Source organism: Mytilus californianus, unplaced genomic scaffold (assembly GCF_021869535.1).
Source record: "Mytilus californianus isolate M0D057914Y unplaced genomic scaffold, xbMytCali1.0.p SCAF_4, whole genome shotgun sequence".
In the NCBI taxonomy this organism is placed as follows: domain Eukaryota; kingdom Metazoa; phylum Mollusca; class Bivalvia; order Mytilida; family Mytilidae; genus Mytilus; species Mytilus californianus.
In genome coordinates, this window is record NW_026262690.1 from 95,788,834 (window position 1) to 95,892,272 (window position 103,439).

Here is a 103,439-nt window from a genome sequence, read left to right on the forward strand (position 1 = left end):
AGTGACATTCAGAAACTAGTTTCAATATCAAAAATCCTTTTATTGGTAATCAAAATTAAACAAAATCATTTTCTTAATATCTATTTATAGTCATTCCAGCCAGACTGATAGGAAAGTATGGTTATCTGGCACATTTACGAAGGTGATCATCAAAAAGACTTATTTTACTCAAGTTTGGGTGCTCATTGATAAAAATAGTCAAGCCAGCATCATGACCATCTGATCTACAATATTGTAACTAGATGTTTCTGATTTTTTTTCTGTAAATCATTTTTATTTCCAGTTGAGGGTTTTTGATAACTTGATGTACATCCACAAAATCTTTCAAAAATAATAATTAACAGACTATGGGTCATAAAACATATATTAGGTCCAGTTTTGGGAATGTTTTCTTTTGTCATTCATGCATAATGCCACTTAAAAGCAAATAAACATCTAGCATGCTTGCTGAGAAAAATACAATTAAAGCGAGTGGGTTGAGACATCTATATCCTTATTACACATCTTTTTTTCCACTTTATTTTGACTTACAAACAACTTCAATGGTTACAAAATTTATTGTTACAAAATTAACAAAAGAAAACTTTCATAACACAATAAATGTAAATATATAAATTATATAAAATAAATGCTGTATAAATAGTACAAAATAACAAAATCATACCACAGACACACACAAATCAGATCAGGTGGTTTGGTTTCTATTGCCTTCATAACACATTGCACAATCACCAAACAGAAACAAATCGAAAAATCCTGCAACTTTAACTACTGAGCACGATTTAAAAAAAAAGTAAGAATGCCAAATTTTTTAAACACTTCTTGTCATAATTTTAATTACTTTCTTTGTGGTATCTGTTACAATATAATATCCCATTAAATTACAAGTTTAAAACGTTACATTTTTTTTATAATGTGGTTATATTCAAGCTGAATTGGAACTGATCCAATGACGCTGTTGCTGGATTTTCCAAATTGCTTCTATTTATTCCTAAAAATAATATATACAGATATCCATGTAAAACATGGAAAGACATCTAAGAGTGACTCACAGCATTTGAAAAATGTCCAGACACATCAGTAAATGACTAAAATGAGTGTTTCTTAAATATATCAAAACAAAACCAATCAGAAAGAAAGCTGTTCCATTCAATAATTGTATTTTGACTTTAAAGTGCACACAGTACATACAGTGTTTCTTCTTTACATCTAAAGATTAGCTGAAAATACCAATATTAGTGCAAAACATTGACAGTGAAACTGTTTAATTATGCAATAAACTGAATGTTCACTACAGTTCATATTTACACACGGTAAATTGTAATCAGAAAAGTGGGAAAATATTTTTTATAATATAAAATAAATAAATTGTGATTCATTATCATAAAAGAAAGATACAGCAGTTTCATTTCACAAAGAACACTTCCAATTCTATAGTACTAGTAAACTATTGTTATCCTATAATATGCATACACATTTTTAACAGATTCTTACAATAAATCAAATCATGTGACTGGCAGTTAGACAGTATTATGTAAATAGAAAAAGTTTTGTATTGTGTAAATGATGTTATTACTGTATAGTATTATCTGTAAATGGGAATATGCCAGGAAAAATCCTGTTAAGACTAAATAATATTATAGGGTACAAATCAAAATTGTTTTGTGCTGTTAGTTCTGTAAAGATACAGATGCAGCTGTTTTAAGATAGGGTATTGAGTAAAGCAAATTTGGCAGTATTTGGCATTCTTAATAGAAAGACATTGCAGGATTTTTTTTAAGTGAAACATTAGATGATATTGCTGGATCTTAAAAAAAAATACTGGCTAAAAATTAAGTATAGAAATTGCAAATATTTTTTTATAATATTGAAACATCACTGTATGTAATGATATCATCTTAAATTAAACTGATTCCAAATTTCAGGGCTTCCAAAAAATATTTGAGCCATCCAGACTTTTTTTGTCTTATCCCAATTTCAATCCCTTAAGACTTAGTAACATGAGGCAAGCATTTTAATCCTTTGGGCATCATATAAACAATGATTGACACAAAAACACTTTTAAACTTGACTTTTGATATAAACTTGATGTTCTGGCGTAAACTGTTCAATTGACTGTGCATCATTCGAAGTGTGCAACATCAGCGTACTAATATTTCCAATCAAAAAACAAAACATATATAAGGGAAGAAAAATTGTGTTTTAAATAGCAAAATGTTTTTTGCTATCAAAGTGAATGAACTTTTATGACCTGATAAAAATCAAAGGTACAGAACAATTTTTTACTCTAGTTGGTTTTGAGAAAAACAGGAATTTTCATCCCAAAAAATATTCAGAGATCTTGGATCATACATTTTTTCGTACATATTGCTAAAACTTATATCTACACTATAAATGAAAATATTCACTGGTCTTCAAGTTATGGCAAGATATAATATGAACACATTGACAAAATTTGAAAAAAATGTTAATTTAAAGCTGAAAATTTTGAACAAACAGGGAAATTTTTTTACACCTAAATTCAGATGTCGGATGTAAATTATATATATTGCACCTTTACAGAGAACAAGCTATTGCATCAAATGAATAAGCTGAACATCTGAATTTGATATATCTACTCATCTTTTGATCTGAAACTTGTGACTTATGAATATCGGATTTCAATGTTTTGAAATTGAGGTAATTTTACTGGAATACAATCTAATTTTTTAAATATGTAAAATGTTATATATGAAGCAGTATTTGAAATGACATTGATAAGTTATAATTGGCACATGATTTATGAATATAATATCAGCAGTTAAAAATTGCTATATTGTGTAATTCTCAGATAAGTATATTACTGAAATAAGGTACAGCCTTGTTTGACCTATAAAGTATATAATATTGAAATTATAATAAAATATCCATCTTTAAATAGCAGCAGCACCATACAACAAAATATGTCAAAACATTTCTACAGCTTTTTCTTTTCTTTCAATGTTTTCTCTTTTTACTGTTTCAAAAGATTACATTAAAAAAATTATCTTTATATAAGATATGACATCATTTTTGTGCAAGCAAACCTCTGGTGTATTATGGTATTGATATCTAAAGTCAAGTCAACACAGTTGTTATTTCAAGCAAGATGTTAAAATTTTCTTACACATCAAAAACTTTTGGTCAACAAAATCATATTACTATGCTGACAAAAGGTATTCTAGTTATCAATAAAAATTTTTTTTTTAAATACTTCAAGGTCTACATACTGTAGTCATCATGTAGTCAAATATTCATAGTTTTTGTACTACTAACTCAAATTAAAGTTACTAAATTTAATTTGGACAAATACTATGTTCCAGAGCAAGAAAAAATATAAATTTACAACCGTTCACCTAGCTTTAGAGCCATAACTCTTTAAAATCACTGGTACGTTTGTGTAAAGCATTTTCACAAATACATATTAAGCTTCTAAGTAACACAAATTACTAATTCTGTTTCATATGAATGCTTTAAAAAGCATCTATGAAACAACATGAAACTAATAATTACAAACATATTAATGATTTAAAGAGTTATCTCCAATAACATTCTACCACCTTCAGTCCTAAAAAAACTTTACTAGATGAATAGCATAACAAAAGTTTATTTTTAATTTTTGTTGAAATCCTAACATCAGCTTTGCACAGCACATCCAAAGCGTTTTAAATAATCACATGTACAATTATGGTAGGGATATACACATATCACTGTTCTGACCTAGCTCAAAGCAAGTCCATAAGTATATTTAGATAAAAGTTCTGAAAATTCATCAATACATTTAAAATGATGACAGACTAAAACCACAATATAACCTCTATATTTGTATCCCCCCTGAATAAAATAAACATAAATTTGTATTTACATTGTATGCATAATACAACCTATACTGATACAAACTAATTGTAAATTATAGTAAATAAAGTATGTATAATACTGATTACAAGTACAGTCATGGTTTAGGTATAAGAGAATACAGAAGTACTTAATAAATAAATCTATGAATTTCAGGTACAAGAAAATACAAAAGTACTTAATAGAATTTCTGATAAATAATTCTATGAATATGTATATTGATTACAAGACAAATTGATGGTGTATATGAAATAAACAATACATTGAGTAATCTGTAGAATAAATCTTTTTATTAATCTTAAGTAGTTGATATATAATGCATTACCTTCAATTTTGTACTTAAACATTTAAAATTATTCTCTGGAATTTTAGTTTGGTCCTTACTGAGGTAATTACTTAACAAGGTTAAACCTTGAGTAAAATAAAAATCTTACAGAGGTAGCATATCTTGGAAATTTGCAAATACCTGAAAACCAAACCAATTCTTAGAAATAAAAATGAAATATATATGAACAGGTATTGAAACTGTTGATTATATGGAAACTTAGGGGACCCTTACCTATTTTGAAGAAATGTTTTCTTGATTCACTATATAACTGGCCATCTCACTAAGTGTGACAGCTGTTAGACTGAAACAGCATTTGAATCAAGCAAAGTAAGTTTACTCTCAATTTACAATGGTTGATGTCTAGGTGGTGTATCATAAAATATTATCCAATAAATGTATAAATATCCCTCTCTAGCATAGCATTACACCAAAACTCATACAAATGTCAACAAAGTTTCTTACAACTGGTCAGTTTAATTCAAATTTTACCTTCAGTTATGCCAACATTTGCTAGGTATTGAAATCAATATTGTTCAGGTGACTTTCAACTTTAATCAACGGGATTTCCAACTGATCCATTTTGGTTTAAACATCTCTCAATAAAATTAAGATATAAATGAGAAAAAGAGTTAATGCTTGTATGATTTTGGTTGTAACCGCAAAGACTGCTCTACTTTTTCTTGCATCTGGTCATTTATAGTGTTACATATTTCTAGTTTAGAAAATTCTGGACTGAAGAAATTGAAACTGACATTACGAATTCATCAGCTAAAAGCTTCTTACAAACTTCCTGCAAATATTAAAATAGAATAGACCACTTGCAAGAAAATATGTATCATTTTGAAATGGTTTTCAATGTAAACACTGAATTTGAAAAGGTAGAAAGGTCTTCTTTATTAATACAAAGTTTATCAAGTAAGTAGATGAAATTTTAGTGGACTAATTTATGAAATTCTACATGATCCCACCCACTTTGAGGAAAAAGTCTAATATCAACCTTTTTACACCTGTGAATAAATGAGCAATTAAATAAACCAGATGAAAAAACTAAATATAAATATAAAACTAATAACACAGTCATTACTAGAACAACATATCAGGAACAACAACTATAATAATACATTAAGTGAACTGTGTAAAATAAATTATTAAGTAATTCTGCCTTTCATTCCACTTGTTGCACATTTGTATACTTATTTCTTCATGCTTGCTTTCATATTTCATTATAAAAACTTGTGTACAGTTTGAATGCCATTGTGTTGTTATCATTATTATGATTCTGTTTTGCCTCAAAAAGGTATTGCTCAATGGCCAGATACCCTTTCATTTTATTGATCGAAATATTTAAGTTCAAACTGTTTCATGAGATTTTAAAAGTATTCTAAATTCTAAAAGAAGTTAATATTCTCTATCAAAATGTGTCAATGCCATGTAAAAGAACCTCTTACAAAATTCTCTAAATATCAGTAACTGAGATTCTTATAAGGGAATGACATTCAATATTTATTTAGGACTTATATGCATATTTTATTAAGCTGTTTTCCAATAATGACCATAGCATAAATACCATGTAATAGACAATGGCAAAATACATTTTTAAATTCAAAACAAGGAAAAAACTCTAATGTATAATCAAGATTTACAGTAACAGTAAAAGTAATTTAGTGGTATTCTAAAGTATATCAGGTTTATAAATTTGTATTAATTGATTAAAGAAATTAATATACATTATATGTCCATAAAGAATTAAGTATTTGAAAAAAAATATCAGCATATTTTCAAAATTTCTTTTAATCTAAAATTAAATACTTCTACTCTTCAAAATTAATTAATATCATCTTGTAATTATATCTGCAAGCAGAACATAATTCTCAGATCGTTCTCTTCAATAAATTTCTATTTTCTTTCAATAAATGCCATTTCAAAGTCTAGATAATTTTGATTTGAAGCAAGAATATCCAAGCCTGAGCTTGCATTTTCCAACAACTGAACATATGAGATTCCATTTCATTCATTCCACTCATCAGAAAGGACTATAACTTGAATTTAGTATGTTATTTCGAATAGAAATTAAAGAAATTTTACAGTTCTTCTACATGAATATTAATAAACACTAGTTTGTCATGAAAAAAACTGCAATTCTTCTGTTGTATTCCACATATTGCATGTGCATAATTTAAGAAGTCATTTTGTTTCAATAACTAACGAGAGCACTAAGTACACAACCAATACAAGTTACGACCATATGACATACATTGCCACATTGCTTGTAAAGTGACATTTACTGTTCAGTAAGTATGGCCCTGGCAGTTTTCATTGCACCAGCTCTTTCTCTTGAGTCTTCCCTTTGTGGAGTAACAGCTCTTTTTCTGTTTCTTCTCATCTTTGACAAATCTTCTCCAAATACATCTCCTGTCCTTAATGCTGATATAAGCTCGTCAAATTCTCCTGAAGTAAAATAAACAATGTGTAAAATATGCATGGTCTAACCACTATGCAAGGTTACAATTCAATATAACAGACAACTTTTATTCATCAATGAATTTTAATAAATTTGCTAGTAAAAACAAATAATTAGTCTAAGATTAAAAGGTAACAAATTTAATAAAGAGTAAAAGAGCAATAAATAAATGTGGGTGGGTTTAAAAGTTTATGATGTTATGTTCAGAAAAATAATGCTTGAAAACAGTCTTATTAAACTGTCTCACAAAAATAAAAGTCCTATGAAATAAGTTGATATAAATGTATACCTTTTCACATATAACATTTCTTGAAAAAGATTTTAATTGCTGTAAAGATTAACTAAATTTGATTTTCTATTGTTTTTTCTGACAATTTAGATCAAAATTAACCATTACGAAGCTGAATCCATATCAACAAAATTTCTACCTGGAACTCTTATCAGCTTATTGCCAACAAAAAATGTGCAATATAAACTTTTAGTAATTATTTTCTTGCAAGATTACCTTTGGCAGACCCAGCTTTGCCATTTGCATTCTCGCCTTTTTTCAATCTTAATTTTTCTCTTTCTCTTTTCATCTAAAACAAAAATGATATTTTTACATTGTATTCATGATAATAAAAAACCCAAAAACAAACTGCATATATCAGGGTTCCCATTTTTCTACAAAAACAAAATTCTACATTTTTTCCATGACTTCTCCAAGACATTCATCTGTTTTAAAGAATGGTATCAGAAGACATAGATGAAGAAACCATTAGTTACTCTTGACTGTACGACACTAAAGTTGTGAACTATTAAATATAAATAGATCGCCATTCCTACAAGCACTCCCAAGCAGTAACTAAGTGCCCTAATCAGAGGCAAAATATCATGCCTCTAACAAACTACATACAGACATTCAATTTGTTGTACACCAGCATATAATCATGATAGTAGTTTATTAGAAAATTTTATGAAACCAAGCAAATTGTATATGAATATCAATAGTATTATCTTATCTTATTCTCAAAACCACAATTCTGTTAAAATAGAAATCTTCAAATGAACATCAAATCTACATTTTTAACTTGTGTAGTTTGTTCCAATTATGCAATATCTATACACAAAGATTGTTCTTACTTTTATTGTATATTTTTCAAAAAGCTGAAAAACCTTGTCTTTTAGTGAATTTTACCTGTTCTTCTAACTTTGCCCGTCTTTCTTCTTCTTCTTTCAACTGTCTTATTCTCTCATTTTCTTGTTTTGCATCATTTATTGAATTAATGAAAGTATCCATGATTCCAAAAAAATCATCAGGCTTAGAATCATCTGAGTTATCTCCAAATGTTTTTACTGCTTCTTTAAACTGTAATAAAACAACTCATACGTTTATCTTCGCTTTCGTTCAGATTATTTTACGAAATCTCTTTACATTTTATACCTTTTAAAACATTTCAATTGGATTTTTTCTTTTTAAATTCATATTTAACAAGAATGTGTCCACAGTACACGGATGCCCCACTCACACTATCATTTTCTATGTTCAGTGGACCGTGAAATTGGGGTCAAAACTCTAATTTGGCATTAAAATAAGAAAGATCATTTCACAGGGAACATGTGTACTAAGTTTCAAGTTGATTGGACTTTAACTTCATCAAAAACTACCTTGACCAAAAACTTTAACCGACAAACGGACGGACGGACGGACAGACGGACGAACCAACTGAAGCATAGACCAAAAAACATAATGCCCCTAAGTGGGGCATAAAAATTAATGTTAATATTAAATCTGCAAAAAACTTAGAAGATGATCTACATAAGAACATCAAACACACATTTTCACACAGAAATAAAATGGACTGTGATATAATAAACAAGATGTATTGTGAGCTATTTCTCACAGTAAACAGGAAGTAGATATGCAATGGCTGTCAAAATGCATTATCCCGTGAAGATTGATACTAAATAACAGAAAGCTTTGATTTGTACTTCCCAAGAAAAATGCAACAAAAAATGGGACAGACAGACAGAAATAGGTAAACCAGTACTCGCCTCCTTCGGAACGGTGTATAAATAATTAGATATATCCATAATTTTGTAATATTACCTTATTTGTCATTTCTGTATAAGCTTCCTCTATTTCTGAGAAATTATAAGATGCCACAGCTACAAAATCAGTCATCACACTGACAAATCTCACTTTACCATGCATGGACTGTTTCTCAAACAACACTATTTCCTAAAAAGATAAATATATTTTTTTCTTATATGCACATACATATATATGTGGCTTAAAGAACTATTGACAATAAGCTGCATGTATCATAGCTAAGAATGCCTGGCTTGTAATTCAAAACATCAATAAACAGAAAGAAGGTGTTTGACATATCTGAAATGCCCTTACAAAGTACAAGCCATCACTGTCTAGCTGCAGACCAGAGAGGAAGTCATTCTGTTAAGTAGTACAGGAAAATATGTGAAAATAATGGTAAGTTCATTCAAAATATCGAAAAATCCAAAGTAGTCAAACAGAAAGCAGGTGTCTGACAGTTTTGAAAAGTGCTCACATGTTACAACTCATTGCTGTTATGCAGCTAACAGTAATATGCAGTCATTCCGTTATGTAGTACCTGAGAAAAGTGAGACGAAGATATTTTTTAGACAAATGGACAGATGGACAAGGTGGTTGCTTGAGTGGGGGTATAATTCTAATATTTTTATGTTCATCAAAAGTGCAATTAATTTTTTTTTCTGCACCGATTCCACCCTTCCAACCTGCATACTGGTTGGGTAATTAAGTATCAGTCCATGTAACAATCATTCTATTTTAAGGTGGAGTGGTGCTTAACTAAATGATGATTGTACCTTTCAGGATAACATTACATCTTTTGTGGTTTAATTTATGTTTCATACCATCTTTCCTCATGTGTGTACATTCTACATTAATTTTCCAACAATTCATTTTCTTTCTTGCAAATGTTATGCAATAGCATAATCCTAAATATACGAAAAAACTCATTGCTTGACATTTTGATATCTGATTTATTCACTACTGCCACAGATGAAGTATTCTGTCTTGGCATTAGCTAATATATATATATATATCACCACATTTATTTTGCTAGCTTGTATTTTTGCTATAAAGCATTCAAGTTAATCATTGTTTACCGAAATTAATGAATACCTTTTCTATCTCTGAAAGACCTGACCTCAAAACAACTATTTCTTTGTCTAGCTCTCCCATGCTGCAAAAATAAGATGTTAAATACAAAACAAACATTCATGGTCCCTTTGTCTAATGTTGATGTTTTTTCTTTTCCTTTTTAACTATGTTGGTTTGCTGTCTCATTGACATACACCCCACTTCATCTTATATTCATGTTCTGTTTTTCAGTAGTACTTTTTGAAGATTAGCAACATATATCTGTGTCTGGTCTAAATTCTGAAGATTTTTTATCAATCAAACATGTTTAAGTTGGGAAACCATAGTCTTTTCATTATTTGAATATTGGACTAGCCTTCATTGACTGCAAGTACTGTTTGATAAGTCTTTGTGACTTTTTTCATTTCATTAGTTGTTTTTGTGATTAGTACCAATCTGACGTTTCAAGACCATAACAACTGATTTTTACTGTTTGTTCTAATGTTGTGCTGTTACACCACTGTCCAAGGTTAATGAGAGATCTGAGCTCTTTTTGACCTAGACCCTAACATTATCACAAGCTTAGTTTAACATAGCAGAACTTTATATATAGTCAGACTTACTTGACTTTTGAAGCCAACTTTACATCTGGCAACTCACTTTCTAGTGGCATGATCTTTGGAAACTGAAAACAAAACACATTAAAAACATTACTGCTGAAAATAATATTCAAAGAAGAAGAAATTTGCTTTATATGTGGAAATGCACCGCGACAGTTTGATTTCTACTTGATTTCATGTTGAAAATGGACAACCGCCTCCGTCCACTGTATGAATGAATAAATTATAAAGAAAATTGATGAATAAGTTATAGAAGTCCTTGGCTTATTGGAATTTTCCTATATTGAGGCTTTATTAACACAAAATATTTTAATAACTCATAGCTTGAGCTCACATTTTTTTAGCTAGTAATATGTATTTTTTGCTTTGTTTACAGGCAAAATAAAAAAAAAAATTCCAACAAATAAATATGTTTTAATTATGCCTTAACATTGATCAATAATTTCTCACCCTTTTCTCTAGTATATCCACAAGATAATGGAGCAGTGTAACATTTCTATCCATACTCGATTTAGTGTCTAACATGTTGTTTAGACTGTTTAGTTTAAAACCTTTGGCATTCCCTCTCTGTCCTCTGTTCATAAAGTTACCTAAGGCTAAGATTATCTCTAGAAGTTGTCGTAACTTTGTACTTTTCATCATTGTGGTTGATGAATCTATCACAGCTGAAAATGAAGTTTATTGTAAAAGATGAAAAAGCATAACATACATTGTCTAGATTTATTGCTATATTTTTTAAAAATTTTGCTTTGATCTTTTTTGTGATTATTTTTACATCACTGTACTCGAGGGATATGGGTTTTCTCAGTCCAGGAGAAAGAGGTGTTTGACGTCATGAGCCTACATCATTGAGGTTCCATAGGAAAACAGCAATAAACAGATTATCAATGGCCTTTCTAACTCAAAGATGATTCTCAGCTACATTTCATCTCAGTGCTGTTGCCCTTCAAAGAGATGGTAGTTCAAATCCATCCTCTTGTTTGAAAAACCATCAATAATATATAAATATCAAGATTCATGTACAATGAATAAAAACATTTGGTCTGAAAGAATAAAAGTTTTTCTAGTCTGTAAGACAATCTGCCTTATCAATAGATATTTAGAAGAAGCTTTGTGTTAATTTTAATCATAAATTGAGTGAAATATCAGACAATCAGAAATTTGAGATCTCTCTAATGTTCATTGTGTTCTAGATATTGTTAATACTAACTCATTATTGCAACAAATAAACTTCCATATTTCCCTCTGAAGCAAAAAGTAGGGAATCCCATTAATCAAATTAACAAATTTGTTCAGGTATACAATTTATAAATGTTTTTCCATCAGTTCTAACTAAATATGATAGAAAATATTAGTTATCTTAACTTACATTCCATCAGGCATTCCTACCCTCATGAAGAAAATTTCTCTTTCCCTATTATGAACTATGGAAACTTACCATTTATTTTTGGTCTAATATCACCTAATCGTTCTGGAAACTTTTTCTTGAAATAAAGTGCTTTTAAAATGGCTTCATAATGGAAAACTCTGGAAAAATAAATGTGTGACTTCATATATTAAAGATTACAAGAAAACCGAAAAACTTTAAAAATTCAACTCTAGTTGAAATATAGGAAATGAATAAGATAGTATCAGATCAAAATGATAAACATTTCACCAGATCAATTTTAGTTCAAGCTTTTCAAGAAAACTGTAAAAAGAAACGCAGCAATGGATAGGATACATAAACTCACCATATATACCAGGGTTAAAATTTTGTACGCCAGACATGTGTTTTGTCTACAAAAGACCTATCAGTGACACTCATATAAAAAAAATGGGCAATGTGTCCATGCATGGACACAGATGATGCCCCCGCTTGCATATAATATAAAGTTATAAAGAGACATAACTGAAGAAGGGTAAAAGTGACACTACCCAAATTTGTACTTGGTCTGAGTTTTGTGGTAATAAGCATTGTGACACAATAACTTTCATAACATTTGGTAGAGGCAAACTAAAGTGAGAGAACGGAAACGAAAAATTATGCAATTTTTATGTTTATAAAGGGCATAACTCAAGAACGGTAAAAGTGACGACACCCAATTTCAAACTTGATCTGTATTATGTGGTAATAAGCATTGTGTATAAGTTTCATAACATTTGTTTGAGGCAAACTAAAGTTAGAGAACGGAAACGAAAAATTATGCAATTTTTATGTTTATAAAGGAGCATAACTCAAGAACGGTAAAAGTGACGCCACTTAATTGCAAACTAGATCTGTATTATGTGGTAATAAGCATTGTATATAAGTTTCATAACATTTGGTTGAGGCAAACTAAAAGTTAGAGAATGGAAACGAAAAATTCAGCAATTATTCCATTTGTAAAGGGGCATAACTCTAGAACGGTTATATTGATGCCACCAAAATTCAAACTTGATCTGTGTTTTGTGATAATAAGCATTGTGTATAAGTTTCATAACATTTGGTTGAGGCAAACTAAAGTTAAAGAACAGAAACCAACTTTGGGACGGACGGACGGATGTACAGACGGACAAGGGTAAAACTTAATGCCCCCTCCCCTACGGCGAGGGCATAAAAAGTTAAAAAGGCCAAATAAAGTACGAAGTTGAAGAGCATCCAGGACCAAAATTTCCAAAACGTTTCACCAAAAACAGCTAAGATAATCTATTCCTGTATTCTAGACCTATATACATACAACATCTTCTTGTTTTACTCAGATTAACTTGCCCAACAATATGCATTTGGATGATGATTTGTCATTTTAGTAAGTACCTTTAACAGAAAGTCAATGAAAAAGTTGACAGGTGAATGAAGAGGCTTGATTGTATAAAACAAAATGTTAAAACATGTCAGTCACAAATTGGTAATCAATGGCACACTTACTGGCTGGCTTCAAACAAGAATCTGTCTGCCCTTGCCATATTATCTACTTCCTGTGAATGCTCATTTAATGTTTGGATTTCTTCTGTAGTTGGCACAAATTTTAACAGCTGTAAAAGAAAACAATTTAAAGTGTGTGAAGAAGAAACTAGAGGCTCTAAAGAGCCTGTGTCGCTCACCTTGGTCTATGTGCATATTAAACAAAGGACACAGATGGATTCATGACAAAATTGTGTTTTGGTGATGGTGATGTGTTTGTAGATCTTACTTTACTGAACATTCTTGCTGCTTACAATTATCTCTATCTATAATGATCTTGGCCCAGTAGTTACAGTGGAAAATATTTTGTAAAAATTTACAAAAATTTATGAAAATTATAAAAAATTGACTATAAAGGGCAATAACTCCTTAAGGGGTCAATTGACAATTTTGGTCATGTTGACTTATTTGTAGATCTTACTTTGCTGTACATTATTGCTGTTTACAGTTTATCTCTATCTATAATAATATTCAAGATAATAACCAAAAGCTGCAAAATTTTCCTAAAATTACCAATTCAGGGGCATCAACCCAACAACGTGTTGCCTGATTGGTCTGAACATTTCAGGGCAGATAGATCTTGACCTAATGAACAATTTTATTCTTGTCAGATTTGCTCTAAATGCTTTGGTTTCAGAGATATGAGCCAAAAACTGCATTTTACCCTATGAACTATTTTTTAGCCATGGCGGCCATCTTGGTTCGCGGGCGGGTCATCGGACACATTTTTTAAACTAGATACCCTAATGATGATTGTGGACAAGTTTGGTTAAATTTGTCTTAGTAGTTTCAGAGGAGAAGATTTTTGTAAAAGATTACAAAAATTTACGAAAAATGGTTAAAAATTGACTATAAAGGGCAATAACTCCTTAAGGGGTCAACTGACCATTTTGGTCATGTTGACTTATTTGTAGATCTTACTTTGCTGAACATTATTGCTGTTTACAGTTTATCTCTTTCTATAATAATATTCAAGACAATAACCAAAACCGGCAAAATTTCCTTAAAATTACCAATTCAGGGGGAGCAACCCAACAACGGGTTTTCAGATTCATCTGAAAATTTCAGGGCAGATAGATCTTGACCTGATAAACAATTTTACCCCATGTCAGATTTGCTCTAAATGCTTTGGTTTCAGAGATATAAGCCAAAATCTACATTTTACCCCTATGTTCTATTTTTAGCCATGGCGGCCATCTTGGTTAGTTGGCCGGGTCACCGGACATATTTTTTAAACTAGATACCCTATTGATGATTGTGGACAAGTTTGGTCAAATTTGGCCCAGTAGTTTCAGAGGAGAAGATTTTTGTAAAAGTTTACGGACGACGGATGCAGGACGACGGACCACGGACGCCAAGTGATGAGAAAAGCTCACTTGGCCCTTTGGGCCAGGTGAGCTAAAAATGTCAACAAATGCATGCATCTTTTTGATAAATGTGTTGTTGGATTGCTGTCTCATTGATGTATTGCTCCTATTCATATACAATAGGGAAATCATTTTTACAATACAGACGTTGAATTTGGCAGTTTTTGTATTACAATGGTTCAGGATTTTCCAAGTGAAATTTTGGATGGTTACAAGAGTAATTCTGTCAGGTCAGGTTGTAAATGCTTTGTTATGAAATAAAAATATATTTTACATGGAATTAACAGTTCTTTGTGCATTAAAAATAAAATAAAGTTGTCAGTTAACAATTTGATGGATACATGGAAATAAAAGTAAAACATTCATACATTTCCCAATGAAAATTTATACTTTTTCAATAAGTCCATTAAAAAATCAATGAGGTCAGGTGCTATTTTCATCTCATACTTCAAACTTACCTTCAAGTTTTTTTCATATTTTTCAATCATTCATTTGAAAACTGATAATCTTAGTTGACAATATTTTATGCCAATATAACAATTGTGATGAGAAAAAACTTTTCATAAATGACAAGGAAGTAGAGCTAGAACTTGCCAAGAAATCAGAGTTATGCATGAAGCAGATAAAAAAGCAATATTTCTTATTGTTATTATTGCTTTGTGTTTTCTGTATGGATTGTTGATATCTCATATGACTTGCATACCTGTTCTAACATGTCCTTAGGTAAATCCTCTCTACTGTCCATATCCGTCACAGCCTTTATCACTTCCTCATTGGTAAGTTTCAGTTTAGATAACAATATTGTACAGTTTTGAGCACGACGTCCATCAATCAAAGCTAATTCTTTGTGTTTACTAGTCTTACTAGATTGTTCTTCGCCTTCTATTTTTTTTTGATAAGCAGAAAATGTCTTTTCAAAATCATTTAAATCTAATTTTGAATACACCTGAAAAAACAAAGACAAATCGTAACATCAAATATCAGCAGAATATAGTTAAATATTTTTTAATACTTTTTAATCTACAGCTTAAATATTAGGCCAAGATATAAAAAAGTTTTCAGGATTTCAATTTTAGAATAAATGACCCAAATAAAGTACAAATAAGGTACCTAAAACCTTTAAACATGCACTAATAATAATCTACATTTCAACTGTGATGCCTGATATCCTTATCAAAGCTATTCAACAATATTTTCTTTAATATTTGAACTATGTCCTTAAAACATATTATTTTTAATTTTCACATTAAAACATGACACACATTTGTCCCAGTTACAAAATTTATCTGTGTATAATGGAGTGTAAATTATACAAAAAGAATTCTTAACTGTTAGATTGAATTCTCACCTTTTCATGTTGCAAACTTTTCCAAACAGTCCCAGAAACAGCCATCTGAAATAAAGAATCATTTCATAACAGGAAAATAGATTGCTAGATGAACTTTATTCCAAATAAAACAAAGATATCACTGTAAATACTTACAGATAAGAAAAACATAAATATGATATTGACAACATATTTTTCCTTTTCAAAACGTTTCATTGATAGTTTCTTTAGAAGTTTTGTGTATGGCAAAGCCTTTCATGTTTAAAAACTTTTTTAGTATGGGATATCAAATGTTTGAGTGTAAAAAATCAAAGTCTAGTTCAACAACAAAATATGGAAATATTGAAAAAATCTATGCAATATTTTACACTTGAAATAACAAGAGTGCACACGCTGAAATGTCTCGCCTTCTTTACTAATCATTGATATTATGTTGATAGTCCTCAATATAAAGCTTTATTACAACTGTCACATAAACTTAACATTAACCAAGTAAACTAAACATTGACCAATGAACCATGAAAATGAGGTCAAGGTCAGATGAACCATGCTAGGCAGGCATGTACAGCTAACAATTCTTCCATACAACAAATATAGTTGACCTATTGTTTATAGTTTAAGAAAAACAGACCAAAACACAAAAACTTAACACTGAGCAATGAACCTTGAAAATGAGGTCAAGGTCAAATAAAACCTGCGTGACTGACATATAGATCATAAAATATTTCCATACACCAAATATAGTTGAACTATTGCATATAGTATTAGAAAAAAAGACCAGAACTCAAAAACTTAACTTTGACCACTGAACCATGAAAATGAGGTCAAGGTCAGATGACACCTGCCAGCTAGACATGTACACCTTACAATCATTCCATACACCAAATATAGTAGACCTATTGCATACAGTATTAGAAAAACAGACCAAAACACAAAAACTTAACTATAACCACTGAACCATGAAAATGAGGTCAAGGTCAGATGACACCTGCCAGTTGGACATGTACACCTTACAGTCCTTCCATACACCGAATATACTAGACCTATTGCTTATAGTATCTGAGATATGGACTTGACCACCAAAACTTAACCTTGTTCACTGATCCATGAAATGAGGTTGAGGTCAAGTGATAACTGTCTGACGGGCATGAGGACCTTGCAAGGTACGCACATACCAAATATAGTTATCCTATTACTTATAATAAGAGAGAATTTAACATTACAAAAAATCTTAACTTTTTTTTCAAGTAGTCACTGAACCATGAAAATGAGGTCAAGGACGTTGGACAGGTGACTGATGGAAACTTCGTAACATGAGGCATCCATATACAAAGTATGAAGCATCCAGATCTTCCACCTTCTAAAATATAAAGCTTTTAAGAAGTTAGCTAACGCCGCTGCCGCTGCTGGATCACTATCCCTATGTCGAGCTTTCTGTGACAAAAGTCGCAGGCTCGACAAAAATTACACAACCTTTCCTCATTTCATGAAACAGGTCAGTACAATTTTATCAAGAACTATAAAAATAAAATGGTTCATTTTGTACCAGCTTATATCAAACTAACTCAGAATAGATCAGTCGATTCATGTGAAGAGATCTTCAATTGCCTACATTCTTGTTTAAGAATTGAATGCTTCTTTTTGTAATTTTATTGAGGTATAAAAGTGTTGAACAAAGCATATTTTTTTTATGAAGGACTTCATACTTAGAATGTGTGCATGTTCAATGGTTTTACAACCCTATTAAAGTACTAACAGAAACATTCATTTCTTATAATTACATTTTTTGCAACCATGAAATAATGTGCTAAATCAACCTTTCTTTTACTTTTTAATGCATTTTTTAAAAAGTTTGCAAGGAGAGCATATGCAGTCATAGATGTTGCATTTTATATATATACATCTATATAATGTTATTACAATTTAAATTAAACTGATCAGCTGCAAGAAATTAATGATTATGCACAGGCACCATTGCAATCAATAACTTATCAAAGTATATAATGTTTATCTATTATCTATCTTACATCTGGAATTTTATCCCAGTTTAATGACTTCATTGGTTTCTTAGGTTTAGGATGATTACTTGATTGACCCATTCCTGACATCATTCCTGGAGCTGGTGGTGGAGGAGGAGCACCTGTAAACATCAAATTAAATATTTTAATTGTTATTATAATACTTCATTTACTTAGTTTTGTTGATATAGATAAAATTGCAGAGTAGAACACAGTTTTTTGAATTTCAATATTTCTGTAGAACTTTTAGAAGCACGAAAAAAACTTTGTTCCAATGCTTAAGAAAAAACTGCATATAACAAAAGTTATCATGATATATGTTTCTGTAGAATTCATTTGCAACTTGTTAAAATCAAGAGCATACAGATAATATGAGTGCTTTGTACATAATAAAAGACTGAATAGGAATAATTGAATGCTTATTTTTTGTATAATTACATGTTATATAGGAATCTTGGATTTTGATTGGATGATACCAGTGAGTTTTTCAGATATTTTCTTTCATCTGATAAATTTGGTCAGGATATATGCAGTAAGGATATGACTTTTTCACCCTCTCTGTAGTAGTATTTGTCAACACCTAGATGCCCTTTTTACCCTTCACAGTGATGCTTGATCATTTGAGTGCTTCATAGCAGTTTTTGCTAATGTCTTGACAGAAATAGAAAGATGGAATCAAATGTTTAACTTAATCCCCCATTGATATTTGGTGTATCTAAACAGATGTATCATGTTAAGCTTGGGTACTTTAGAAAAAAATACCAGACTCTTTGGAAGAAATTTTCTTTGCCTAGCAGCCAAGGAAATTTTACCTTCTCTTAACTGGTATTTTTCACAAATAATCCTTCTGAACATCATATACACTGAAATGCAGTCAAGTTTAGCGATTGATAATTCATTGATAACATTCTGGCGTATCACAAACAAACAACTTGTAACGTCTCACTTCATTGGCCGAAAGATTTAAATACAACAACAATTGTTGTGTGCACGTGAATTGACACAGGTGACCGACAATGGAATGTACTACGTTACTACGAACGTAAAAAACAATGATTTTTGGTCGAAATAATTAAATAAGTATTTTGTGAATTTCAAATAGTGGGGTCGAAATATTATACTAATAATTTGTGTTAAGTAATATTCTTTATGCATGCAGCACTTGTACCGCACTATGAAAAATATAAGGATAAAATAAAATACATGTGCCGCTTTTATACGGATGAATGTATGAACCACTTTAATTTTTTTCATATTGACGCTAGGTTATTATCCAGACAATGTCGTAGTTACTTATAATAAGGATCTCATAATACTGATCCATTTCAAATTTATGATGGGTTGCACATTCCTCTTTTATTGTTTTCATGCTATAAAACGAAAATAAAGAAGCTAAGCGTTTGTTCTTCAGAAATGACGTGTCATAAACGAGCAAATTGTCCCCGAAAGATCGTACCATGTGTGCACGTGAATATAGATGTACTATGCAATGTACTATCATGGTCACCACGAAATTCAAATGAATTCAGTGAAGGCATGTTGGTGTAAAAAGGTTTGAAATGTTTCATCGGCGAAGATTTTATTTTTGCATGTGTGGAACTAAAAAATAAATAAATACTTGTGAGAAATGTCGTAGTTTATAAGGAACTATATAAATGTACTGTTTTCGATTTTGATTGGTTGAAAATTTATCCTTTAATTTCATACCGTAAGAATAGAGCTTTGCATAACATTGTTGAACAATCCGCCAAAGTAACGTGTGGCATGCGTGCGTATTAAAATGAAATACAAAATCATACATGTATGATAAACTTATAAACGAAATATTAAGAAATTAAGGATGACTACTGTAAAAGTATGTACAAAAATGGAGTCACCTTTTATCAATACATTTAGTGAATAACCACACTGTTTAAAACTGATTGTTTTCTATGCAACTATTTAAATATTTACAATATATAATTTTCAACCGAGGATAGCAAAACAGTTAATTATAAATTAAGAAAGTATATCGCTGGAGTTTATAAAGTACATTTCCTTCCACTGTGCCATGGTTTGCCATCTCCATTTTTTCTCTAAACAAAGCATGGCTGGTTACATGTTCTGAATTTACTTAGAATTTCGGGATTTTTTTTTTCAAAAATCAAGTAAACTAAATCAGAAAAAAAATCACACTATCCTAAAACTTATGAAAGAATATGAATAATGAACATGACAGTTTATAACACAAACCCATTTACTATAAAAATCGAGCAATATCTTTAGTATGTAATTTGGTTATTTTTGTAGTTAAGTACGGTTTCATTTCAAGTACAACGTTAATTCATCAAGTCCATTGAATAAAAGATAAGGCAGGGTGAGCAACTTGACAAAAAAAAGGCAGGATGACGATTTATGTAAAAAATCAGGATAAACGAATAAATATAGTCAGGACCTAACAGACTGAAAAATAGAAAGACAGGACAGAGATAACAACTAAAAAAAATGAAGGACAAAATGTTTCATCCAAGTCCTTCACCCCCAATCAAAATAAAATGGTAGCTCCCTTAATCCAGGACCAATTGAGAGGAGACTGTTGAATTAAATATTTCGACGGGACTGTTAAGATTAAAGTTTAAAATTTTACATGCACATGTATAAAAGCTAGAATTGCCATGCGATAATCAAGAACACAATCATGTTCGGGAATACGACGATGGAAGTTTTTAACGACCTTGACCGGCTACGTGAATACTGATCAGTCCATTCAGCTTTATAGTACGCGTGTTCTATTTTCGCAGGTGTGAGGTCGAAGGTTTGAATTGACCAATGAAAACGATCGTTCCTTAACGAGTTAATCTAATAAAGTTTGTTTGACTGATTATGTTGCACGACCTTTCGCTAAGCTTGACCGCAGTTCAGTGTATCTGTTAAAAATTTTGTTGTTGGGTTGCTTTCACTGATGTCTATCCTGAACATTTTTCAATCATATCAATTGCACAATAAATAATTATCAAATCATTTTCACTAGCTGAAATCATTAAAATCATGAATTGATGGAAAACAATGCGATATCACACCACTAAAGCAACTTTAATGATTGAATAAAGCAATACAAGCTCTTTTCTTCATATCTAATAAATTCTAAATAACCCAAATGTACATTTTTAAAACCATTACCCTTCTTGGGTTAATAGTAACAGCTACTGGTTGAGATTTTGCTTAGCATACCCAATTTGGTATGATCTTTACCTGGTGCTGGGGGTGGTGGTGGAGCCATAGGGGGTGGGGGTGCTGGAGCTAATGATTTGTAGTATGCGTCAGCAGATGAGGTTGAGATTCCTACTTTTGCATCATCAGGTATACTACAAGAGTTGATGACCATGTCTGATATTCTACTGTCTTGTGGTTTGGCTGATAACTACAAAATACAAAATACAAATAAAATGTCACAATAGATATGTTGCTGAATTGTTGCAAAAGGATTAATATAGTTATGTAGCAATTGGAATACTGCAGTAATGTCACAATAGGAATACTATACTGATGACACATTATGATACTGCTATAATTTCATAATAGAAATACTACAGTGATTTTACAAGTTACAAGAGGAATTCTGTAGTCATGTTACAATTCAAATGGTGCACTAATATCACAACAGGACTGAGGAATAATGTAAAATTATATGATTTGATACGATTCTGCTAGAAATGAAAAAAGGCAAATTTTCAATCCCACTTTGGAGATCAGTGGTTTATAATATGCACTCAAGTTACCTCTTCCAAGAAAACTGACCAAAAGGAAATTGTACAAATGTAAACTTAACGGTATATAAATAGATTAAATAAAAACACAAAATTTTGACAGACATGAGGGTAGATCAGGGTTGTTGTGTTTTTATATGTAATTTATGAATGTGAATTCAATAACTGTAGTCTGTTGAGCCAATATTTCATACCTGTGCTTTCAGCATTTCAATCTCCATATTCAGTTTATCTATAACTTGCTTTAAATCTGTTTGACTATCAAGTTTTGCCACCATTCTGGTTACTGTAGCTGCTAACTCAGCCTAATCAATAGAAATAAATATATTAAACTGTGATATGCATTGCCATTCTTATTCATAAAAAAAAAACCCAATTTATATTATAGGAGGAATCTAACTAGATACAATACATCATATAAAAAGCCTTGTATTTTCATGAAAGATATCTTAGGTTTTGATGGACTCTTTAGATAAATCTTGTATACATAGGTACAAATAGATTATATCTTAACAAAACTTCCAACCTTATAAATCTTAACAAAAGGATGGCACAATGTAAAACATTAGGGAAAGTTCAGACAACCAATAAAATTATTTGACCCAAGGTATTTATAATCACTTAACAGTGTCATGGAAAAAAAGCAGTTTAAAATAGATAACCAGACTAAGTGATGCATAAAAAACAAAAGAAAAGCACATAAATATCACTTTTATGTGTATATGGCTTTGTTGAATTTGCTTCCAAAGAACAGTATAAATTTTCAAGGATTTATAAATGTTTATGCAGTTGTGTATTTCATGGTTGTGGGTTTTAATTTTGGTGAATATTCTTTCTGACCAATAAACTTTATAATATTTTCTTTATGTTTATGTTATCTTACCTTTTCTTCATTTTTGATTTCACATTCATGGTCTTTCTTTGCCAGTTTACTTTCCATTTCTTCATTCTGTTTAGACAGATCTTTTAATTTCTGTTGTAAACTCTGTAGGTCTGTCTCACTGGTCATTCTACAAAGTCAGCAGTTAAAATATTAGAAGCAAAAGAGAATTTCCTAACATTACAACTGTCTGGTTTAAAATATTTTGTATAATCATTAACAAAATGCAATTGTTGCCAAATTATTTATTATTTTTACAACTATTGACAAAATGCATTTAATGAGGTCAACTAATATTATTTATCAATGAAAGTAGCTGGTCTTTACCAATCTGTTCATAAAGTATCCAGAACCCTTACTGGTACAAGTATAAAATTTCCAAGAATTTTTGTCATCTTTAAGAAGCTGTATAAAATCAAAATATCTCACTGTCTAACAATATTTTTGACATTCATTTCTACTGTTCCCACATCTGGATCCTTGCCATTCTTCTGTTGTAGCACTACTTGCTGCACAATCTGGTCAATAACTTTCCATAATCCAACTATGTTCATATCATTGCCAACTACAAAAGATAAATATTTGATTTGTTTTCTCCTCCTTGTAAAAAGATAAAATGAAATTAGTCAAACTATATATAACCCTGATTTCCTCACATGGTTAGTAGAATATACCTCATGTGATTTTGAATTAAGTGCACCTAACCCATGCATGCTCTTTTTTAAATGAATGTATCAACTAACCATTAGGGACTTTAATAAATGAAAAATACATTAAATCATACATATAATTCAAGTGCCAAAAAATACCTTGAACTATTGTTTTTTTTTTTAATGCCTAATAGTCCTCAACTTTTCCTGGTAAATGACCCAACATACATCTGATCTCTGGTTTCCTTTCCATAAATATAACATTTAAAGGACATTTCCTTGGTGAAAAGACATCCAATGTTCAAGTTGTATTCACACCAAAATCCAAATCATTGATTAGTCTATTTTCCTTTTTTTAACCCTCTATAATTTGTTTGTTTTTGACTTATGAAGCAGAAACTACAGAGACATACAAGCTAGCTTTGAACTTCTGTTCTGTTAAAACTCTTTCATTCAAACATCATATTTCATAAGATATGAGAATTTCAGATTTGTGAACTACCTTTTTTTTTCTCATAATGCACAATTAAAATCTATAATAATCAACTATAACATACATGGAAGTAGAATTAGATGCTGCATTATAGACATAAAGTTTTGGTAAGCACTACTCATGGTTAACTTCTTTCTCAGTACATCAAACATACTGTAAGCACTCTTTGTATCTACATGTACCTGAAATAAGAAAACTTTATTTTAAGGTAATGTCTTTTATATATCAAACAAGTTTTAGAATTGTCAATCTTTTTGGTTCTATAGTAATACCCGTTAAATCATTCCATCTGGTAATTTTCCCTTTTATTTTTTCTAACAGGATCAAAATGTTTCTTATGGTTTTTTTTCTGTATTGAAATTCTGTACAAATATACTTTGGACCATGCACAGTTTCTTCTTGTACTGTTCACAAAGTTGCTATCTGTAATCTACTCTGTAGTACAGTCACTGATATAAGAATGTAAGACAGCATGACATGGTTATAATTAAATGAAGTACTGTCTTGTTGAATGATGTAAATGGCAAAATTCTAGAATAAAGTAGTCAGCCAAAAAAATATACACTGGTTTCCTGCCTCCTAGTAGAAAAAAATACAGTAGAAAGGTAGGTTAAATAGACTACAAATGAAAAAGTTCTGAATTTAAAGGTACTTGACTAAAAATTTCAAACTTTAACATTGCTTTACAAAGAAATGTCCATACAATGAGTTAGAGTAGACAAGCAAATTTAAGATAGGTATGAGGCAGGAAACAGAACTAATTTTTTTGCCTTACTTAGTTTTGTTGTACTGATTTAAAATTACAAATAGGTGCAAAACCAAACTAAACTGTCAATTTAAAAAAAAAATTTGATGTTCAGTCAATCACTTAAATTAAGTTTATGCTAACCTCTAGATTTCTTTTTTGTTTTACTATGTTGTTGGGTCTCATTGATATAAGACCTAAATCCCCCTTGTTTTAATTTGTAAAACAAAATATGGTATAAATTCAAAACGATATATTATATTCTCTTTTGTAACAAAATTTAGAAAACTACCTAGTGAACAGTCACAGTCTAATTGAAAAGCAAGTGAACTTCTAGTCCAAAATCCTACATTCTATTCTGGTATGTTTTTACTAATTTTTAAAATATTGCTAAGTAGTCCTTAATCTGATTACAATACAGATCCTATGTCCACACTTCGCTTACAAGGATCTGACAATGCCCTGTTCTACTTTCTTTTTAAAGACCTTTGGGAATTCGATGGTTTTGTTGTAATAAAGCACAATTCAATAATTTGAAGGCTGAAAGTTCACTGGCTAATGTAATAATTAACAGAACAGAAAGTATAATGGAGTGCTGTCAGATTCTGTGCCCATTCTTTGCTTACAATGATCTGACAACTATTTTGATCAGATTGAGTAGATCTCAGTTTGTAGCTGTAAGATATTGATATATATCCTTGCTTAAACTACTTACATTTTCAAACCTTGAGCATAACAGCTTTTCATCAGCATTTCTCATCATTTCAAAATAGTCTAAATGTCTGAAAAAATATTAAAAAAAAAACTCATATGTAAATATTTTCATAATCATTTTATTAAATATAACGTCTATATAAAAACACATTGTTTTCTAGGAAAATAAATTGATGCAAGCACAAAATTAAGGTTTCAAGTTTACTAATCTTATTTGAAATTCTGTTTGATGAAGATTTTTTTACTTTATCTGCTTTATATGAATATCTTCACCTATGTTATTTAAGATTATGAGTAGCATTCAAAATCGTTAGCTGATTAAAAGGAATTGTACTTTTTTATTCAATATAATATTTGTTGATAAATGATTTAGGAATACATTTGTTTTCTCTTTTTAAGAATCTAGTCATGCTTGAAAGATCTTTGATAGTCTTTGTTCAATTCAATAAAAACTCTTCCTTCACTCAAAGCTATATAGATTATACACTTAGTCTATTGTTGAAAACTATAAGTAAACCTCTAGATGTCTTTTCTGTCTTTTCTGTCTTGCATTTTTTTGCTTTTTTGTTTTACTGCCTCATTGACATACAATATGCATCACATTTCTTTTAATTCATACATTGAAGGAAGACAGATGGAAAACACTTCTAAGAATCGCTTCCTTCAAAATTGTGTATTGTAACAGATATCTCTAGACAAAAGAATATCACTTTTATTGTTATATCACTTGCCTATCTTATGTACCAGTACAAACTTTAAACAGAACTGCTCAATTCAATTTCTGCAATCATAAGGGTGTATTTCAAGTTTTTTAGAACAATCTCAACCCTGAATTGGTATTTAGAAATGATCAAACCTACCTATCTAAAGTAGCATTTCCATGGTTTCTTAGTTTATCTATAACAGGCTGTATACCAAGCATAAGAAACTCATATCGAAGATGAAGACGAAATTCTAAACTTTCCTATAAAATAGATTAAACATTACAGTTTGTTAATTTCAATAAGAAATAAACGTTCATCTAAAAAAGTCATTCAATCATTATTGATCCTTATTCCTGTTTTTTGATAAAGTAAAATGTATATTACCCATTGTTGCTTTTTGATAAAGTAAAATGTATATTACCCATTGTTGCTTTTTGATAAAGTAAAATGTATATTACCCATTGTTGCTTTTTGATAAAGTAAAATGTATATTACCCATTGTTGCTTTTTGTTAATTGCAGCATGGAACAAGATTTATTCATCTCTTTGGTATATTTGCATTTATAGACAAAAACAAAATATGTATAAAAAAATATCTAGTTTATATTGTTAATGAATCAACATGGAAACAAATTATCATGAGAAAAGCATTACAAGTTCTACCCTTTTTCCTATACTATTTACTATAGTACTCAAATAGGAATTAAGAAAAATGCAACGTCTTAAATGTCTGTGTAATGCAATGATGAATACACTGTATTCTATAAGGTAATATATACTTTACTGTAAACAGGTGCACCCTAAATGATCAAAATATAGTTGTCATCATTCAGATCTATTTCCTACATGCATATTATATTTATTTGACAAGAAAAAAAGTATACATGATTGATTGAAAATATGTATGAGAATATCCTGGTTAAAGTCACATCTGAAAACAGCTGTTAGCTTTTAACAAGATCTAGTGAAATGTTTACCTGCCCTGGACCACATCTGAGAGCAGCATTGATGAAAGACATTATAGCTGTCTTCAGATTCACTTCCTCTCTGTACCTTCCTGTACTTCTTTCAAGGTCAAATATCAAACTCTGTTCAAAGAAAACAACATTTTTCATGAGGGGAAAGACAAATTATCATCTTTCAAATTTTCGGTAACTAAATATTGAAACTGTAATTTCTATCAACACACTTTTTTATGTTATATACCCAAAAACAGATGAATCACTTCATGATACTTCAAGATAGTGGATTCTGAAATACTGTAAAATGCTGCTGTAACATATACACCAATATTATATAATTTCCATAATTTGTAAAATAATTCCATTTCTTTTCTTTTTAACACTGTCACCTTCCCTGAACTGTTTTACTATTACCTAGTCTGTCATATATGTTTTTTCTTTTTTTAAATCGGAGGTCTATTTTAGTTTTTATAATAGACAATTGTACAAAATAAAATTTTGAAGTTCAAAGGATGAATTCTTACAGGAAAATGGCAAACATTTACTTGATTTCAAACCCCTTAACTTTACTTAATTTTGTAGTCCTATCATATTTTTTCAAATCTTGTTCTTTAAAATAAACTTAACTATCAAATATCTACTTTCTGTAATATAGCTATAAGAATGTAACTTAACTCTAAATTTTAAGACTATTTATTACCTGAAATCTGGTTCTTTCTGCAGCATATTTCTGGTAATGTAACATTGCCTCTAGAACCTTTTTATGACCACCAGGAACCAGACACATTGCACCAAGTATTTCATACAATGCAGTCTTTGTTTTAATATTTTCTGTTGATAAACTTTGAGCAATGATGTTTACACTATCAGGGAAAGCAAATACATGAGCTCTTCCTTGCTACAATACAATAATATTAATAAACAATAGTTTTATATCATTATATATACAGATGGTTCAGCAGAATTTTGGCATGCCAGAAAACCTGTAACTCATTTAAAAAGTACCTGTCTGTCAGATGTATAGAAGTGAATATACCTACTGGTTGTTTGAACAATGATCAGTATTTTAATGAATAAAACTGTTTATATAAACGTAGAGTTTTGAAAAATATCCTCAGCAGTTTTATTTTGTTTGTTATATCTTATTTTACTATTAATTTATTTTTAAGTATATAATTGCAATAAAAAGACTTTTCTGTACATTATCATACTGGAAATGAAATGTAGATGAGGTTGCAAATCTTCCTGCTATCATAAGAGCTAGCAAGGTAAAAATACAGCTCAAGCTCTGCTATCCAAGAGCTAGCGAGGTAAAAATACAGCTCAAGCTCTGCTATCCTAAGAGCTATAAAGGTAATAATACAGCTCGAGCTCTGCTATCCTCAAGTGCAGCCTGTCATTCCACTTTTAATTGAGGTTTATATTCTAATTTCATTAATATGTTCTTGTTTTAATACAGCACAACGATTCTTCACAATACTCCAATCAACCATCATGCACTCCCATGTGTTTCCTTTTTTCGCTATATATGCATCATCCCTAACATTTGCCCTTTGTTTTTTATCCCTGTCTTTCATCCTAGCTCCCGTTAATTTTACTTACAGAATTATTCATAAGAGCCTTTATACATCCTATAATAGATGTGTGTATACTGCTCTCCATAGTGGTAAAGTCCATTCTTTTAAGAAAATTCAGTAAACATTCTAAACCTTCCTTGTCCAGAAATCTTGTCACAAAACTGAAAAATTTATAAAAAAAAGTTTATACATCTATCTATCTTGCTAAATATTTGTAAATTCACAGCTCTTTGTCAAATTTTGTGTTCTGAATCAATTTTATGTAATTATATATTTGTACATGGATTAACAAACACATATATAAATGAAGCTAAAACATGCATTTCACAAAAAATCTTATCACTTAAACTGATTGTTACTGACATTGAATTGTACATTTGTTATCATTGATTTTTCTTACAAGATATTTCTATGGTGAATTACAGGTCTCCTTGAAATAAAATCATTACTAACATGATAAGTTATCTATTATTTTATTTTAAAGCTAATTTCCTAATGCTTGCAGGAGTGAGACTTTGGTTTGCTTGCTTGCTTTGTTTGTATAAACGTTAGCTAAAGCATTGTAATTAAGATTGACATCTGCAAACAATATAAATAGGCAGAGTTAAACCTTTATACATTATATTTAAATTTGATTGGATGCTATCCTGGAGGTTAGGAATCGAAAGCAAGCAAGCAAGCCAACCAAAGTCTTACTCTACAAGCATTAGGAAATTAGCTCTAAATTACCTCATAGGTTGTGTCCTGAGTGCTGTTTTCAGACCATCCACAATTTCCAATCCCTGATCTTCTTTGAAGTCATCAAAACTTACTCTAGTCTGTATCAATTAAAAAGAAAAGTTTATTTTAAGTAACAACATGAAGCTATGGACAATTTTTGCAATATGTTCATATCTTTCTTAATTTTACTTTTCATTGGCTGCTGATAGCCAGCACAGGGACCAACACTGAACATTATGGAGTAGAGCTTCTATTCTATGTATCATTTTTGGGAAATATTTACTGAGTAAATCAAAGCATCCAGCATCTTTGTCAGCTCTGACTCTGAACCTTTCTGATGAAGATTGAAGTGGAAAACTATAAAAACTAAGCAAAAATTTTATTTTACTTTGATCATATGAACATCAGATACAAATTCTAATAAAGTCACATATTACATTTTCCAATACCTTTTGATAGAACTATAAAGAGATATCCATTTCCTGTTGATTAAAATGTATTTGTTTTTTATGCTTTTTCTGCACTAACAAGATGAATGATATGTAACAAAGGGGACAACTATGTATAATGAAATATATGTTTTTACTATAATACATACATCAGATAAACTGTTGATGTTATCTATATAGGTGTCTGGCAGTTCTCTGTCCTGTAATACATATAATAAATCATTGTAAAATTAAAAAAATATGCATGTACTTAAAAATACTGTCAATCAGCTGCCAAATTAATTCACTAATTTTTGTGTCTATTATAACCACACAGGAAGTTGATTTTATTTTGATGTAGCAGAAGCAATGAAATCTAAATCTTGATTACATGTCTTTAAGATACAGATAGATGCAGATGCCTAATCCACTATCTGAAAAGTGTTGGCTTATTGGACCAAAATCTTGCTTAACTGAAGATTCTGCAATGAAAGATCATTGATCAATTACCATAGGTCTCAGGGATATAACTAAATGCAAAACTTAACCAAAGTCATTCAAGTGTGAAAAATAGGGCAAAATGACCAAATTATAATGATTGATTGAACGATAGTGTACCTAACTGTTGTTCATCTTAGTGTTTTTGTATTTTGGCTGTGCATCTTTCTTAGTGTTTTTGTCTTTTGGGTGTGCATCTTAGTGTTTTTGTCTTTTTTGGTGTGCATCTTAAGTGTTTTTGTCTTTAAGGTGTGCATCTTAGTGTTTTTGTATTTGGCTGTACATCTTACTGTTTTTGTCTTTTAGGTGTGCATCGTAGTGTTTTTGTATTTGGCTGTACATCTTAGTGTTTTTGTCTTTTAGGTGTGCATCTTAGCGTTTTTGTCTTTACGTGTGCATCTAAGTGTTTTTAACTTTTGCTAGTGCATTGTAGTGTTTTTGTATTTTAGCTATGCATCTTATAGTTTACTTCACAACTTATCTAGATTTCGAGCTTGACATGTAGTATTGATATGAAGAAATATTGTCTTTTGGCTGTGCAACTAAAGTGTTTTTGTCTTTTGGCTGTGCACCTTGTAGTGTTTTTGTCGTTTAAAGTATTTATTCAATGAACTGATGGCATATCTTTGGCAGTCGCTGTTTCTTCACAACTTTTGTTTTTTAGCTGTGCATCTTAGTGTTTACTTCACAACTTATCTAGATTTCGAGCTTGACATGTAGGATTGATATTTGTCCATTTTTGAGGACAAATTGACCTCTAACTTTTTCATCTGGTTTTACTATGTTGCTGTCTCGTAGACATATAACCCACATATTTTAAATATTTAGATATTTATCATAAATGAAATACTTATATTGCAAATGCAAATTTTAAGAAAAGTCAAATTGACATAAAACTTCCAAAACTTAAGCCAAGTCAAATCTGGCATAAAACTACTTTGCTGCAAAAGCTCTCTGTTCATCACAGTTGTAAAATATTATATAGTCTAAATAAATGACCCTACAAACATAATTAATCCACTCACTCATGCATACCAATTATTTAAAATTGAGACAAATCTACTCTTTCTTGTACATTACAAATGATAAAATGCAAAAAATATCTCTAGTCTTCTAGATAGTTTAAAAGGAAAATTATGTATATCATCATACCTGAATTTTACTGCAATATAGTTGCCATTTCTTGTCTGGTGGCAAATTAAATAAAGCATCTCTGTGGGCTTGATCAACATCTAGTTCAGCCTGAAATGATAATATTAAACAATCTCAGAAACACTAAGTGTTAAAATGAAATTTGTTCTAACTTCTACCGGAAAATCTTAATGAACAGAAATAGCATACCAAAATACATGACCCAACAATAAATATACTAAGTTTCATGTACAAAATGTTAAAAAAAATCTTGATTTTGTGTTTGTATTCCAATTGCATCTTAAATTTAAGAAGCAATTATAATTTTTTTTTATTATTATAACACAGCATATTTGTGAAGCTTTTATTTCAAAAAGCTTATTACTTTCAATCTGGAATCTCAATTTTCTTTTAAAAAGTTGCCACCTTCCAGACTGGATACATCAAATACTAATAATGTGAAGTCATTACTCCTAAATCAATCCAGCTTGAAACAAATTACTGAAACTGGTCTGGATACACACAGTCACATGGGTTGTTTCTTACATATTCTCTCACCCTCCTCATGTCCCCCCCCCAAAAAATGTTTGCTGTAAAATAATCTTTGGCAAAAGATTAAGAGCTGAAGTTAAATCATAGTGACATTGAGTAGCTATTTCAAACATTCAAAATAAGAGTTTTTAACATTACTTTTAAATTAAACAGCAGAGTTCATCTCATAAATCAAGAATGAGAGAGAGTGTCAATTTATTATTCATCAAAATGTCTTTGACCTTAAACTTTTAAATCACATAAATGTTAAATTATCAGGTGAACTTCACAAAAACTATTAAATTTATGAAAGATTTAAATTATTGCCTACATAAATACACCATATTTATTTGGAAACCCTGTCGCTGGTTAAAGTACCAACAGATTGATGTGTTCGTAGTACAAACCTTTGATACTATGATATATTTATAGTAATACATCTATGATAATTTGATTTATTCAAATTACTTTATTCTCATATATATCATAATTAAATCAAATATATATGGAGTCAAAACTAAATTATAGCATAAAAGAAAACATAAAATGTAATGGGTATCTTCTTCAGTAGTACATTATATGTAGTTACTTTTGGTATGATCTGATGCCTTCTACATTTTTGTTGTTGCAGCACATTGTTTATTTTTCTCAATGTCGTGTAAGGTGTTATACAAACTAAGGGAAAAATAATTGATTGACAGATTGTTAGTTTTTTAAAGCCACTTCCAGCAAGCACCCTTAGCTATTTAATGACGGCCAGTTTTTAGGTAAACGGACAGAAAGTCACAGGACAAAAAGTCACAGGGCAGAAAGTCACAGGACAAAAAGTCACAAATAATGTGTTGGCAATTGTTTGAATATATAAGAGAAAGATCTTGAAATATATTTTTTTTATTTCATATATTCATTTTACAGTGTAGGAAAAAGTTCATTAGCCTTGATAAATGAAAAATTATTAAATTTTAACAATCTTTAATCATGCAAAGGATATATTTCTTGGCACAATAAAGCCATTTAAGTACCAAGCCACTTTGACATTTTGATTTCTTAACAATTCTTTGATCAATATTGAAATTTTAATTAAAAAGTTGCTTCATATATAATAGTTCAAGAAAAAGTACAAACATTTTTTTTTTTTAAATAAGTGTTTTCTTATTCAAAGAAAAATAATCTCAAAACTGAATATTGTCCTGTGACTTTTTGTCCATGACTTTTTGTCTGTGACTTTTTGTCCTGTGACTTTCTGTCCTACAATCAGTTTTATAAGATAGATAAATTTATATTGGTAGAGGAAGCTGGAGTCCCCAAAGAGAACCACAGGTTTTCAATAGGAAACTGGCAATCCGCAAAAATTATAGTATCTATATTCAGTTCAAATAGTTATTGATGAATGCATAAAAATAACACAATATCATAGCTATAGGTTGAGAATCATAAAATAATGAACTTGCTTATTATTCTTTTGATTTTGCATTTATAATGTATAAATTAAGAAATTAAAATAATATTTCAATTCACAAAGAAAACCTGTGATATCACTGGTTAGCATCTGTACTAATTAAATATAAATAAAATTTACAAATTAGCATGATTCATTTGTTTAAATAAAATCATATTGGAAAATTTGAACTTGTAGTAACCTTTATCTGAATTAAACAAAAGATATTTAAAAGTAATTGTTTGATGAGATCTGGAGTTGACAGCCTCTGGTCATACATGGATTATTACACAGATTAGCCTAGATAACATTTATGTCATCATGAATTGTAACCAGTCACTGTGTCAAATACATTAATTATACCCTATGAAAACATATGTCATAAGGTCATAAAGGTAGTCCACTTCTTACATTTATCATAACTATTCTATATTCTAACTCGTCAATAGCATGTTTATATCAGAATGACATCAGTATTTCTTTTTAATCTAAAATGTTATTATAAGGTGGCAAAGGGTGGTCCCTCATCCTAAATTCATCAACTTGTGAATGGAAATGAGAAACAACACCTGAATTTAATCATTCTTTTAGCATAGAAAACTCATTAAACTGATAATAACAAATATTTAAGTGTTTTTAAAATATTTACAGAATACAGTGGTATGTTCAAAATATTGTATGTGGATTATCTGTAAAGAATCATATTTTTACCTATGTCCAACTAATTTATGAATGAAATTTCTTTAATTTGATACAAGCAGTAACTTGAGATGTGTGCTATCTTGTTTCCTCTGCCACTTCACCCTAAGTAGAATAACTTCACAATTAATCCTATTAAGGAAGAATATCTTGTACAGTTTTGATCAGAGAGGAAGATAATTGAGTTTGGTTGAAACTCCGTCTTTTTCCTATCTTAATACATTTTTACCATGCATTTGACAAACTTTTCAGGACTGTAAACATGAGAAATTTTCACACAGGGGTTATTTTCGCTTCATGATAGCCTTAATTACTCTAAATATAATTATCTTCCCCCTACAAACAGTTTGTACAAGTCAACACTTATATTGATGTGAAGGTGCACTATCCATTCAATGCTTGAAGTTAATCCTTTGTGTGAAAAATTATTCATTGTAATCGCACAAATTTGCATTTTGACATTTTAATAAAAAATTTTCATATCATATTTAAGAAATTGTGGAAAATTCTTTGAATCACAACTACTACTGTACCAGTTTTTAAACATACTGAGAAAGTTTTCTATCGGTGATTCTTTTTAATGTTGGTTATGGGTAATGAAATTGTACTTTCAACATTGCATGTAAAAAAAAAACACAGGAAAATCTGCTTTCCTGTGGTAGCAAATCTTGAAACTAATAATGACCCATGAAATCCACAAACTGCATGGTTTCCAATTTACAAAAAAAAAATTTGCAAAGTTTACAATAATTTTCATAATCTAATTTCATAAACAGTTGTTTCCTGCTCTGGCAGCATGTGTAATGTAAAGAATTTATTTTTCTTAATATTTAAATATTTATATAAATCATTTTCCTTATGGTAGTTTGTTTGTTTTCGTTGAAAATTATTATAGAGTTCAAAATTTACTTGTGTAATCAAATTTCAGATTACATAATACAAAACTCATCCCTTGGAGAAATCAACCATACTGGTCAGATGGGATCCATTAGTAGTTTTCATGTGGGAAACTATCAGACCAATCTATTTCTTTCCGAGATCCTTTATCGTAGGATTTTCGGCTTTCCTCTACCAGGAAAACAGCTGGGCATTTAGCTGTATCTGTTTGGAATCCAAGTATGTCCTTACCGGTTTCCCATTTGTTGCTTTGGCATTTGTGCGGCATCCGGGTACGACCTTATCCTTTTTTGTATATAACTGTTTTTATATTTTGCATTTTTTATATTTTTGAGGATGAGCGAATCAGGTGAGTGGGTGCGTTCGTATGTTTATGCATTGTATTTATTGTTTTTGGTGAAGGTTAACTTTCTGGTAGTAAGACCCGTCACGGCCAGGCTGGGAAACTGGGTAGGCAAATGCTCACATTAAATCTGTACCGATACAGTGTGTTAAATGTCCTCCTTTACACCATAACCCATGGTGGTGCTCCTACTAAAGGAGGAAGATACAGAACATACATACATACTGGTTAAGTGGAAGTGGTACTGCCTCAAGTGTGGAAGGTAATAAGTTTGATCACCAGCCTGGTCAAACGATTGACTTCAAATTTGGTATTTGTTGCTTTTCTGCGATGCATGGAGCATGTACAAGTTAGACTTGTAATCTTGAAATCAGAATATTGGATCACATTTGAATGACAGGTATTCTGTTAAGAATCTTTTAAGTGTAAAGTACAGAGCATAAACATGTCATCATCATGAATATGCATTCAATATTGGTCGCTGGACATTCAACAGCATAAATCAATCAATCTTGAAATTTAAAAAAATGGGACAAAAATTTTAGAATTATGGAGACAGGGGCGTTTTTTTTTTTATATAAATGATTTTCTACTCCATTGGCACTGTTTCCTGTGGACACATTTCAACACTCAACCTTAGTGGTTCATCATGTTTATTATCCTTTATAATCTATTCAATTCTTAACCACAAAATATATTTTAACATGTATTTTTGCTTGTTTTGTGTGATGTACTGACAGCTGCTTGATTTCCATGTCATTCAGAAATACATTACATGTATGTTTTTTGTATCTAATATGTCACGAAGACATATTTATTAATACTAAATAAGATCTTAATTGATATTTTTAGACAACTGTAATTAGTGAATGAAGAAAACAATATAAATATCAACATTCATATTTATAAATCCCAATGAATTTAACAAAAAAGTTATAAACTATTTGGGATTAATTACAACCTCAAAAATGTCCCTTTGAAATATGGATAATTGCTAATCCTTACTGATATTCATTGTCCATTAGCCCTTTTCAAAAAAAATCTTACCAGTAATAATCTTCATAAGTTTTATGTGAATGTTAAGATCTTAGGAGTGGTTTTAATTGTAAGATTTTTTGTAAAATGGGTTGTAGAGCATTTATTTTTCAAATTTCGTCAGCCAGATAAGAAAACAGCTCTGGACATCAAATCCCAGCTGGGATGAGGATTATTGCTGAGATACTTTAATGTTTTTGGGATAAGGATTATTGCTGAGATACTTTGATGTTTTTGGGATAAGGATTATTGCTGAGATACTTTGATGTTACTTTGTTTGACTCTAGTTTATCATACAAATAGATTGTAAAAGTGCTATCTTAACTGAAATCATAAGATCACGAATATATTAATAATAAAAGTATATTAAAAAAAATTATGAAAAAATCGTGAGCAGAGGTGAATGAGTCACTAAAAGATGTAGTTATATGATATAAATCATTGCCTTTGTCTATAGATGTTATGCAATAGTTTGTAATAAAACTTATAAATATTTTTGATAAAAACCAAATAAACTTTACCACAATCTCCGAAAATTTTGTATCAATCTCACTTTCATCATCTGGCATGGGAATGTCAATCTGAATGGGTTGGATAGGATCTTCAAGACGTGTTATTTCTGGAGGACGTCCACTAAAACAGCAGCACCAGGTGCTTTGCTTTGATGTCATCTTTTATGATATTAAACTTCAACTGAAAATAAAGCAAGATGTTAAAAATTCATAGATATCTCAATCAGTACAAAATGTATTACATATTTCTCACTCAGTATATACATGATATACCCATTGGCGATGAATGCATTTAAGCAACAAGAAAATTTTATACACTGTTCAATTACCGATAAAATTTTCAAACCACAAGGAAGTCAATATATATATTCATACTGTGGGGTTTTAGACACTATTTTGTTTATTATGACTTTAAAAAACCCAGAAAAGCGCAAAAGTGTGAAAAAAAATCTAAGATTGACATCCTTGTGGACAAATGACATCAAAAATGTTGATAAAATGTAGAAATGTATGATTCACTAAGAATATAGAATTAACATGGTCAAGAGAACAAGAATAGAAACGTGCAAAGCTGAACAACATTTGTAGATTAAATTCTAAACTGTAGCTCTACAATATATAAAAGCTATAATCGTGTACTAATGTACAGATAGGGCAAACGACCTTGCTCTTTGGCCTAATGATTGAAAAAGTGCAAGCATTATGTATGATCAAGTGCAGACAAAGTAGTAGAAAAAGAAGGCCAACCAGACAGACAGATGGTAAAATTACTATTTTCCTTCCACAACTATGTCGTAAGGGAATAATTAGAATCAACAATTAGAAGTATTTGCAACATGAGAGCATGGGAAAGTATGTTATGAAATAGGTCACTTAACGCTGCAAAACCCAAACCAGATTCAAAATCCAGAGAACTTTTTATTCCACAAGATCTGAATAAAAGCTAAATTTTCTTTCAAACAACCACCGTAAGTATGGACCTCCTGAATAACAAAAACAATTCAAAATTATTAAAATCATTAAAATCATTATAAAGACTTTTTAAAAAGTTTGAAGTTATTCATGACAATTGGTAAGTGAATGTGTAGCATTTTTCAAGGGCAATATATAACATTTATGTAATAAATCCTTTTGTCAAAGATAATATGATGTTGTAATATATAGTACATAACTTCTATGAACTAAGTTCCTAAATCATTTTAAAACCTTAGTACATGTATTCTGTTACCACTCAAAAAATGTAAGGAGATTGGGAAGTGGTAATAGGTCAATATGTCTCAGATTTAGTGATTATCTGACACATATAAACCTCATTTTAGTCAACCAACTCATGAAGACAATCAATTAACTTTAAATCAGGATGGAACTTCTTATAGACAAAAAAACTTTCTTGTGGCTAAAAATGACGCATTTTTAACATTACACATTGAAAATGCACTGAATGTATACAACTGGAAAACTTTTAACTAAAAAAAATTAAAAAAGATGGATGTACAACATAAAATATCTTACAACATATTTGTAGAACAAACTAGTGGGTAAATAAGTACAAAAACAAATACTGCATTTTTTTTTCTTTTTCTGAAAATGATTAATTTAAGGAATGGCAACAAGTTACTTGCCAGGGTCAGTGATAGAACAGAAATAAAATAGCCAACTAAAGTGGTGGTTTATTACTGACCACTCATTTGGAATCTAAATAAATCTGTTATAATCAAATAAGTGTTCATTCTAACATACTGTGTTCAGATAAAACAGCAGTGCAGAATAAATACAAAAATACTACAGAATTACTAAAAGGGAGGGTCTAGAGGAGGTTTTCAGAATAGAGAATAATGGGCAATACTACAGAAAAATGGTCCAAAAAAATAGGGAATAGGAGAAAAATGGGCCAAAAAATAAGAAATAGAGAATATTCGTTTACTAAAATATAAAGAATAAGAGAAAAATAGGACAAAAAATAAGGATAGAGAAATATAAAGAAAAGAGAATAATGGTGTTCTAAAATATAAGGAATAGAGAAAACTAGTAATGGGATGCTAAAATATAAAGAATAGAGAATAATGGTGTGCTAAAATATAAGGAATAGAGAAAACTAGTAATGGGATGCTAAAATATAAAGAATAGAGAATAATGGTGTGCTAAAATATAAGGAATAGAGAAAACTAGTAACGGGATGCTAAAATATAAAGAATTGAGAATAATGGTGTGCTAAAATATAAGGAATAGAGAAAACTAGTAATGGGATGCTAAAATATAAAGAATAGAGAAAACTAGTAATGGGATGCTAAAATATAAAGAATAGTGAATAATGGTGTGCTAAAATATAAGGAATAGAGAAAACTAGTAATGGGATGCTAAAATATAAAGAATAGAGAAAACTAGTAATGGGATGCTAAAATATAAAGAATAGAGAATAATGGTGTGCTAAAATATAAGGAATAGAGAAAACTAGTAATGGGATGCTAAAATATAAAGAATAGAGAAAACTAGTAATTGGATGCTAAAATATAAAGAATAGAGAATAATGGTGTGCTAAAATATAAGGAATAGAGAAAACTAGTAATGGGATGCTAAAATATAAGGAATAGAGAAAACTAGTAATGGGATGCTAAAATATAAAGAATAGAGAATAATGGTGTGCTAAAATATAAAGAATAGAGAAAACTAGTAATGGGATGCTAAAATATAAAGAATAGAGAATAATGGTGTGCTAAAATATAAGGAATAGAGAAAACTAGTAATGGGATGCTAAAATATAAAGAATAGAGAAAACTAGTAATGGGATGCTAAAATATAAGGAATAGAGAAAACTAGTAATGGGATGCTAAAATATAAGGAATAGAGAAAACTAGTAATGGGATGCTAAAATATAAAGAATAGCGAAAATTGGGCCAAATAAATAATAAATAGTAAAAAATTACCAATATCTAAATATTTAAACTCAAAACTTGAAATCAAAGAATGGAGAAAAAACAGATTTATTCAATTTATTGCCATTTAAACAAATCTAAATTGAGTGAGAGAATTTAACTGCTGTTGTCACAGAAGTCTGGTTAAAGTTTGTGTAAATAAGCAAAATATGTTGTTTGGGTTATCATAATCAGCTGGTTATGTAATACTAATTCAACCTCAATAAGTTATGAAATATATTCACAGCAGTTTTATTTTTTCAGTTACTAACTCATGCAAGAGTTAAAGGAAATCCAATCAGGACAATTTAGAGCTTGGCATATTACATAGACACCACCAGTCTACTGTTGGAGACTGTATGTTACACTCTAGATTTGATAACTAGTGTTTTAAGCTTGCTGTCTCACTGACAAATAAGTTACAGTCGATTTCACAAAAAAACCTACAACTAAGAGGAAGTACACCACTAATTCATGGCCCCATTGCTTTCTATGTTAAATTCCTCAATTTCAAGCAGGCATAGCTCTTTTCTTTTAAGTTCAAATAAAGTGACAATCATTGCATGTCAAAGCAACACTTTATGGTGTCTTGTACTGAAAACATCAACATACCTTTAATGGCATATAAGAAAGAACTGGTTCCCGGAACTTCGGATGTACCAAAACAGGTACTTCAGATCTGACAAACAGGCAAACTGTACCCTCTTTTTAAAATTTGGTGCATTTTTTTTAATATTCAAAATTATAAGTCAAAAAGTGTTCTACAATGATCACCAGTCATTCAGCTTTCATTTGATACCAAAAATACCTAAATATTCTACATATTTTGAAAGTTACACTCATGCGTAGGAACTATTTTGTGTTAAATATGTACTACTTTCTGGTATGTGCTTTCTGGCCTGGCCCGAATTAGTGGTGTTACACCAAGATTGATCGTAAGTCATGAACAATTCAGTTTACTTACGATCAATCTTAGTGTAAGTATTTCTGTGAAACCGACTCCTGTACCTCATTTCTACTTTTATACATATACCCAGTACACATTTCCAGCATTTTGTAAAGCAAATGTGAAAACATGAAATTCAAATTACAATGACTAGGAATCTTAACAACAAAAAATTGAGAAAATAACACACAACAGCAATCCTGCATAGTGGGCAGTAGTCAGAAAAATATATTCACTTCTGTAAATCAGATGATTGAAATGTATTAGTATCTCAATATGGATGAAAAAGTTTTAAATTTCAAGTTGGCCACGGAAGAATTATCAATCAACCTTACAAATTTCAAGTTGGCCAGGTAAAACAATCAATCAATTTATGAAAAAAAAACTCAAGTCTTCTTTCACAATCTTTAACACATCAGAAAAAATAATCAGTAAAAAAAGTTTGTACAACATCCAATTTAAATTGTTTACAATATATTCTAAGATCAAAGTTCGTTTGGTAAATAAGTACAGAAAATAAGATCCAAAGTTTCTGAATTTACATAGCACACACTAGAATGTTAACATGTTTCTGTACTTAACCAACTTGGCAGGGGTGATTGTACAGCAATAAAATAGCCAACTGAACTTGTTAGTTTATGATTGACCACTCATTTAGAATCTAAATAAATCTGCTATAATCAAACAAGTGTTCTTTGCAACACTAGGTTCAGATACTGTGAGTTTGTAAAACAGCTGGACATACATGAAAGTTTTCTAAATATTGCAAAATTATCCTACTCTTATCCAATATGTGTACATGTATCTCAATACATTCAAAAGTATCAACCAAAACTAAAATGAAAGAATGCAGTAAACAACAAGGTTAAAAGATTGTGATTTCATAAAATTTATAAATTTAAATGTGCTTTGACAGAATGTGTCTGATCAATGTTTGAAATGAAATAGTCTGCTACAGATATTAAAAATTATTTTCTGAAACTATGGAGACTAATTGTTACTTCAGGAAATTATGAAAACATTCACAGCAGTATTATTTCAAGGTTACTGCTCATTCTTTAAAAATAATTACCGGGTAAACTGCATGTGCAGCATTTGTACAGCAGTGAAAAACATCTAAAATCAAAACAGGATGACTGAGAGATTTGATGCTGATGATGAATTTGTGTTTCACAGTTCATTACATGCATATCAGAACGAGAACATATTAATGTTACATGTATATGAATTCTACATTGTATTAGACCAACATAGTGAAACCATTTTGTTCACACATTGTTGTCAATATAATGGAATTTTATGTGACTGTCATACAAGTGAGAGGTTTAGCTAGCTATAAAAGCAGCTTTAATCCACCATTTTCCACATAAGGAAATGCCTGTACCAAGTCAGGAATATGCCAGTTGTTTTCCATTCGTTTGATGTGTTTGAGCTTTTGATTTTGCCATTTTATAATTAAGGGACTTTACGATTTGAATTTTCCTTGGAGTTCGGTATTTTTGTTATTTTACTTTTTAGGTCAGAGGAAAAATACTTCAGTTAATTTGATATTTGTAATGTAAAGATTAGACAAAATAATAAATTCCTCTTTTCACAGTTTTTATCTATTTTTGGAAAAAGTGGCTTTGAAAAGGGGGAACAATTGTTTTTTTTTGTATCAGATACAACAACAACAAAAAATAAAACTGTTAACACAGAGATATGTCTCGCCTATTTGTTATTTTGATAATGCAAATGTTGAAATTAAAATAGCTATACTTTAACATGTAAGTTATGCAAATATTCAAAGTCAATGAACCATGACTGAAGGTACAGGGCTAAACAATCTCCATGGAAATGAGATGTGCAAATGATGTGCCAATGCTAATACAACTACAAACCAAATACCATTGACTTTTCATAAGTCGTTCCCTTAAAACAAACCTAAACACAAACATTAACTTGTAAACTATGTAAAAGTTTCAAAGTCAATGAACCATAATTGAGGGGTGGGGTTATATAATCTCCATGGAAATGAAACTTGCAAATGCCAATACATTTGCATACCGAATATCATTGACTTAACATTAGTGGTTCATCTTAAACTGACCTAATCACAAACTAATACATGTAAACTAAGCAAAAGTTTCAAAGTCAATAGACCATGAATGAGGGGTTAGGACCAAATATTCTCCATGGAAATGAGATGTGCTAATGCTTATACAACTGCATACCAATTATCATTGACCTACCACTAACAGTTCCCCTTAAACTGACCTAATCACAAACTAATACATGAAAACTAAGCAAAAGTTTCAAAGTCAATAGACCATGAATGAGGAGGCAGGGCCAAATAATCTCCATGGAAATGAGATATGCCAATGCTTATACAACTGCATATCAAATATCATTGACCTACCACTAGTGGTTCCCCATAAACTGACCTAATCACAAACTAATACATGTAAACTAAGCAAAGTTTCAAAGTCAATAGACCTTGACTGATGGGGCGGGGCCAAATAATCCCCATGGTAATGAGATGTGCCAATGCTAATACAACTGCATACCAAATATCATTGACCTACCACTAGTGGTTCCCCATAAACTGACCTAATCACAAACTAATACATGTAAACTAAGCAAAGTTTCAAAGTCAATAGACCTTGACTGAGGGGGCGGGGCAAAATAATCTCCATGGTAATGAGATGTGCCAATGCTAATACAACTGCATACCAAATATCATTGACCTACCACTAGTGGTTCACCATGGGCTAGACCTAATCACAAACTAATACATTGTTGACGCCGCTGTCGCCGCAGACGCCGGAAACAGCATACCTATGTCTCGCTTTTTTACTCTAATTATTCATAGAAATCAAATTATAACAGGAAAAGTTTAACCCCAAATTATATGTCTAAGGTGAGTACAAAATTTTCTTGGGCTGCAAAAAAAAAAAAAAAGAATGTGGATGTAAGCATATATATATTATACAGGCCACTGTAAGGCCTTTAATAATGAACAAAATGCATACCTTACAGTAAGCAAGACAAAAAGTGAAACAATTGAATAGAGAAAATCAAATGTTTGTGATGAATAGCTTTGTAGGATTAATGTAACTATATATAATACAGATTTTGTGAATATTCTAATATGAGGCTCTTCTTTCGTTTTGTACATGTATATTCTGATTCTGATAAAACATGGTTGCACATGCATGATATCAGTTGAATTTTAAATGACGTCAAAATCCCAAATGATATTTCTGTTGCTCACTAGGAAATTAATTAAAATCCCTCTTAAAGTATGTCTACATGTCCATGTATTTTTTTAAACTTCTATCAGTAAAACAGTTCGTAAATTTTCATAATTTCTTTCAAATCATGCTCTACCCTCATCTTAATATGGTTAGGCTACCTCTAGTTGCTAACATCTATGTTGGTTGGTCTCTGGTGGATAGTTATCTTCTTGGCAACCTTACATCTCCTTATCTTATAAGTGTTATATTTGTCAAAATTTTACAAACCCCCTCCCCTCCTAAACTCTTGGTGTTAAATATAATACCTACCAATGTTAAAATGAACATATAGTATGACATGAAATAATTATTTCTTATTTTTTCCATGATCTACACAAAGATACAGTTGTATGCAAATTTATAAATAACTTGTTTTCTCCAACATTACCAGTATTTCTTTTTTAATTTACATAAAAGTTTTCCAGCAGGACTGTGTTCAGTGAACTGTTTATTTACAATATTTACAAATTAACAGCTGGTGATATGCTACTCAGTGAGTTACCACAGCTTCAAATGTCAGATTGCCTAAAATTAAACATTTCCTCTAATAGAATGACCTCACAATCTATCATTTATCATAATCTGCATGATAAAAAATATGATGAACAGATACAAGGGCAATATACTATTTTATTGATAGGCGATTTCTAATTTCATTGCTATCATAATATATACCATTCATCATAAAAATATCCCATTGACCCTTTCTTGGCTAGGTGTGCCTAAAATAACAGGTGTATACATTGTATATAATTCATTACATGAGATTTAATACACTGTTTATTTAGTTTAATAAGACGCACACTGTGAAAACATGATCTTAAATTATATATTTTGAGCAATAGTTTATTTGGGAATGTTACAGTATAAACTCATAAAATAATCCTTTGGTCATTGAACTTTATACATTAAAATTATCATATACAGATGTAATACATTGTAATAATGAGATGTATTGGAATCTGAACTCGCAAGAAATTTATAATTTTTTCAGTATATAATGGGAAATTTTACCTTTAGGCCAACATAAAATATATACATTGTACATGTGTGTGGTTGACATACCTATCAATTAAGTAATAAAATTGAGAATGGAAATGGGGAATGTGTCAAAGAGACAATAACCCTACCAAAGAGCAGAAAACAGCTGTAAGTAAGTATGAAATTCTGTCCTAAGCCATTTCAGTGTTGTTAATGTCTGTGAAGAAGTGACAATAAAATCTACATGTATGACATAGATATAGGAAGATGTGGTATGAGTGCTAATGAGACAACTCTCCATCCAAGTTACAATTTATAAAAGTAAACCATTATAGGCCAAGGTACGGCCTTCAACACGGAGCATTGGCTTACACCGAACAGCAAGCTATAAAGGGCCCCAAAAAATTACTAGTGTAAAACCATTCAAACGGAAAAACCAACTGTCTAATCTATATAAAAACGAGAAACGAGAAACACGTATGAACTACATAAACAGACGACAACTACTGTAATCAGATTCCTGACTTAGGACAGGTGCAAACATTTGCAGCGGGATTAAACGTTTTAATGGTACCAAACCTTCTCCCTTTTCTGAAACAATAGTATAACATCACAACATAGAAAAACACACTATAAAATATCAATTGGAAGGCTTAACTCAATCAAAAACGTAAATTAACACACATTGAACGAGTAAATTTGACCTGTGACACCTGAATGCAAATACACAGTTAATAAAAAATTACAAGGGATAAATAATTAAAGTCAAAAGTAAATAAACAGGTTTAAACAAAGTTAAAGTATGATATCTCTGTTTGATAAGACTTAAATGGTAATATGAATCAAGGGCTGTTTCATCTGCATCCTTTGGTCAAGTTTATGACAAAAATTCTAATACATGTACTAATGGACCAATCCTTTTTAGATCCCAGGACATGAGTAATTAATCAATTATTCTAAAAGCATACTGTATATGCAATCTTTTTGTTTACTTTTGGGCTTAGTAGGAAACAATAAGCATAATAACATTAGTCTACCCCATTCTTGTCTGTTTGAAAAATATATTGATTTCTTAAAGAATCAAAAATCCATTAGAGTAGAAATTCTACAACCATAATATTTTCTTGCAACAGGCAAGACATATTTTGATTTCAATTACAGAGCTTTTTAAAGCAAAAAAAGGTAACTGCTTAAATCAAGATTGAAGTTAATACATGTACATGTATTCATAAAGAGATTCAGTGCTTTGAAAGAGCAATTATCATTCCAATAGCAATAGGAATTCACTGCATTTGGAAAGCATCTGACTAGTATATATGACATTGATTTTGTGATATGATTTATTAAATTATATTTACACTTCTCGGTTGAAGATTGAACAGATTAAACAACATTTTATTAATAAAAAAAAGATCAAAGAAATACTAGCTATTTAACTGTTGAAATAATTTTTTTTAGACTCCAAAAATGAAAAGTTTATCTGTCTCTTTATTGATGCAAGTAAATATTTACCTGTTTTCACAAAGACGTCACATTCCTTAAGACGGGGTAGATAATAGACACAAATTTGTGGCTCTATTTACTACGGAAGCTTTTAGGTTTATAAAAGTTATAAACAGTAATATAATACTAAATTTCTGACACAATTACTATTTAAGACATAATGTTATCTATCTTATCCCTCAAAACTCTTCAAACAAACCAAAGTTTGTTACAGTGTTTATAATTACACAAATTTAGTTATTTGGTAAAGATCTATGAATGAACACTGAAATTACTAGGTTTTGTTAGTTTTTAATTAGTATTGAAAAAGTGTTCAAGGTCTATATTGTTAAATACATAATGATTTACATAAGAAGCTATATCTTCTTATATATCAGGTAAACTTCCCAAAGACAGCAACTCAACAATAATGGGCTTAAAATTATATTTCCTTTTTTGTTCTAAGATGGACTAAATAGAATGTCAACAGAAGATAACACAACACATGATAACCAAAAACTGATATCTAGACAAAACACAACAACACACAATAACCTGATACATTGTATCTAGACAAAACACAACAACACACAAATACCTGATATCTAGACAAAACACAACAAAACACAACAACACACAATAACCTGATATCTAGACAAAACACAACAACACACAATAAACTGATATCTAGACAAAGCACAAGAAAACATGATATCCAAAAACTAATATCTACTGTAGTACATCTAGTCAACAACACAACAATACAAGATAAATAAAAACTTAGATCTAGTCAGCAACACAACAATACAAGATAACCAAAAAACTGATTTCTAGTCTGCAACACAACAATACAAGATAACCAAAAAATGGATATCTAGTCAGCAACACAACAATACAAGATAACCAAAAAACTTATATCTAGTCAGCAACACAACAATACAAGATAACCAAAAAACTGATATCTAGTCAGCAACACAACAATACAAGATAACCAAAAACTGGTATCTAGATAACAACACAATAATAAAAGATAACCAAAAACTGATATCTAGATGGCAACACAACAATGTAAGATAACAAAAAAACTGACATCTAGATAACAACACAACAATAAATGATAACCAAAAACATATATTTATCTATCTAATGATCCTTTCTCCATTAATAAATATATACCCATTTGTATGAAATGATTCATATAAAATCAAATAGTGTCAATATATTTTAATACTTACAGAGCTTACTTAGATATAAGAAGATGTGGTATGAGTGCCAATGAGACAACTCTCCATCCAAGTCACAATTTATAAAAGTAAACCATTATAGGTCAAAGTACGGTCTTCAACACTGAGCCTTGGCTCACACCGCACAGCAAGCTATAAAGGGCCCCAAAAAATTACTAGTGTAAAACCATTCAAATGGGAAAACCAACGGTCTAATCTATTAAAAAACGAGAAACGAGAAACACTTATGAACCACAACAACAAACGACAACTACTGAACATCAGATTCCAGACTTAGGACAGGTGCAAACAATTGCAGCGGGTTTAAACGTTTTAATGGTACCAAACCTTCACCTTTATCTGAAACAACTTGTATAAGGAATAAATACAACTGTAATACAAAGATTTATTGTACTTATCCTTTCATCTTCCTTATAATTTTAATTAGAAACTAAAACCCTTTAAATATTTCCTCTTAAATTCTCTACCTAACAAAATCCAATCTCACAAATTCACTGTCTTCCTTTAATCAAATTTATGATTTTTTTTTCAATAGCAAGCCAAACATATAAAAATTCAAATGCTTTAGTCACAATGTGAATTTTTACAACATGTACAATGTACCAATCAGGAGAACTGAATCTTTGTCATTCAACAAAGTTATTAGTACTAAAAGATAAAATTTTATGTTTAACCAATGGGTTTTGTTGAAATGTCAGTTCTCTATGTTGTAAAGCATGTAACAGTTATCATGAATAACAGGTTGGTTGATGTGGAGTGCAAATTCAGAATGTCAATAATTGATGGTCAGTTTTGTCAAAAAGAACTGGAATCATCACATTTACAAAAGCAGTATCATTGTCAACCTCTCATAGTAAATACTTAGGTCATGACCTTATATATAAAGGGTCATTATTATTATATTGTTATTACATGTATACATGTATTTGGTACATAGAACATGACATAATGAGGGTCTGGATGGGGTTTTCAGAATAGAGAATATAGAAGGGCAAAAAGTACAGAATAAAGGCAAAAAAATATAAAGAATCGATAAAAATAGGCCAAAAAAAAAATAAAGAATAGATAATAATGGGGTGCTGAAATATAAAGAACAGAGAATAATGGGCACAACAAATAAAGAATAACGAAAAATGCCCTAAAAAAAATTTGTGAATACCCAACTGAAATGGAGGACCCCCATCCAGTCCCTCATAGATTTGCAGTCAAACTCAGTTTGTGAAAATGACATTCAAACTGATGCTATAATTTGCTATTCTTTACACTCATTTGAACAATGATACCAAATGGGTGACAATTTTTCCCCCTTCATTGCAGTATGGAGTAAAAAGAATTTTACCTTTGACCTTAAAAACTAAAAAGACTAAACATTATACAATGTACATTGTAAATATATAAATAAGGAGAAGTGGTACCATGTATGACGTCCAATGAGACAACAATCCACCAGAGTTCAAATGACGAGGATAAAAGCAATTATAGGTCACTGCATGACCTATAAAAATGAGAAAAACCCATACTGTATATTCAACCATAAAACACCTCGAAAGGAAAAATGTGAAACAACTAAAAAAACTACATTGTACACGTAACAGTCTAATTTAAAACCAAAAAAATACGTAAAAAATTAGTATGACAGACATAAACCAATGACAACCACAGTATATTACAGGCTCCTGAATGGGAACAGGCACATAAAGAATGTGTCCTATCTTAATTCAGTATTTTCCTGTAAAAACAAAAATACTGACTGCTGTGCTGTGACACTAGTATCAATACATACAATAGATACCCACGTAAAAAATGTATACAAATGCATACTGTATATTCGTATATCAGGTAAAAAAAAAAAACAATGATTTCATTAAAATTCAGAGTCAGTAGAAAATTAATTTCTTTTAAAAGCTCTCATATCAACAAACCTTGTCAAGATAGGAGTAAAACGTCATTAAATAAATAGGAACCTATACTACACAGTGCACTTAAACAGGTGCCTTTGACGCAAGGAATGCTGGAAGTGGAAGATAAAGGAATAAATATAATCACATAATCACATGTATAAGATGTACCTAATTCACACCCTTTATGACATTTTCGTCTTTAAAGCTTGAATATCATGAGAAATAATATATCACAATGAAAACAAGAACACCAGAGATGCTTGTATCATTTTGAACATTGTGATTTAAAATGTATATACTAACAAACCTGTGGACTGTTTAAATCCCAAGAAGAAAATCACATCTGTGGTAAAAACTCTACCAGAATAAATCGTGTTTGTAATCTGAATCTAAACTCTGATTAAATCAAGTGTAATAGACTGTAAAATCTAATTTATCCTGTGGCACTACCATTGTCTCATTACTGACAACATATGATTAACATTTATGAATGTCAACACTGTTCTCTTTAAAATCGATCATTCAATAATAATTATGTATTTTTTCCGATCTGTAGCAATGATATGTTTTATCGTGAATAGGTACATTGATAAATTTACCGTCCAAGTTAAGTGATAACCTCAGTAAGATTACAAACAGGATACATGATAAGCATCTTAGAAGGAGATTATGTGCATGTGGTTCTTTGAATTTGTAACCATCTGTCAAAATTTTGTTATGTATGTTTTTAAGTAAATCCTCGAGGCATTCCGCATAAGACAGGTTTCGGACTCTTTCCTTTTAAAAGAAAATAAGAAAATCAAAAGTAGTTTCCCTTGTATTTCGGTATCGAGTAAACCTAAAAAGTTTCAATTTTAAGCAAAAAAAATAAATATATTGAATTTTATGTCGTGTTAAAACACCATATTATATTGTGGGGAAAAACAAACAAGGTTGATTGATCGGCAAATCATTTTGACAGTGTGTCTGAAAAGTTTCATATATGTCTGAGCAAAACCACTTATCTCTGATTTTTTTTTTTTACCTGAGACTACTATAATCTCAGTTTTTACGAAGTTATATATAAGATTGTTTTCAGAGACAAGTGCCTGTGAACAACATACTGGGTCAAAAACAAAAGCGACGAAAAGACAACAATTCACAGAAATCTAAAGACTGAGCAACACGAACGGTCCAGCGGTGGGATACACCTAAAAAATAATCCCCAGAAAAAATTAGTTTCTCACGATTTATATGATTTTTTTAGCATAAAATTGTCTGAAATATGTCACTTTTCAGGCTTCATAATATAATGTAAGGGCAAAAATTTAGATGAAAGATATGATAAAGTTAGGGAGCTACCATTTGATTTTTATGGGGGTGGGGGGGGGGGGGGGGGGTGGGGGGTGGGGGGGGGGGGGGTCTAGGATGAAAAATTTTGTCCTGCCTATTTATTTTTCCCTCTATTCGGTCCTGCCTTTTTATTTTCCCCGTCTATTCGGTCCTGCCTTTTTATTTTTCACTCTGTTCGGTACTGCTTTTTTTTTAGTTTATCCTGACTTCTTTTTTTACATAAATTGTCATCCTGCCTTTTTTTTTGCAAATAATCTCATCCTGCCTTTTTTTTACTCAAAACCCCTGTCCTGCCTATTTTTTCAAATTTCATCCTAGCCCCCCATAAAAATCAAATGGTAGATCCCTTACAGCCTTTATGTCTACGTCTCTGAAACTGCTATTCAAATCATCTGTTAGTATTAAAAGGTGTGTTTAAGACCACTTTCGTAAAGGCATCGTCAAATCTATTTACATTCCATGAAATAGCGTAATATAGCTATTGAAAGATTTCTTGCTAAACAATATGTGATAGGATATGCATTTTTTTATATTAAAAAATATGATAAGGGTGAGGTACTGGGTGTCTCAGATGCTCATACTGTCGCAAAATGATTGACACCCCCTGGAGACCCTACCAAAAACCGGGGAGACATCAGTTAATACTGTAGATTAGAAAGCAGACCCAAAAACCAAGGTTTTTGTGTTTTGTTTTCTATATTTAGATCTTCATCATCATACTTATGTATAGTTGTGCTTCCCTCTAGAGTAATACCATTAACAAGATGTTTATTATCATAGTTTTTTATGCGTCTCACCAATGTTACCGTAACCCAAGTCGGGTATTTCCTACGTGGCACATATTTTAGACTTAAATGCATGCACTTATAGATATAAAGCAACAGACACGTGGTGAAAAGGTCAATGAGAAAGCAACCCAACAAAACAGTTTAAACTTGCATATGATATAGGTCATCATACATAGTATTCATTTTGATATTTATACCAATTGACATCCTACTAAGCAAAGATACCAATGAATACGAAAAAGTAAAATGATAAAACGAGACCGCGAGACAGGAACAACCAGTGCAAGACTTTAAACAGACACGTGAAATAGGTGTCGGTATTAAGTAATCCACCGTCTATTATCTCAATCTGTAGAGGATCAAACACGTCAAACACCCAATACACGTCATCCAGAAAAGATTTCCAATCTAATTAATACCATCATTAATACATGAAACAAACAAAAGTACAGATACTTGTAAACTAATTACAGTAATTATATAACTTTTGTTCATAGAATACTCACAGCAAGTTCAAAGTAAACGTTAGATACTTTTGTTAATTCAGTAATGAACACAGTTGATATACGTATACACCATTTTAAGAACATTTTACTCCTAAAAACAACCATAATAGCCCTATTTCTCGTATCAAACATAAGCTAAAAGAACTCGCCAAGGAATTTGTTTTTGTCCCGGCTGATAAGGCTGCTAATAATATCATTATTGTTTGACGTAAATTTTACATTGAGGTCCTGCAAAAGGAAATCACGAATTCACCAACATTTCAACTGACTCCATTTTTGGAAAATGACATCTGTTACAAACATAAACTTTTAGCTACCTCTTTACAAGCAGAACCAAATACAATGAAAGTTCCAACTATGTACTGGCTTCCGAAGCTGCACAAAACACCTTACATATATAGATTTATTTCGTCTTCAAGCCATTGTTCCACTACTAAACTGTCTATTCTACTTACTAGTACACTTGGTACAATGAAAAACCTGGTAATAAATTGTTCGAATAAGGCCTTTGAAAATAGTGGAATTACTTACTTTTGGAGTGTCAAAAATTCGTTGGAAGTACTTGATAAATTGCATGCTTATATTGATGATTTCCAATCTGTTCAAAGTTTTGATTTTTCTACCATATATACCACTTTGCCTCATAATCTTATGAAGAAAAATTCATACACCTAAGTAAATGGCATTTAAAAAGTCAGAATGCGAATATATATGTTCAAACTCTTTTAGGTCATTTTTTAGTAGCAACAAACAAAAGAACTATGTCAATTGGTCTGCTTTGATACTATAACTGCCCTTGAATTTTTGATAGATAACATTTTTTGTTCGCTATGGAGATTCCGTATATCGTCAAGTTATCGGAATTCCAATGGGGACTAACTGTGCACCACTTATTGCGGACTTGTTTCTGTATGAGTTACAATTTATGACTAAAATCAGCAAAGACCCATCATACAGTATCTGATACAAAAATTTAAAAACACTTTTAGATAGTTGGATGATATATTGGCTCTCAATAATGACGACTTCTTTTCATATGATGAAGACATAGTCTTTCAATCAGTTTAATTGAGGTCTGGAGCTGGTATGTCAGTATATAACTACTAGTAGTCCTTTGTTAATTTATGTATCATTGTCATTTTGCTTAGTTTCTTTTGTTACCTATTCTGACATCGGACTCGGACTTCTTTCAAACTGGGTTTTACTGTGCGTATTGTTGTGTGTTTTTTTAATCTACATTGGCTAGAGGTATAGGGGGAGAGTTGAGATATCACTAATCATGTTTAACCCCGCCGCAATTTTGCGCCTGTCCCAAGCCTCTGGCCTTTGTTAGTCTTGTATGTTTTTTTTAAGTTTAGTTCATTTATATATGTTTAGGGGTTTAGTATGACACCCATTTTCACTGAACTAGTACACATTTTTGTTTAGGGGCCAGCTAAAGTCCGTCTCCGGGTGCGGGATTTTCTCACCGTGTTGAAGACCCATTGGTGGCCTTCGGTTGTTTTTTTACTCTTTGGTCGGGTTGTTGTCTCTTTGACACATTCCCCATTTTCTTTCTCTATTTTATGTTCTATTTCAGAATTTATTATATTATGCTTTCTTACTCTCTAATATCGGTCGCTGTATTACTTAAAAGTGTTAAACATGATAGAATTTTTCAGTATACAGACATAGATAGTTTAATACACATTGCTGATAAACATTCAAATATTGGTGCCAACGTTAATTAGTCGAAACAAATAGGAAATACGAAAAAGAGTTTAACTTTAATACAATGATGCAAATGCATATATCCGCTAACCCAAAACGATCTATGTATTTTTGCATTTAGTTTGAACAATAAATATTTTCAATATTTATTATATAAATATCATTTAGAGAGACCATTATACGAAGTACTTGTATACATTTCCTTTTCCTTTAGTGTTTTATTTTTACGTGATATCATGATGGTACCCAGAGCAAGTTCAGAACTTCAGATTAAACTCTTTATCGATTGAATATGAAATCATGGATTCGACCGCTCCATACCTCAATAGATTTCACACAGTAATGAAGACTAAATCATCGGCCCAACAATAAGCAAAACCCATACTATATATTAAGCTTTTTCATGTAAAATAATTTTTGATATAATTGCCAATAATACAACAATTCAACAGAGTCCAAATGAATCGGATTTAAGCAACTAAATAAATGGTCACCGTACGGCCTTCAACAATGAGTAAAACTCATACCGTATAGTGAGCTATAAAAGGCCCCGACATGACAAAATGTGAAACAGTTCAAACGTAAACCAACGATCTGATTTATGAAGAAAAACACGAAAAACATATACGACAGATAGCAGCCAACGACAGTCACCTCCTGACTTGGGCCTGACACGGTCTGTGTCGGGGTTAAACTTGTATTTTATGTGTGTGTTGTTATTCTACTGCATGGTCGAAATTATAAAGAGGGAGAATTGAGATTTTCAAAAACCCGCGTATAAGCTAACATTCATTACCTCTTCATTTATAGTCAGTGTTGCATGTGTTATCTCAATTTATTTCTGGTTATTTGGAGGTTTAATTTTCTTTAATTCACTCATATCTTTGAAACGTATCTCCGGGACGATATAGAGTTTGCCATATTGTGTAGATATCTGTGTACTATAAATGAAGCTCTAGATGTCTTTTGATTATATTTGGGTTTCTGTCTTATTGACGTATACCCGCCTATCTTTTTACTCATGCACATATACATTTAAGGTATAGTTTAGTGTAACAGTGCAAAGAAGACACGATTTAATAATGTAAAGGGAAAAATAAATTCGTACAAAAATAGCATGTTTAGTTGATTGATGACTTTCTTGACGTCCAGTAGCAATTTAGCATGCTTAGTCGGAAAACCTTGATTGTTTATGCAAAAGAAATCAGTTTATTTTGAAAACCTCGATGGAAATAGATAGTACATTGTTAAAATATCCGTAGTTATTTAAACATCGGTTCTCTATGATGTTAAATTATGAGTTGCATATAATATAGCAGTAAATAAAAAAAAATACATGTAATTGACAATCAGCAATAAGTTGTCATTAATCACTGTAAAGAGAGAGAGAAAAAAAGCTTTTAATAGGAACACCTTTTGCACTAATGTATTGTCCTTAACCTATATCGGAGACATACATCTAATATAGTGTGTTATATGTCTCTTCCTATCTCACTAAGATGGACACCAGAATTATGAAGTATTCTAAAATGATTTTTTTGCTCAACAAAACATGTGACAGCCTCTAACACATATGAAACTTTGAAAGCATATAATTACTCAGGTTACATAAGGCCTCATCCAACAGGTCCAAAGTGTTTCCCCAAGAAATAATGGACATTGCGATAGTGTCCAAAACTTTCCAATCTTTGTTATCACCTGACTGTCTCCATGAACATTCAGGTCAACTAAAAAACGTTTAATGAATTTTGTTGTCAGTATATCTTATAATATTGTTTTCTTAAATTCTTCCATCTAAAGTCTTACCTTGAAATTAAAAGTTTTTACTTAAATATATATTTTCCGTCTTTTTAACAAAACACTTAAACGTTATATGCACTCCGTGCTATGAAACAATCAAAACAATAATTAGTGATTCATCATAACACTTCCATCGAGGTGCGTGTGTATTACCTGAAAACACCTCGTAATTTACGTCAGGTATACAGAAATTATGTTTCATTTGTCTGTACCCCCTACAGACAAATTGTCACTCGTCATTTTGTGGTGATCATCTATTGACTAGACTCGTTAAAATGTGATAAATGTCAACAACTGCAATTGCAGTACAATGCCATTTTTCATGTTTGAAGACAAAAGACACATAATATTTTATCTGTCAAAAGTACGATTTTTCGTGAAGAACCTTTGTCTCCTTATATTTAATACACCGATTAAACAAAATGTCTGCAATGCACAACCCCTTCCGTCACAAAACATTATTATACTTATATGTTTGTAGACTTAGAAACATTTAATTTTATCTTTTTAAACAAAATCATACTGAACACCGAGTTAAGTCTTTGTGATTTCTCTCATATTTTATATAAACTGTAAAAAGGCACGACATGCACTTCCCCTGTATATCGCAAATGGTTGTGATTTCACAAATTTGTAAAAAAAGATTACAGTCTTTCTTTAGATAAAATGATGTCCCAATATTAAAACTAAATTCATTTATACATGTACTGATTCACATTATGTTGAACACTAATGTTTCTGTGCGTTGTTTACTAAATTCTCAACTCTTGGGGAAAAAAACTTGATACGCACCAAATGTTAGAATAGTATTGCAAAATGTCATGCAGGGAAAAATATGTTCAGTTTTTTTAATAATAATAAGATCGCAAGTTTGATAACTGACTTTTTTAAGTTTAGATGTAAACACCCTCTGTATACCAAAGCTTCACACCAATTACTTAGTCAGCCACATCAGATGTAAGATTCGAGTCTAATGTGCTTACCTGTGGTCAAAAAGCCAGAATCCGACCAACTTCGTAAATCTCGTATAGCAAGTGAAAATGTGTCAAAAATGCATGGATAACGTACATAACAGAATAGACAGAAGTGTGGTGACTATAACTTTTAACAGTGATTTCTTTCAGTTAAGTCGTTGGTCTACATGAAATGTCGACGATATTAAACGAAGTCCAGCGTATTTTCTTCACAGAACAGCCGCTTTGTGGCCTAGCTGTTATCAGACGACATTATATACTAGTAGCCGTGAAAGTTCTCCAAATACATGTTTGATTCTCATATTTTCCCACACAGATAACCATGCCTTTAATATTCAGTCGCCGGAGATCTATTCGAACATCAACAGCTAATTGAGTGAACAGGACATGATAAATAGAAATAGAACAAGCATATATATGCATAAAGAAAAATTGATTGACAGACAGGAAATTTTTTTACAGACAACGACAAAAAAACAATTGTTGCTAAATCGACTGCAAAATCATGTAAATAGAACTGGTAGACATTTCAACGCTTTGACTGTAAAATCGATTATCGCTGTACAGTTTTAGTGGAAAAAACATCGTAATGCACTCCCACCGTGTTAAAGGCAATGTTTTTGGCAATATATAACAGCAACGCATCGATTCTTGGTATGAATTAAAGAAGGTTCGCGATAAATATTAATGAGGCAGCAACCAAACAATACATTTGAAAGGTCGACAGGTGTCGTACACACGAAAAGCTCTTAATCGCCTCGAGTTCTGATATGGTTTGTTTAGAATGAAAAAAACCGAGACGAGTCCAAAGATACAAAATCAGATTTAAAAAACACAGACACTTGTTGCTGTAATGTTGCTAACCCATATACCTTTACTTAACGGTAGTAAGATTTTTTTCACAGAAACTAGAGTTTGTGTTTAAAAAAATCCACCTACAACAAACAAACACATGGAGGTACTGCGAGCATATGTTTAAAAACTACCTTTGTAAATATATTTGACTATTAGCTCTCAGTCGCCTCGATGTAGGCTTTTTGTGCTGAGGCGGCGTAAAGCAAACACAAATCAATCAATCAGTTTAGGAAGATATAGTAGATAAATGAGAAAAGCAAGTGTGCTTTTGATTATTTTCGGAAGGAAACCGCGATATTTTTTTTGATTTATAGAAGTATGATATTACGTGCAGTGTTTCGATAAAAAATTATAATTCGCAGATGTCTTTTTTGTCGTTATGTTGACGTATACCCCATATCTTCTATATTCACCATAAAAAGAGAGAAAAAGAAAAAAAAGTTATGGAATTAAAATTGAGCTGAGTAAAGCATACCATTACCATGTAAAGCAAATTTTCGTCATAAAAATCTTTTTGGACAATGATTTAAGATTGTCAATCAGTCAAATTTTCCTATATACATTATTACTGATCTTTATTTTGGTTTTTTCACATTTTCTTCCATGTCCGATTAAAAACAAAATATTGTGTTACCGGCTTTTATCTCTTTTCTTTTTCAACAGCTAATCAACATTCTTATGGGAACAAACTGTGCTCCTCTTCTTATCTACCTGTTCCTTTATTTATATAAGGCAAAATTAATATAAGAGCTTCCCAAGAATAATGAAAAGAAGTTAGCAATATCCTTTAACTTCACGTTCCTCTACATAGATGATGTCCTCTCGCCAAATAATTCCATGTTGGAAGACTATTATATTAAGAAAGAAATAAGCTGAAGAATTACATTGAATTTAGTTACAATGGTTGCAATGATTGCAATGATTCTATGTGATAATAATGAAACAATTGATCGCATCTATGATAATCAAACATTAAATCGAATGTATGTTATCGAACTTGAAATAAAAGATACATAGAAGTCTACTTCATATTTTGACTTCCATCTGGAAATTGATAATTAGGATCATTTGAGAATTAAACTTTACGACAAAAGAGACGATTTTAATTTTCCCATTGTGAACTTTCTATTTCTATGTGCCAACATATTCGAGTCAGCTTTGAAAGATTTACGGACGCCGTCGTGAAATGGTTATGAAATATCTGCGTTACAGATGACTCTGAAAATGTTCCGAGTGTCCTTGTCGTTAATCCATCCTATAGATTGTGACTTCATCAAATCCGATAATTACTTGCAAAGAAGAACACAACGAATGCAACTAGTGGAGCTTGATCAGACTGCTTCTGAAGTATTTAGACTAAATCCGTCGGATGTGTATTGATTGATATTTTATTCTGGGAAAACATGATTTATCTATTGGTAGTAATTGTCTTTGAATTAGCTTTTATTAACTGCAAATACTCTTAGATCGGTAATTTGTGTCTTTGGTTTTTTTTATATTTTTTTTTATATTATATATTCATATCCCTGACAATGATTAAAACTATAATTTATTCTCCTAAAAATAATTAAAGGTACACCCCCCCCCTTTTCCCCACGAAAGAAAAAATATAAATTCATATATTTATCAAGAAACAGACACTTAAAAAATGACATCATGATCACAAATCTTAGTTAATCTGACGATCCACGAACACTCTCATACAATGTTCAGTTCAGTTAATTCATCTGTGTACTGGAGGCACCAATTTGTTAATAATTATCAACAATGTCCAGTACTGAGCTAATTATCAACAAGGCAACAACTAAAAAAACAACAACAAAAACGAATCGTAGGGAGCAACCATATAACTTCAAGGGGAGAGTGTTATGGTTTCTGTCGAGCCTGCGACTTCTGTCGCAGAAAGCGAGACATAGGGATAGTGATCCGGGGGGCGTCGGCGGCGACGGCAGCGTTAACTAACTTCTTAAAAGCTTAACATTTCAGAAGGTAGAAGACCTGGATGCTTCACACTTATTATGTTATGAATTTTCCGTCTGTCATACGTCCATTGTCATTGACCTCAATTTCATGGTTCAGTGATTACTTGAAAAAAGTTAAGATTCTTTGTAGTCTTAATTTCTCTCTTATCACGAGTAATAGGATAACTAGATATGCGTACCTTGCAAGGTCCTCGTGCCTGTCAGACAGTTTCCACTTGACCTCGACCTCATTTCATGGATCAGTGAACAAGATTAAGTTTTTGTGGTCAAGTCCATATCTCAGATACTATAAGCAATAGGTCTACTATATTTGGTGTACGGAATGATTGTAAGGTGTACATGTCCAACTTGCAGGTGTGATCTGACATTGACCTCATTTTCATGGTTCAGTGGTATAAGTTAAGTTTTTGTGTTTTGGTCTGTTTTTCTAATACTGTATGCAATAGGTCAACTATAATTGGTGTATGGAATGATTGTAACGTGTATATGTCTGTCTGGCAGTTATCATCTGAACCCTGAACTCATTTTCATTGGTCAATGTTAGGTTTTCTTGGTTAAGTTTGTTTCTTAGATAATATATGCAATAGTTCAACTATATTTAAAGCTTGGAATGATTGTTAGGTGTACATGTCTGTCTGGCAGAGTTCATCTGACCTTGACCATCTTCATGGTTCATTGGTCACTGTAAAGTGTTCGTGGTTTGGTCTGTTTCTTGTATACTTTTAAGCAATAGGTCAACTATATTTGGTGTATGGAATGATTGTAAGGTGTACATGTATTTCTGGCTTGGTTTATCAGACCTTGACCCCATTTTCTGTGAAGTTTATGCGATGCTTGTAGTAAAACTATATTTAGGACTATCAACATAAAATCAATGGTCAGTAAAGCAGGCGAACCATTTCAGCGTGGGCAGTCTTGTTTATATAGGTTTGAAATTTTTGTTTTTAACAGTTGGACAATTTTTTTTTTCAACTGCAATCAAACCAAATTAATTTTTTTCTTATGTCGAAACAGAAGTTTTTTTTTCAACGATAAGAAAGTAAAAGGTGTGTGCATTCCTATGAAATCATTAGCATTAAGGCTTCCAACGGTATAAAGTAGGTGGATATTCATGAGACAGCAGTCCCTTGTCCGCACTTGATTAAATATCTTTTACGCATGCAGTGTTATGCTGAAATGCATTTATGTATCGTTCTCAGCATACTAAGTTTACAAAAGTATCTGCAATATGGAAAGACTTACATAAGAGGCGGATCCAGGGTTCGAGGAAAGGTAGCGTAGTTGTCAAAAAGGTTAGTATAGGTCAAGGCCGTACCTTGACCTATAATGGTTTACTCAAGTTTATAAATTGTAACTTGGATGGAGAGTAGTCTCATTGGCACTCATACCACATCTTCCTATATCTATAAAATACCACCGTGCTTAGCGGAAGGATTTTTTTTTACGATTTCAGTATTGATAAAAAATGACAATTAATCAAAACAATTTGTACTCCCTCTTCGCCCCAAAATTCGCCACTTGACATTGGGTGGATGTACGTGTACATGCATTATGTATATTCTTTTAATGAACAATGCTCTGATTGTTGCTCTCCATCTTAATGATGTATCACTCGGAAAGCCAGGTCAAGTATGAACAGAAAAACAAAAGAAGATATTTTAAGTTAAAAATAAAGCAAGCAAGTCATGTATGTAAATATCATCATCTAGAGCATTTCTTGTAATACTTTGAATTTTTCAAGCCGCACTGTGAAATCTTGACTTCATTTTTTTTAATACACCTATTAAAACCAGAATATTTTTTTCATAGTTTTGTCAAGGATTTCGGTATAGTAATTCTTGGTTTTGCAAAACAAAATGGGTTTTTTGCCAATGCTGAGACAGAGTTATTTTTTCTTGTCTTTAGAATCAGACCCCCCTAAAACAACCATAACTCCTCTTTCTTGTTTGAAGATGGTTATTCCCTTACTGAATAAATACACGGACTTTCTGCGATGACCTTAGAGTCAGCTATAAAAGGTTTATTTGTCAAGAATTATTATACCCTGTATGTAAATTGTACTTTTTTAATGTACGTGTGTTCGATTCAGGTGATCAGCGCGGAACATGTATCGTACTCTGTCCGAGACATAACAGAAACTTATACACCATATTTAACCAATCAAATACCAAGGAATGTGATTCCTCGGTACTGTAATGTTTTAAAATGGCTGCCTATTTTGGAAACCAGAGTTATTTTCTAATTAATTAACCTGTCGCAAATCTTGCCTGTAAAGTCTTTGCAAATATAAAAAATATGGTTAAACAAACTATCCAGATATTCGGAAGAGTAAAACCAACACGATCCAAAGCAGGGGTAAACATGTTACACCATATGTTATTTTCAGCCTGTTTTCATACAAAATATTAAACCTGGCTGTCTGCTCAATTACTGTTTGATTAGACTTAGAAATAGAAAAGTAAAATATATTTAGAAGTCCTATATCACATCAATCAAATCCATATTCATGTGATTGTCACACCCACAATATGCATTATATAGCAAGAGTAAACATGTTGCATCCCAGCTAACAATATTACGTCGTGACAATGTAATGTTTTCGTCGCATTGACGTCAGGTTATTACGTTGTATTTACGTAAAAGTGTATGGTTTTCTTGACGTTGTCACAACGTCATACATCAACGTTGTGGTGACGTAAAATTACGTTTCTACAACGTTATTCCTGACATTACAACAACGTTAATATCACGTTATGTCGACGTTGTCACAACGTTATACATCAACGTTGTGGTGACCTAAAATTACGTTTCTACAACGTTATTCCTGACATTACAACAACGTTAATATCACGTTATGTCGACGTAATATACTTGCACTTTTATATTATGCTATATAATTGGCCCAAAAATTATCATATATATACATACACAGTATCAACTGTGTTTGTGACCATGAGGTGACCTCATAGTTGCCAAGTGACATGATAATCGCGTGTAATACACGCTTTTTCAACGGTTTACACGCGAGGATTTTGTCACATGGCGTGTACACGCTTTTCACCACTTTACACGCAATTACACGCTTTTTCTTTGTTTTGATTTTTTGGTCGTTAGTGATATCGCGATTCACGGGTTTTTTCATTACTTGACGATAAATACCGAAAATTTCGAAACAATTGTTTGGACGCCATTGATTATTTTTGTTATGGACGAACAGCAAAAGCCCTTAAGGTAAGTAGTTTGTGATTAGTATTTACGATTTTGAAAGATTTTCTTTCTTTCAAATTCACTTAGGGGAAGTGTCCACAGAAAGAGGTCTCTTTCAGGACTACTGTCGTCTAAAGAGTCGATTGCTAAGCGAAAATGATGTGTATATATGCGTACGTACCAAGATAATTTCAAGATTTATAAATTATATTTTGGTTTTCGAGTTTAAATGAGCGACGGATGAGTAACGCATAATGTGCACCCTAAGTTGCAATCATAACAATACATGTGAGAGGAGAACTACAATGTAGCTATTTGATGAAGCATATAATGTTGAATGGTAATCAAACTATAAAATATTTTTCTTTTTCAGTTTCAAATCTGGCCAACAGATTTCCACAGGCCATAGGGGTTGGAAATATCACGGAACTGTTGGATCAGTTCTCATAGTACCAGCTGTCTTCTGATGAACTTCCCAGTTTTGACCAGGCAATAGCAACATATATATTTTGTTGGGAGCAATGGCAGAGATAAAAGATGACATTTTAGATGGCAAAAAAAAACGTTATGACACTCTTTCAAAGCTTAATAAAGCTATTATATATACATATAGTTCAACCAAATATCAATCCTGACTGTGAGAGAGCATTTTCAATTATAAAGAAGTGTACACTGAATTCTGATCAGAACTTGACAATGATATATATTGTGTGTCTTGTTATCAAGTAAATGTAACCAAACTGGCAATTGTTTAGAATATGTGCCTAGTGGTGTTGCTTTAAAAGACCACTGTTGAAAACAATAAAAGTTTACAGTAGAATATTGTTTTTTATATTAACAAATTTATATAGTGTGAAAAAGTCTGCATCTACGTCGCGCGTTTTCACACGCTTTTTGACATGTCATGTCATGTCATGACATGATTTCTCATTGTCAGAGGTTGGCAAGTATGGGTGACCTCTAGATGATACATGTTGGTGTCATTCTCTGAAGGAATTTGTATATTCGGCATTATCATCATCTGTTTTTTTTCAAATTTTTTGTAGCTTCAATCAAATTACTGTTTCAGTAATTTTTGATATTACAGAAAGGAATTTTATTGTGTTTTTGGGCCATCGATAGCTGAGTCGCTGCATGTTCGTATGCAGTTCTTGATAGTTAGTGCTCGTAAAAATAATATGCATTTATCATATATGTTACTCTATAAGCTGGATGTTCCCCCTGTCCCTCTTAACCCGTCTTTAATTGCTGCCTATGCGGTATGGGATTTGCTCATTGTTGAAGGCCGTACAGTGACTTAAATAGTTGTTAATTTCTGTGTCATTTGGTCTCTTGTGGAAATTCTCATTGGCAATCATACCACATCTTCTTTTTGATAAGTATCCATTTCTCATTCAGCATGTTCACGTTCTGAATATAATATCTGACTAGCTAAATACCCATCCATGAAAGTTTTATAAAAAACAAAAAAATGAAAAGTAAATGATGCCTGTTTATCAAAAAGTGAAGAATTGATCGTTAACTTTGTTTATTTTAAATTACTAAACGTTCTCCTGGGTCCCTGGTATTTACGGAACTGCTTCATTTACCCAATTGGTTCCTGCAATGACAATAAAAAAACTTATTTGTACAAAAACTGAAATTGTAATTATTCTAGGTCTAACATTATTGCAAATAAATACTAGATGTAGCTGTGTGTAAGACGTGGCTTTCCGAATCTCCTTGAATAACACATAAACCACATAATTATATATTCAGTTAAATTTAATGTTACCCTTTATTGTCCCAAAAGAGCGTCTTGGTATTCACAATACTAGTTACAAATACATATTTATAATAACAATTTCGTACTGAATTAAAAAAAAACCAACTGTAATTTTCAACATAGAATACAAACAATAATAATTTTGTTTAATAATCCCAAATTGAAGGTTGCACTATACGGGGTAAATAAGGGCATTCTTACCTTATAGCATGTTCCGCCAATCAATTCCTCGACATCTGATGCCCTTGCTGACGGGTAGTTCTTCATGTAAGCCTCTACAAAAATTGACATTGATAAAATTTGAATAATGATATTTAATATAATTTAAAAAAAAACAACCTTATCAATTATAATAACAAAATATATTTATTTATTGGGAGTATAAGTAAATACTTCTAATAAAATAAACAGCAGCTATTCTTATATACATTTAGAACCGTCAATCTGGTACTATTATACCAATAGTCCCAGCGTCAATGTGATATATCAGATATACTATATATATATATATAAACTTTACAAAAAACCGGCAAAATAATAAATTCACAATATTGCTGGCGCCGGAAAAATAGCAATTGCTATTGAATTATGCTATTTATAGCTCACTTTTAATTAAAAAAAATATTATAATCAAAACATAATTAATGTTTCGCCTGAAAAATAGCCACTGCCAAAGCATAAAAATTTAAATATAATTGAAAATTAAGATCAATAAATGTACGTTTTACATTTACAAATTTGCCATATGATAATAAGAGGAGCAGCGGTATTATTTTTTTGTAAATTTGATTGTCCCTTGCGAAAAATATAATTTTTGATTTTAGTAAAAAAAAAAGTCAGGTTGCTATTATCAGTTTCATAAAGTCTCTTAAGGGAACATTTATGTTTTGTATTCCTTCATTCTAGGGGGCATCGGTGGCCGAGTGGTCTAAATAGTTACTACTGTAATCACTAGCCAGTCAACACTGAGGTTGTGAGTTGGAACCCCACCCGTGCGGGTGCGCTCGACTCCAATCTTAATTGACTAGGATTGTCAGTTTTCCTATCGAAGGTCGGTGGTTTTCTCTGGGCACTCCGGCTTCCTCCACCAATAAAACCTGGCCGCCACGAAATAGCCCAAAAGCAGTGCTTAAAAGTGGCGTAAAACACCGAAAATCAAAATCAAATCCTTCATTCTAAATTTTTATCGGTTCTTTAAGAGTTCAATGCATAAGACAAACTATCTTGTAAATACACAGTGTCTGTTTATACATGTTATAAAGGAAACATGATCTGGCAAATAAATAACACTGTGATAGCTTGCTATCCTGACCTCAATTAGAATCAAATTAGCTGCACGTGTGTAAGGTTTCTGCAGACGAAATTTACAAAAATTAATGAATACATGTTGAGTGTTACATTAATAAAATTATAATATAAAGCAAGATATATATGTAAAACACAATTAAATTCCTATATTCTGAAACGGTTTTAGATATTACATCATGCACGTGTAAAACCAGAACAGTGGTGCGATATATATATATTTATATGTAGGTCAGATACATTTAAAATTGGTTCAGTTTTGAATTGTTTATTGTTCATTTAAAGACGATAGTAGATATATCTTTATCGTGTAGTATATTATTCTGTTCCTATATAATATAAACTTTCTAAAAAGTGAGAAAAAAACAACAGTGAAACAATACAAAGGTAAATTTACTTGCATTGAATCTGAATGCAGTTCGAAAGAGACGTGGCTTGCTGCTTGGCGCTAAAATTTCATACTCAATTGCGACACAGTCGCACCCACTATCTGGGTCAAAATTCAAAACAGATGCATATATATATATATATATAGATTTAAAACTAATCAATATCGTTCAATAATTCAATAAAAGAACAGAAAAAAAGTGAAATTTAAATTCAGTACAACAAAAGAAAAAAAAACAGTAAAAGAAGAAATTTTGCTATTGTAAATTTTATGAGTGTCGATAATTATGTCGCAACAACGTTTTAATTACGTGATTTATTTGATCAAATACAGTACATATTGCATTTATTTATTTCTTATTTTTTATTATTGCAATGTATTATTAATGACGAAAACATAGTTCCTCTTTTATAACAGCGTTAAAATCAACTTAATATTCTATCGACCAAAAATATGACCACGTTGCTATAACGTTACAGAAACGTGACAGATGCGTCGCGATATGACATTGCAACAACGTAAGATGGACGTTATTAAAAACAATAACAACGTTGTCCTGACGTCCCTTCTACGTCGTATCTGACGTGACGTAAAATTACATTTTCACAACGTTGCAACAACGTCGTACTAACGTAACGTCAGTCATGACCTTCCAGCGACCAATACATAACGTTGCAAGGACGTCGTGTGTTTCCTGGGATATACCTAACATGCACAGTGATTTTTTTCAGAAAAAATACCTTTTTAAGTTTTTCACCTTAATAATATGAGGCAGGTGTTACCTGTGAAAGAGGACGAAGTCCGTATAAATTATTTTTTGAATTCAAGGATATTTTAACTTCAGAATCTGTAGTCTGGGATCCTGACACAATATCGTCAATACCATAAGTGGACTTCCGGTTCGAATATATTTGAATTGAATCTTGCAAAATCGAAAATATTTCAACAGGATTCAAGGTTACAGAATCTGTTTAAAAAGAAAAAGAAATACGTAAACGTTTCTGATTTTGGTCCTGTTGTTAGGGATTTTAGTTGTGATGTCATTTTCAATGTAAACAAAGAAACGCTATCATCAGGTAACGGTTTTTATTCATATCAAAGAATAATTAAAATGAAAAATTTGTCATTGTGCTCCTTGCTATATTTTACTAGACTGATAAATATATATATATTACTCAAAGTCTTGTGACAAATAAGACCGGAAGAAAGAAAGAGATTTCTGCACAAATGGGGGAAAATAAAAAAGTTAGAAAATAAAAAGATTTTGAGTTCATCAGTAGATTGATTTTTTTTCTTTCTTTTTTTTAATTTTTTTATTGATTTTTCTACTGTAATTGGGGACTTCGTCCCCATATAACACAATGTACCCAACTGACATTTTTGAGAAATGTCACTCTATCACGAACTTCTATTATATTTCGATTTCAGCGGTGGTCTATCCCACTGATACTTGTTATGTCGTAAATCTTCCAAAATGGTGTTTAACTCAGATTAATCATATATATCCTGGTTTCAAATTGGTCAATCTTGCTAGAAATAAATGTTTTGTGGAGTTATCTCAAATTTAAATGTATATATTATTATATACTTAATAGAGAGTCTGAATGACATTGATAGAATGGTTTTGTTAGTTCATCTTTTTTTTACTTTGATGGCTTCCCATATTTTTTGCTCTGGACGGATAAAGAGTAATTCTTAAGAGTCCTTCAAATGCTTAAAATTTGGTCTCTATAAGATTCATTGTATTATAGTCCTTACATTTTAAATGATATCAATTTGTTATGGTAATTAGAACGTTTATCAACACAATATTTAAAAGTCAAGATTGTAAATTAGATGTATTTTGCCTATTAAACAGCATATTTTTCTTTATTCCAGCTATATGAAATTGATGAAGATGATGAAAGCCATCCTAGACTGACAATTACTGTACCTAGAGAACTTGCTGATGGTTTTGTAAATAATAAAAAGGAAAATTATAAATTTAGGTAAACAATTGAAAAAAGTTGTTAACTGGTTATATTCAAAAAAAGAATTTTTACACCTCATTTTGCATTGGATATATTTAAATACCAAACAGCAACACCTACTGAGGTACTACATATTTTGACAATAAACAAGTATAAAGTTTTGTGAATAAAGACTAGGCTCAAACACAAACAGATACGAAAAATAAGATAAATTTAAATCTTATTTTTTGGCAGAATTAATATTTCATAGCAAATATATGGAGAGAATTGATTGTAAGAAAAGTATGAAAAGAAGAACAAGAATTGAAAATGATTTTTTCCAAATGTAGGCTTACGTTTTAAAGCAAATAGTTATTAGTTATTTTCTTTTTATTGTTTCACATTGTTTCAAATAACCATTTCATAGCTTACTATTTTTACATTTTTTATGTAGTATGGGTCTTTGTTCATTTTACACTATATCAGTAGATTTTTTTTCTGTTCCTTCATTTAAAGTATGAGTGTTTGCTGGAAATTTTTAACTCCTTTTCTTGGGAAATGCTTGATGACCAATCAAAAACCTGAAATAGATATAAATCAATGCTTGGACACAAACAATTTCCTGGAGATGCGACTCATCAAAAGTCTTTTTGCTATAAGCTATTAGACCATTTAACTAATCACTTAAATTAAGCTTAATCAAAATTTTATCTTACCACTTATTTACAAATATGTTTCATACTAATGGGAAACAACTCTATCTTATCATTATTCTAACATGTGGGAATATATATTTTCCAGATTTCAAAAGGTATTTGATCAGTCCGCCCAACAAGATGAAATATTTGATAATGTTGCAAAGCCAGTGGCAGACAGGTATATTTTGTTCCTATATATATACAATTTACTTTTAAATTTATGGATACTGTTAATATTTTTTATAAATACTTAATATGCACAAAACAAAACCAAAAACATTTCTGATTACATTTGACACCATAGCAGAAACAAACAACTACTGACCAAACTCAATCTATAAAGAAAACGCACAAAGGCAAACATCAAGACAAGTAATTTTTTTGTAAACATCTTTCTAATAAAAAATACTAGTTTGTCATGAATATTTCAGTATAAATTAAAATCAATAGTAAAATTTTCTGTGAAAAGAGCTTCTGTGTTTGGGCCAGTACAGACAAATAATGTGTATGGTTGAATTAGTTTTCCATGTTATTGTATGTATTGTATCAAAATATCCCCTAAACCTATCTGAATACATATTAAAAATTTTGGACTGTACAGCTACCAAATAGATAACCACTCACTTCAACAGAGAAAGAAGAGACAATACATATTTTAGAGAACTAGATCAAAATGTGCTGGCTAATGCTGATAAGCTATATTAACTAGCATAGCCAAAGCTTTTGGTTGAATATTGTCCCTCAAGAAAACAAAGGATCAAAGATTGATTTTTTTGTTTAATCAAATTAAATTTATAGAATTTATAGCTGTTGTAGAACATGGATAATAGTCATTGCTTTGGTAATGAGGAATAATTTCTCTGTTTATAAATTTACACAAAACAAAATCTACATCATTTGGTCTATGGTGGAGAGTTGTCTCATTGGTAATCATACCACATCTTCTTAATTTTAGAAAGATTTCAAATCTTTTATTTTAAAAAGTAATAAGATATCAAGTGTCTTTAAAAATACACAAGTTGAAGAAACAAAACCTTGGCCAAAAGAAAAGTCAACCAAAATAATATATATATATAAAATTCATCAAGTAAACTACTGAAAACTGTTGCTCTTGGGTATTCTTTTCAGGTCCCTTTGGTAAAAATATATATCTAACAATATATATAAAGCTTTGACTTTTCAAAATTTTTATCACTGAGGATTGCTGATAGGTATATCCACAAAAATATTATGCAGCTAGCAAATATGACAAATCTGTCTTACTAGATTATAGTTTGATCATTTTTTCTGTTTTAGTGTTCTGCAGGGATACAATGGAACCATTTTTGCATATGGTCAGGTAAGTTAACAGAAATGTATAGGCCAGATTACAGAATATATTCCTTTCCTCTCTCTTAGGCCTGATATTCAAATTGGGTAGGGTGATTCATGTATCACTATGTAGGGTAAAGGGTATTTTTCTCTGAAAGTGAATTTCCCTAAAAAGTGAAAATAGATGTAGGGCTGTGTTCATAAATATTTAATTTATGGTCTGACATTTAATAAAAAATGCTATAAATTTTCTTTGAATTTGCTCTGCATCAATTATTAAGTGGATTGATCTAAATGACACAAACACAAAATTCTGTTACATTGTTTTTCTTAAAATGAATGTTGAGCAGATTATTTCCCTCATGGGGTCATTTTTAAAGATAACAGTAGGGTTCTTAGCATCAAGTAAGTGTTTTTTGTAAAAACATCTAAATTGTGTGTTTTGTTCACATCAGTATTTTTTACCAATGACAGTGAGTTAAATGAATAAAAAATTAATATTCATTTTTTTAGTTGTAAACAAGCAGGTCTAGTTAAAATTTTGAAAGTTGAAACTGAAATGTTAGAATTAATTGTATGATGAAAAATATTGTTTTTCAGACAGGCAGTGGGAAAACCTTCACAATTACTGGTGGGGCAGAGCGTTATAATGACAGAGGAATAATTCCTAGGTGCTTATCATATTTATTTGAGCAGTTTGAACAGGTAATATATCAATTTCAACTCTTAATTTGTTGCATGGTTTTTTTATTGTATGTATTTTCAGATTGACTTTTAAGAGATTCTAAAGAATCAAATTGGTATGGACTAATAAAGAGTTTTTAAACTTATAAAACAGTCATCAGAAACTGCTTATTGATATATATTTTGTTTCTGTAAATTCAAAAATATTTGCAATGTTTTTATTACAATTGTATTGCAGAAATTGCAATGGGATAAGTTTTTGCAAAAATGTAATCTTGCATTTAAATTTTATTTTATTTGTATGCTGCATTTTATGAAATTGATAAATTTATCTCACATTTTTTGTCTACTGTACAACAATTGCAATAGTAAATGCACTTATAATGTTCTGAATTTACAGTATACTGTAAACCAACTAATTTTTGGGACTTTCCCCAAGTAGAAAATTACGTGAAAAAATAAATTGTCATGAACATGTCAAACCATACAAACATAAAAAAAATAAAATAAAGTGTTGCAAAATTATGTATAAAGGGCCAAATGTGAACACAAGTAGTTAAATATGGTTTACAGTAATTGAATGATGGATGGTTCTTATTTGTATTAACTTGTTATTGTAGGATGGAGGTCGATCTTATACTTTACACATATCCTACTTGGAAATCTATAATGAGAGTGGTTATGACTTATTAGACCCTAAACATGATGCTGCAAAGCTTGAAGACCTTCCGTAAGTATTGATGAATAATATGACAAATGTTATTACTGTAATAAGATTTCTTTTACATGTTATATTTGAAAATAAGGAAATTTGGTACGATTGCCAATGGAATAACTTTCCACAAGAGACCAACATATGAGGATGAAAACAATAGCATATTTTAGTTTTAGTGAGCAAAGAACATGGTTAGACATTCAACAGGTTTTGGCATTTATTGTCCCCTGCGTAACGCGTTGCGGGGGACATGGATATACCTGCTGTCCGTGTGTCCGTCCGTCCGTGCATCCGTGAGGTCTTGTTAGCGCTCTCACTGGTACAACTCTTGCCAGATTTTTATAAAACTTATACTATAGGTTAATATCAGCAATATCTCGGACAAGTTTTATAATGGTGGCCGATCGACTTTTTTAAAAGAGTCGTGCCCCTTGGAAATATTAAATTTATGGAAAATGGCCTAGTTAGCGCTCTCACGGGTACAATTCTTGCCAGATTTTTATAAAACTTATACTATAGGTTAATATCAGCAATATCTTGGACAAGTTCTATAATGGTGGATGATCGAAAGAGTAATGCCCCTTGGAAATATAAAGTATGTGCAACGCGGGGGATATTGGAACTCTGTTCTTTTATTAAAGATAGTCAAATCTACATCAACATTTACTGCAGAAAACTTTCATCTCATGTTAACCAATTTTCTTGCAGTTCGTCAATTTGGTTTGCATTTTATCAAGAACTATGCAGAACACTATTAGGCATTAAAATTAATATTACTTAGGTGAAAACAGGTGACTTTCTCAGATTTTGACCTCATTTTCATTGGTTTGTTGGTCAATGTTAAGTTTTCATGATAAGATCTGTTTCTCACATACTATAAGCAGTAGGTCAACTATATATTGATACTATGGAATGATTGCATTGTGTAAACATCTGTCATGGAGGGTTAATCATTTTCATGATTGGTTTGTCAATGTTAAGATTTCATGGTTTGGTCCATTTTTCAGATACTATAAGCAATTGGTCAACTATTTTTAGTGTATGGAATGATTGTAATGTGTCCATGTCTTTCTGGCATGGTTCAACTTACCTGGACCTTATTTACATGTATTATTCATAATATTAAGTTTATGTGATACTTGTAGTAAAACCTTTTTCTTAAATATTTTCAACATATATTCAATCATGATCAGTAAGACAGAGTGTGCACCCTTGTTTTAAGTAACAAAATAATAATCTTGTAGTATTTTAATGAAATTAATTCTTTAAAAATTTCTTCAAATTTCTGACAAAAGTAATACATGTAATAGAACAGCTATACAATCCATTTCAATTGTAAATATGCCTTATATTTTGAAATTTATATATGAAATATCTTAATTTGTCCTTGAACTTATTTGATGGTTCAGTGTGTTCATAACATCTACATAAGATTTGGTCAATTTTAATGTTTACTATACTTATGGACCACTGCTTGTGTTAATACAGACAACATTATTTTTGCCCTTGAATTTTATTTATCAATGTTATATGGGTATTCTGACCTGTTCTCACAAATTCAATAAGCAATCCAAATGAAATCTTAAGTAGGATAATCATATGACTAATTATTTAACATATGAATAAAAGAAGATGAAGGGAAATCCACAACTGCTTTATTGTGGTAACTTTACATTTGATTTACTTCCCCCTGAGCACTCTATGATGCTTCAAAACTGTCCTGTAAAAAAATAAAAGTTTGATAAAAAAAAAAATTGCAAGATTGTTTATATGAAGGTAAATCAAGAAAACCACTTCAGACCCACAAAATACATATATTATTATAATTATTTATTGGTTAACATATTAATCATGTCTGTTGACAGTATATTAAATGGAACCTTTTTTGTGTGTAGGAAAGTTAGTTTAATGGAGGATACAGACCAGAATATTCATTTAAAGAATTTGTCTGTTCATCCTGCAAACAGCGAAGAGGAAGCATTGAATTTACTCTTCCTTGGAGATACCAACAGAATGATTGCAGAGGTATGTTGCAATAGTTACCTAAGTTCCATATGAATTTTCCTGACATTAATGCAAACATCTACCCTAAGCTGTATGCTAGATCATAAAAGCATAATGCAGAAGGTAAGCATGGTAAGGGTAAAACAATCTTATCTGTTGTTAATAGTAATTAGTGAAAAAGGTAATTGCCTGTTACTTTTCTGTAAATATTTAACATAACCAAACCTGCAGCTAGGTAATTTATACTGCAGTCATTCTGAAGGTAAATTGGACACTATCTTATGTTTGGTCTGATAAATTTTTTTTCATTGATCAAAAAATTATTTAATTATCAGACTATGTATGTAAAGGCCCTGTAACTCCAAGTATCAGTTGCTCTCTTACAGTACAAAATGTTTGGTGAAATTCAGTACATTAATAACATTATTGTAAAAAAAACCAGATACTTTTGGTCTTTGTAGGGAGGTACTATTAAACAAAACATTGATTTATTATGGTCATGGTAGGAGCTGGAAAGGAGAGAGCAATAATGAGGAGTGCAATGAATCAGAAGTTGAAGTAAGAGGAGGAATTAAGTTGGAATAAGTGCCCACTTCCCTATCTACAAATTAAAGTTATAAATAGTAACAAAAATTAAGTTCTTACGAATAACAAAATTGTCCTGATTCTCTGTTCCATAATTTCTGTTGTAAAGTGTTTGTATGATCTTATTTACAGACACCTATGAATCAAGCCTCTACAAGATCACATTGTATATTTACCGTCCATCTGACTTCTACAGAGACTGGATCAGCTACAATCAGAAGATCAAAGCTCCATCTAGTGGATCTGGCAGGGTAACACTTAAACTTTGTTGTAATATTCATAGGTAAAATTGAGAATGGAAATGGGGAATGTGTCAAAGAGACAACAACCCGACCATAGAGCAGACAACAGCCGAAGGCCACCAATGGGTCTTCAATGCAGCGAGAAACTCCCGCACCCGGAGGCGTCCTTCAGCTGGCCCCTAAACAAATATGTATACTAGTTCAGTGATAATGGACGTCATACTAAACTCCAAATTATACACAAGAAATTAAAATTAAAATGATACAAGACTAACAAAGGCCAGAGGCTCCTGACTTGGAACAGGCTCAAAAATGCGGCGGGGTTAAACATGTTTTTTGAGATCTCAACCCTCCCCCTATACCTCTAGCCAATGTAGAAAAAACAAACGTACAACAGTACGCACAGTAAAACTCAGTTCAAGAGAAGTCAGAGTTCGATGTCAGAATAGGAAACAAAAGAAAATAAACAAAATGACAATAATACATAAATAACAACAGACTACTAGCAGTTACTGACATGCCAGCTCCAGACCTCAATTAAACTGATTGAAAGATTATGTCTTCATCATATGAATATCAGGCACAATCCCTCCTGTTAGGGGTTTAGTATTATACCGTCATAAAATATATGAGAAGAACATAACCCGTGTCATGCCAACAACTGGTTTTAGAATAAATATGTTTAATTCCGATGCAAAGACCCTATAAGTGAATCAGTATTAAAGCCAAAATATGCAATCTTTAATGACCTGACAACAGTATCGTAACTATATCCCTTCTTAATAAGTCTGTTTAAAGGTTTTGTTAGCTTTTGAGGTGAATACTGACATTTTTGTGCTTTGTAAAGAATATTACCATAAAAGATTGGATGTGAAATACTCGAACGTATAAGATGTCTGCATGTTGAGTTATATTTACGAATGATGTCCTTATACTGATGATAAAATTTAGTAAATGTTTTGACTAGTTTATGATATCGAAAACCCTGGTGTAATAATTTTTCAGTAATATACAAATTTCTCTCGCTAAAATCTAATACGTTGTTACATACACGAGCGAATCGTACAAGTTGAGATATATAAACACCATAAGATGGTGACAAGGGAACGTTACCATCTAAAAATGGATAATTAACGATAGGAAATGAAAAATCATCTCTTTTATCATAAACTTTTGTATTAAGCTTCCCGTTAATGATATAGATATCAAGATCGAGGAAAGGACAGTGGTCATTGTTAGTATTAGCTTTATTTAAAGTAAGTTCAACAGGATAAATTTCTTTAGTATACATACTGAAGTTGTCATTATTGAGAGCCAATATATCATCCAAATATCTAAAAGTATTGTTAAATTTTTGTATCAGATGTTGTTTCGATGGGTCTTTGCTGATTTTAGTCATAAATTGTAACTCATAACAATACAAAAACAGGTCTGCAATAAGTGGTGCACAGTTAGTCCCCATTGGAATTCCATTAACTTGACGATATACGGAATCTCCAAAGCGAACACAAATGTTATCAAGTAAAAATTCAAGGGCAGATATAGTATCAAAGCATGTCCAATTGACATAGCTCTTTTGTTTGTTGCTACTAAAAAATGACCTAAAAGAGTTTGAACATATGTATTCGCATTCCGACTTTTTAAATGCCTGTTTAATTAGGTGTGTGAATTTTTTCTTAATAAGAATATGAGGCAAAGTGGTATATAGGGTAGAAAAATCAAAACTTTGAACAGATTCAAAATCACCAATATATGCATGCAATTTATCAAGTACTTCCAACGAGTATTTGACACTCCAAAAGTAGTTAATTCCACTATTTTCAAAGGCCTTATTTGAACAATTTATTATCAGGTTTTTGATTGTACCAAGTGTACTAGTAAGTAGAATAGACAATTTAGTAGTGGAACAATGACTTGAAGACGAAATAAATCTATATTTGTAAGGTGATTTGTGTAGCTTCGGAAGCCAGTACATAGTTGGGACTTTCATTGTATTTGGTTCTGCTTGTAAAGAAGTAGCTAATAGTTTATGTTTGTTACAGATATCGTTTTCTGAAAATGAAGTCAGTTGGAATGTTGGTGAATTTGTGATTTCCTTTTGCAGAACCTCAATGTAAATTCCATTACTTACTATCAGTGTAAAAGTATTGCTTTGTTTTTATGACAGGCAGATGTTGTGAAAGCATTATAGATCCAACAGCAAGATCAAAAAAGAAAAAAAAACATCCAGATTTCATCATTGGGTCTTCAATGATAGACAAGTGTCCAGATGTCAAGTTCTGAATTGCTTTGAGTCTTAACAAGCTGTGAATGAATTTAACATCAAAATCCTGAATGATCTAAAAAGTTACGGAACTATGACAACTGAAAATGTTTATAAATAAATGACTGGAAATATAGTAATTTTACTATTTTCATGATAACTATGAAATGGTGAAAAAATAATACCAATACCATAAAAAAGACAGTATTAATTGGCAATAATAAAAGTAAAAAGTAGACAGGAAGAAAACTGTGTCTATATATCTTTGCTGTAGTTCTATATAAATACAAGAAATTAAAAGATAAAATCAAATTGTGAGCGAGTATCTTTATTGTCATTCAATCAAATAATTGTCTATTGTTATGGTTAAATGATCTTTTCCCCTGAATGACATCTAATTTATTGATTATATTCGGATGCAGATAATCAATAGAATACTGGTAACTTAGATATTTGTCACAGATGTACAATCTTATTGAATTGTTATGGTTGATTAGTTACGAAATTGACTGGATCTTTGATGTACTTTGAGGTTATAAAATTATCAAGAGTGACTTACAACTCTTATATAATTTAATACTTTTAATAAAGGTCAAATACCTGACAGAGTACCTTACACTCTTATGTAAACCGCTTTAGCTAGTAGAAAGTAACAAACGAATGCATAAATTTTTCCTGGAATTTATTTTCACAGAATTCATTTATTTGCCAAAATAAGTGAAAATAAACACCCCCTGAAATTAACCTGCTATACTGTATTACCTAACTGTTGATGGAGGAAGGAGGATGATATTGTTATGCAGTCTGTCCATAAATGTGTGCAAATTTATGTTGTCTCTACATATCCCATAAGACTTCAGAAGATAAGAATTTGAATTAGCTCAGTGTATATATATATAAATACTAAAAAAAAAAATCTGATATTATTTCATCAAAAAGCTAAGACATGCTAACTGCAAGGAAATTCTGTTATAATTTTATAGAGAGCTGTTTTAAAAATATCAGTAATAAATCTGAATAAGTTGAAAATTACTGCATTCTAAATTAAAAAAAATTATGTACTATTCATAATTGAAAAATAGAACTATCTTTTTTACTTGGACTTATTTTTTGTATAAGTTCTGATGTGTAAATCAGTGATCTTGATTTTCTACCTAAACCACACAGAGAATAAAAAATAACTAGATATGGCTGATGCCCCCCTCTGCTCTGCCATATGCATGAGTATAGTTCCACATACTTTAGATTCGACAAACAGTGATTTTGAAGTACAACTTGAAATTGTTGCACTGTCTGTAAGACACAAATGATGTCCCGGCCTGACCATTAGAAATTATAAATTTAACACTATGTATGATGATCTATCTGTTATTTTTATTCTGAGTACAAAAATCTGACTAAGTCCAAATACCTGGCATTTTGAGAATATTTGAAAAAAATCAAAATTCTGTGGACATGCACACTTCCATTATGTGTACAAACAACCTACAAAATATTAAAGCTGTAGCTCAAAAACTGTAGAGGAGATAGCCAGACATATCATGTATCTATATCAGGATGGACGGACAGACAGGGGTAAATTATTATGCCCCTCCACATTTTGTCGCGGGGGCATAAAAATGTGAGAAATAGTGTAGTTGTGAGTGATAATTATTAGAATTTTGATTTTAGATCTGAGAGGGTATCAAAGACTGGTGTTAATGGAGTATTACTCAAGGAAGCTAAATATATCAACCTATCATTACATTTTTTAGAACAGGTAAATATTCAAATGAAATATTTAAAAAAGGGCTTATGAATATCAAAATTATATGGATCAAGGTAAATTATATTATTTCAGATTTAAGGAAACTTGTGTAGAACTTCTTGTATTGAATTAATTTTTGGCCAAAACTCTTTAAAGAAAGTTGTGTTTTTTATTTTGCAGCAATAATAAAAAAAAACTTTCATACAAATGACATATTTTTGCAGGCTGTTTGCAGAAGTAAAGAGGGAACGCCTGTAAACAATAGAACAATCTTTAACTTAACATATACTTTGTATAACTTCTGAACTGTGGTCTTAATATTCAAATAAATTCACTGCAAAAATAAAAAATAAAAGTGTGAAATATCCTTTAAAAGTATTTTGTTGTTGTTGATGGAATAGAGCAATTAATAAATTAAACCTGCATTTAGAGTGAGTCATGAAAACATTTGAAGATTTTTGCTCGTACACTGCTGATTCTTAGTCTTTAAAAGGACAAAATTGGTATTGAATTAACCTTGTTCCTTGGCGTCATAAATAGTAGGGTCCATATGGTCAAGTTTTCACCTCATTCACCATGAAGATTTTATTTCTTTTGCAGGTGATAATAGCATTAGCAGATAAGAGTCGTCAACACATCCCGTACAGGAATTCTATGATGACGTCAGTAATACGGGACAGTCTGGGTGGTAATTGTATGACAACTATGATAGCCACATGTTCTGTTGAAAAGAAAAATGTTGATGTAAGTAGACTGAGGTATATTTTTTATTGGGATAACATGATTTTTTGGGGAATTTTCTTAAATTATTATATTAGTGATCAGATGTCACTTAAGCTACAGTTTCATGTGAGTTGTCTATTTCTGAAGAAGATAATCATTAAAAATGGAAAAGGCTCTTTACACTCTCAGTTGTGTTTATTTCTAAAGTAGTCATAAAATTTATTTTTGTTTTTTTTCTCACTTGGAAGAAATCAAATATCAAAGATACAGTGCCTTAAGTAGGAATGTATTATATATATATGTTTTTCTTTTTTCAGCCATATGGATTATTTGAAATAATATTCAGAAAAAATATAACAAAATATTTTGTTTTCCATATAATTATTATACCCTTGCTTTAAAAAAGTTGGGGTATACTGTTTTACCCCTGTCTGTCCGTCCGTCCATCCATCCGTCAGTCCATCCGTCCGTCCGCCCCATGAATATTTTTCGTTGCATCTTTCTCAGGAACTACGTATCAAGGATTTCTGAAATTTGGTTTCAGGGTTTATATTTTTTTATTTCCAAATTAAAGGGCCCATTAAGAGCATAACATTAATAACAACATGACATAAACATTACAGAGTGATTAAAGAAACATAAAATAATAGTACAAATGCATGAGGAAAGGGTCAGTGGTCAAGGGGAGATAATTTTGCTATCTATTAGAGTATATAACTAATTTTCTGATTTTCTAAGTTGCAGGCCTTTATCAAGGTATGCACATAAAATAGATAAAAAAACTGCTATCTTCATTACTCATGATCCATGTAAAGAGATCATTTCTGTTTAAATTAACTAAACTGGGGTATTTTTTTATATAATCAGTCATATCTCTTCTGAGGTTATTGTAAAGAGGGCATTCCAGAAGAAAGTGCATTTCATTTTCAATAGAATTTGAATTACAATATAAACAACCTCTCATGTCAGGTAATATTTCATATTTACCACATACATTGATAAATCGTTCATGTCTGCCAGTTTCTATTCTTATACAGTGATTGCTGAGTCTGTATTTTGTTAACAAAGGTTTTTGGGGGTGCTTTAAATCTAAATAATTTTCATAGTCAAATGACCTCTTGAATGAAAAATAAGCGTCCAATTTGCCTTGATTCTGTAAATAAAAATCTCGAATTTTCTCCCAATCATTTTGAAAATTTAATTTGAGCTGTTTTTTCAGTAAATTTTTTAATTTATTTTTGCCTAAATTTTTACATATATTTAGGTCAATACCCAAAATATGAGTCACCTATACTGTGTGATGCGTTTTCAGATTCATCACTCAACAACTTCCTGTTTACCTTATACTTTAGCGGGCGGGGGTATCATTAGTGAGCAGTAGCTCACAGATTCACTTGTTTGTAATTATAATGTGTTATATTAGAGTTTTGAAAAGAATATTGTATAAAATAACATTAGTGTTTATGTAATAAAATTAAATGGTTTTCTTTTCTCTTAAAACAGGAGACAATTTCAACTTGTCGTTTTGCACAAAGAGTTGCAATGATAAAGAATGATGTCATGGTCAATGAAGAACTTGATCCAAAATTATTGATAGCAAGATTAAAAAGAGAGGTTCAACAGTTAAAAGAGGAATTAGCAATGGCTACTGGTGAACAAAGAACAGATAATCTCACTGAAGAGGAAATAAGCAGGTATATATTGTGGTTGTCTCCCCTGGATCCATTTTGAGTTATAGACAGATTTATTACCCCAAAAAGATATTTTAAAAGTTGCTATTAAATGCATTAGATAACATGTAAAAACAAATTTTGGCATCTTAGTATAAAATGATGTACTGTAAACTGACTTCTGAATAATTTTGAAGTAATAGAAAAGTATGCACTAGTGTATTAATTTTTGACACAATGCACTTAGAAGCAGTACCCTCTGGTTCCTCAACCTGTTAAAGGCTTTTTAGGTAGAAAATATACCTCTTTTTTGTCATATTGAAGGCTCAAAAAGATGAGTTGAATTTGTAAAGTTTTATGTCATGAGATACAATAACCATGAATACTTACCATTATTTCATAATTTCATAAAAATCACTTTGCAGTTAAACCTTAGTATGGATAATTATTGTAGCCATAGTTAAAGTTGCACTAAAATATTTGGTAATGCAAAATGACAGTTGTCTCAATTGTAATGAGTATATGTTCATTTTGTAATTGATGATGGTTCAATGTTTGGACTTTATTTCTATAAAAATTACTTACTTACTGTAGATCCTTGAGGCTTATTTTTTCTATTTTCAGATGTAAATATGCAGTCGACAACTATTTAGCAGACAATGATAAAGAATCAACGTTAGACATTGGTGCTGATATGAGGAAGATCCAGTATTGTTATTCCCTCCTCAAGGTAAATATATATATATATGCCTGGCGTACAAAAATTTTAATCTTAATCCTGGTATCTATGATGAGTTGATATACAGAGTCAGCACATTGTAAAGTGACATAACTCATCAAAATCACTGGTATGTTTGTGTCAACCATTTTAATAGATATATTCTAAGCTTCTGGATAATATTGATTATTTTACTTTTGTTTAACAGGAGTATTTAAAAATCATTGATGAAAATACATTACTGATTTAAAGAGTTTTCTCCCTTAACCCAGGTCTAACCGCTGAATTCCAGTAGAGATGGTTCATTTATGTAGTGAAATTAATGACATGATTTCTTTTAACTACTGTGGATTCATTATTATTCACGGGATACCAATTTTCACAAATTTCATGAATAAATGTGAACCACAAATTTAAATGTTCAACCAAGTACAAATTGTCTATAGGCTTGTATGCAGACTTTAGAAAAACCACAAAATTAAATATGCACTAAACTATGATTTTTCCGCAATCCACGAAAAATGGTACCCTAGAAAATTCCACAGTATAATAATTGTGTAATTTATTCTTCAATTTAATCAGTGTTTTGTGATAATGAGCATTGTGTACAAGATTCATAACATTTGGTTGAGAGAAACTATAGTTAGAGATCGTAAACAAAAAATTCAAGCAACTTTTCCATTTGTTAAGGAGCATAACAACATATCAGAAACCAAATCATTTTCATATTCAAATAAGGACTGTTCCATGATTTAATGGGGTGGAAGATGATCAAACTTTGTTTCATTTACAAAGTATTTTTGTAATTCAACTTTGCTTTTCAAATCATTAACCAAATTTTAATTTCTACTTAGCAAATGGTACAAGAAAAACCAAAGGTTGTTGAAGTGGAAGCTCAGCATAAATCCCCATCCTACACAGATGTTGATACCGGCCCTTATAGAGATTCTGAAAACAGCAGATTGAAAGAGCTTATTCTACAGAGAGATAATGAAATCAGTATCCTTTAATACACAAAGTTATTTCTATTTTATTAATCTGTAATACAGAATTATGATTTCCAGCAGTGTGAATTTATCATAGAAAGGTATATATAGAAATGTTGTTTAGGCAAGCTCACTAATAAATTTTTTTTTTTTTTTTTTTGTGGTTTTGGGTTTCTAAATATATAAAGATATTTTCTAGGATGTCATTATTTAAATTTGATAACAAGTCATATATATTAATACAATGACATTTGGTGATCAGTGGTAGGCTGTTCAGTGACATATAATTGCTTATATCTTCGTCATTTGAACTCTGGTGAGTTTGTCTCATAGGCAATCATTCAACATCTCCTTATTTTTATATTATTTGATGTCTTCGCTTCTTTGAAAGTTTATGATGTAGCATTAAAAAGCTGAATAAACTTTTGAATATTTGACTTCAATGAACAATTCTTCATTTTTTCCCAGATTAATGGTAACACATGATTTGTGTGTGATAAATAAAAGCACTGCTCACATCGAATATCTCTATTCAATTTTCTTGAAAATTAAAGTTGTAACCATAAAAAGATATTTTCTTCAATCACTGTAGGACACATATAAGGTCTGATGTTTCTTTATATCTTTTGTAAAATCAGATAGATATGTTTTAGAGCTTTCTTAGTAAGAAGAACAAAGGCACCTTCAGTTTTTTTTTTATAAGTTAAATCAATTATTGTTCTAAATATTGGAAATTTGTAAGTCATTTATTTTTGTCTCAGTTTTGACCTTAATGTCTGACTGTCTGACATACTAATAATATGTGTAAAATGATCATTTTTGCCTTTTAACTCTCCTGTTATTCGTATCAATGAAGTTTAGAATTGTAAGAATTTTCTTCCTTGACAGTTATAAAGATATCTTAGTAGGAATGTTAAAGAAAGAGAAGAAAAGATCAGCAGATGCAATGGCAGAAGTAGAAAGTTTTGGTCGAATGAAATCCTTCGAAGACAACAGTCGTCCCTCCAGTGGTCGAAGAAATCGTGGAAGTAGAATGAACACAGCAGAAAGTCTCAGTGCTAATAAACGTAACAGTAGTAGTACCAGTTTTGATGAACAAACAAAAACAAAGATATGTAAGTACAAAGATATATCCAATGTTGTATGTTATGGCTTATTTCATTGGTGAGTGTCATGGCAACCAAAAAGTTTATACATGTATGAACCAAAAACAGATATGTTTAATATTGTATTGTATTTCTAGGAATATATTATTGGCACTTTAGTTTCCAATCTTTGATAGACCAATAAAGTTTTGTATTTGATTTTACACTACACAGAGAATTTTGCCCTGTTGTATCAGTTTGCCATTTCAGAATTAAAATAAAATGCAAGTTAATTTCTTGATAGTACATGTACATGAAATTGAAATAAAGTATACCATTGGTTGAATATCCATTGTTTGGGATCTTTTCAACCAATATTTTACATTTTGAAATTAGCCTTTATTTACCCAGATTTTTTTAGATTCCGGAAAAATGAATTAAAAGAAACTTTGAATCTGATTTATTTGATATAACAGTATAAGAATATATATATATCTGTTTATTCAGTAAATGTGCTGGTTTTGTTATATTTGATCTGATAAATAGAATGCAGAATTTAAATTATATTACTAAATTTTCTCATTTTTTATGTCATAAACAACACAATCCAGTGTATTACACTAAAAATGCTGACTTTACATAATGTTGTGCTAGTTATTTTACAGATAAACAAAGATTTTAGGGAGCATAAACCAATTGAATATTTTTACCATTTCAATACCATACAAATATACATTTCATATTAATTAAATAATTTTTTGCTCCACAATAAAAACCGTTTTACAAAATTATCATTGAAACTGATTATTTTCTTTCCAAAGTAGTGTAATCTTAAATTTTTCTTATATATTAACTTTGTTTCATCAGAACAGATTTATAATTTTCACTAACACGAGGGTATGAAAGTGCCCTTAAAGACCCTTTATTCTTTATCTGCTTTTTGAAATAATCAATACAAGGCAAATTACTGTTTTTAATTAACTAGTATATATCTTTGATTAAGGAAAGGTGTTGGCAGATCCATTGTTCAGTTCCTGAATATTTAATGTTAAAACGGCAAACATATGGTCAGGTGTAATGAATAGTCTTGTATGTGTAAAGCTATAAAACCAAACACATTGCCTTCTCAAAAATATAAAAGAATCACAGGTTTGGAAGAAAAAAACTTTTTCTTTCATTTAAGTCATGACAGTTAGTTTTGTCAAAGTTATTATGATGTTCACACCATTAGAAACAGCCACATCATATTAAATTGCTATATTCACATTATCAGTGTACAAAATTATGGGAAAAGGGGAATTTTCTTTTCTGAGTTTCACCAGATTTTTAGGGTTAATTAGAAGTATTTGAAATTATGAAATATGAAACTGAAGCAAAGCTAAACCAATGAAGAGGAGACAAATTAAAATAAAAAAATTAATTTCATGTGACCTTAACTGATTTTGATTAACTGTGTTGGATTTCTTCACAATAATCAATTAACTATGAATAATAGAATATATTTCATCTTTCTGCAAATATATCTTTCAGTGGGAGACATGTCCACAGGAAGACAGGAAGCATTTGAGACATTTAAAAGAGACTATCCACAAAATTCAGCCATTGAAGACAATAAAGATGCACTAAAACAGAAATATGTGGAAGCCAAAAAATTGGGAGAATATGTCAACAAATCTAGGACAAAAATAAGTAAGTATTATAAAATTAGTAAAGATCTCTTTTGGGTTTTTCCTGTTGTTGGATTGTTGTCTCATTGACATACCCCACATCTCCTTTTCATAAGTATCAAATAGTTTTAGCAATGGATAAAAAGATTCAACTAAGTATTTTTTTAATTTTATTTCATCTTTTGAGACTTAATCTGATTATGATATGTTAATCTTTTATGAGAGTAAAATTATCAAAAATAATGTTTTATATAATTGTAAAAAATTATTTATAAAATATAATATATTTTATTTTATTTTTATGTTATGTTTTGTTTTTTTTACAGATCATGTTAAATCCCAGATAGAACAGTACAGGATGCAGTTAGCAATGAGAGGTATGTAGACAAACTATGAAATGTCTTTTATTGTGTTGCTGTTACAGCTACAAATAACTTACATATCCTACTTTTCAAATCTTTTCATAGAAAAGAGCAGGGGGGTTGAGGTTTGTGCAACAAACTTTTTTTGCCAAAGAAATATAGTTTACAATTATTATAATTGAATAGCAGTTATTGTAATTGATATATCAGAAGAGAATTTATTTCAATGATATAAAAAATATAACTTTTTTTTTTATCAAAATGTAAAAATATGTATTCTGTCAATTTGCAATCTTGTAAAATAGTTGGTTACCTATATAGAATTTTTACCATAAGAAAAAGGGGGGATAATAATTAAACAAAAATAATTTACTCTATTATATCTTTTAACTTTTTGAAAATATTATTTTATATTGATTTCAGCTCATTGTGCATAACCATGAATTCATGATGTGTAGGATTTTCATGGTTCCTTCGTGAGATTCATCTATCTGTGGGTTTCAAGGGTAGCAACATTTCACAGGGTTAATTATCTTCTGACAAGATATTAATAATTGATGATGCTGATTAAAGCACAAAGTCAAGTAACTTTTGCTAAAATCATAAAATATAATGAAACTACAGCATGTAAATAAGTAAATTTTGGTTTGAAGACAGAAAATCAAGGATATGTTTTCTTCAATATTTATAGGTCTTGTTGATCCAGAAGATGCTGAACCAGATGAAGAAGAACAAGAAATGAGAAATGAGATGGAAGAGGAAAAAATGAAGTGAGATACAATCTTATATCTTTTGCTTTTTATTTCACATGTAAATTACTTTTATTAAATGATTCTATTTAATTAGTATATTTGTACTGCATTGGATATTGAAGTATAGTTTTAAGGGCTTGAAATTAACAAGAAGATTTCAACATTAAAATTGGAAGTGAAGATGAGTTAAAAGTCATTGAGAAATGCAGAATTATCTTTAAATGAATGTTTCTACAACAGCAAACAAATGATAAACTTTATTGGATTTTTCAGTAAAACAAAAGTTCTGTATCTATGTTCTACTGGTTTAATGGATGTTTTCTGTACAACATGATTTTTTAACCACATAAATCTAAATAGCAAGAAAATTAATTTACACAAGAGAGTTTCTTTGTGCTGTATCGGGAAAGCTGTATTAATGTACAACATATTGGGTGTGTGTTTTCTCAAAAGTGATGTTTATGAAAAATTTGCCACTGGATGTAAAAGAAACAACAATAATCAATGAAACTTTAACAGATACTTTTCTATTTTACAGTTACAAGGAATGTTTTACTAGACTTAGAACATTAAAGACAGAAATAGAACATTTACAACATTTGTTAGAAAAGTCAAAAGTGAAGTTAATGAAAGATTTTGAGATGTGGTGGGCAGAACAAGTTAATTTACAACAAGTAAGTAAAACTCTAAATAACAATTGGACAAATCACCAACTGGTATTGTATCCTATAGTGGCAGTGTTCTCCCCAGGCCCTTAAAGGACTGCGTGCCTGTGATGTATAATTTTTGACTGTGGTGGTATCGGTCTTACCGCGATGTATAATTTTTTACCGTGGTGCTAAGATTTTCAGTAAAAAAAATCGTAAATCGGTAGTTTTAAGCGATTTGTTAAATCTTTTCCGTGCGGTATAAAATTCCAGGTGAAATTTGACCAGTTCAAACCAGTTTACCCAGATTGTTGACACCGCGTGATCGATTTACCTTCCGAGGTTAACCTTTTTGATTGGATTAATTCGATGTAATTAACACTTGTTACATTATTCTTTTGTGTTTTAATTAGGAGTTCATAACTTTTTGATCACTGATAACTATTTTATGGCTTCACTCACAACCCAAGCACTGACCTGTGACAAGTCTGCAAATACTTTGTACACAAACAGTGTGAACCCGATAGTTGCACACACGCCTGTACATTTTTTGTACATAATAAAGTTGGCTCATTAGTATAAGTATAATATGTCTGATTAAACCATGGCCAAAATTGTCTTTAATTATGACATAGTTAGTGCATGATACTATAGTATCTGTGAAGGGGATGGACATCTGTACATATCACATGACCCAGTTAGTTCACGTAGAATATTAAAGTTTATTTGCAATTAATTGCAATCTATTCTATTTAATAAATAAAATGCATGACTGTACCTTCAAACTGGATATCTATATCCACAATTAATGAATAACAGAAGTAATCTTGCAAATTTTATCCATAAGCACATGTTAAATCTATTTATATCTACTTTCTGTCATTTGGGGGGGGGGGGGGGGGAAATAGGGAGACTTTGTTGTTGACATTGAATATGGTTACTTATAGACCTAAGATAAATTTATAGATTTAGGAATTCTTTTTAAATGGATCATGACAAATAAAGATTTAGATTTCAGTGCAGTATTAAGTCTGTATCAATGTTTGATTATCACCAAAGACAAGAAAGGTTAATATTCACATGAAATCTATGGCAAAATGTTTTTAAATTTAGGAAAAATTTCTTTTTTTTTTAAATTTAAGATAGAAACTGGTTCAAACAATAAATCAATATTTTTTCTTGTTATTTTATATCTCCTTATGACAAGAATCCTTTCACATACAACTTTTTTTCTAGAAACTATAAAAAAAAATTTAAATTGAACATTTTTGGTCTTCTTTGAATGATATTTTATTTTTATTGATCATGGATTTTATAAAAGATTTGATTACTTTAAATTTAGATGAATATTTTGTAATGAATCATGTTTTATTTATTTAAAAAAAATATTAAAGTACACAAACTGTTTATTGATTTACTTCTTTTTTTATCAATAATTTTCTGACTCAATGTCTACATAACACAGTACCACAGTGTTAAAACAAAACAAGAGACATACTGCAGTAACTAGAAATATAGCTAAGCGACGCGACTTGACACAACTGATTGTATGAATCATTTCACCAATCTGTCCACACGCATTACCCGGGTGCTATCCAAAAATCCTGGGGAGAACACTGAGTGGTGTTGTGTACTTTTATGGTAGATATTCATTTGTCCTGTAAATTTGTTAATTTAACAAAAGAACAGATTTACCAATGTAACAAAATTACCTGACTTGTTTAAAGATAGCAACTAGTTGATAAAATCCAAAAACTAACATAAAAAGCTCTTTAAATAAAAAGAAGGAGATGTGGAATAATTGCAAATGTGACAACTATCCACCTGAGTCCAAATGATTATGATTAGGATGTAAGCAACCATAGGTCGCTGCAACACCCACAACAAACCCATACTGTATGGTAAGCTATAAAAGGCCACAACTTATAAAATTTTTACTACGCTTCAGAAAGTCCTTTCAACTCTATGTGCTTAACAAGCCATACAGGATTTTAAAATACATTGAGAGCAATAATGATAAAAACACCCATTATATTTTAGTTCTTAGAAACTGATTGAAATTGATCATGAAATGCCATAATTGACAATCTTGTCGAACTGCTTCAGCCTTGATTGATTCACAAAGGTTACTAAAATAGAGCTATGATAGACATATAGACATCTGTCTGTTATTGAAGACTGTATGTTGCTCTTTAGATGTCTTTGGGTTATTTTTGTAATTAGGTTGCTGTCTCATTGACATATACACCACATCTCCTTTTGTCATATATAAATTCTATGTAATATTTTCCATCTTTATTAATAAGACCAGGCCATAATCTTGCCGGCGAAATGACGATTTAAGTCGCCAAAGAATTTTGAAAATCGCTAAATCTCGCCAGCCGACTGACTTCATGGCGAAGTCAAATCGCTATGAAAATCGGTAAAAGGGAGACAACTTGTGAATTACAAGTCTCCCAGGTAAAAAAAAATGGCGACTAACAAGGAAAATCGAGATTTTCGAAACGACCCAGGACTAATACTGTCGACGATCAAATTAAATAAATACAACGGCGACTTTGAACATCCTTGGATATAACATTCAAAACTATTCAAACGGAAAACTGACCGTCTGTTAAAGTTATCATTTTACGATGATTTTTATCTGAGGATGTTGCGTAATGTTCAATGTAATCACTCAGCTGATTTGTTTTATTTTTATTTATTACGAGTCGATCAAATTGTACTATTCGGTGGGGTAAGGGTGGGAATTAACGGTAGATTTATTATATTCATTGAATAAAAATTGAAATATAAAAGGTAGAAAGACAGCTGATGGATAATGTGAATGCAAACGTACGACACTCGACCAGCTGTGATCAGCAGTGGATTTTTTTTTCACGACCATTTCGTTGATAGGGAAGATATCTTTAAAAAATGATAGAAATTAGCTCTGTATCGGTTAATTACTATGTGATTGACAGATATTTTCATTTATAAGCTTACAATCTTTAACGAGAATCTCAATTTACAACTACATGTAACATGATGTCGGATTGTCCTGGACATTCAATAATGTTTTACAAAATAATGACAAGTGGTGATATAAATTAAATTCCCAGTCATGTGAAATTCAGCAGGTAAACTGGGAGTCATATTTTTCTGGACATTTAAAAATAAATTGAGGCAGATGCTGAGGGCAGATGCACATGAATTTAATGCATCATAATATTACTCCCTCATGTCCCAATCAACAAATTTTATTTAAACCTCAATTCAAGTTGACAGTACAAATGGTATCAATGAATAAATAACAACTATATTGTCTAAATCTTTTTATTAAGAACTTTCTATATATACATTTTGTACAATAACATGAAAAAACTGCAAGTATATTTTTTATTGCATATAAAACAATTTCCTTAGTGATAAGCACGAGAACACTATGCAACCGAAAGGGTAAAAGAATCTCACTTCTCCAAGAAATTGACCACTTCTCCCTTCTCTCTCATGGAAGGAGAAGTCACTTCTCCCTCTCCAAAATCCTAGATTAGGCCCTGAATAAGACAACTTAAGATAAACCAAAGATTTACATTTGTTTAATCATGTTTAATGGATACAAAATAAGATCCTAAATAAAATGGAAGTCAAAATTTAAGCTTTATATTTCAGAACAATAACAGCTATAGACAACAAAAGGAACAGAAATCAGCCTGGAGAACACCAACACCAAACAAGTCAGTTCCAAATGGTGTCCAGTCATCACAACAGTATGCAGCAGATGGTAGGAAACAGTCAGTTCAAAATGGAATCCAGTCAACACAGCAATTCAGTATGGATGGCAGGAAATCATTTGATCCATCTCAGAGAAGCCCTTATGAGTCCAATAGTAGAAAGCAATATGATACAGTAGATACTGATAACAGAAAACAATATGATACAGGACAGAGAAGACCGCTTGGCCTTCCAAAATCAAGGTATGGATTTAGGTTTGTTGGGTAGCTTTCTGAAAATATGAGCAGTTAACTAATTTGACCACAACACATGTTAATAGACTTTTATGTCCTAAAAGAAATTTGATGTAGATAGCAGATAGACTCCGTTTAAATTATTCACTACTTGTGTAGACTCAGGATGATTAAGGGCTTTACATATTGTCAATATCTGCTCTTGAGGAATGTATGTTAATCTTTAGATGTCTTTTGCTGGTTTGAATATTTTAAGATTATTAAATTAATTCTTATTTCTTAGAATTATTTGAAGTATTTGAACAACATACCATATAGAGTAAATAAGATTCTTTGTTAAATATTTTTTTTTATAAAACTTTCTCTTGCCAAATCAAATATGGCTAAACAAAACACCAATTACCAGTAAATACCAGATTGTTTGTGTTTCTTAATTGAACTTTTTTATTGTTGTAGGTCAGATTCAGGAAATTTACCAATGACAGGAGATGCCAAGGCTGATGCTGATATCATGGCGTTTATTAAAGCGAGACAAAATCTTTTACGCCAAGGTAAAATATCTGATTAGATTAATGAGGTGTTCATTTGCTGAACTATCCATCTATCTTTTAAGTCATATTTTAGGTAATTACATGTATTTGTTATAACTGTAAACATGAGCAATAAGTTTTACTGTACCGGTATCTTTATTTTTTCAAGTCATAAGATATTTATACACTTTTATAGCTTAAAATTTTACAGACGTTTTCTCACACTGTTTTTCAGTCTCAGTTAATTTATTTTGTTTCTTTAATATGTGGAAACAAATGATATGATATCAATTCAAATGCAGATAACTTCACTACACAAGTTCAAGCTGTTATATACAACCTTTTGAATGTTTGTACATTTCAACATCATATTTATTTCTTTAACACCTTTGCCTTTTCATTGTTATTTTAATCATAGTCTACAGAGTTTATTGTATTTTTTGCATATAGGACTTGAAGCAGTGAAGCCATCATCAGTTTCTTTGATATAATTAATACCTTATAACGTAATTTGTGAATATTTTCTTGCAGCACAAGACAAAAGCTGACATCAGTAACCATACAAAATGTAGTGGTCCATCCAACAAAGCATGTTACTAACTTTGGTGCTTTCTAACTGATCTCTATCTTGCCAGCGAAGAGAGAGATCTGTCATTCATTCATAGCAGGAAGTTGAGAAGATTTATCAGTGTGGAAGATAGTAGGATTTCAAATACAAAGTTTTTTGGCAAAATGAATCTTCATTAGTTTTGCAATAGTGAGCCATCATTTTTATGAAAGAAAATCTTGAATGTAAACACAATAAATGAATGATGTAGCATAAAGTGTGTGTGAAAGTAAAGCTTTGATTTTTTACACGTTGAAACACAACTGCTTCCCATTTGTCTTACATTCAATGCTGAACTAATTAAGCTTTTTTCTATGGAAATCCGTCCCTCTGCCATAGAAAATAATAACAGTGCAAAATATAAGGACACCCTACTCTCCTGCCCTGAAAGCAAAAAATGCCTTTTCAAATAATAAATGTATTTCTGCCATTCCAATTTAATTGTAACTTGCTTATGTAAATATTCTAATTAACTGACAATGAAGTCACCAGTCCAGTAGTCAGCACTTCTGTGTTGACACGAATTATCATTTATATGGTCATAATTATAAATTAACTGCTTCAAAAATTATAATTTTTTTTATACTAAGGATTTTGTACCACAAGAATAGATTACCTTAACTGTATTAGGCAAAACCTTTGGAATTATGTGCTTTAACTTTGTACTTTATTTGGCTTTTAAACTTTTTTTTATTCAAGCGTCAATGATGAGTTTTTTGTAGATGAAACACGCATGTGGTGTACAAAATTTTAAGCCAGGTATCTATGATGAGTTTATATACATGTATAAACATAGCTAGCCTTTGGCAGTTTTATTTCCTCTGTTGATGATTGGCATTTGTTTGTTAGGTGATTAAAGATAATTAAACAAATACTAGATATTTGATGCAAAAGAAAAATATCCATGCATGTGGAAGATATTGTCAAATGAACCCTTATATGGTTATTCAGTCCATCTGAACAAATTTACTTTCATTAACTTAAATATTGTAACACTATTCTCTCTAATATCACCATATGTAGCAGACTACTTAAACACAATGTCAAACTGATTTATAGGTGTTCCATTACTGAGTTATGCCCTTATTTTACCAGAAAAAGTCATGGTTATATTTCTCTTCATTTGCTATCTCTGCAAATTACAGAAAATTTAATTGATGATATTGACCAATTAACTACAAATTCAGTTTGGTTTAATCAAATATCACATGTGTATTCCTGATCTAAGGTCCTTAGTTTTAAAAAAAAGCAAGATCCTAGTTTTCAATTCTGCTCTATAACATACTATACAGTTGGGAGAACATTATTATTGATAATAAAACAAAGATTGAGTTCTGTTTTTTTTTCTTATTCATTTTTTTAGTCTGACAATACTTGTAATATTGCATCTCTTTCTTCTATTTCTTTGTGGGTATAGGTAAAGTTCAACATTATACAAAATTCCAAAGAGCATGTGTACAGAACTTTTCAAAACCACAAAATAACATATGCACAAAATAACAATGTATCTATGATGAGTTTATTTATTATCATCAAGTGTTAAAATTGAAAGAATCCACAGGAATCAAACAATTCCTTAAATAAGAGGTTGAAATTGCAAAGATTCATTTTAGATATATCTTAAGAATAAAAAATTATAGTTCATCTATATATCATTATAGTATATATATTTATATATTGTTAAAATAACCATATATGAATAAAAACTTCCTCGTATTTCTGATTATTTACATTGCCAGATCTTGGAGTGTCTGTTCATATCTATCTAGAATTGGATAAATCTAGATTCGATCTATTTTAATAAATCTGTAATCTTATCAAATCTGGAATATATTCATAAAATAATTCCCAGCATAACACAGTGGTGAAGGAATCAGTTTGTTGTTGACTTAACAGTTTGTCTTAAGCTTTTAAGAAATCATGCAATGAGTTGCTTGGTTTGTTGTTCACTGTTATCAGTGTTCCATATGTTTGATATTCTTTAACTATGTTAGAGGGTCTGGATGGGGTTGACTGAATAGAGAATAATAGGTAAGAGTGCAGGACAAAGGGCCAAAACTATAAAGAAAAGACAAAATAGGTAAAAAAAAAAATATAGAATAGAAACTAATAGGGTGCAAAATATAAAGAGTAATGATTTAAGATAAAAAATTACAAGGAATAGAGAGAAAAATTACCTGAAAAATTAAAGAATACAGAAACGAAGGACACCCATCCAGACCCTCATGTTAAATATTTTGCAACCCCTACACCACCTGCAACTGAACACTTATCCTTTCTTGGCTTTTGATAGGCTCAGCAATACAAATGGGTCTTTATCATGTTTGCTTGGTATTTTCTCTTTCCATTTTTTCTTTGCACTTGTTATGCCCGTTATTTCTTGCGCCCCCGGTTAAATATATCAAGAAAGAAATAAAAGTTCATCAAGAGACTTCACATGACTGAGTGCAGTATACATATGTATTACTTGCAAAAGGCTATTTAACCTGACTAAAAGAGTTGGTAATGTTTCTCAAGTGCCTTTTGTATTGTGATTGCCCATGCCAATACCAATCAGAATTGTTTCCTTGTTCCTGTCACAGCACCAACTCTTACTGATGCTTCAAATAATTCTACTGGTGTTGAATGCTACAGCTCTGGTGAAAGCCCAAACCCTAACTACTATCTCATCTGATTCCTGACCCGTCTATAAAATTCGTTTTGGTTATGGACTTAGTTTTTGCTACATGTAATTTACCCACTCAAGTTTCTGCAGGAAGGAAAATTGTGAATTGAGGATGTCATTTCTGAGTTTTTGTATTAAAATGTATGTTCTGCACACCACTGAGTTGTGAATTGGTTAATTTGGGACTGCTCATCATTCAGATAAGCCATATGGAACCATTCAGCTGTAGTTTCTTTGTTGACCTAAATCTCATAAGTGTGTGTCTGTGACAATTATACTCGGTGGTGGATCAAGATATACATGCTTTGTACCGATTGGTCGTCCTATCTTTGTTTCTGCGTGTCGTTCTTGTTCAGTCTAGATCGATCAAGCATTTTCTTGTGGTCCATTCTGTTTAAATGCTATAGGAGCAGCTATGAAATCATACTCTTCGTATTTTTCTTTAATATAGGATACAACTTCATTTGATTAAGACTTATGTAGAGTCATGCATCAGCTTGAAGATTTGGAATGCCATACCTCCATGGCAGGTATAACATAAGTTTGGACTTGCAACTAGTAATTCCTCTGGCTATTTAGATCTGGAATATTATCATCACGAGTTGATTGACCGTTATGGGAAATCTTTTTCATAGATGACGACGGATATGTTCCAATTGTTGTAGCCACAATCCCGTCCTTTCCCCTCGAATGTGACATTTTTACGAATTTGTACTTGCATGAACAACACGACGGCTGCAAAATGTGGAGCAGAATCTACCCACTCTTCCAGAGCACCTGAGATCACCCTGGTTATTGGTGGGTTTCGTGTTGCTCGATCTCAAGTGCTCTATGTCGTGTTTTGTAGACTTTTTTGTCGTTTTTCTGTTTTGTCAGTGTGTTATCAGCGTATCTTCGACTTATGAGTTTGAATATCCCTAGGTATCTTCTGACTCACCTTTTCATGTTGTTAAATGCACATGCAGGAGCAAATGTTTGGTCCATACATCCAAGCAAGCAAGATCGTCGCTACAAACAAACATGTGGCAGATGATAAAGATCAACCACAGCTATCATAAAAAGAAAAATACCGAACTCCAAACAAAATTCAAAACGGAAAGTCCCTTATCAAATGGCAAAATCAAAAGCTTAAACACATCAAACGAATGGAAAACAACTGTCATATTCCTGATTTGGTACAGGCATTTCCATATGTAGAAAATTGTGGATTAAACCTGGTTGAATAAATACACCTCGAACATGTTCACCTGATGCCGTTATAGCAAAATGACTTGTGGATTTTGTGAAGCTTTTCTACTACAAAGGAGGAGTTTTCACCTATGACCAGTATTGTAAGTTTATCTATTTCTTCTCTCATGTTTGCTAGTTCCTTTCACATAGGAGTGTGGTAAGTATACCTAGGTTCATGTTGTGGATTGTATGTACTTCGAGATTCTGCCAGTGTAGACGCACCCCTTGATTGACTGCAAGGGTACAGCGGATCCATGTACACTCCCTAAGGATTAATGGAGATGTGTCCTTTACAGTATTAACCCACCACCAGAACAATCCCCACCCAAACACCGCCCAAGGGAGCGTGTAGGACACCGGGAAGTCTGTTATTATGGTGGAGGAAGCCGAAGTACTCGGAGAGAACCACCGGGCTTCTCGGCGGGAACAGACAACCAGAAGAGATTTCAGAAGATTGATCTCCAGGTCAAGCTGGGAACAACTTTGACCTACCGAGGCCCCCAAAGTATCCAATCTAGTTTAAACTCCGGTCTGGATACCAGAGATGTGTGTGGGAGGGTGAAAATCACCCTACTGATGTACTGAAAATTCGACGTCTAATTTTGAATGCTACAGCTCTAGTGACAGCCCAAATCCTAACTACAATCACATCTGATTCTCGAATCTGTCTATAAAATTCGTTTGGTTATGAACTTCGATTTTATTAGAATCATGTGCATTGACCTCTTGGCTTGTAAGGAACTTCTTTGCTTCAAATATAGAAACATCGTCATTATACTATTGCACGTAAGCATCGATGGTCTTTGGATGTTATCTCGGCGGTTAATTAGATGGAATGACGTCTAGTCCTAAAATATGCACGAAATGCTGATACTTGATAACGATTTAAGGCATGTTAATTGTTTCCTATGAAACTTTTGTTATTCTGGTAAATATTTTAGTACTTTATAAATCAAATAAGTGTGGACACCAATCAGTATCTGTGAGTACCCCGGATATTCTATGATTATCATTAGTATGTTTTCTGCAGTGCTGTCCCTCTGGTATCTTTCGTCCCTCTTTTATGAGTAGGTGGAAAGGGTATTGGGAGACAGGGAGAAAGGGGGCGGGAGAAAGAAGAAAGGGGCGGGAGAAAGGAGGGAGAACTATCAAAGGGAGACGAACTTTAATGTTGAAAAAAAAAATAAAGAGGTAAAAAAACGAAACAACTGGATACTAAATGTTCTAATAAATGGACAAATCTTTGAAAAAAGGCAACATTTATATTTCCCAAACCAATTTTGCCATTTGCCGAAATAAGTTCAGAAAAAGTCCTTGACTGTCTACACAATTCAGATAATGACGTGGTCGTATGTACTGTCGTTCCGGAAAAGTACAGAAAATGCGATGACAATCATCCAAGCATTTTAAAGGAACCAATAGACATATGTCTTTCGGATGATCCGTCCGTATTGTACGTTGCTGATCTGGTATGAGTTATATATTCAGTTAGACTTCACTATCCAGCAGAGGTCAAACAGTTGGCAAAAGGTCTGAGCACACCCAGTTCGATTATGAATTTAGATGGGATACTGTTCGTGTGTGAAAGTGGCAAAAACAAAACAGTCTACATAGACCATAAAGATACTCTGAAATTAGACATATCTAAATCAACCAAAAGAAATCTGTGTGAATATGCCACGTTTTTGGAGATAACAAAACCCGAAAAAAGTAATCTGAAAACCCTCAGACAAATTATCAACAGGAGAATAGAGGCGGCATGTCTTCCAAGAGGCACAAAAGACACAGTCAGGGTTCTTGACATTGGCATTGACACTGTTGTACCTACTAAACTAGTTAAAGTTAACAAAGATTTGTTCTTTGTAGCAGCATGATCAGAAAACAAAGTCAATCTTGCAGGTTTCTGTGAAACGAAAAGTTGCTGCCTATGGCTATGACCTTTTTGGAACAAGTTTATACTCGATTAGTGTACCAGATATGAGTGGATGTTTTGAATTAGCCTACTGTTCAAACTATCTGTACTTAGCCGATCATACAGCTGGTATTCTGCGCCTAGAATTGGATTCAAACACAGTCTCTGTGATTCTGAAAACTGGTACCGAAATCTGCAACCAACCACATGGAATTGCCATAGTTGGAACTGAATTAATATACTCTGACGTTGGGAAAAGAGCATTATACAAGATCAAAGACATTGAAAATGTATCACTTAACCAATCTGATGTCGTTTTGTTCGCTGGGAAAGGAGAGGAAGGAAATGAGGATGGTCTTGGTAAAGATTGCCAATTTTCGCAACCATCAGGAATATGTACTGAAGGCAACACTCTGTTTGTTATAGACTCTGGATCGAAAAATATCAGACTTGTAACGTCTTTGTCACCAATGCACAAATATCTGTCTGTACTCCGTGATATTTACAAGTCATTTTCTGTGCATACTGAAATATTGGGAAGTGGTCATAGCGATGATATCAGGATGTCAATTTCTAAGTTAAAAGACGTTGAAAGTTTCTTTGAAAACGGCACATCTGAAGCCAAGACACTTTTACATTTGAAAATTAACTGCTTGCAAGGACCTCATGGCGTACCAGCCTCTAAAACAATACAGTCAGTTCATATGCTTCGAACAATGTTGGAGTCTCCGAGCAAATTACTGGTATAGAATCAAAATACTTGGAGAAAGTTGATATTAATTCAGCTCTTACGTTAGTTAATGAACAGTTGCACAGTATGTTGCGGTTAAAAACAGAAACACCATCAGTTCTTGACTGCAAGGGATTTTCTCAGAGGTGTCGTTGAGTGTGTTAAGAGAGTATCGCTTTGTGGATATCATTATTTCACATCAAAGAAAACGTCAGGGTATGAGAGTCCAAAACAGTATCTATCCCTTGAACAGTTTCCAAAGTTTCAACGTGACAAGCCGTCCAGTTTCTCTAAAGAAGACGTGAAACTATTGTTTGAATTTAGGGAGAGATATGGAAAGGGAGTACGACAGCGAAGCGTAAGAGCCGATACAACGAAGTTTAATGCAGGTACGCTGCCTCTCAACATGTACCAAAAAAATATCCCACCTAAATATGCATCGATAGATCTGTCTGTTACCGACATTAGAATCAACGAAACAGCTGAAGACCTGTCACTTACAGAACCACGCACAATTGATCAATTGCAAATTTCAAATGAACCCGCCGGATCAGTGTTAGACTCTATTTATGATGAAAATGATTTGGTGGCGGTCATGTTGGATGACCAGTTGTCTCTCGGAAGTCTCACTGAACGTGTTTTTGAAACTGACAAAGTGTGCAAAGCGATTCTGTATAAAGAGAATGATGGCCTTGAATTTCATAAAGACATGCAAAGAGATATACCACTTAATTGTATATTAGAAAGTGTAATACCCCCTTTGTTACCTGGTCAGGTTGTATATACATTAGATGAGGAAATTTACAATAGGCTGACCAGCTCTCTTCAAACTGATACAATGATGATCAATGAAAAAGTTAGCGAGACGTTTGAGGAAGAGGAAATTGTACTGACTGTATTGAGCTGTGAAAGGACGAGACGTGTCAGACGTGGGAGAACTGTTAAAAAACCAAGACACTTAATGGATTTCTATTAATTCTGTACATATTATATTATATTTTATAGCAAAACTTAGACAAATATTTAAGGCCAGATATATGTACACAGGTTCATTAGTTTTCTTGTCTTATGCCTTCACATGTGGGGATCTGTTTCCTCCAAGTATTTGGCGATCTTCTACAAATTTAAAAAGAAGGGATGCTGACAATGTCAGAGAGATACACTCCTTCCTCTAAACAATATTACAGGACAGGGGAAAATAGAGATGACACAATAAAAAACTATGTCTAATTTCATGATCCTCATATATGACCATACATATCAAAAATGAGTTTCTTGACATTGGGGCATGCACAATGCACCATTGACAACATTCCAACATTGTGTATTAATTTGCGTACGAGTCGGAGGCAGGCCTTGTTCGTAAAATCAGTATATGCTTTAATAAAGACCTATGCCACCTATATATGGTCATGTATTAATTCAAATTTGTATTAAAATCGATTGATCTGAAAAAAGACGGTTGTTAAGGTGGGAGATGGAAGCACAGGGGCGGGAGAAAGGAGAGAGGGGGCGGGAGAAAGGAGAGAGGGGGCGAGAGAAAGGAGAAAGGTACCCCCCTTTCCACCCCTCTTTTGGTATCCCCGTCACATTTTTCTGACTAAAGGCTTTCTCTTAGGGTTCTGTCTGAAACTGTAATCCACAATAACAGCCATCCTGGAATTCAGACTAGTAGCAAAAACTGAAAATCAGCATATTATCATTAGTTTTAAAGTTGGTTACAATGTTTTAAAATGTTTTTGAGGATAAGCTATTTCCATGGATTTCCAACATGATGTTATGTTACACTGAAATGCAGTCAAGTTTAGCGATTGATAATTCATTGATAACATTCTGGCGTATCACAAACAAACAACTTGTAACGTCTCACTTCATTGGCCGAAAGATTTAAATACAACAACAATTGTTGTGTGCACGTGAATTGACACAGGTGACCGACAATGGAATGTACTACGTTACTACGAACGTAAAAAACAATGATTTTTGGTCGAAATAATTAAATAAGTATTTTGTGAATTTCAAATAGTGGGGTCGAAATATTATACTAATAATTTGTGTTAAGTAATATTCTTTATGCATGCAGCACTTGTACCGCACTATGAAAAATATAAGGATAAAATAAAATACATGTGCCGCTTTTATACGGATGAATGTATGAACCACTTTAATTTCTTTCATATTGACGCTAGGTTATTATCCTGACAATGTCGTAGTTACTTATAATAAGGATCTCATAATACTGATCCATTTCAAATTTATGATGGGTTGCACATTCCTGTTTTATTGTTTTCATGCTATAAAACGAAAATAAAGAAGCTAAGCGTTTGGTCTTCAGAAATGACGTGTCATAAACGAGCAAATTGTCCCCGAAAGATCGTACCATGTGTGCACGTGAATATAGATGTACTATGCAATGTACTATCATGGTCACCACGAAATTCAAATGAATTCAGTGAAGGCATGTTGGTGTAAAAAGGTTTGAAATGTTTCATCGGCGAAGATTTTATTTTGGCATGTGTGGAACTAAAAAATAAATAAATACTTGTGAGAAATGTCGTAGTTTATAAGGAACTATATAAATGTACTGTTTTCGATTTCGATTGGTTAAAAATTTATCCTTTAATTTCATACCGTAAGAATAGAGCTTTGCATAACATTGTTGAACAATCCGCCAAAGTAACGTGTGGCATGCGTGCGTATTAAAATGAAATACAAAATCATACAAGTATGATAAACTAATAAACGAAATATTAAGAAATTAAGGATGACTACTGTAAAAGTATGTACAAAAATGGAGTCACCTTTTATCAATACATTTAGTGAATAACCACACTGTTTAAAACTGGTTGTTTTCTATGCAACTATTTAAATATTTACAATATATAATTTTCAACCGAGGATAGCAAAACAGTTAATTATAAGTTAAGAAAGTATATCGCTGGAGTTTATAAAGTACATTTCCTTCCACTGTGCCATGGTTTGCCATCTCCATTTTTTCTCTAAACAAAGCATGGCTGGTTACATGTTCTGAATTTACTTAGAATTTCGGGATTTTTTTTTTAAAATCTTGTAAACTAAATCAGAAAAAAAATCACACTATCCTAAAACTTATGAAAGAATATGAATAATGAACATGACAGTTTATAACACAAACCCATTTACTATAAAAATCGAGCAATATCTTTAGTATGTAATTTGGTTATTTTTGTAGTTAAGTACGGTTTCATTTCAAGTACAACGTTAATTCGTCAAGTCCATTGAATAAAAGATAAGGCAGGGTGAGCAACTTGACAAAAAAAAGGCAGGATGACGATTTATGTAAAAAATCAGGATAAACGAATAAATAAAGTCAGGACCGAGATAACAACTAAAAAAAATGCAGGACAAAATGTTTCATCCAAGTCCTTCACCCCAATCAAAATAAAATGGTAGCTCCCTTAATCTAGGACCAATTGAGAGGAGACAGTTGAATTAAATATTTCGACGTGACTGTTAAGATTAAAGTTTAAAATTTTACATGCACATGTATAAAAGCTAGAATTGCCATGCGATAATCAAGAACACAATCATGTTCGGGAATACGACGATGGAAGTTTTTAACGACCTTGACCGGCTACGTGAATACTGATCAGTCCATTCAGCTTTATAGTACGCGTGTTCTATTTTCGCAGGTGTGAGGTCGAAGGTTTAAATTGACCAATGAAAACGATCGTTCCTTAACGAGTTAATCTAATAAAGTTTGTTTGACTGATTATGTTGCACGACCTTTCGCTAAGCTTGACCGCAGTTCAGTGTAAATAATGTTCCACAGTGATGACCATCTCTGTTTCTGACACCAACACTCAATATCAATATAGGAAAATTCTAGTTGCATTTGTGAATGATTTTCTGAGGAGATGTATAAGTATTAATCCTATGGTTTTATCAATGTTCAGTCCTCACTCCTGGTCATTATTTTTTTTCTCGGTTTGACAACACAAATTGCAAATTAGTATAGGATCATCCTACAAACATAGTGCAAGATTTTGTTTTAAGTAAGGGAGATGGTTTCTGAGAAGAAACTATGTGTATTTAATTCTACGTGAAACTTTGTCCAATGTAAGTGGATATAGTTTCTTTTGTTACCTATTCTGACATCGGACTCTGGCTTCTTTTAAACTGAGTTTTACTGTGCGTATTGCTGTGTGTTTATTTATTCTACATTGGCTAGAGATATAGGGGAGGGTTGAGATCTCACAAAACATGTTTAACCCCGCCGCATTTATGCGCCTGTCCCAATTCAGGTGCCTCTGGCCTTTGTTAATCTTGTATGTTTTTTTAATTTTAGTTCATTTATATGTTTTGGAGTTTAGTGTGACGTCCATTTTCATTAAACTAGTACACATTTTTGTTTAGGGGCCAGCTGAAGCCCGCCCCCGGGTGCGGGATTTTCTCGCTGTTTTGAAGACCCATTGGTGGCCTTAATCTGTTTTCTGCTCTTTGGTCGGGTTGTTGTCTCTTTGACACATTCCCCATTTCCATTCTCAATTTTATCTTGAATTTGGATTGTCAACACAAACTAAAAATTGGTATGAGTATCTATGGATCATTCCTACAATAGGTGAGCAAATAGGTCTAAGAAAAATGTAAAATAACAAAAATACCGAACTCCAAGGAAAATTCAAAACGGAAAGTCCTTTATAAAATGGCAAAATCAAAAGCTCAAACACATCAAACAAATGGAAAACAAGTCATATTCCTGACTTGGTACAGGCATGGAAGTATTATATTGTCAATATAATACTTCCATGGTACAGGCAAGTCATGATACTTCTCTTGCGTTATTTCATTTTTTCTTTGAAAATGTTTTCTACCTAGGCTCCCAATGCCTGGTTGAAGTTATATATAAAAAAATTTAGAATTAGTTTTAATAG

At 31.4% G+C, this 103,439-nt stretch overlaps 2 protein-coding genes across 4 annotated transcripts; one reads left to right on the forward strand and one right to left on the reverse strand.

Moving 5' to 3' along the window:
- Positions 1-542: 542 nt before the first annotated feature.
- On the reverse strand, positions 543-50,275 carry LOC127738918 (disheveled-associated activator of morphogenesis 1-A-like). Of its 3 annotated transcripts, none has more exons than XM_052250412.1 (27): positions 50,085-50,275; positions 36,754-36,925; positions 31,311-31,400; positions 29,831-29,881; positions 29,242-29,330; positions 28,538-28,673; positions 27,636-27,833; positions 26,951-27,061; positions 26,130-26,233; positions 25,271-25,337; positions 23,875-23,992; positions 23,097-23,232; positions 22,671-22,797; positions 21,982-22,092; positions 21,273-21,441; positions 18,051-18,163; positions 16,045-16,089; positions 15,400-15,642; positions 13,294-13,400; positions 11,845-11,933; positions 10,857-11,071; positions 10,410-10,471; positions 9,829-9,889; positions 8,752-8,883; positions 7,840-8,010; positions 7,168-7,240; positions 543-6,649 (listed from the first exon to the last, which is right to left on the reverse strand). In XM_052250412.1, exons 2-27 carry the CDS (start codon positions 36,901-36,903, stop codon positions 6,483-6,485), a joined length of 3,135 nt encoding a protein of 1,044 aa, XP_052106372.1. In that variant the 5' UTR covers positions 36,904-36,925; positions 50,085-50,275; the 3' UTR covers positions 543-6,482. The 3 variants fall into 3 exon arrangements, with proteins under 3 accessions (XP_052106372.1, XP_052106371.1, XP_052106373.1); XM_052250411.1 differs by having other exon boundaries at positions 49,793-50,275; XM_052250413.1 differs by lacking the exon at positions 50,085-50,275 and adding an exon at positions 46,371-46,407.
- Positions 50,276-61,614: 11,339 nt separating this feature from the next.
- LOC127738920 (kinesin-like protein KIF6) lies at positions 61,615-93,705 on the forward strand. The gene is made up of 21 exons (XM_052250414.1): positions 61,615-61,787; positions 67,976-68,085; positions 68,848-68,922; positions 70,041-70,083; positions 70,656-70,760; positions 71,360-71,469; positions 73,350-73,479; positions 74,176-74,294; positions 78,220-78,307; positions 78,896-79,039; positions 80,522-80,712; positions 81,313-81,418; positions 82,261-82,405; positions 83,289-83,507; positions 85,008-85,166; positions 85,471-85,521; positions 86,198-86,276; positions 86,797-86,932; positions 90,557-90,861; positions 91,309-91,403; positions 91,914-93,705. Exons 1-21 carry the CDS (start codon positions 61,728-61,730, stop codon positions 91,928-91,930), a joined length of 2,487 nt encoding a protein of 828 aa, XP_052106374.1. The 5' UTR covers positions 61,615-61,727; the 3' UTR covers positions 91,931-93,705.
- Positions 93,706-103,439: the final 9,734 nt, after the last annotated feature.

Excerpts from the sequence above, each read along its gene's own strand:
- LOC127738920 (XM_052250414.1), top strand. The coding sequence starts at position 61,728 with ATGGTTAAACAAACTATCCAGATATTCGGAAGAGTAAAACCAACACGA. Across the intron at positions 70,761-71,359 it reads TATTTGAGCAGTTTGAACAG|GATGGAGGTCGATCTTATAC; the intron begins GTAATATATCAA and ends TTGTTATTGTAG. Across the intron at positions 74,295-78,219 it reads CATCTAGTGGATCTGGCAGG|ATCTGAGAGGGTATCAAAGA; the intron begins GTAACACTTAAA and ends TTTTGATTTTAG.
- LOC127738918 (XM_052250412.1), bottom strand. The coding sequence starts at position 36,903 with ATGACATCAAAGCAAAGCACCTGGTGCTGCTGTTTTAGTGGACGTCCT. Across the intron at positions 31,401-36,753 it reads CAAAATTTTCGGAGATTGTG|GCTGAACTAGATGTTGATCA; the intron begins GTAAAGTTTATT and ends TTATCATTTCAG. Across the intron at positions 8,011-8,751 it reads ATACAGAAATGACAAATAAG|TTTAAAGAAGCAGTAAAAAC; the intron begins GTAATATTACAA and ends GTTTTATTACAG.